The sequence below is a fragment of the Lacerta agilis genome, chromosome 11, assembly GCF_009819535.1.
Source record: "Lacerta agilis isolate rLacAgi1 chromosome 11, rLacAgi1.pri, whole genome shotgun sequence".
Taxonomy (NCBI): domain Eukaryota; kingdom Metazoa; phylum Chordata; class Lepidosauria; order Squamata; family Lacertidae; genus Lacerta; species Lacerta agilis.
The window spans coordinates 32,267,153-32,411,331 of record NC_046322.1 but is presented as its reverse complement, the minus strand read 5'-3'; the positions used below and the strand labels follow the sequence as shown (position 1 = coordinate 32,411,331).

The 144,179-nt window shown below is 40.5% G+C and overlaps 2 protein-coding genes across 5 annotated transcripts; one reads left to right on the top strand and one right to left on the bottom strand.

Annotated features, from left to right (window-relative positions):
- The first annotated feature begins 78,207 nt into the window (after positions 1-78,207).
- CCNH (cyclin H) lies at positions 78,208-89,182 on the top strand. Of its 3 annotated transcripts, none has more exons than XM_033164415.1 (9): positions 78,208-78,414; positions 79,194-79,316; positions 81,541-81,614; positions 82,934-83,144; positions 83,330-83,493; positions 84,496-84,566; positions 86,361-86,472; positions 87,324-87,384; positions 87,646-87,852. In XM_033164415.1, exons 1-9 carry the CDS (start codon positions 78,298-78,300, stop codon positions 87,790-87,792), a joined length of 1,080 nt encoding a protein of 359 aa, XP_033020306.1. In that variant the 5' UTR covers positions 78,208-78,297; the 3' UTR covers positions 87,793-87,852. The 3 variants fall into 3 exon arrangements, with proteins under 3 accessions (XP_033020306.1, XP_033020307.1, XP_033020308.1); XM_033164416.1 differs by lacking the exon at positions 87,646-87,852 and adding an exon at positions 88,292-89,182 and having other exon boundaries at positions 78,216-78,414; XM_033164417.1 differs by lacking the exon at positions 78,208-78,414 and having other exon boundaries at positions 79,209-79,316; positions 81,530-81,614; positions 87,646-87,850.
- On the bottom strand, positions 89,111-139,842 carry RASA1 (RAS p21 protein activator 1). 2 transcript variants are annotated; one of them, XM_033164413.1, is made up of 25 exons: positions 139,358-139,839; positions 124,005-124,157; positions 121,972-122,107; positions 120,414-120,484; positions 118,548-118,665; positions 117,355-117,386; positions 116,011-116,063; positions 114,568-114,718; positions 110,586-110,664; positions 109,581-109,701; positions 107,712-107,868; positions 106,334-106,421; positions 104,040-104,117; positions 102,339-102,496; positions 101,965-102,041; positions 100,946-101,118; positions 100,495-100,654; positions 100,187-100,329; positions 99,157-99,272; positions 96,209-96,295; positions 94,527-94,594; positions 93,302-93,390; positions 91,860-91,937; positions 90,622-90,756; positions 89,111-89,944 (listed from the first exon to the last, which is right to left on the bottom strand). In XM_033164413.1, exons 1-25 carry the CDS (start codon positions 139,801-139,803, stop codon positions 89,861-89,863), a joined length of 3,051 nt encoding a protein of 1,016 aa, XP_033020304.1. In that variant the 5' UTR covers positions 139,804-139,839; the 3' UTR covers positions 89,111-89,860. The 2 variants fall into 2 exon arrangements, with proteins under 2 accessions (XP_033020304.1, XP_033020305.1); XM_033164414.1 differs by lacking the exon at positions 91,860-91,937 and having other exon boundaries at positions 139,358-139,842.
- Between the last annotated feature and the right edge of the window lie 4,337 nt (positions 139,843-144,179).

Below are 144,179 nucleotides of genomic sequence, written 5' to 3'. Positions count from 1 at the left end.
AGTCTTCCTTATATTGCGAATCAACGGCTGCTGAAGCAAGCAAGGCCACTTTTATAGGAAGAGGTGTCTCTAGAAGAACAGAACTAACTTTCCAGACTGGACTGAAGTCTTGTTTAAGTCTCAGTCTGGGGTCCTTTGCGACTGAAGCTGCATTTGATCAAATGATTCTCTAGTCTAGCCTGAGTTTTAATAGGGAGCTATCCAGGGTGCTAATTGGAACTTGGAAAATGAACTTTTGTTTGTTTTGCATTCCTGAAAACTGCCTTACTTTGCTTGCCCTCCTGAAACCCAAACTCTCATCCAGAACTTTCTGCTTGAGCTGAAGCACATCTGACTGAGACCGTCACCTGGGACAGAATATTATTATTATTATTATTATTATTATTATTATTATTATTATTATATTATTATTATTATTACTACTACTACTACTACTACTGTGCATCAGAAGTTATTACCAGTGATGGAGAAACAGCAAAGAGAAACATTCAGCAGTGTAGAAATTCTGCACCATGGCTGCTGATCTCTACCAGGAATTTCTCTAGCCAGCAGGGACCAGAGCTATGCTTCATCATGGCTTTGAAACTAGTGACCCTGGATTCCTGGGGGGGGGGAGATCTTCTAAAGCAATTGCTTATTGAGCTAAAATCATGTATAGCATGCAACTGGAAATCTTCCAAACAATCTTCTAAAAAGCAGTAGATTGATAAAATTTGGGAGACCGTGATTATGTGTAAACTTTCTCCGTAAGCACAGCAAGCAATGAATTCCAATTTTTAAAAAAGTTGATGTTGAAAATGAGCTTTCTATTATGGTGCCTTGGTTTTCTTAATCTTTTGTTTGAAAGACCCTCATGCTTCTGTTTACATTCCAGTCAAATTTGGATGCTTATTATTCCTATGAATCACCTCCATAACTTAAACATCCAAACTCCCTCAATGGTTAGCAGGCCTTTCCTCAAGTTGCTTTACTATAAGTGCCCTATAAGCTCACCCGCCATATATTAAGACTGAAGTTAGGGGCTTTAATTTTCACTTATTTTCTCTTAATAAGTGGTTTTACTGTATTATTACATGGTGTTCTTCCTGTTCGTTGCCTGTCATTTTCAACTTTATTTCAAAGTAAAACTTTCATGTGGGGGAAAAGCAGGTACAACAAAAGGTTGCACACACATCATACATTACTTCCCACAAAGAATCCTGGGAACTGTAGATTACACCTCGCAGACCTACAGTTCCCAGCATCTTGACAAACTACAGTTCATAGGATTCGCAGGAGGAATGTAATGCGCTTTAAATGTCTGGGGTGTGTGTAATCAAATAATCTGCGATACTGTAAAGTAGGAATGGTCCTCTAGATGTTGTTGGACAACAGCCTACATCAACCCCAGTCAGCATGGCCAATGATCAGAAATGAGCGGAGTTGTAGTACAACAACAACTGAGGAGCTACAGGCAAACAGCACAAAGCAAATGCATTTACTCAGCAGTAAATCTCACTATATTCAAAGAGGCTTGTTTCCTAGAAAGAGTGTTTAGGACTATGGCATGAGCTTTCATAGCCTAAACCACAGTCTATTTTGTCAGATGCTTGTAGCAGTATGGAAAATTTGTAGGTATGTAAGTATGGATGCAGTCGATGAAAAACAGTTCTGTGTCATGAAACTTAAAGCAGAGGAAGCGCAAGAGATAAGAAGCATATGATACAATCAGAATTAGGTATCCCAGCATTATAGAAGTCTGAGAATATAGATGCTTTGTGATTCATTCAGACGTAGGTGGGCCCCACTCCCACTGTTGCCAGAGGGCATATGGGGCACCCAACTCATGTCAATTAGTGTTCAGTCTGTGTAGCTAGAAAGATAGCATTAACACCACATGGGGACAATTACTGTCCACAGTGAGAAAACCATTCATAATGCCTTTTCAACCCAAGTGGGGGGGGGAGTATCAAATTTGCTAATGAACTCTAACTCTACAGCTTCACGTTCCAGCTTCTTTCTGAATGATTTTTCTTTGAGTGTGTTGACTCCAGGGTCAGTTATAAACTGTCATGGCAAAATATAATGCTCTCCCTACTAGTCCTGAATGTTTTCAGTTCTAGTTTCTAATCCCCCCCCCATTTATTTACTTGACTGTTTTGTACATACATGCTTTGTATAAAATTTGACTGAAGGAAACTAATATAAGCAAGGCCTTTGAGAATTATTTAATCCTGCAGTTGTGGGGGAAAACTCAGGCAAAACATTGCTGGTTTTATTAGACATAAAATTCATCATCCTGAGAGTTTTAGCTTTTTGTTTTAAAAGGATTATGTTTCTAGTCCTTAACCTGGCAAGGTATGAATGCAAGTATGTGTGCAATATCTCCAGAAATCTCAGAAATCAGCCAGCTGTATGTGTTTGCACTTGGCAGGTTTGACAATGATAAAGGACTAGGTGTTCAACAAAACAATTTTTTTGCCTCAATCTATGATGAACAGATGCAACACAAACTATGTAAAATAAGCAATCATATTTGCAATTGCTTAATTATACAGATTTCAGAATTTTGTAGAATTTGGGTAACCATGATGCATAATTTCTGTTTATTAGTTTAGTGCAAAGTATAGTCAAAGTTGTTGCTGTTACCATTCACACCTTACATTTCACATAGAACCAATGCATACTTCTAGCAAGTTCATATGGGAGTAGGCATGGGAATGTCCTCATGTAGGTCTGAATAGTAAAACCTGGAATAATGAACGACTGATCCCCCCACCATCTTCATTAAAAGCCTATACCTTGTCTTTGCGGCATGGTGGGTTGTTCCCACAGATATTCTGTTCGTTGAAAATACGCTCCTATTCAGAGGATGAAAGAGGCAGCACCAGGTCAACTTTTCTTGAATATACCATGGCCTTTCTACTCACACTGGGAATTGTACCAGGCAGCTATGAACAAGATGTCACATTGGTCATTGTCCTCTTGTGCATCAACTGAGCACTGAAATATCTGCTGGGTCTTTCCGAGCTCTAACAAATGAGCTTTTTCACTAATAAGCTGCCTTGTGCATTAAGGATGCAAATTATCTGAAGTCTTGATTATATTTCATTGATCCTTAAACTGTCTGTCAGTACTTGAAAGTGGAAGGTCAATTGTTATTCTGAGCACTTGTTGGCAGAGTTAGGTTGGTGTCAGTCTCAGAGGATGCCATCCATCCATCTACTTCCTGACTGAGACTTATTAGTTTCCACAGCAAGTGTTAACCATTGGTGCCCTGATCCACAAAATGGCCTGCGTTCACATTCCCATTTACTGTGCACTCACTGCATTTCCAGTGCTGGGTTTTTAATCCATGCTCACATGACATCAGTTCAAATGCATCTGTACTCTTCACTTTGCTATAAGATACTACTGTTTGATGTGGTGTTTCTCAAGCCAGCTTCACACTGATTGGGGTCCTTAAACTGTTCCTAATTCATCTCTAGTCTTTGCATAAGGGTGAGGACATTCCCACCCTTTAGTGCCCTCTAGTGTTCACATAAACAAAAATAATAAATTGAAACCATGCTGATGTGAACATCTGGGTGGGGGAGTTAAAGTGAGTAATGCTAATTTAGTTGTACTCTGGCCACATCCACACCATACATTTAAAGTGTCATGATGTCACTTTAAATAGTCATGGTTCCCCCCCCCCCCAATAATTCTGTGGAATATTTTTGCCTTTTGAATGCTGTTTTATAAAAAAGGTTGGAATTTATTTGAGAATGGTAAAAGAGACACACAGAGAGAAAGAAAGAATTCTGGTATGCACAAAATTCAGATTTGCAGCATTAAATCAGAGCTAACTTTTTTTTAGTGTCTCCAGAGCACAGGTCTGCTACTGAAACCCTACCCCTGCCCTACAGAACGCCCTTGTGATTCCAGTATGGAGTAGATACAGGCAATCTGACTGAATTGAACCAGACAACTTTATAGCTCTGTGATGCGCTGAAAGAGTGGATGGGACCAAGAACTATTTTCATCGTTTTCTGAAGTCCCAAAATATTGCATCGGGAAACAATGGATCGTATCACAAAACAAAATGGGGAGATTACAAACCATGTGATCCTCCTGTCATGATTGCTGCCTGCTACACTTTCTGCTCCTTGGAGGAAAGGTGAGATATAAATGTAAAAATGGAAAACAAACAAATGTGGAGTAACATGTGGTTATGTGTACATCATGACATTGCTGGATACGATTTGCTGTGGATTATATCTATAATGTTTGAGTGCTTTTATTTTTTCTTCTCAAGTAGGTCACATCTGCTGAAAAAAACAATGGCATTTTTGTTGTTGTTTGCCCTCAAAATAACTCCCATAGCATGGACCATTGGTATTCCTATTTTACAGATTGGATAATGATGCTGGGATATAGTTGAATTGCCTTCAGGCTCCTTGCTGCTTGGGGATTTGAACACAGCTCTTCTGGCATCTTTTCATAACAGACAATCAATCTATCTGCATTTCCCCTCTGACTTCAACCCATGTTATGTATGTATGTTAAGATGTTAAGAGCATTTGGACTTTCAGAAATACAAGTCCCAGAGTTTTCCAGTGCACCTTTCTAGCGGCATCACCACTAGAAAAAGAGCCTTCCTTAAAAAGAGCTTTTTCTCCCTGCTGTCAAAAAAGGAAGAAATAAATCAGCAGCTGACACATCTTTAAAACTGTAGCTTCCTTAAAACAAGGAAACATGTGTTTACCAGATTAACAATCTTTTGAGGCCTCATTCTTACAAACAGTTGCTTTCCACATGAACAGTGCAATTCTGTCTATTCTCATGCTCCAGCACCAGGGGTGGGAAGCAGGCGGGGGCGGGCCTGGTTGTGTTCTGGGGGTGTGGCGTGCTGCCTGCAGGGGCATGGCACGCGTTCTGGGGGCATGGCACACCGCCCGCAGGGGCATGGTGCGCATTCTGGGGTGGGGTGCGCTGTCTGCAGGGGCAGGGCACGTGTTCTGGGGGCGGGGCACACAACGCGGGTGGGAGGCAGCCAAGATGGAACCCTACCAGGATTGCGCTGCCCGGGGTGCCCCACCCCTATGCCCCGCCCTTCCTATGCCAGTGTCTATTCTTACGCAGAAGTAAGTCACATTGAGTTCAATGGGGGTTTGCTCCCAGGTACATGGATGTATGATTGCAGTGTAACTCTTGTATCAATGAAACTGGCATGTTTGTTTTAATGTGCATAAGAGAGAAAAGGGAAAAGAGAGAAACCCAATAAGGCCCCTATATTCAGTAAGCCTGCTCCCTAGTACATGTGTTCAGAATTACAGTTTTAAAGTGTTCATGTATTCCAGTAATTCCCAGGAAGCCATCTCTGTGAAGTTCAATAGTCCTAACCCCAGTTAAGTGTGCATATGATTGCAGCCTACAAGCACAATCCTACAGTTGCTTACGCAGACATAAGTTTGCTTGCATTCAGGAGTGCCAATTTGGACCCGTGACTTTGGGTACCTTGGGCTGTAGGTGCCATGCAGTGTGCATGGCCCTGGCACTGAAATTGGTGGGTGCCCGGCCCCTTCATGGGGAATTTTGTGGGTGCTCGGGCACCCAGGGCCCCAGGGAGTTGGCACCTATGCTTGCATTCAGTGGGACTTATTCCCAGGTAAGAATACACAGGCTCGCAGTCTTTGCATCATCTGTGGAAGCCCCATGGATCCAGTCTACCCCCATTGGCTCACCAAGCACTCTTGTTTAACCAGGTTATGAGCAGAGTGATGAGGCTCGATTAACAGAATCACTAAGCACGTTTGTCAGCATTGTGTTCTCAATATTTCCTCTTGTGGTACGGTTTCACAGTCTGAACTGCCACAATCAAAATCCAGGATAGGTGACTGAAGAATTGTGGATTCTGAATCAACAGACAACAAGAGAACATGAAAAATGATGAAAACAAAACAAAATAGGTTCTGTCTGGAACAGTACAAACCCATTCAGTTTGGTAAGCGTCTTTCAATCATCACTGATATCTGTGCTTTTGTTGTTTGCTTAATTGAAGTTCGACTCTGTCATTAGCAGATCCATCTTGTGTCACTCACTGCCTTCAAATGAATTTGTCTTAAGTGTAAATGATATCCCTGCTCTTCTGGGGAAATTGCATAGCAACGGAAAAAACAGTTTCTCTGCTGTCACGATTCAATCCAATCACCCCAACTTTCTTATCTTCGCAGTTCCTCTATCTGAGCTAGGACACTATCAAAAGACCAAATCTTAAAGGCCCTGCTATGACAGCTGCTTGGAAAAAGCTTCTAATGAAATGTTGATGAAAGATGAGAAATATTTAATAGAAGCAGATGTCTCTTTTCAAATCAATTCTACTCAAATCGTAACGGCATCATTTTCATAATGGTGCCAAGAGTATCAGAATTTGGCACTACAGAAACACCAAACGTATTCTCAGAATGAATTATGCAAAGCACACAAATAAATTTAGAATATTTGGGTAGCAGAGGAAGGGAAATGGTAAGAGGGACGAGAAGGTGGCCTGAGTACCCTAAGCTGAACCATATTTAAGAGCTATTAAATTCAATTGGATTTACTCCCCCAGGTAAGTGGGATTAGGAGTGCAGCCTAAAGCAAGAATAGGGACAAATCACAGGTATGATTTGTATTTGTCTATGCCTTTAAGAGGCAGTTTTCATCAGGCTATTTTTTCTATTTCTGCCATTACTATTAAAGTAATGCTCCACAGACACACACCTCCTTTATTGGTGAATGAAGCAGAGATGTGAGTGAAAAATCAGAAGGTTGTATTTACATACTTTAGAAAGCTGGCCTTAATTAATCTGCAATAAATTAAATGTGCAATGATTAAGAATGAGTGGCTGATGTTGTCAGCCATTATCCACTGAAGTATAATGGACAGAATGTTTACTTACCAGAAGTCCTGCAATGTGATTTCTGAAATTTCGGGTGCATTTGCTAAGCAGCTGCCCACTTTATCATATTATCCCAAAACAAAGGCGTGTCATTTGGGGGCAAAGCCAGAGGAGGAAGCTACCTCTATGGCCTCATATACAACCTAAGCTGATCCTGCAGTGAAGACGAAGAACAGAGGAAGGACAAGCCAGGGCTGAAGTTGCCAGCATGTGTGGCCTTCAAGTGTCCAAGTACCACTTCGGTTGGATAGTGTCTCCAATTAACACCATAAAGTGTGATGTAGAGGTGTGCACTGGATTTGGCCAAGGCCCAAATCCTGAGCCAAACTGGGTCTATTCAGAGAGATTCTGGCCTTGTCTGAGATCTATCTCTTGCTGTGGGTAAGGTTGGATGACCAAGAGGGATCTGATGCTGTAAGAAGGGAAGGGCATGAGGCAGGAAGGAGAGGCAGGCATCACATATCCCGCAAAAAGCCCAAGACGTACCACTGGCTGTGTCTCCCTGGGAGAAGGGAAGAGCCCCCAACTGCCTGACTTCTTCCTGCCTAATGCCCTGTCTCACAGGATCAATGCCTCCGCTCAAGGAAAGCCACTTGCAAAGCACCACAACACAGGACTGATGCCTCTGCACAGCAGCTGTTCAACAGAGGCATCAATCCTGCAACATGCAGGGTATTTCTTTGCAGAGGAATTGACCCTTGCCAGAACACTATCCATCAGGGCTGTATGTTTAATTTGGATAGAAGAAGCAAAAGCAGAAGAAGCAGCAGCAGAAGAAGACCTAATTAACATCATCACCACCCCTAAACTAATTTAGACTATATCCAGGGGACTTCAATCTGAATGGGGGCTCCTGGATCAGAGCCCCAGGATGGATCAGGATATGTGAAAGAGAGAGCATGTGGCCCTCCTGGTGGTGTTGGACTCCAACTCCCAGCCAGCATGGCTAAACCAGAAATTATGAGAAATAAAATCCAACAACATATGGAGATCTGCATGTTTTCCCCACACCTCTGTATAAACATAGCATGGTCATTCTCAACCAGAACTTTGGGCTTCTGGTGAAGGTGCATGAGACTAATCTAAAGTAGCATTCCTCAGCCATAATCAAAGTCAAAAAATAAGATGCCACTATGAAACTAGTTCTCTCTGTCTTTAGCTTCCAGGAATCTTAGCAGGCAACCAGGATAATTTCTCCACAAGATGATCTTATGAGTTTGGAGGATCATTGTCTCCAGAGGCTTGCACTGCTTCTCATCACACAGGGAACAACAAACAACCCCTTATGACAGAAGGAGATCTTAGAGAAGGATGTGGAATTTGCTGGTGGTTTTTATATCAGAAGAGAGGCAGGTGGGAATAGTATACATCTCTTTTAGAAAAAGACTCTGGCTAGTGATCATTGATGACGTTCCACCTGACTAATGTATTGGATTTCAAGTTTTGTTTTGTTTTGTTTTTTTTTAAAAAAACATTTCCTGAACTAAGTAAATATTCACAGGAGTGGACCCAAATCCATACTACTTTTTTTTCTTCATTTTTAACTTTTCCATTATTTCCTTCATTTGTGAGAAACTTAAAATGATATGAGGAATTCTTGAAAGACTTTTTATGTTCAGTTGTCAGCTGGTCAATAAGATCATAAAAGATAGCAGTGGGGCTTCACTTGAACATGTTCATACATTGACAAAACATGGGGGGTACATGTCAAGTCTTCTAGCCTTTCTGTAAGCATTAGAACCCTAGAACCAGTATCATACCACTTTGGGGTGTGTGAGGTGTTAGGTGAGGGGTAGTACCTCTGGTGGGGGACACACTGTGCTCCTTCTGGGGTAGTCTGTCCACCTATGATCCCCACCCTGCACTCAGCTCTCACCTGTGGCTCCTAGAATCTATCAGCATGTGACAGTGGCCACACCTTGGGAAACTGCTTTGATGGGCCTGCTAACCCAGGTGAGGGTAGCTGATGGGTCTCAAATCCTTAGTGAGTAAGGGACTTGCCCTGCATGCAAAGACAGGCTCCAGCGGATTGACCAGGCAAGACCAATAGTGGGTCCAACAGTCAAGAAGGCTGCTTCTGCATGTGCTGTAGAGGGAAGTGAGGGTCAGATGGGGCTCATCAACCTAGGAACTCATCTAGGAGTAGGAAAACTCTTGTCCTAAACCTCCACTGCCTTGTGGGATATCTTCAGGAGAAGAAAAGGCTAAGGAATAAAACACACACAAATCTGAAGTGGAGTCCCTAAGATGGTTGGATAGTGTCTTGTACTCCTCCTTCTGGCAACTCCTGCAGCCATGCTGGTGCTGAGCATTTCCCTCTGCTTTCTTTGGACCATATCAGTGAGGTTTGAGAGGCAGGTCCTGTAATATGGGTAGCCCAGGACCTCCATACACAGTGCCTGAGCTTGTGAGCCAGGAAGGTAATTTCAGTGCTGCAAACGCAGTGGTTTGATTTCACCCCTGGAGGTGCACTCCATTGTCTCTTGAGACAGACAGCTGCTGGCATACCACTTTAAACAGTCCAAAGTTCCCCCCCCCAAAGAATTATGGGAGCTGTTTTTTGTTTTGAAGTTCTCAGTCATGCTGTGAGCTTCCACATGTAGAAGAGGTTCCCTGCTTCAGACTTCACCCTCCAATTCAATGGAGAATGAGCAGAGGGCAGAGTTTGGTGTTCTCATTGCCATTCACCCTGCTCATGTGTAGCCTCTACATGTGATCAGCACAGACTTCCACTTTCTGAGCACAATTCAAAGTGCTTTTAAAGTCATTACTTTTATAATCCTGACTGGGTTTGGTACCAAGATGCTTGAAGGGTCATCTGTTTAGGGAAGTTTTTTTAATGTTTGACCTTTTAATGTGTTTTTAATATCCCATTGGAAGACGCCCAGAGAAATATTATTATTATTATTATTATTATTATTATTATTATCTTCTCCCACATGTGTCCTCTAAATGACAGTCCTCTGTTGGGGGACAGTTCAGCATATGAAAGAGTTTTCCATTTGAACGGCTGTCCAATTATAGATAAAGAAGGGACAACAGGGACCTTGACAAAGCTCCTCAATAGCAATGGCCATGTATTTCAAAGCTTTGCTTGACTACAAACCAAGCAACTCATTGAAGAATACATTGAATACTATTTAACAGTGCAATCCTGTACACATGTACTCTGAAGTAAGCCACATTGCAATTACATATTAGGAGTAAGGACTTAGTCCTAGGCAAGTGCTGGCCTAACATAAATGAATGGATAGATAGATGATAGATTAATAGATGATAGATATTATTCACACTAATATCTCAGTGGCCCATACTGCAAATTAATAAATATTCTTAGTCATAACTATAATATAAAATGATGGTTAATTTGATATATATCATGGGTGTGGGAGAAAAAGAAAATGGAAGGAACTTTGAAATAATTTTCCTGCTCTCCAATCCAACACAAAATTCAGGGTGGTGATTTTTTTAAAATGCTAATATCCCTCTAATATCCCAGAAGTCCACTATTCACCCCATTCATTCTGAAACAAGCCTCAACTTGACTGGGATAAATGTGATGTGACACCCTGTATATTAAAGATAATCACATATTCCAGAGATTTCCTTTGATTCACGACCAACATAAGTCTCCTCCTTTCATAGGCTAATAATCCTCCAAAGTATATAGAAAGATTTTTTTGTCTTTGTCCCTGAACTGAAAGGGCTATGTTTTAGATTCCATTTCTGATCTCCTTCATTGTCATGACTGAGTATTTCTGAGTACAGTTACACATGATGTAAATATTTCTATTTCCATGAATTTAAGAAGTGGCAGTTCTCGACAATCAGAATTGGCCACTAAAGAAATTGCGAATTTATGGTTGAAATACTATCGCAGCCACAACAGTGTGCTTTTGTGTTGGACAACTAATGCTATGTACAAAACAAAACAAAACAAAAAACAGACAATGAAAATGACACGGAATTAGAGTTTGCTTCTCCGAATGTTGTGTTTTGTTGTTATTGTTATTCATAACAATGCATTTATACAATAAAGCATTTCTTTGCTTTATTAAAAATAAAGCTATTTCCATTTTTTTCAATTATTTTAGACTGGATTAGTGGATGCTATCATAGCCTGTAACAAGAGATAGAGCTGTGTCAACTTTTTTAACACTTCACAGGGTGGGTGGCAGTGAGATGAAACCTAATGCTTTAAGTAGAGGGAGGGGGTGAAGAAATTACCTTACTTAACTTTATCTGGTGTAGTGCAATTAGGGTTGCCATTTTTCAAAAAGTAAAAACCAGGACATCCCAAAAGTTTTTAGGAAGACCCCAGAATTGTTGAGCTTTTTCTTAGGAAACCACCAAAAATTGTTGAGCTTTACAAAAAACAAAACAAAACACAAACCCACATTTTTTCGATTGACTCGCCTAAGATCGGAAATCCCCCTCCCCCCCCCCCCGGACATAAATTCTGTCTTTGAAATCCCGGTAATGTCCAGGAAAATCCAGACGTATGGCAGCTCTAGGTGTAAGAGTGTTGGACCAGGAACTGGGGAGACTAGGGTTCAAATCCCCACGCAGCCAGGATGCTCAGTGAGTTATCTTGGGCCTGTCACAGCCTCTCAGCCTAAATTGCCTCATAGGGTTGTTGTGAAAATGAACGGGGAGGAAGAGAACTGTGTATGCCACCTTGAGCTCCTTGGAAGGGTTGTAAAGGTGATAAATAATAAGTAAATAAACCTTATGAGTGGTTAAGGACCTTGCTTGCTTTTTTAACTTAAAAAAAGCCCTGCACCACCCTAAGTTGTGCAAGCCTCTGTCTACACCTTCCTACCAGCCTTGGAAGGTTTATACTGCATCTTCCCCGAGGCATTTCAGGCAGTATGGCCAGTAGGAAGCAGGGCCAGTCTCTCTCCATGGCTTCCCACGAGTTGCACTTCCTGTGGGAGCAAGTAAGGTAAATTGCTATCTCTTCTGCTCCCTCCCATCTCCCCCCAGAAACTGGGGAAAGAACTGCAGGAGATTTGGGCCCATCCTTATTATTAATCTCTCCTCATTTCCTTTCAAAACTAATTCTCCACCACGCCCTTGGTCTTCTGTTCATCATTAACCACAGCATTTCCTCCATTCCAAATATTTCACTTTCCTCAGCTTCGTTCTGCCTATTGTACACCTTGGAAGTAAAATTCCATTAATTTCAATAGAGGTGCTACTGGAAAGAAATTTTTATTTTGTTTTGACTATGGCAGACCAACACAGCTACCCACCTGTAACATTTCAATAGAAAGTTTGCCTTTTTATATCTGTTTCAATATGCTCCGGAGCTCAGGCTTAACTAGCTAGTTCTTCAGAAAAGTTATTTCATTGGGAAGTCTTTCCTTCTTTCTATTTATTTATTTATTTATTTATTTCACACTGACTGTTGCAATCATTACACAGAGAGGTTGAAAAGAACTGGGTCCATTGTACAATAGGTGTTTGACAATTACCCATTTTGCATGAGGAATCATTTCAGGAGCTGACATCTTGCTGAATGGCTCGAGTGAACAGCCACAAGGCCATACTGCCTGGAAAAGGCAATAGTACTGGGAAGAGTTCAGTCAGGGATCCTGCCAGAGCTACATTTCTTCAACTCAATCCAGAACAGTAATACTGGCAAACTTGGTGTGACATTTGGGACTGAGCTCATGTTATTTCTCATGCCAATCCATGCAAATCTGTGCTAAAAGGAGGAGGCCCTCATGCACCACTAGATTTGCTGTAGATACAGTGGTACCTCGACTTACTAATTTAATCCGTTCTGAATGCACATTCGTAGGTCGAAAAATTCATAAGTCAAAAAAGCGATTTCCCCATAGGAATGCATTGGAAACGGAAAATTCGGAAAAATTCGTAAATTGAGTAAACCGCATCTAAAATTCGTAAGTCGAGTAAACCCCATCTAAAACCGCCAATGGATGTCCTTCGGATGTCAAAAAATTCGTAGGCGTGCGGGCACTTTTTTATTTGTAAGTTGAAAAATTCGTATGTCGAGTAATTTGTAAGTCAAGGTACCATTGTAGTTATATTTCTCATTGAATAATATTTTACGCTATTATTTATTTCCTTGAGCAGTTTAAGGAGGCTAACAAGAAAAAGAAGAGACTTTTACCAGTGCTTTTTTTTTTAAGAAAAAAGGTGCTGGCACTCACCACGAACTTGTTACACACTTTTAACATTTGTGGGGGAAGAAAAAACCCCAACTGCTTTTAACCACAAGGCAGCCAGATAAGAGTACAATCAATTGCAGCTCACAGTCCCATCGCAGATGCTCCATAGGTGTGCAACCATACCAAGTTCCTCTAGGTAAAGGATGAGGAACGCTTTGCCACCCAGATGTTCTTGGACTGCAACTCCCATCTTCCCTGACAATGCTGGCTGTGGCTGATGGAATTTGGAGTCCAATAACATCTGGAGGACCACAGGCTCCCCATCCCCACTCTACATGATCTGTTGGTTTATTCAGTTTATTTACAATGCTCAGTAGTTATAAATTGTTCTTTTCACCCTGGAGGATTTGTTTTCCAGTTCTGCATTAAACTGCAATGCTACTTAGCTAAAATTAGAATCAATGGGATATGAAAATGTTGGCATATTGTGTTTTCTACTCATTGCTGAGCTTCTTTGCAGTAACAAGAGATTAAAAGCACAAAAAAGTGTTAATGCAATACAGTTGAAGGTCCACAGACAAAACACTACGCTACACCATTGTAATAATAGCAAAGCATTACGGTTATCCAACTTCTGCTCTATTTGTATAACAGGAAGTATTGCTTATTGTGTGAAAGTTGAAAACAGGGTTTAAATAAACACCAACACATTATTTTAAATTATTTTAAAGAAATAAGTGAGGTCCTGATATCACACCAGAAAGTATTGCTATAGCAGGATTTTAAAACATCACACGAGTCACCTTTAAACAGAGTATGGTGAAGTCATGCCACATGGAATTATTTTCTAGATTATAATTTTCTTATGTTAAGAGATAAGATATGAATGAAAATGCTATATTATCATTAATGTCATTGGGGCTTCTATAATATTTTACCAAGACAGTGGAAACTCATGATTAGCAGAAAATCAAAATTTCAGCCCAGGAAGGTATCTATCCATTTTGAAAATTTCTGTTGATTTAGTCATAATCAAAATGAAACAAAAATGTAGCCTACACTCATAAATACTTTGACATTATTTAGAGGATGTTGTGCAAAACTGCATACAATACATGGTTAAAACATGAAATAAATAAATTGTTGTTAATATGTTTTTAAAAAATCTGTAGGAAAAGTATTGAAGTTTATTTATTTATTCAGTTTATGGATTGCTTCCTATGGGGCACCTCAAAGCTATTATATTTGCTCATTCATGTATATATTAAGAGGAATGCAAGTTGAGCCATTGTGCACATTCACTGGGCCTCAGGAAGTATGTGCATCTAATCTTTCCATGAAGAGGGACCCATGCATACTTCCCAATCAATATACATAATTTCCAAAGGGTCTTGGGGAATGTGCATATCTTTGCTGACAGTACTGCATTCTCTGGGAAATGTGCACATTCTCTGGTCCATAGCCACAACCTCCAAGAATCATGCCTTTTTTCCTATTTCTTGTTCAGAAGTGTGCAAGGTGTGCTCCCTGGTCTGCTTCTGTCCCACTGCTTCATGTTACATCACCCTCAGCATACTGGCCCCACTGAACAGCTGGGCAGTGGGTGGGTGGGAGCTCCAGACTTTTTCCTGGATGTCATGTTCTATCTATTTATAGATTGCCATGGCCCTTGTCAATGAGCAGTGAAGTCTAGATGTAAAAATATTTTGCTTTTATGAGTCACGGTCATCTTAGAAGAAGCACTCTCTCTTGTATGTGAAAGAGAGCGGAAAGACTGTACTACCGGTAATATGGTGCTGCCAGGCCAGGCAGGGCAGCAGCCAATGCCCGGCCAATCAGCAAGGAACTGCCCTCCAAGAGGGGCCTCAAATTGGCCCATTTGAAGCTGCCCTCTTTGACGGGAAGCCAGCCCCTCAATCCCCACCAACCTCCAGTGAGTGAATGTGTTCTGGCTGCCGGGGATGCAGGCAGAGTGTGAGCGGCCGCAACCATCGCCCTCTGTGAAAGTGGCAAGCAGCCTCTCTGCTAATCACTCTACTAATACAGTGCCTGCCTGAGGTTTTTGTATTAAAAATAATTTAATTACTTGCTTGCAAAATAAATAAAACAATTCACAGTTTTTTTTTAATCGACCACACTAACAACAATTAGCATCAGCAACAGTAGTAGCCTTGGATTGTATCCAATTGTGCACCTCTGCCAACCAAAATATTTTTTCAATCCAGAGGTATTCTGTGTGAGCAGAAAGGAGGGGAAGCCATTTTCACTGATCCTAGTGGAGCCCCTGATCTCCAAATATGCTCCCCAAGGCTGAAGAATCTTTGGAACACCATGCAAGTTGGTGTGGGGTGCTTTAAGACAAAGGTGGAATACTATAATGTGAAAATTATCTCCCTTCCTGCTGAATCAAAGGGCCTTTTTCCAGAGAAGAGACACAGTTGGATACGATGAATCAAAGTGTATATCCTGTCAACATGGCTTGAAAAATCCCTTAAACCATTTGGATTTTGTACTGTTTTTTGTTCTATGTTTATATTTTTGAAAATCAAATAAATATAAAAAGAAAGAGAAATCCCTTAAACCTTTGCAGCACATAAAATCTACATATAATAGTCTATCAATCAGATAATTACAACCTTAACTTTTACTTTCACTGCTGTGGTTTTGGGGCAAAATATATTAATTTAGATGTGAAAGTCTCTTCACCATGAAACAGATTTTCTGCTGTGTAATGTTGTAGGAACCTAAAATCCTAATGTCCCTTCAATGGTGTTTCTAATGTCACAATGTGTGATTTTACACAGGCATGGTCATAAGACATATTTTGGCTTAAATCTACATCCTTTAAGTAAGCCTCGTTGAATTGTATAGGCCAATATAGCACTATAAAGCATGTATTTGTCCAATACAGTTTTTTAGACTGAACTGTAAGATGTGAATTTCAAGTCACTCTGGGTATGATCTAGCTTCCTGGGGAAAGTGTGTGGAGGGCAGATTGCAAAATGACATGAATACTCTCACTGTAAATTCCAAGCTTTCCACAGTGAAGGTCTTCTGCTTGTTCAGAACTCTCTCAGTGTGTGCACTGGGATTTTCTTGTGCACACAGGAGATGAGGGTTTGGATTGAGGTGTCTAATATATCAAATGAAATCATGACACCTTGAGATATGTATAGATAGACAGATAGACATGTGATTGTGCCCGTCTCTCAGTATGTCTATATAAAAGTAATTATACTTTAATTGCCCTTTAACAGTTTATCATAAATGCAACACTGGTATTCTGGTCTGGTAAATTGCTGCTGCTGCTGTTATTTAGATTTATATCCCACCCTTCGAAAAGAGCCAAGCATGGTAAAGACATCTGCACTAAAATTATCCATTTAAAACTTCCAAAAACAGTGAAACCAACCTTCAAAAAATAAATAAATAAATTACAAATGCCTAAAAGAAATTACCTACTCTAAAAACTACCATTTTAGGATTGCCAGGGACAGATCTTCCAGCCACTAAATACCTGCGTGAGCAGGAATGTTTTTCCTAAAAGTTAATATTGTGGGAGACTTGACACACATCGCTATGGAGGACATGCCACAGACAGGGAGCCACCACCAATATGGCCTTGTCACATGTCATTGCCACCAGACCAAGGCAACCCCCAGTGGTGGCAGCTCCAATGGGGCCCTATTGAATGTAGGGCCCATAGACACCAACTTGAAAAAAATGGGGGGGGGCTGCTCCTGCTGCCCACCATTCTCCCCCCATCCCAGCAATCAGCAAAGTGGTCATGAGATCCCAACACTTGGCATTGTTCAATAGTTTTGTGGTAGCACCCAAATCTATGCATGTGATAGATAAACTAGGAGACAGCTCTTCATTCTGGCTTTTTTGCTTTCCATGTTCGGACAATGTGGCCTTCACAGTTGCTTAGACTACCTCAGCAGGCACAGCCCACAATACAAACCTTTCTCCAAAATGGTGTTAGTTCTGTTTTTAAAACACCAACAAGTGACTGAGTAAAACCTTAAACTATAGGGGGGGGGTTATTTTAAAAAATTAAGGATTCCTAGGCTTAAGGTTTTATTTGAGTTTAAGTTTTATTAGCTGTCAATGTAAGATAATTATGTCAATAAAGAAATGTCGCAGAAGAAGAAGAAATGAATGCCATGTATATCATGCACAGAATTGAGTCAAAATTACAGAGCTTTCTCTTTTGTAAAAGAGAAGAAATGAAAGGCAGAAAACCTTGGGTATATTAAAATTATCCATTGGCAAAGAGACTGCCTACAGCTCACTGTAGCTGAACTTATCCTGAGGTAAGTTTTTTAAAAAAAAAAAAAACAGATGTATTGCAAGCTTTGGTTTCAGGAACATCGACCCTGACCGCAGTAGCAAGGGCTCATGGGGAAAAGTAATAATAAGATTAATTATGAATTTTTTAAAAAAAAATTCCTTCCAGTAGCACCTTAGAGACCAACTAAGTTTGTTCTTGGTATGAGCTTTCGTGTGCATGCACACTTCTTCAGATATCTGAAGAAGTGGTATCTGAAGAATTGTGCATGCACACGAAAGCTCATACCAAGAACAAACTTAGTTGGTCTCTAAGATTAATTATGGTTCTGCTTGTAATGAAAGAAGACTTATTGACAAGGAAGACGGGATATACATGGGACAGGTAAAAAATGAAAAAAAGAGATAAAGACACTGGTGTCCAAACTCCCTTTTTATTTTCTTCTACTTTATTTAGAAAAAGAAAAAGGGGGAAATGAGTAAATTGGGGTGGAGGGGGAATCCATGCTGCCCAATATACTAAAGCCAAGCTGTGGAATTTGCAATTTGTCACAGTCAGGCTGCAAGAGGTCATTGAAAAAATAATTCAGCAGGACTTTCAAAGAACTGGATATAATTTTATAAGCTTTTAACATTTGCTCTTATGTGGGTGACTAGAATGATACAAGGGAGTTTAGACCAAATGCATTAGGCAAGAAGCTGATTACCTGCTGGGGTGAGCAGGGAACGGTATCCCATGTCATTACTCAATTGGCTAGATGGATTATGAAAGGTGTCATCGTGCATGCCTTCAGGCAACCAATGTTCCTCGGCCCTGCCAGAGGCGGATTCTACACTTAACAGACAGGAAGTAATTAGCATCCAAAGCTGAATATTACTTAAACTGATTTTTCCCTTCTGGTTTATACATTCTTTTTGAGGAGATAACTAGAACAGCTCAGAGCAAAGGGTTTAATATTTTTTTTAACGGGGGTGGGGAAAAAAAACCCCAGGGCATTAAGCATTTTACTTTGCTTCAAACTCCCTTTTCCAAAGATCATCCTGACCAAGGAAATAAGCTACCACTTCTAACAGCCACAGAAATGTATGGTCACCATTTAAAGGCTACGGCATGGCTTGCTGATGCCACTGCCAAATCAATTTCCTCTTATTCATTTAACACCCGACTCCATTGACTTCAGGAACCAAGGTAAGATAAGTCAAATCTGATGAGGCACTTACTAGAGATGAGCGTTTACCCTTCCAGCATGATAGCATCTGTATTTGAAATACTCTAGCTCTCTGTGCTAGCCTACTGTCAGACTCTATTGACAACACTCTTAATTGTTGGGTTCTCTGCATTACTGTGCTCCTCTCTCTCTTGCACACGTATATTTAATATATCCTGCTTCTGCTTTCAACTCATCCACAAACCTGTCAATTTCCAGATATGCTGCTCTCCCTCTGAATGTCTACATTTCTGATGATATTGAGATAACTCACACGGAAGTTATGGCATCCTATTTCAAATATGACACTGTTCAAGGCTGCCAGCCTATTTCAGGAGTTGTATGTGTATGGTTTCCCCCCCCCCCTTTTTTTTTTCTTTAAAGATGAGTTTATCCACATGGAATGATATTTCAACAAAAGCATGTGGAAACATTGAGGGATGGCCAGCTCAATGGTCCTGGATGGTTTCCACTTACATGAACATTATTCCCAGTAGTAAATAGTGATTACTTTTATTTTCACAGCTTTAGCCTCACCTCTCCTGCACATTATTATTTCACATGCAGCTTCTTATACAAATTGTGGGGGGAAATAATGAGTGATATTGTTTACAATATGATTATTTTCTGGTCACTCTCATGATACCATACTTTTTGATTTTTGATTTTTGATTTTACGTTTAATATAAGTGTATTGCAATCCCACACTGTTGTTCTATTTAGCCTGGATGTCTACAAAAAGCAGGTAGAGAACATGAGGTGCAATCCACATTCCTTTGAGTCCACCATAGATTCTAGTTTATACTTAATAAGCACAGGAAGGCACTCACAACCCTTTAAACATTAAAATAACAAGAATTTTATTTCATGGCTCTTTCCTTCTGCCTGCTTGTGTGGCACTTTCACCACTTAGACACTTTATATTATTAAAGTAAACCCACTAATGTCCCGCATCACATCAAAGCACTAAAGTGGCACAAATCACATTGTCCTGAATATGCCTTATGTCACATGAGAAGAACAAAACTGTTCTATATATTCCCTTATCTAAAGTCCCTCCCAGTTTCTTATGGTGAGTTCATGCACAGTGAGGCAACATGTATTAAGATGCCCAATGTTATGTGGTGCCATCACGCTGTGGGGATCGCTGCCTCCAGAAATGGCCATCATAGATGTGGTATGCGCAAGTGGGGGAGATTACAAAATCCACATCATAAGGAGTTTGGCCTTACCTTCAGTCTGTCAGAGACCAGCTCTCCATGCGTTGAGATATTTGAGGTGGTAGACAATTTTGTCTACCTGGGTTCCATCATAACCATCAGCTTCTCCATCAGTGCTGAGCTGGCCAGGTGTACTGGCAAGGCAGCTATGGCAATGGCTCACATTTCCCAAAGGGAATGGGAGAATGCTGACAACCAGTACCAAAATGAAGGTCACCAGGTAGTGAGATGTGGGCAACTTAGAAACGTCAGGAGCGACACCTCAGCGTCTTCCACATGTACTGCAGGAAGATCTTGGAGATCACATGGCAAGACAGAGTCTCAAAGAAAAACTGGTCACCAGTCATGAATATTTTGAATGAAAAAGCCCAAGTTTTCTCTTCAAAGTTGCCCTTCATACCTATTGCCATACAAATGAATGCATAGAGGAGGGATGGGAGCGGCTCAGGGTCTCAGTGTGCTCTCTGAACGGCTGTGGAACCAGATCAATTCACCAAGTATAGGTTGTGATGCCAAACAGCATAGCATGGAATTATCCCCCCCCCCCCGAGTGCCATTGTGCCACTTTCTGCTTACACTAAAACAATACAGAAAGGGGCAGGATAAGAATGCTGAACTGGACTATCCATAGTCCTCTAGCTCTTTTCTCCCCCATTGTCCTGCATGCTGAACAGGTTGACTGTCAATGACTTAAAACAACTAGAGAAAAATGAATATTTGTCTCTGCATCGCCCTCCATTTATTTTTGCATTGTCCCATCGGTCTTCTATTTTTTTTTTGCATGCCTGCCAATGACTTAAGCTACCCATAAACCTTCCAAAATAAATCAGAATCCACACAGACCCTTCTAAATGCACAGTAAAATGAAGCATCATATAGCTACATACCATTCTAGCCTCTTTGTTTCCCCCCGTTAGTTTTGTTTGGGTCTTGTTTAAGACATAGAAGAAGACTGCTTCTTTGCAGTTATTTAAAAAGCGACTAAAGTGCACACAATAAACACAGAAAGCACAAAGAGATCTTATTGGCATTTCCCTTAATTTGTGGAGGTGGAGGAACGGCCTGGAAATACTCGTGCCGACAAATTAGACAGATCTAAACAGCTGTAAAGAGAATAGCTAATTATGTGATTTAAATGACTCCATATTTATTCATTTCATGCCCCATCATGTCATATACATCTGTAATCATGTAAAGACACATCAGGGTACATTTGGAAAGCCCTGCAGGGTAATTTTATGCACAAATCCCAGAAATAATGACATTTATGAAAAGCTCCAACATAGCCTATTGTGCCATACACATCAAGGTGGTATTACTTTCTCCATTCTGAGGGATTTTTGCCTTCATCCCATTTGAAATCATGTTCCTCCAAAGGGTGTGTGTGTGTGTGTGAGAGAGAGAGAGAGAGAGAGAGAGAGAGAGAGAGAGAGAGAGAGAGAAGGAGAGAGAGAAGGAGAGAGAGAAGGAGAGAGAGGGGAAATGGAGGTTCCGGGTCTCTTCCTGCATTTTTTCTGTCTCTTAACACTTAAAAACATGGTTAATGTGGCATAAAATGTCAGAAACAGCCATTTTTAATTTTCTGGAAGTGTGGCTGCTTAATTTTAATGATCTGATGGGTGTGTGTTTTCCTGTTCCTGTGAACATTTGCAGTCTGTGCTTTGTCAGTTAACAATAACCATATTTTGCAACAGACATGCATAACATCTGTGTTTTCTTGATGGTAGTACAGGCACTTATACATTGCCAAAGAAAAGGAAATGGATTACCAAAAAAAGAGAGAGGAAAACAAGGTGCTATAATATAAAATTTCAATCAACATGCATACATACGTACAATCATTCACCCAATCTCACTCATTCCCATCTACACAACTGCTACAACCATTCATTACCTCAAATATTACCTCTGTCAACCACTCAAACAGAAACCACTCACACTCAACAATATTACAACCTACATAAAAAGGGTCACTGCCAAGCATACATGGGTAAGATACTTTCCAAATATCTGAAGCACTAATGAACTCATGGTCCACACCAGCTGAACTATGTAATACTCCTCTATAAATAAATATGATACAAACCTCTATAGTAGAGAAGCCTTTGAGTATGCCATATATGTGCCTGCCATATCCGCAGTCCTGGAGTTCACTGCTATTGGGAAACTTCAAGGTCCTTGCTGTCCTCTCTCATGATTCATTGTCTTTAAATCAGACCTGGACCAGATAGCCCTTCAAAAACAGGATGCTTCAAACAGAGGACTGTCCTCTGCAAAGTAGGACACAGGACTTCCCTTTCTGAATTGACTGCACTAGAAAATGCTATTTTGCACTGGGGGGAGGGGGAATGCTTATCCTAAGCTACTCTTTACTGTCTGAAATCACATTTAGCAAATTTTGGCTTTTTCTGCATTTGAAAACGAAAGGGAAGCTAACCTCAACTTTGATACAATTGTACATTGATTCTAGAAAAAAAAAATGCAAAACCGCAACTGTCCTAAGGTATGGTCCTTAGGTGCAGTGGCAGAACTTCATGTTCCGGCACCAAAGGGGTGGAGTGCAGGCGGGGGCGGGGCTGGCGTGTGTCCTGGGGCGGGGCGCGCTGCCTGCGGGGGCAGGGCGCCCAGCGCAGGTGGGGGCCAGCTGCGAGGGCACCCTGCCGGGATCGTGCTGCTGGGGGCAGTGCTTTCCCCCCGCACTCCTCTTCTTCCGCCAGTGCTTAGGTGCTAAACATTTCTTCTCTCTCTGAAAAGGTGTCTTGTCAACCTACCATTCAGTACCTGATCCAGCAAGCCCTCCCCTCCCTCACAAATGCAAACAAACCCCACTGCAGCCAACCACAGACAACCAACCACCCCCTAGGCCCCCAATCCCTCTCACGACCAAGGAAATGTAACAAGGGACTTGAAAGAGAACCTATCCAGTTGACGCCGACACAAAACCCCACAAGTATCATAGCAAATGTAACTGATCTGTAGGAAAGACTGTACAACCTGGAAGAAGAAACAAGGCATTTACTTTTGTAAACTAAGAAAACCTTTAATAAATAAAAAAAATCCCATGATTATCAAGCATCTTTATTAGTTTAGGAAAGGAAGTCTATTATGCAATTAAGGGCTCAATTTTACTGACTTCAACAAAAAACGTTATGCCTGTTATTCTCCCTAAATGCTTGAGCATTGTTGCATTGTGATCATCATTGAAGGCCCCTCTTTATGTGGCTCCATCACAAGAGGTCTGGAGGGTGGCAACACAAGAATGGGCCATTGCACAAGTGGCTCCCCGCTTGTGGAATGCTCTCTCCAAGGAGGCTCGCCTGGTGCCGTTGTTACATATCTTCACACATACGGCCTTGGTCCTGGATACCTGAAGGAGCGCCTCCATCCCCATCGTTCAGCCCGGACACTGAGGTCCAGCACAAAGGGCTTTCTGGCGGTTCCCTCACTGCGAGAAGGAAGGTTACAGAGAACCAGGCAGAGTGGCACCTGCCCTGTGGAACACCCTCCCATCAGATGTCAAGGAAATAAACAACTACACAGCTTTTAGAAGACACCTGAAGGCAGCCCTGTTTCAGGAAGTTTTTAATGTTTAATGCTGTATTGTGTTTTTAATATTTGATTGGGAGTCACCCAGAGTGGCTGGGGAAACCCAGCCAGATGGGTGGGGTATAAATAATTTATTATTATTATTATTATTATTATTATTATTATTATTATTATTATTATAAACATTACTCTTCTCCCAGGCATTTGGCCCATTAAACAATTTATGATCTTGTGTGGAGCAGGGTATTGCCTTTGTTTGTTATTATGGTATATATTTGTATATTGTAAACCACCCTGTGATTTTTGGATTAAGGGTGGTATCAAAATTTGATTAATAATAATAATGTTCTTTTTCTCTGCATTGTATGTATGTATGCATGTATGTATGTATTGGTGGTGTTGTGATAAAAGGTTAAGACTGAACTTTTTGGAAAATAATCTCCACACTAGTTTTTAACTTCTTAGTTACAGCATAAACAATTTTGTTTGTTTTATGCCTTTTGGTATCCTCTTGCTCACTGCATCATTAACATCTCCCCCCCCCCTTCTGAAACAAAAAAATATATGCCAGTCATTTCATGCTGGGTGTTCTTGCTAGATTTTCTGTTAATTTGTCCTTTACCAGTCTGCATGGAGGAATAGTAAGAAGGAAGGTCACTGCCTTTCCCTTCCCTCAGCCTGGCCCTCACATCTTCACACCAGTGAGTTGTGGGGGAAGTTGGCTGGCACTATGCCTCCCTGCCAAAATAAATAAATAAATGCCCCAGCTTAAAATGTGGCTGCCCTATCTAACCTGACTGCAGGGCTAAGGCCCACCCTCTCATAGGAATTTGGTTTCATTGCCCAAACTAGCACATTGAAGCCCACTTGTAAGGTGCCTACAGCCAACTGGTGAAGGTCTACCTCACTATTTGGAAATCACAGCACTAGCACTTTGGAAATTGCTAATTCAAGTGGCTTGCAGCTCACAAAATCATGTTGAGTTTAATGTTCTTTGCTGTCACCCATTGGTTCTAATGACCATCTCTGCTGAAACAACAACAACAAAATTGCAACAATGATATTGTACAGCTGAGATCCCGTCTGCCAACAGGAAACCAAGGAATGCTGTCAAAATCCCATTCAAAAAACACAATCGTAGGCCACTCTGAAATTCGCTTTGTTTCCACTGTATCTTACTCTCCCTGCAAGATGCAGCTGTTCCTAGGATTTCCCAAGTATGGGCAAAGTTGTAGTCATTCTCGGGCTGCATTACCTATTGTCACAGATCTCAAGAGGGATCATGTGGAAAGAACTTTGCCTAGTCGTCTCCCTATCTTTTGCTTTAGATATTTCAGAGAATGTAAAGGACTGCTTACAGTTCCTTCACGTCCTGTGCCACATGTAAGAGACCCCAAGATGTGTGTCTAACTGTGAGACATGATTGGTGCCAACGGTATTTTCATTTGCTTACGGAAACAGCAGAAGCAAGAACTAAAATGACATACCCAAAGCACCACAGCAAGGGAAAACTCATTTTGGGGATTTTAATAATAATAATAATAATAATAATTTTATTTATACCCCGCCCTTCCCAGCCAGAGAACCGGGCTCAGGGCGGCTAACATCAATTAAAATCACAACAAAAAACATAAAAACGATCAATTTAAAATAACAGATTAAAATACAAATTTAAAATTCAATTAAAACTGCAGGTCTCAATTTCAAAATAACCCACCAATAAAAGATGAAGCATAAATATTAAACAGAAACCAACCCAAAGGCCAGGTGGAACAGCTCCGTCTTGCAGGCCCTGCGGAAAGATGCCAAATCCCGCAGGGCCCTGGTCTCCCATGATAGGCTGTTCCACCAAGTCGGGGCCAATATTGAGAAGGCCCTGGCCCTAGTTGAGGCCAACCTAACGTCTTTGTTGCTCGGGACCTCCAAAAGATTATCACTTGAGGACCTTAAGGTCCTACATGGGACATACCAGGAGAGGCGGTCCCTTAAATACGAGGGTCCCAAACCGCATAGGGCTTTAAAGGTCAAAACCAGCACCTTAAACCTGATCCTGTACTCCACCGGGAGCCAGTGCAGCTGGTAAAGCACTGGATGAATGTGGTCCCGCGGCAAAGACCCGGTAAGGAGCCTCGCCGCGGCATTCTGCACCCGCTGGAGTTTCTGGGTCAGCTTTAGGGGCAGCCCCGCGTAGAGCGAGTTACATTAGTCAAGTCTGGAGGTACCCAGACTGGAAGTACCCTACCACCCAATCAATAATTATTGATTATAAAAAACACTATATACAGGTGTGTGGGTGTGTGTGTGTGTGTGTGTGTGTGTATATATATATATATATATATATATATATATATATATATATATTCATTTAGACTGTATAAGAATCAGAATATCAGAATTGTCCAGAGGCAGAGAGAAGGACTAGAAATGGTCAGGCTGGGGTTCAAGTGTGGCCCATTAACAAGTATCAGTCTTTAAAATGGGAACAGAGTTTCTTATGTGGATCATTAATACGGTAGAACAAAGGCTGGAAAGTGCAACACAAAACAGAATGTTGCTACATAAATTATCAATAAAAGTATGTATTTCAACATGATTTTTTTAAAAAAGAAAAAGAAAAAGAAAAAAGTTTTAAATGCCTCATGGAAAATCACAATTGTTGTTTTTTTAAAAAAATCAAATTCTACCAACGTATATCCTATTTTATAAAGCTTTTAAAATATACATAAATAGGCAATAATTGTAATGCTGTTTTAAAGTTTTTAAAGCATTTTATCTTTTCCCTTGGTAGAAAGCAAGCATACCACATATATATAACTATCTGTGAGATGGAACCATTCTGCATATCTTTTGTTCTTGCAGAATTGTGCCAATACTAAGTTGAAACATTTTTTTAATAAGACCTGCTCTGCTTGTGAGAAGAAAAGCTCTAATAATAATTTGAACTGTTGGTATTTAGAGAAACTGAAATTATATGAGTCTGATCAGCTATGAAAGTCTGGATATGCTAACAATTCATTCATTATGGTAAAATGCCCCCCACCCCATTACAGCTATTTTTCTATTGTTAATAATCTGTCAGCATTTTCATTTCCAATCCTGATTATCAGCAGTTTGCAGGAAAATGTCTCCAAAAGTACTCAGATTTTTGATGCTGTCAGAAGAAAATAGAGAATTTTTTTGCAGAAAATTAAATGACTACAAATGCATTATGGAAGAATAAAATGGTGTGTTAATGGTTTGAGAATACTTGCTACATGTCAGTAATCCCCCCCCCCTTTCATGGGAGGAAAAGAAGAATAAAATTCACCCAAATTTCACATATTCCACAGCATTGTTTTATTTCAAGCACCCTAGTGGCTTGCTTGTGTTAGTTAACTTACCTTGGGTCACTAGTATTACTCTGAAAGCACAAGGCCTTGTTCTCCTGGGGTATAGCGCCATAAACATCTTCAGGAAAACGCAAGCAGTAAGTAGTTCGGGCCTCAGTACTGACACATTCTCCACTCAAGTCCATGACAACTATTGAGGTTGTGCTTAAACCTATAGAAACCCTAAAATGTGCCATACTAAGCAGGATGCAAGAATTTTGGGCCAACATAGTATTTGTTCCTTTTCAATGGGTTTTGGGGTTGGTTGGTTTTTTGTTATGTGTATATTCAATCCACCCACATGAATGGATGAGGGAGAATTTTGATTCAGTTCAGATTTATAGGTGAACTCGTGTAATTCGCACTTTCCAAAACAATACACAACCTGAGACAGTCATCCTTCAAAATTCCCATTTCTCTTAATTTTTCAGGGCAGTTCTCCAGCAAAGTAATGGGTACCAAAATGCATACGGTGGGGTAAAAATTCACATTCATTCATTCATTCAACCTTTATTGGCATAATTTGGACAATAAAAATCATAAAAGAGAGAGGGGGGAGGGAAACCATGCATAAAACATTGGTAATCCAGACATATTAAACACATAAAATGTACACATAAAGACTCAGTAGCCACCATTAAGTAAAATATAAGTACCAGTAGTTCCAAATTTGACTTTAAAAATCTCTGCCAAATTCACATATTAGTCGAAATAATGCATTATATAGGGGGAAATCGTTTTGCAAATATGTGTACATTGGGATAAATTTCCACTAAAACGCTGGTGGATTTTAATGTGAACTTCTTTAAAAATAAATTGCAAACCGATGTGGAAATGTAGAGAACCGAATTTAAGAATGGTAAAATGAGAAACTGAGAGAAACAAAAATTGACAGATTTGCCCCTCCAGTTTTCTCTTGATCATCTGAATTTGTAAAACTCCTATTTTCCTTAATGGCCACCTACCTGTGAAATTAAAAGCTTTATCAGATATAGGATATCAATAAAACAATGTGCGGGACCACCCTAAACAAGTGACGTACAGTATTGTTTGCAACAGGAAGAACTCCAGGGGAACTATGGAATGATCTGTTTCTGTTTCTCATTCTCACCCAGGGCATATGGCCAAATCCCTTGATCAGCTTGATTAGCAGCCATTCACAGTCACACCATGCATAGAAATAGAGCTAGTTTAAAGATACTCAGAAGTGAAAATTTTCCAGGAACCATGAGATATATAAAGAAGATCTGAACAGCACAAAACATTTTCATGCTGAAAATTCAAGCCTTATTCTTTCTGTATTGGCCAGACATTGTAGTCTTGGCTGGAGAATCTATGCATGTACAAAATGGGCAGTTCTTGTTTATTGTAAAATTTATTGGAGCCAGCACCTCTATGTGGCAGAGTCTGGGATGAGAGACCTTTGTGCTCAAGGAACTTTCTTTTCCATAGCTGGCACTATGTAGGGGGGTGGGGAAGGTTTCATATAAGACTCAAAGACAAAGTGAAATAATCATCTCAGTCAATAGCTATTAAAAAACCTACAGTATCACAGAAGCACCATGCAAATAAACGAAGTGAGTATATAATTGCCTTTCTGAGATTTTATCATTGTTTTAATAACACTTCTTTTTAAGAAGGGCTATAAGATCAGGTGGAATAAAGTGTTCTCTTTCTTGAAGATCCATCATCATATTTGCAATTCCAGTTCAGTTATATAGTGAAAAACCTTGCAACATGCCTTGTGACAGAGAGTTCCAAGCCTAGCTTTAGAGTTGTCTGTCAAGGCCATGCTTTTCTCCCTAAGATATATAAAGCCTGGCATTCATTCTCCTATTATTTAACGCTGCGCTTAAAAGAAGCAGCAGGTCGGAAGAGCCTTATTAATGTCAAGACAGTAATGCTAATTGCACACTTCTTATTTCTTTGGTTTCCCCTCCCCTCTGTAATTATATTGTGAAACAAAAAAAAGAATATTCCCATTGATTATGAAATATGGTGCCTAAAAGCATTTAGTTCATCTCAAATGGAAAAGGCAGACTATTGGCAAAAGAGGGATATATTGTCTCCCATATGTTGCCAACCAACCTCCAAAATTTCTGCTTTCAACCTATACAACCTTAAATGACTCGAGCCCATTATATTTACAATCATGTATTCTCCCATAGGCCCTTCCGTGTTCAGTTAGCTCATTCATTCATTCATTCATTCGTTTGTTTGTGTAGTTGTTTTTTAAATCACTTTCTAAACCATTTAATATTTTAAAATCTCTAAGTGAATTTTAAAATACAACATAAAAATACTAAAATGATATCCTAAAATCAAAGCTACAAACATAAGTTCACTAAAATGGTGCCATAAAAACAGGCAAGGACAGATGTTCAGAGACTAGTCTTATGGCTTAGAGAAAGACTAGACAAAAATATGTCTTCAATGAATGGATGATGCTTCACATACAGGAATTCCCATCAACCCTGACCATTGGCCATGTTCACTGAGGCTGATGGGAGCTTCAGTCCAACATCTGGATGGGCTACCTTGGTCTTGGTTCTTAACATTCCCCTCTACGTGATGTTTCTGTGCTCCTAGGCTGACTAAACTTTCAGCTGTGGCATCTGCTATTCTGTATCCCAACCTCTCTTCCTTCTCCAAATGAAGACAGATCTCCACTACAGTGCATGTGTTTCTGTGTATATTTACTTTACATTATTGTTACCTACCCCGAACCTTAGTGATGAGGTGCAGGATGAAATTAAAAAGAACAAACTCTTAGTGAAAGCCTAATATTTAACATTGAAATACAGTTACAACTTCAGTTTTATCGAGGAACTATTACCACAAACATTATCTTGTGTATTCTGGAGGTGCTTTGGGCATACTGAGCTCACTAAATTCTCCTAAACTCACGACATCAAACCTCATCAACATAATGTGTGAATTCTAGACTGTTTTCCCTGTTGTGAATTAACAGGGAAATCATGTGCATGTTTCCTTAGATGCCATGGCTTTCCCGTAGCAGAAAAACTGGAACATGTATCGGTCTCTACAGCCACCGTGGGTGCTGTAGCTCTCTAATGGTTTGACTTTACTCTTGAAGGCACAATCTCCCACTGTTTCCAAAGACAGATGGATGCCAACAACAAAAATTCCTTAGTAACTACATTTCAGATTATAGTGTTAGAGCCAATGGTGTACTCCCACTCAAAAGTCATTGTCTTTGCTCAATGTCATGCAACGGAAAGGGCTTGTACATGGGGCACTTAAAAGAAAGTTCAGAATCTTTCTTCTGAGTAGGTATCACCTTCCCATATTGTGACTGAAACTCCAGAGTGAATTGCAGAAGCAATCCCATTGTACTTTGTCATTTCAGTTTGGAAAATGTTCTTGAATTAGGGTGATCACATTTTTATGGTAGGTTGCTGGAAACAAATTCCACAGGATCCAAGTGGAAGGTTTCGTTTCTGTTGCTGGCATCCATGTCCTAAAATATGCACCTGTCTCCCTACCTGCAAAACTACCTTGCAACATGAAGATGTATATTATCTTTCCCATTTACCTGCTGGTGCAGCAGGTCTTAGGACTGGGCCATTGGTCAGGCCAAGGTCCCACAGGGAGCTGGAACCATTTGGATTGATTCAGAGCCATAGGGAGCCTTAAAAAAACATAGAAAAATACTGTACAGGTACATGTAATTTGATTAGATTTGGATGTTTAATGGGACTTATTTAACTTGTAAACCCAAGCACTATGGTGCTGAAGTAGAAACTGAAGTGGAAACAAAGTGTTAATTTGCTTTGATTTTATTTTTAAAGGTCTGAATGCATGCATTATATAAAATCCTGCATACAACGTTTATAATTTTTGTAGTTTATTTTTATTGATATTGAAAGCAGCTATAGAGAGAGTACATATGTACATGTTGGTGTGTAATACACCTATATAAACTGCCATAGCCACACTCACTATTTAAAATGTCATGGTGTTTATTACAGCTGTAAACATCTAACGGTTGAGTATCGAATACACGGTTGTTTATTAAATCCGGCAAGATTTAATTAAACCATTCTTCTGCGTTAAATACAACATTTTCTCATTTTCTGTAATCTTAGAAGGGATTTTCATTGTTCTCTTTTAAACCTTTGAAATTTCCATCAGTTTCCCTTTCAAAATTCCATGTGCTGAGAAATTGTAGCCGGGGGGGGGGGGTGACACGACAAGCAGGTAATTAAATAAATGTTTTGAAATATCCTTGTTATGGAGGAACTCCATTCAGTTCATGTCTTGGAATATGTCTTTTGATTCCATTACAACGAAGAAAGAGTAATTAAGAAAGAAAGAGAGTTGCCCCAGAAAAGTAAATCAATAATAATATAAAATCACCACCAAATTGATTTCCTCTCTTGGGATTTGTTTTTTCTCTTAGATTCATGAGTATGGTTATTATCAGACCTGGAAAGCTCTTTCTCTATTCAAATTAAGCACCACATCATTAGAGATTCCCAGATAAAAGAACACACTACATCTGCACACATCTGCATTCTCAGCGTCACATTGCTGTGGTATACCAAACGATTGCAATGTGTGCTCCTCTTCCGCAAGGAGCAGTGTTAAATTATCACCTAAATACAAAACATATCTTTGGTTCAAACCCACTATCAATGCCATGCTTTTACCCACAAGATTTATGACATGTATCCAACCTACCAATTTTGCACTGTTTCGTAGCTAAATGAGTGGAGCACGTTTAATGCATTCAACGCAATATTCAAAACAGTGGCTGCTCTTTATTGTTTCTTGCTTTAGATCTGAATGATTATCACCGGCATCCTCATTTTTGTGATCCTTCTGGATCAGAACCTTTTCTATTAACCACCTGGTGCCGTGAGGCTCTGCTCTGAACTGATTAATTTTACACAAAGAGCATAACGGTGCAGACCCTTAACCTCAAGTGTCTATAAGGTAAAATGGAAAATGGTATTTAGTCCTAACAAATGCATCGTCCTCTAATTTCTCAGGGCCCTTAGGCTTTCATTAACCCATTCTTCAAAGCAATAAAAGGTCCATTTCTTTCTCTAAATGCCATTATAAAACAAACAAACAAAAACACCCTTCGTTCCGTGAATGAATACACTCCCCTGCCAAGCCCATATTGGCATACACCAAAAATTCAAATAATAAATTACAGTAATAATGTATATAGTGCAGGATGTAAGATCACAGTGTTTGGTAATCTGTGTTGTACGAGTTCAATGGCATCTCATTTACATGTTGCTCATGTTTATGCAAGTTACTGGCAAATGCAGCAGTAGTGGCCATTGCAATCAGCTATACAGGAAAAGGCTGCAAATGGCAGCTACTGTCTACAGAGTAATACATTTTTTTCCATTTAAAAACAAAAGCAGCAACCAAGATATACAAATATCTGGCAGGAAAACCCAGTGCAATTTGCTTTGGGACTGAAAACAAAAAAAGAGAGAAACACATATTTTAACACACACACACCCTCCTGATATTGTATGTTCAACCCAGCCTTCTTCTCCTTTTTTAAAAAAAAGAAAGAAAGAAAGAAAAGAAATGGCTTTTATGTTATAGGAATTCTGCTGGTGATGAAAACACCATACAGCCAATCAAACTGTGATGCTATAGAGCCATCCAAAGTAGAAGCCTAGCTAGTGTTTAAAATAACCCTGATGAATTATTCATTGAGAGTTGATGTTTATGCAAATTTCCGAAGCGTATGCCCACCTGACCGCCATGGGTTAATGATAGTAAGAAGGGGGGGCAGAAACCCAAAACCATGCATACGAAAACCAAAACCTAAAGCAAACCACCAATCTTTAAGCATTCTCCAGAACCTATATAATCAAATGATAATACTCTTTCATTAAATACATAAAAAGAATTACAACCCTTACCTGCTTAGCTTTGTAGGGCCCTCAGATTTTCTGGATGAAATAACTGTGGTGCAACCAATAAAACTGAACTGAAAAGCTGATTAAGGGCACTTACTTAATGCAAAGCCACTCACTGAATATTCATATGATGCCTGTGTTTATGCAAATTAAGGCAAAAGAAAGCCCAAGGGGATTGGTTGCCATAGACCACAAATACTGTGTACAGCAGGAAGGGGGGGGGACTGAGAGAGAGAGAATGGTAACAAATAAATCTTGAAATTCATAGCTCGGGAATAGCAATGTGGAGTAGAGTAAAATATTAGAAGTCTAACATGAATTACTGTTTTAAGGAGCTTTATCTAATCATATCATTTTAGGCCTATCAGATATTTGCCTGCCGTGCAGTAATCTATAATTATCATCATTCCAAGAGGTGCTGTCAGAAGTGTGTTCAACGTTATTTATTCTGTAACTATTTGTGTAAGCAAAGGTCCTTAAGCATATCAAGTAGGAGGGGGGGGGGAATCATAATTACAACAGAACTGATGGTGTAAGTACAGTGGGAACAAAACCCATAGGCAAATGCCACCCTTTATTAAGGGTGACTTTTCAAGCAAAATGATCCTAAAAACTGGTGTGTCAGCGGGAGACTGCTGAGGAGGGATTTAGGTCTTGACTTTCTTAATTTGGATGCAAAGAATGCCTTGTTTCCGACGTGCCTTTTTTCCCTTTGATGTTCCTAGCCTTCTGCACTGATACGTTGCTTCATTCCCCCCCCCCATCCCATTCAAAGGGCTTTTCTAGAGACCGGGAAAACTATTTATAGATTATGTTTGAAGGCTACACCAAAAATTCTGTCTTGTTCAGGGACAGACCGTATTTGCATATGTTCTTGTTAGTAGCCCCATGATGTTAATAACATTTGATACGTTTTCAAATTGGAATGCTGCAGTGTACCAGCTCGACTGCTTTTCTGATAGGCAAGAAATGTAAGATGACACAAAGTGTTCCTCCCCTTCAGATAATTGCTTATGACTTAGCCTTACCTTTTCCATTCCAGTCAATACAAAATTCAGATTTTGATTCGGTGATCCCCATTAAGGATAATCCATCATTAAACCTGATCACTGTTATCTAAAACTTTGGGAGATTTCAGAAACTGATATGTGCATGGTTTGCTCCTCCTTTCCTGTTTGTGGGTACACAAATAGCATTAATAGCCCCATTTCTGAATCATTAGCCAAATGCTGTGTCTTATGGTCGCTTAAAGATTATTGCACTAGCAAACAATTTCCTACTGAGAGCCAATAATGGTGGTATGATACCTGTGTTCTATTTTGCTACTTTTAAAACCTGCACATTTAGTTTCCAGTTATTTCTACTGCCATCTGTTGGCATCTGGAAACACTTCACAGAATTGTGTGTACCTGGATGACTTCTACACAAGGAAAAAGCAACTTTGGGAAGGGTGTTTGCATTGAAGAAGTGGTAGGAAGGAATGTTTGACCATTCCAACTGCTGCCACTTCTCTGTTACAAATCCCTTTCAGTCAAGCTGCTTTTCCCCACCTGGTAGAGAAAATACGCTTCACCTCTTCAAATGGTATTGGAACCTCATAAAGGAGGAGGAAGCAGCAATTCACAAGTACCCCAGAAGAGCCCTACTGAATCAGACTACAATCTTATCTAGTCCAGCACCCTGTTCCCCCAAAGTGGCCAAACAGATGCCTCCTTGAAGCCCATAAGCCAGAAATGAGTGCAACAGCTCTCTCCTACAGTTGTCCCCCAGAGACTGTCAGTTTGCATTTCTTGGTACAGAAAGTATTGATCTGATATGTCAAGATCTTTCCTGTTCTGCTTGGTTCAAGAGTGTTCTGGAAGGTTCTTGTTTAGGTTATTCCTTCTGAGAAGCTGAGTACAGCTGGTTTAAACTGGTTCTGTTATCTTTCTGTCAAGGTCATGCTGACTAGAATAGTAAGACCAGGAGGAGCCTGGGTTTCACTTACTTTCTCTTTCTATCTCTTTGTTTTGGTGTTCTGTTCTGTATGCTATAGTCTTATTATAAGTATTGTAAGTTTTATTGTAAGTGCTGCAACTGGATTTTTTATGCACTGTGCCAATCCTGATTGTACTGGATTTGTGACCGTTATGCTCATTTGCCTTCAGTAGCAGTAAAGCTCTGCTGGATGAAGTACAATTGCCTTTGGTCTATTTTTTGGGAACTCTGCATCGTGTTTAAGTTTTTCCCTCTCCAGAAGATCGCAACAGAGACTGGTATTGAGACATGGTGCCTCTGATCCTCCTCGCGGACATGGAGCGGACACGGAGCAATGGATTCAAACTACAAGAAAGAAGATTCCACCTAAACATTAGGAAGAACTTCCTGACAGTAAGAGCTGTTCGACAGTGGAATTTGCTGCCAAAGAGTGTGGTGGAGTCTCCTTCTTTGGAGGTCTTTAAGCGGAGGCTGACAGCCATCTGTCATGAATGCTTTGATGGTGTTTCCTGCTTGGCAGGGGGTTGGACTGGATGGCCCTTGTGGTCTCTTCCAACTCTAGGATTCTATGATCCTACAGATGACATATGGCCATTCTGATAGGTGTGAAGAACTTTTTCATTTGGCTGGTGGAAATTCGTTGTGATTTCTGCAGCTACCCTTAGGACATAGCTAGCACACTTCTTTATAGACTGCAGTGGCAGAAGAAGCAGCTTATATCTGCCAATAGTAGGGTTGCCATATGTCCTCTTTTTCCAGGACACACCCTCTTTTTCATGAGTAGAGTCATCATAGTGATTGATAGTTAAAAGTAGAACTCAGTAAATGTGTCCTCTTTTTTGCTCATCAAAATATGGCAACCCTACCATGTATGTGTGATGATGAAGAAGAAAAACATAAGTGGTAGAAATAAGTGGAAGGGAATCAAGGCGACCAAAGACAGGACAGAACTGTGGACCCAAGGGATGTGTGCATAGGCAAAGAATTAAAACACATTTAAACTGTGGAGGGGTTTTCCTCATCCCCATATTGTCTCTCATTCAAAGCTACGCCCAACTTTCTATGACCCTCTCGAATCACTGTAAACAAGAAACAGAACACTGGCTAGAGATTAAGAGGCAGAGCTTTGGATACAATAGCCTTCATGGTTATCAATGGCGGGGGCAGTCAAGGTCAAAGAAGGAGTGAGTCAGAAGTAAACCACTTCAGTTGGAGTTAGTTCTTTATTAGCAAAAAGAGGACCTTCACACGAGTGTCAGCCCTAAGGAGCAGAGCAACTCATCTCCAGAAAGTCTTGCCCTCATAAAGCAGTTGCTGAGGCAGAAGATCCCTGTCTCCCTGCAGCTGCCTAAGTCCCCTGTCTCCAGGGTCTTTCCCAAGCAATCTGAGACTGTGCTAACTTCTCCACACTCTTCATGCCTCTCCTGTGAACATTTTATATGTATGCACTTTTACATGAGATGTACACCTTTATGTAAAATGCATGTTTTTCAATGTGCGTAATTCAACTGGAAGTTGTGTTCCTATCTGCAAGCAAGTTGGGGACTGTCAAATCAGGCCACTCCAGTGCAAAAACTGCACCAGATGAATTCCTCCTCTGCAGGTAGCGGCCTCTACATATCCTAGAGAAGATCAAACACAGAGTTAAGTGTGATTATTAGGCCCATACAGTTGAAGCACACAATGCTGCTATGTTTGAATATGGCCCCCTTTTGAAGTTACTGTGCAGCTCTAAGCTCAGATGTTCAAATTCATTATTAACTGCAGAACTGAACCTTAAAACTACCTCTTCTTCAACTCAAAATTCTATTGTCATAAGACCATAAGAGCCCTGCTGGATCAGATCAAAGGCCCATCTAGTCTAGCATTCTGTATTCCACAGTGACCAAGCAGATGCTGGTGGGAATCCAAAAAGCAAGACATGAGGACAACAGCTCTTTCCCATTTGTGTTGCCCAACAACTAATATTCAAAGGGACACTGCCTCTGACCTTGGAAGTAGCATATATCTATTTCAATTATTCTATTGCCTCCACCACTCCAAAATATGGTGCAATTGCTATGTGTTTAATAAATTGTTGATTTATAATGCTCACATAAATACACTGAAATGGCACCTGTATTTCTTTCCCTGCCTCCAAAAAAGAAACAGTTTTAAAGTTAAATAACTAAGAGAGAGGCTGACAAAGTCTTACTACTTTAGTTCCAGTTTTAGCAAAGGTGTGTGTGTGTGTGTGTGTGTGTGTGTGTGTGACCTGAATGGGTGAAATATTTCTACAGTATAGTCCTGTCAATCCCTCACCTTTCAAGACTCACTAAACCAATAAAGTAAATAATTTCAAAGAACCTGGGTGGGGGAGAGAATAACCTGATACATAAATTGACTTCTTTGTTCCCTCAATTGACTAAGTGACACTTAAGTCATCTTTAAGTGCCTGGGAAAAAAATAATAAAAGGCATTTCTTTTGTGCAGCTTATGAACAATTAGGCAATTGTAACACAAGGAATGGCAAAGTGGAAAATGCATGGCAACATTGTTTTCTATATCCATCACCTTGCATCTGTTTTAATTTCTGCACTAACTGCTAGACATGGAATAGCACACACGATTTCTGCTTTGCCTCCTAATTTGGGAGTTAAAAGCAATTTGAATTTACACTGAGTAAATGTACAGCCTGAGGCAAAAGGAAGCCAATAGAAAGTAACATGTATGATTTGAAAGGATACTATTATTTTATCTTATGTTGGTCTATGACCATAATAATGATTTGGATTGGATTGGATTGGATAGGATTGGATAGGATATTGTTTAAAGGTTTCTTTCGCTCAGCCTGTCATCACCTTGATCATTCCTATAAGAAGCCATCCAAAATCAAAAGGTCTTTTGTTTATCTTAATCAACATTCTGTGAACAATGGGGAAAATGTATTTGTTGCACAACAGGCACATGCAAAATATGGTAATGTTGTGCTAGGGAATGTGTGATTGTCTGCTTAGTATGCGCATGTCAGATTCCCTTTATCTAGGGTGAACATGTATCCTCCTTTGCAGTGGACAGTTCTTTACTTGAGGAAGCAGTCCTGTCTTTGAGGAGTTGTCTGGTCAAAGCCATGCTTAAACATTGAGAAGGGAGAATAGAATGATTTTCTACATATAGGCAACAGATGAAGGATCAGTAGTTCTTTTCTCTTCTTCTTTTCTTTCATTCTTTTTCTTCATATTGTTTTTCTTTCTTTTTTTCTTTCTGATCTGTGTTTTTATTGAGATTAGTTTTTTAGTCTTGATATAAAGATACCTGATATTAATATTTGTACTTTCTTCCAAATTTCAATAAAATATATTCAAAGAGAAAGAGAGAGACTTGAAGTTGCCCACCATGAGTTAACACCTGGTCACAGTCTTCCTCACTATTGTCTTTCTATTTAAATGATAGCAATTGTCTCTAAATTTCCATAGAAATTAGCACATGCAAAGCTTATGCAAATTTATGTCTTTTGCCCTTCCAGGGGGGGATGATTGTTTCTACTTTTCTGGTGATAGTTAAGCCCCATCTCACACACTTGTTCTTCAGGAATACCTTTTTCAGGCTTCTACAAACTGTGAGCTAACATGTCCAGTGTAGCTCATCAGCTTGCGACCTGCCAAGTGTTTGACAATGCCCCTTGCTGATAATACTGCTATAGTCAATGTGAGATAATATATTAAGAAATTGCAATAAAAATGTGTAACGTAACCAGGAAGTGTATTCAGGTGTTGCATTCATTTTCCTGATTATAATGCTAGTTAGTGCTTCTGCTCCGTTTTCTAAAGTTCCTTTCACACTTCGGTACCTGTTGGAACTGTGGATTTTTTACTGATATACTGAGATGTCATGCTAAATTTCATTGGACAGTGTCACTAATCCCCACCCTTTCTGTACATGTGTGCTTCTGTTGCTCCATGATTTCTCATGAAAACAGTAGGAAAGCATTGTATGCCAGTATACAGCCTCAAATTTCATCACTTTGCTCCCACAATTTTCTGGGTTCAGGGGCCTACAAACCAATTTGTTTTGAAATGAAATAACATGGAAATGAGTGACAAAAATGTACTATATTCCATTAGTTTTCTGGAAGTTCAACTACAATGTGGAAATTAGCAGTTAGGAAAACATCGGGGAAATGGAATAAACTGCAGTGTGGATGCAGCTTGTGACAATTTTGCCATTTAACTTTTAATGACTCCAAAGACAGACCTTAATCTCACTCAGGTAAGGGGATGCAAGGGGGTGAGCTCCCGTTGCTCTGTCTCAACTCCTGCCAACCTAGCAGTTCAAAAGCATACCAGTGTGAGTAGATAACTAGGTACCACTGCAGCAGGAAGGTAAATGGTGTCTCTGTGCTCTCTGGCTTCCATCACGGTGCGCCGTGTGCCAGAAGTGGTTTAGTTATGAGGGTCACATGACCCAGAAAAGTTGTCTGCAGAAAACACCGCCTCCCTCAGTCTGAAAGCAGAGATGAGCGCTGCACCCTATAGTCGAATTTGACTGGACTTAACCATGCAGGGGTCCTGCACTTTTACATTACCTGCACATTCAGATTGTATGTATGTGTGAATAAACCATATATAATAAAGACACCACTGTCTCAGCTGTGCCTCATTTCCTAAAGGAAACATGAAACCTGGAACCCCTGGAATCTTGCACCACTCAGAAATTGATGTGGCATGCACCACTCTAAAAAATCTATGAAAATTGTGCAAATAATTACAATAAAAACACCACAGCACCAGCACTTTCATTAAAAACAGTCAGTTTCCCAAATGCCTGTTGGAATAAGGAAGTATTCACATTCCGGCAGAAGGACAAGGAGGGAACCAGTCTAGCTTCTCCAGGGAGGGAATTTCAAAGTCTGTGGGAAGCCACCAAGAAGGCTGTATCCCATGTCCCCCACCTGTGAGGGTGCCTGTGAGGGTGGTGGGACTAAAAGAAAGGCCTCCCCTCAAAACCCAGGAAGGTTTCTATAAAGGAATATTGTCCTTCAGATAGCTTGGACCTAAGCTGTGTAGGATTTTATAGGTTATAACCAGCACTTTGAATTGTGCCTGGAATTATGCCTGGAAACATACCAGTAGCCAGCGAAGCTGTTGTAGAAAGAATGTCGTATGCTCCCTATAACCATATACATTGATCACTCACACCTTAAGCAACACCAATCCACTGGTGGTGTCCTAAAATAGTTTTTGCACGGAGGATGTGAGGAGCATGCAACCTAGTGCGTGGGTTCAAAAATTATTTTCACCAGGGGGATGAAAGAGAATGAACTGAAAATGAAACTTTTAATCTATGCAAAGATTAATGGTTCTTTCAAGTTTTTCATCCAGGTATATTTGACACTGCCTTTCTTCTTCTGCAACTGCATTCTCTGCTGAACTCTTAAAGGTTTGTAAAATTCAGATTTTGATTGATTTGCTATTCCTTTTAAATGATTTTTGCCATCAGTGTTCACACACTGTCTGCACTTGGAATGGTCTGACTACTTTTGTGTGTGTTTGTGCTTGCTCTGGGTGTTCTTAATGCAATTTTCAGACAACATGCCCACATCCCTTCCTCCAGTTCTCAATTGTCTCATATAATTCCAATTCTGGGTCTGTTTTGAAAATATGTCTCAAATCATGCATTATATCTTGCTGCAAACTGACTCTCTTTTCATTTGTTGGCTCTTTTGCACTCTGCTGGCCAGTTTCCAGTTCTCGTTGTATCATTATTTTGATACATACAGTATTGTCCCTTTCTCTTGATTCCAAAACGTGTTTCTCAGAGGCCATGAGTGTAGTAACAGAAGTAGTGAAACAGTGTTTGGTCAGAAGACTTAATAACAGAGAAGCCACAAAACATCTGAACTCCCTTTCTATCCAAGTAGATATGGAGAGGGTAAAAACTGAGGAGGATAAAGAGAAGGAGCAAGGAAGAAAGAGCACGTGGTAGCCTTAGCAGAAGCCAAAACCAGAATTATTATTATTGAAGAAACAGGAGGCGATGGAGGAAAAGGAAGAGAACAGAGAGTCCTTAATGATTTATGATTTGTAGGCAGAGAAATAAAACCAAGGGAAAGAGTAACATACATTAGGAGGAGAATGACCAGAACATTGGGGGAAAGCAAGAGGGGAACTTGAGGAAGTGAGAGTGACATGGCAACCCATCTCCATTGGTTATCTTGTCCCTCCAACTTCCATTCAAAATATTTTTATTCAGTTATAGTTTTAAATGCATCAGCTTCTCCATACCTTCCTTCTTCCTTCTTCCCCTTGCTCTCTTCATTCTTTATGTACATTTAGCTTCCTAAACAAGACTGTCTCATTCGCATCATTTTTTTCTTAATTGCCCTACCTGGTAAATATTTAATTTTACTCTCAGGCTTTTCCCTTCTTTGTTTTTTTCCCATTGCTCTCTATTTTTTTTTTATTGCTCTCTATTTTTAATCTTAAATTATTTGTTAGAGGTTTTGGTCAGGGCCATATTGAAATAACTTTATACAATGCCTAGTTTTAAATGGTTTATAACAGAAACAGAACTCTAGGATGCACAGACACCAAGAGTTCAGGGACAAGAAGATAATATATTTTCTAGAGCATAGAGAGAAATGCTTTCTGAAGACCAGTGTGCTTCAGGTTCAAGTGCTAAGAGAAGAATATAGCAGTGTAAAAAGAAATCTCAAGAAAGAGAAGTGGCTGAATTGCAACTAATCACCAAACTTAGAACCATGGAGAAACCTGGCCTGAACAAAGATATTGGATTCTTATCTCATTATACATAACAAAGCTATCTTTAGCCATCTCACCCCTTGCCTTTCCCTGCAAGACTAATTGCAGCCATTAAGAGTCGTCAGCAGGTTTTCCACACCTATCAGCTGATTCCCATTCCCACCACCCTTCTGAGTAATACCCCTCCCCACTCCCTCACTATATTTAAGGATCTGGTGACTTCTGTTTCAGTGTATCTGAAGAAGTGTGCATGCACACGAAAGCTCATACCAAGAACAAACACAGTTGGTCTCTAAGGTGCTACTGAAAAGAATTTTCTATTTTGTTTCGACTATGGCAGACCAACACGGCTACCCACCTGCAATTGATGTTGGTACAACGAAACCCCAGGCACATGAGCGAATAGAAAAATCAAAAAAGGATTTTTTTCTGGGTATCAAATGGCTGAGAAAAAGGTAATCTCTCAAAGGAAGCCTAACTCATGCTTGGTAGGGAGAACTTTTCTTTGCAGGAGCACACGGTGTAACAAGCACAGTTCAGCACTTGGCTGTTTAAATGGACCATCCCTGACCAATGTTTCAAAAACCTTTCTGCTAGTAGAAACCATCGTGCTAATGCATGGTTATTATAAGAGATCTCTTTTTTTTAAAAAGTATTTTTATTAAAGATTTTCAACAAAAAGCACATGCATTGTCTCTTTCTTCAGGTTGTGTTTTATACAGATCGGTTACATATGTGGTGAGACATTGGTGTTATACGCAGTATAGGGTTGGAAAGAAAAGAGGGGGGCGGGAAACAAGGTGTGAGGTGGTAAAGCCTTTATTTAGTGTATGTGTGGGGGTTTGTGCCAGCATCACTTGGGTAGGTTCTCTTTCTATTCACACTGCTTACCTTCTCACTGCAGCGGTACCTTTTTATCTACTTGCACTGATATGTTTTTGAACTGCCAGGTTGGCAGGAGCCAGGACAAAGCAACGAGCTCACCCCATCGTGCAGATTTGAACCACCAACCTTACGATCAGCAAGCCCAAGAGGCTAGGTGGTTTAGACCACAGCACCACCCACATCCTACTCTGCTGCATTAATGCTCATCATAGCAATACATCAACATGGCAGGATTTCAGCTATGGTGTTCCAGTACATATGCAATCACTAATAATAATAATAATAATAATAATAATAATAATAATAATAATAATAATAATAATAATAATGCCCCACCCATCTGGGTATTTAGATTTGCATTTCTTTGCTTTCAAAAGGATTAATAGCAGCCACTCATATCCATTTTATTATGTGATGCTGGGCACCTTTAATTTCTGTATTTAAAATTGGTTGGAGGAAAAGGCTGGTTTAACTACTACTACTACAACTACTACTACTACTACTACTACTACTACTGCAAACTTGATTTCTGCCCCACCCTATTTTAATGAGAGAGTCTTAGTCACAGAATGATAGTAATCTCAACTTCTTTTCCACTTCAGATTTTGTTTTATTTCTTGCATTCGAGAAGTCCAGTAAATAAGAAGACTGTAGAAAGGAAATGGCAATACTGAGACATAGTACAAGTGTCAAAAGAGGGGCACATAAAATCGCAAGGATAATTACCTTGAATTGTTTTAGACTACTTTAAGAGTATAATAAATAGGGCTATTCACATCCATTCCCTGAAGATGATATTCTTTTTATAATGATGAAAGGTAGAGTATAAACCACCATTATTAATGTTATTATGACCATCTTTTGTTCTTGCAGCTTTGCTTGTACTTAAGCGTTTGTGGAATGTTTTGAAATATTTTCTGTAAGCAAACATATAATTGCCACTGATCTCTTGTTATTGTTCTCAGAGCAAGTCCTTTAGCTTCTCCAAGTACAGTAGAAGGAAAGATATTCCTATCGTCTCTATTGCATAGTGGTGAGTCTATTCCATTCATACCACATTTTGATTCAGTACTTTGCTTCTCTTGCTCGGATGTGTTGATGAACTCTTACAGGGACCTGCTTTCAACCTTTGTCCCAGTGCCCTTCTTCGCAATCCAGTTCTCTGAACATTACAAAGAGTTGGTAAGTGTCGTTTTAATTCAGTTTGTCCTTTATATATGCTTAACCCAGCCTATCTACCTACTTGTTTTCTCCCAGTACTTTTTCATTCTTCCCAAGACATTTTATTATATAAAAAGGTTGTTGTCACTTGTTTGCTCCTTAGTTACAATCACTTTTAGTCTTCAGTTAGAATAGTTACTTAGCCAGTGACACTTCACTTAACCCACACCCACACCTCACTTTGCCCATAGTGGCGGTTTTTGTGCATTTTGTTTAAAGCTGTATCCTCCCTCAATCAATATCAATTAGTTTAGTTACCTTAAAGAGATTAAGCAATTAAAGTGTTACATATGTTAACAGTAAACTCAATTCTGCTATTTCAAAAATGCAGGATGGCAACCAACTTCTATGGATTTTTAATTTGGGGCCAAGTTGTTTTCGGTTAGGTTTGTTTGCAATGCCATCTTACAAAAAAGTAGTAGCTGTTGTGAGGGAAAATGGGTGCTTTGAAAAACAGACAGACAGACAGACCCTTAGATCTACTTGTCTGAATTTTGGCAGGGTCAATTGGGGGCTAATATGTCAGCAGGTTTCATGCACCTATGTGGAGGAGAAACCCAAAGTTATGGCTGTTTTGCTTTCCCAGTACAAATCTGTGAGAGGACTGAAACTTCAGTTTTCAAATATTGGTTCAGTCTTGGAGTTTAAGATGAAGCCCCTCAATGCCATACCCTCCAACATTTCTCCAATGAAAATAGAGATGCCCCATTCCATAATGATAATTTTACTATTTAAACCCCACACATCTTATTGGGTTGTCCCAGCACTCTGGGCAGCTTCCAACATATATATAAACATAATAAAACATTAAACATTAAAAAAAATCCCTATACAGGATTGCCTTCAGACGGCTCAGGGGTTGGATAACTCCATACCCTCCAACATTTCTCCAATGAAAATAGGGACATCCTAAGGAAAAGCTGGACATTGGACATTCCGGATTCAGAAACTGAGAAGGCTCCTCTAAATCAGGGATGTCCCTGGAAAATAGGGACACTTGAAGGGTCTGCAATGCTCCCCATGCCCAGGAAGAATATGAACCAAATAGGAGCCCATTCTAAAGCACCAAACTGGGCTTTGAACTGGGGGGAGGGGATAGCAGCACAATTTACATCAGTTTTCAATAATATTTTTGTTTGAAATATATAAATTGTATACAGTAAGACTAAAGATGAGGTAAAACTATGAAATCAGAATACAATTTAAAAAAAAAAAATACACCTCCTGATATTTTTAGTCTTCAAGAATTCTTTTTAGTCTTCAAGAATTTTAATGGGGAAGAGGCTGTCTGACCTCAACTAGAATGGGGGGTGATCCACAAAATGGAGCCGTCTTTACCCGGGGGTGCAAGGGATGCAGGGCACCCAGCTGCAGAGTTCTGGGGGGGGCTCCAGGCACCCACTGCTGAAGCCGCCTAAGCTCTTAACTATCTACCTGTTATGAAATAATAAATAATTTTGATCAAGCTAGAAAAACAAAATACATACAGTATATACCTAGGTATTACCGAAATGTATACCTACTCTTTCACTACTGGACTTTCGACTTTGTGTGCTCATTTACATGCCGCACCAGCGGCAGCACTTGTGACGTCATTCACAACAGCGGCGCTTATCAGACTCAACGAGTATACAGTAAGTGTATTGTAAATAAATGAGCAAATAAAAAAGTTTGTTTCTTTTTCCTCCCTTCTTTCATAAACAAGAGATAAGGCGTAAGTGTGGTGTCTGACATAAGCATAATAAAATTTTGGGGGGCTAAACTAAATTTGGGGGCGCTGGGTGGATCTTTGCACCCCGGCGGCGCATATGCTAAAGACTCCCCTGAATGGAGCCCACCATTCTGAATCCTTGTGGACATGAGCTGTACACCAGGGCCACTGAGGACCACTAACTCTGACTCCCCCAAAGAACTCAGTGACCAAGCACAGGTATAAGGGATCAGGCTCACAGGTTTCCTTGACCCAAGTTGTTAATGACCTTGTGAATTAAATCAAGATCTTTGAACCAGGCCTGGTAGCATAGCAGCAGTTAGTGCAACCTCTCGAGCACCAGAATTATGTGCTGGCAATAGTCTGTCCCCACATAGATCACATTGCAATAATAGTGTTGATAAAAGGTGCTTGTAGCCGCAGAGGCTACCTGAGCCTCCAGTGACAAAGATGAATCCAAAAATCCTCCCCAACTCCAAACTTGCTCTTTCAAAGGGAGTGTAACCCTTTCCAGAACTGGCAAGACCCCCTACTGGAACCTCCCACCGCTCCCTCCAAAGAAACTACCATGAGGAATGAGGCTTGCTGGTATGCCAGAAATGTTTATGTACAGAAAGACAGCAATTTCTTTACTGATACAGCCATAGATGGTAGATAGGCAAGGGCTGAACTGGAAAGCATGTCCACAAACTCTCAGGAGAAGAAACAGAGGCTGCTATATAGTTCTTCTTGATGGCAGAAGCGAGACAGCAAGGAAAGAGGCGGTTCTGTACTTCAGTCAAAAGCAATAATGTGCTTTGAGCCTGGCCTGTGACAAATCAGCATTATTCACATTTCAGTCTCAGCCTTAATATTTTATTCTACACCAGACCAGGGTGGCCCTGAAGAAAATTAAATTAGTTGCAGAGATTGTGGCCCCAAACATGTAATTTCAAGTGTCTTGGTGTACAAATTACCTGAGGGCGGTGGTTTAAACTATCAGTGGGGACTCTTGGGGCATAGTAATGTTGCCACTGCTTAGGGAGTCTGCCATTAGATCCTTCCGATTTTTGGTTCACCTATTCTGTGACTGTGCTGACAGAATTTTATCATGCATAAGCACTGAAGCATGATACCATTAATCTCACAGATGTGCCAACATCACTCAGTCCAAGTGCTATTAGAAAAAAAAAATAATTCTTTTATACAAGTATTTTTAACCACTCATTACTGGTAACATTGCAGGTCAGTTAATAAAGTGGATCATATTCTGTGATATAAAAAAACCCCAAAATATGTGTTCTATGGTAGTTATTTGTCATCTCATGTGAAATCATATGGAGGGGCAGGACAGGACTAAGTTTTACAAAATAAAAATTGGGAGTTCATTTTAACTTGTTCCACTTTCCATTTTAGCTCCTCTTTCTGAATATACGTATTCCATTCCAAGGGCCATGAGGAGGAAAGGGCGGCCGGGGGGGGGGGGGGGCGACTTCATAGAAGTGAGTAGATACTTCTCATTCTCTCCCTTCTTTGGGAGCCCTGAATAAACTTTACAAGGAGGGTGGGGACAGGTTGTTACTACTAACCATTATATTTTTTCTGCTTTAAAAAGGCAGAGAGTTAATAGTGGGGACGCAGGCCCAGTTTCAATGATGAAGTACTTTGATGGGACAATTAGCACCATGGATGGGGAACCTGTGGCCTTCAAGATGTTGGGTTACTGGTCCCATCATCCCTGACCATTAGCCATGCTGACTGGGATTGATGGGAGCTGAAGTTGAGTAACACCTGGAGAGCCACAGGTTCCCACCCTACACATTTCATTTTTCAAATCACTTTAATATAGGTGTCATATATTCTAACTTAGGGGCTGTATGTGGTGATAGAAGACCTGTTTAAACACTGGTTCACCCTATGAAATGTTAGCTGAAGGGTCCAATTTTTTTAGAACAAAGGAGTCACATGCTGAATCCTCCCCACAACTTACTGTATTTATGAGAAGGCCAAATCTGTTGCTATTTTCCTGTGATTTAACTACAAGGGGATACACACAGCACAGGTTGTGATGAATGCCCCCATATCCTGAGTATGATGAGATGATACCATAGCAATTTCATCAGTTATTTCAATATAATCAAGTTCTGGGAGCTCTTTAAGGCTTCTGTGGCATCACAGCCATAGTATGGCAGATCTCAAAGGCACCTGCCTCAGTAACTGTCAAATTTGGAAAATTGGCAACATGCCACTATTACGTTATGATTTTATTTGATGTCTCATTTATATCTCTAGGACCACAGTGAGTATCCTCTTAGTAGCTCTTCTTCATGGTGTGCTGCTCTTTTCGGTTACTTTTTGTTATTCCAATATGTGGGTGGCGCTGTGGTCTAAAACCACTGAGCCTCTTGGGCTTGCTGATCAGAAGGTCGGCAGTTCAAACCTGCGCAATGGGGTAAGCTGCTGTTGCTTTGTCCCAGTTCCTGCCAACCCAGCAGTTCGAAAGTATGCCAGTGCAAGTAGATAAATAGGTACTGCTGTGGTGGAAAGTTAAACAGCATTTCCATGTGTTCTAGCTTCCGTCACAGTGTTCCATTGTGCCAGAGGAGGTTTAGTCATGCTGACCACATGACCAGGAAAGCTGTCTGTGGACAAACGACGGCTTCCGTGGCCTGAAAGCAAGATGAGTGCCACACCCCATAGTTGCCTTTGACTTGACTTAACTGCCCAGGGGTCCTTTACATTTACCATTATGTGCTTTTTTGTACTAATATTATGCTGGATGCCTTAGTGAGCACAAAAGTGTTGTATTTGTTCTTTTCAAAAAACAGAAATGTATATTTACCAGAATTAGTGCATATGTCCATGTAAGTGATTGTCTGTCAAAGTAATTTCCACTCACTTAGATTTCACACCCTAAGCTGTTTTGCACCTGACTAGTTGCATGGCTTTACCCCCATTAAAATAGGGCTGACACGTCAACACAAAACAAATTGTGCCTGAAATTGGGACTATTAAAATTCTATGGTGCCATCAGGAAACCAATAGTGGTGCTGCACAAGACCCGTAAAGAGCACAAAAATAAAAACACATGAAATGTGATGCTCCATTCATTGTGGCATAGCTAACATTTATTTTTCAGCTCCAAGAACCTGGTTTGTATTTGCTTTGTCAGGCTATAACTTAAAAGCCAAGGTTGGAACAAACTTGCTTTTAAAGGATTTATAAAGATTTCAGAGGCAAGCAGACCATTTCGGTGACATATATAGTCCAATACATTTCAGCTTTAAGGACATTTAGAAAACACAGTAGTCATAAGAACAAATTTACTGTGTCTGGACAATGGTTTGTAAAGGCTTTCTTCCCATGACGGACAGAGCCCTGTATCAGTTGTGGAAGAGGAAGCATATAAAAATGAAAGTCAATACCTTAATAATTTTGATTGATAATGTAGTCAAAACAGATTAGCAATGGAGACAAATGAGCTGTGTTGTTCTGGACAACAGGTGACAATATTTGGACCATTTGGCTGAGCTTGATTTCATAGTTGTTCTGTTGTGCTACTTCCGTTCACTCCATTAGTGCTTGCAGAGGAGGAATTTCCAGGGAATTGTGTCCATTTGTGTTCTGTGCTGGTCCAATATATTTTGCTGGCTGAGATTAAGTAGAAGATGGTACCCTACTCCCTGATCCACAAAGAAGAGCCAACTGAACTAGCAGTTGAATTGCACTTCAGCACTGGCAATGGGACAGCATCCTCCTCTGCACCTTAGAGCAGGAGGCTAGTTGGGAAGGATCAGAGCAAGCCACAAAAGAAACACACACAGCTCCATGCTCCCATCACCTCACCACTGTTCCCCATCCCCCAGCATCTACCACCTGAGGCAGCCATCTCACTCTGTGTGTGTTTGTGCCAAAATGTGCAAAACCTGGATGACATGAAGACATATTAGATTGAGAATATTATTGTGCATTTTTAAGATAACACCCTGTATCCTTTTCATTTCTTGAACAATTAATGTGTTCAATACTTACCAAACTCCACCAGTGTTCATTCTCAAATTCACTTTTGAATTTGGATTGGTGAGTGAGTTTTATTTTAGACATTGGCTTTGTGGACATAATAAGCTGGTCTGCATGGCAGAAGAAACCATCTTCCTAGGAAATGGAATCAGCACATTTTAGCAGTTATATCATGCTGAGTGAGGAATCCAAAATCCAACAAAATCTGAGTTAAGCTTCCATCACTCCTCCTTGTGATTTTCTATGGTATTTTTCTGTCATGGATCAAATTAAATAATCACAAGTCCTTGATGGTAGGAAGGTGGAACAGAAGCAGGACCAACATATTGGCTCTTTAGAACATTTCTACCTTCTCCATCTGAGCACAACTAGATGCCTATCGGGAACTCTGATCTAAAAGTGATGCGAGATAAATAAATGCCAATAAAACACATACAAGAGTAATTGCATCCTGATCATTCTGCAAATTTTACTAAGCACTGAGCATAGAGAAATATTGACTCTGCAGAGCAGACATGTTTGCCAATTTTATAACCTACGAATTATTCCCAAAGTATGTACCTATGGCCCTGCATGAAGTAGGTGGCATAGATTATCCTTGATAGCATATTTTTAAAGCAAGATTCCCAGCATCGCTGTTGGAATGACACGTTGCAAGAGTCAATTTACACTGCTTCTACAGTGCTACCTCAGCCACTCCTCAGGAGAGCAATAGTTTTAATAACTTCTGGGATAAGCCATTTCTTCCAAAACCAACAAGCCGAGCTTCAACAGAAAATAATATTTTATGCTTTTGTTTTTATAACTTCATTCCCTAAATCTTCCCTTCCCTCCATCCCTTTTCCTATTGTTGGGGCTTGATGAAAATGCATCTCACTCGGCACTATTATGATTTCAGGTCACCAATTTTAATAACTTGGGGAGAAAGAAGCAGGGTCATATCCAAGTGTGTGAAAAGGTCTAGACCAAGCATAATAAGTACTGCCTACATATCCTGTTGGAGCCCATGGGAATGGAACCATAGGGCTTAAACAGAAGGCTAGATTGCACCCAAGAGTGTTAGAACTGGTTTATAGCAAAGCTTGCAACCATCTGCATGGTTTTCAGTAGGGGAAGGGGGAAAAAAACACATTGCCCTGTAAATGACTCTCCAGTTTGACTGTTCTCCTCTCTTGTTGTCCTTGGAGCTTCGAATTGACATACCTCAGGCAATTTCTCTTTGTGTCACTAAGAAATAGGCTGCTGAACATTCTAAAAAGGCTTGCCATTTATTTTTATTTATTAAAAAAAAATTAGTTACCCTTTTTCATATGGAATAACAAGGCAGTGTTCTAATAATGAGACTTCCATCCCTTGGGGTTGGTACCAATTGATGGAATCTGGACCTGGATAGGGTGGACCCACTACGCTAGTTTCCCAGCAGGTGGGTCACTGTTGCTTGTCAGGAGGTGGAGAGGTAAGGCTGTGGGGAGGTCAGCAAGATGCAGATGCACCAGCAGAGCCAATCCGGTGCTTCTGCAGGTGTGTTTTGGCACTGTGCTGACACCTCCCTCCCACCTCTTCCCTCCTCTTCTCCCTCCTGGAGAGAAACAGAAACTCACATCAGGAAGCTAGCATAGCCCGTTTGCCCCACCCAATGAGCAGCTTCAGCTAAGCAGACCTGGGTCTGGTTTGTGCCTAAGTGGGAGGCTATGTGGGAATCCCATTCCTTGATGGAAGAAAGGCAGTGTATAAATGCACTAACTGAACGAATAACACTATATTTAAATTAAAAGGTAGTCTTGTGCATAGGAGCCAACTCCAAGGGGCCAAGGTTCCACCAGAAAAAAAGATTTGAGGGGACTGCCTCCTCCCAAAGTTGATGGGCATCTCCATTCAAATGATGTGCATGCACCACATCATGTGATTGATTGTGTGGTTTGGGGTCCCCCAATATTGTATTCAAGTTGGTACCCCTGATCTTGTGGCATTCTGTTCGTGGAGCATTTGACCATATTTAACCAGCAAGTGACCATCACACCAATCTTAAAAGGAAAAAGACACTGGTGCCACAAGAATGCTTAGGAGGCCCTGTAGTATGAAGAAGAAGAGTTTGGATTTGATACCCTGCTTTATCACTACCTGAAGGAGTCTCAAAGCGGCTAACATTCTCCTTTCCCTTCCTCCCCCATAACAAACACTCTGTGAGGTGAGTGGGGCTGAGAGACTTCAAAGAAGTGTAACTAGCCCAAGGTCACCCAGCAGCTGCATGTGGAGGAGTGGAGACGCGAACCCGGTTCCCCAGATTACGAGTCTACTGCTCTTAACCACTACACCACACTGGCTCTTAACCACTACACCACACTGGCACCACATAATTCACATATGAATTATGAAGCTCTGGTGGATAGGTTGATATGTTGGGTCCTGGGCATCATTTTGTTTTGGGACAGGGTGTGTGTGCACTAGATGGTCTCTGGTTTCTTCCACACCCCTTTCTTGAGAGGTTATCTGAAGACGTGAGCTGAAAGCCAAGATCAGAGGAGTGGGCCGGAAATAATCCCAGGAACTGGAGCAGTATATTTTTATATTTTGAGAGTGAATTACCTCCAGACAAGATAACTAGAACAGGATAGCTATATTTCCAGAGTGGAATACCCCCAAATAAACATCAGTCAAGCCTTCCAATGTGTAACTGAGGCTGGAACTGAATACATGCAGGAACATGAGGTGGAAATGAAGTAAGAGAATCCTGAGGTGATCAAATGGATAGCAGCAAGTCAGGGAAATGATATCATTTTTGAATATATATATATATATATATATATATATATATATATATATATATATAATATCTAAGTGAGATAAAATGCAGATCACACAGAAATCACTTTGTCACTTCACACAGCAGCAAGAATCTATAACTGCCAAACTGTGCTAATAGTCCCAAAATCCAAGGTACTTACATTTTCAGAGAAGGTCCACTGATCACAGTCCGAGGCAGGTTTTTGTTTTTTGTTTTTTGGTTAAGAGCGGCAACAAACCTGATCCAGTGTGGCAATTCTTGTATCAACATGTTATGTGAAATGTCTGGATGCAAAACCCCTCCATAATCAGCTCATCTGAAGAATTATTGTTAAAACAAGTTTGAATAGAGGTGTTGGGAAGAAGCCAGGAATTTGCAAGTGGGGTCCAGGCTATTGCTACTGAAGACGAGGACCTCAAAGAAGCAATCTTCTCTAGACCATAATCTGAAAAGGAATATCTACCATCTTCATAACTTTTATGATAATTGCATATGTTTCAAATACTGAAAATCTACCTGGCAAACATGCCTGACATTTTTTTAAAGGTCACCAGAGTCATTAGAGTCATGAGCCTGAGTAAGTCTGATTAAAGTTAATAATGAATTTTGAAGTGTAGATTTACACATCATGGTAATATCATTCCTCTGTTAACAGCCTGGTGGTGTTTTTCAGTAGGATCATTGGCTTTATTTCTAATTTTCTCAGGAAGGCTGAGTCAGGGGAGACCTGGCACAAGGGTGTGCGGAATAGGAGGGAAGGGAGCATAAGCAGAGCCCAGGCAACATTGCATCCTCCATTCACTTTCATGGGAGTCTGGATGGTGATTGGGCAGTGATGCCCATTAGCACCATGTATTACAACTGCCTAAGAGAAGAAACTCCAAACCATACAAAACACACACTCTCCCAGTGCATTTCTTCTTCTTCTGGCAAACAGCTTTTGAAAGTATTCAGTCATGAGGTTGGGGCCATACTTCTAGTATTTTTCAGGTGAAACTATATGTGAAATGTGTGTGTATACTTAAGTGACTGGTTTGTGTCTGTGTACTTAAATGATCTGACTGTGGTGGCATATAAAATTGTTGCTGCTGCTGCTGCTGCTGCTGCTGCTGCTGCTGCTGCTGTTGTTGTTAGGTGCAAGAATGCACCTAGGTGAGCTTCAGGCTTGCATGGCCTTAAGGAGTTTGGAAATTTTCACTTTTTTAATAGTGAACCTCCTGCCATCATTAAAGCAGTGTTTCTCAACCAGGGGAGTGTCCCCCACCATTAGAAGTCTGACTGCCTCCAAAACCAATATAAGTCAAAAATTAACAATATGAAAATACACAAGTGTGGTGTGTGACATCCAGAACGTGAGAAGATCATATGCAACTTAGAACATGATCTGCACACCATTGTGGGTACATGGTGGTTCAGCATTTTCTCTCTGAATGGTGTGGCATGCAATATACACAACATGGCAGTTCATCATTAATTAGTCACATGTTTATCTGTGCAGTTAATTTCCATCAATTTTAAGAACTTGAACCATACCATACATTTATTGCTAATGCATATCAAACTATCCTCAATTTAAAGCTGGGGTGTTTTTGTGTATGTGTGCAGAACTAGCATTCAATCCAGTATCTTCTTTTAGTCACTTTTTCTGCAGACACTATGCATTTCCCATGCATGCCTTTAGATTTCCGTGCTTGATTTCTTCCTTTAATCGGCTGGCGTGGTGAGGCAGGTGGCACTGCGGCCCTCCCCAAAGTGTTGTCCATGCCACTTACTGAGTGTGTAGCAGGGCTGCTGTGAGGTTGGAGATGCATGAGTTCCTCTGTGGAAGCACTGGGTTGCCTCCATTGGTGTGTCCACATAGCCTCAACTTCACTGCCACTTTGCTCTTCACCTTCCTAGTAAGTGGCAGCAATACCACTATTGGGAGGGCAATGCTGAGGCATCACCAACCGCCTGCTCCTGTGCATCACTAATATGTAAAGGGACTGAGTTTTCATCAGCTGCTTCAAGAACTGGATGACCAGATGCCCTGAAACCATTTTGCAAATTTGATATGGTACTTCCATACTTCACTGCTTGCAGAGTGTATACATGCATACTGATCCCCTCCCTCCTTCAGATCGTGGGATGTCTTTCCGTCATGGCATTTGGATGCTGCCTTCTGAACTTCGTCATAAGTGAGGTTTAATCTATCAAGATCATTCAACACATCATCAGACCACTTAATTATCTTCATAGAATAAGTTGCCGACAGGTTTTCCCCGGTGCTAATTGCATTTATTTTATTCTCAGCTGTAAACTCAGTTTTCAGTATTTTTAAAGTGTCTCTATCTATACAGGTGCCAATTAGAGGATTTGAAACTTGAGTGGGGTAATTGCCTGTTTTGGCTGATCTCTAGTTACTTGTGGGTGGTGTTACTATCAAAGGTAGGTGGGCAATATTAGTGTTTACTATGTCTACCTGTTGTGAACAATCCTACCTTTAATTATGTGAAGGCTTGCACATTTTTCAAGATGAACTATATCTTTGCTGAACATTTTTTGGGGTCATTTTTATACCTTAAGGATCAACACATTTATTATGACCTAAGTGTTCATGCTGTAAACAGCATCTCTCAAACTCCCTCCCCCCATGAGCCACTTGAAAATTGCAGAGGATCTTGGCAGAATACTTAGTAAGCTTTTTGTTATTGCAAAACACATGCATAACTCAAAACAAAGCCTAGTGCTTCTGCTACTAGCAACATATCCATCCTCCCCACATAGTACATACCTACCCACTTGACATTCCTGCAAGGCACAAGAGTCTCAGGAGACAGCTTGTCTCACTTTTCAAAGCTTGGTGGGTGGGCGTGTCAACTCATTGGGGACAACTCTGTTTCTTCCAAACTCTGAACTCCTTGCCCTGATCTTTGACTTCTATGAGATACCTATGAGATATCCTTAAATGTGGGCTTCTTCTTCTAGGCCAATTAGACCTGCTGCTCCCATCAGACAGTCTGAGCTTTGAGGCAGCTTTAATATGCCTCAATACATATATATTCCTTATTTTCAGCAAAGAGCCTCCATCACCATGGTCTGAGCAGGAAAAATTGTGGAAAATAAAAGAAGGAAAAAGAGGAATTTCATTCTATGGCTGAGAGCTTGCAACTCAACAAGTTTATTTTACTATACTATACATACTTTATTCGACCGACATTTCTCAGTACAAAGTTTATACAACTAAAACATCAAACAGGCTACACAAGTAAAATATGGACAAGTTTATTTTTAAGTATTTGTGATAAAACAGTTAACATTTAAACACAGAGAGAAATGCACCATGATGGCAGTGATATCTTTTTACTCTGCCACAAATTTGTAAATTAGATTTAATTGACTAAATGTAGCAGCACTTCTTTTTAAGGGACTGAAAGGCAATTGGATCAGAACAGAAAAAATAATCTGTTCCCCTAAAAATTCTCTTTGCCGCTTTCTCCTTTCTTGCCCCTTGTGCATGCTATTGTGATGAATAGCTGTATTTTTTTCTGGTGGGTTTTCGTATCATATTTCAGCCACAGCCTACAAGCCACTTCCTCTGGATTGGCCTTGGAGTAGGCCCATAAACAACTGCAATAAGATTTCGGGGAGATGTACTAAGTTTGCTGTTTGTTGGCTGCCTTGGAAGGATGCCTGCTATATATAAATTCTTGCCAGGTTTCACCATGGGACTCACAAATTCACACAAGCCCAGTCCTAAAGAACACAAAGCCACCTACTCCTGAGCCAAGTCACCTAGCCCATCTCTGGCTGGCAGTGCCTGTCCTCCAGAACAGGTTTATTCCTGTTCCACCCCTACATCAGGAACAAGGGAAGACTAAAGATCTGCACTACTAAATAAATCATGCAACTTCAACAGCAAATTGGATATGATTCTTATTAGCTGTAGTATACTGGAGACATTCAGTCTACATTTGTATGAACCCCCAGTTTCAGCAGAACTGGTAACAAGTTTACAAAGAAGTTCTGTCCCTTGAAGACCCACTAAGTTTCCTACTGGAAAAGAAGGCTTGGGATGCTGGAAGCCTTGGGTTCAAATGCAGGATACAGTCCCTCAGTAACAAAGTTTGGGAGGAGACTGTTCACTCACCCTCAATGCATGTTCATGCAAAAAGGGACGTGAGTGGCACTGTGGTCTAAACAACTGAGCCTCTTGGGCTTGCCGATAGAAGGTTGGCAGTTACTGCAATGGGGTCAGCTCCCGTTGCTCTGTCCCAGCTCCTGCCAACCCAGCAGTTTGAAAGCATGCCAAAAAAAGTGCAAGTAGATAAATAGGTACCACTGTGGTGGGATTTGACTGGACTTAACTGTCCAGGGATCCTTTACCTTTTATTGCATGTTCATGCCTGCCCATGAGTAGGGATGGAAGGATCTGTCAATTTCAGTTCTCTCTGTTTCTTGTTTTTTCCCCCAATCATATATTCAGTTTCCCACATTTCTATATCAGTTTTTAGTTTAAAAATTATATGTTTTAGTTTAAAAACCAAATAGCATATATGTATGCTATTTCCACCAATATATGCATTTCTGTGCACACTTTTACCTGTTATATGCATTTCCATAAACACCATTTAGTTGGAGAACTGCATCAAGAAGTGTGAATTTCAAAGGATGACTGTGTTTTTGGTTCTTCTATTGTTTTGAAAAGTGAGAATTTCATAGTTTTTCCTGTAAAGGCTAACTGAATCTAATTTCTCCCCCATCTGAACCCATAAGTGCAGCGCCATAGCTAATCAGAGGAAGCAGTGCATGGATTTATTGTCCCAGCCCTTTCATTTCACCCAGGCAAACCTCACCATTTGCCTGTGGTTATTACCCACTTCTACCCCATGGAATCCAACTGCATGGTTTAGCACATTAGCAGTGTGGAAGTAGCAGTGCAGATGTAGATAAGATGCAAACTCTGGTGGGTTGCGATGCTGAAGAACTGCCTGCAGGATGCAGATTGGATTTGCAGAGCCTAAAGAAGGACAGGTGCAGATTCTGTGTGTTCTATGTGCATATAAACTGATGACGGCTGAAGTTCCGATGAGCATGCAAAGGACACGTGCAAAGCCAGCAGCTCCATTCATTCTTTGTGCCCTCCAAACCATCTGAATAGAGCTTGAGTTGGAACTGATTCAGCAAGCAACTAACTTGTCCTGATTTACCGGTGAGGTGTGAAATGGCAGGAGGGGACACAGAATGTTTCAAAAGTCGGCCACTTCCAATATTGTAAAAAGATAAGTAGTTCCTCAGAAGGAAGCTCCTGAACTGTAAGGCAAGGTAATAGCTTTGAATAATAATAAAAATATTTTTTTAAAAAAACTTTAAACTCTTTGGTGGCCCCTATGACAGCAGGATGAGATCTTGTGACCTGGTCTTGAACAGGGAAGGAGTAGCTTGGCTTGTGTGTGTTCCAGACACCTGCAACAAAATGATAAAATGAAAAGAAAATATATTCCCCTTCCAATTCCTGTACAAAGGATGGAGAAATAAGATATACATATTGGAAAGGCACAGTACTGGCCAATAAATGCTCGTGATTTAACATATAATCTTTAAGCTTTCTGCTTGGGTGATGCTATTAAGGTCTTCGTAATCAACACATTCCACTTTTGCTGAGGAGGAGAGAGAACCTGAAAACATCAGCAGTTTTTTTTTTTTTAAGAAGAAGGTGAAAATGGCAAATAAATTAGTGATTCATTAACTAGATGATACTGACATTTTCCAGGGCCTTGTTCAAGTTCGTGTTGCTCTCCTGCTAAAGAAATCTAGGGCATGGGGGCACTCATATGGAGAACTTCAGATTTGCATGCATTTCTTTCTTCTCTGCCTCTCTCTCTCTCTCTCTCTCCCCACCCCCACCCCCCTCCTTAACAGGATCAGGAGTAGTTTGTTTCCTTGTTTAAATTCTGGCATTAGATTGGCCACAACCTGCAGCATCACAGCAGGTGACAAGCTCGCCCCATCTTAATCCCACTTCATGCTCCTTGTTAATCTATGTCTGGAGACTCTGCCGGTGTCAGATTTATCTGCTGAGATTTTCAGTGTGGCCCAGAGCTACTGTAAAACTCCCTTAAAGAAAAGAGAGCGAGAGCGGGGCTCACTCCTTGATTCCCCCCCCCCCACTTTTGTCACAGATCACTTGCTGGTTTTAAAATATGTAAAATCTCCACTCGCTTCTTGGTAATAAGCCCCCTTTTTTCTTACAGCGGTGGCTAGCACTGTGGATGCTTTCTGCAAATGAGCAGGCTCTGTAATAACATGGGGGGAGCTGCGGATCTCTGGTTTTTATCATATGATTAGAAACTGCCCTGGTCACAGTAGGCGGGGCCTTCGAAGGAAGACAATAAGTCCATAAATTCAGAGATGAGCATTGCTGTAGCGTGTGAAGCTGTGCAGGCACAGAATGTGAATAAATTATCTCCAGCTTGGTCAAAACAAGTGCCAGCAGAGTGAGGAGGAGATTAAGGAAGGGTTCCCAGGCAACAGTCATAAGCAAATACAGAATATGGTACATCAAATATTCGTGTTTGGGTGGAAATCCTCTTTCCAGGGCTGGTCTCCTGATGAGCTTTTGAACTCAAATGTAACAGCTAGGTAAGAATGCACAGCACTGTTCTAAGCTTTACCATTCCCCTGTGCAGAAAGTTATTCTTACCCTCCCACCTGAATGATGCCTCATTTTTGTGAAGTGCTTTCAACTTCATGGGATTCTAGGGCATTATTTACTAAACATGAGATTACAGCCTGCCTTCTCAATTCCCATACAAAGAATGAAAGAACCAGTGGGGAGAAGGTCCCTTCCCCATCTCCATGCATCTTGTAAGGCAATGGACATGCATAGACAGAGAAGCTTAACTCTGCCCTCCTATTCTGTCACCCGGTTGGACAGCATAGTTAGGCAGTGAAAACAGAACACACAAACAAATGGTGTACACCACACTCAAAATGTGTATGTCATCATGACCCACAGCCAGTTTTGATAAAGGCAAATTGCTTTGGTGTGCCTGTATGTGGAATCTAGAGCAGAGAAGTTACCATTTGCCTGCCTTTTTCACTCTGCCGCCGCTCGTCTCCCCAGCTGATTTTCCAAATGAGACTTTGACAGCTACAAATCCCCACTTCCTTGAAGTACCCCCTTCCCCTCAATTGAAGCTGGCACTGGGGTTCTGATACACAGGTTTGGGGAACACGTAGAGAATCCCCAAGCAGGTGGAAACTAAGAGGGATATTATAAAATGTCACTTGCAGCAAGCCAACCATTTGACTGTCTCATGTTTAAAATACTGAAAGCAAGGGTGTGTAGCTTGGCTCTTTTTAATATTCTGTTGGATGTAGCAAACAAAACAAGGAACAAAACCTATTTGTTTGGGGCACCATAGGCAAGTATGCATAAATTTTTTGGGGAAAGAAGAAGATATAATATGGTTGACACCAGCCAGAGATTCATGCTCTCCAAATTTCTACTGCGGCTGTTGGCAAATGTTCTTGTAATTATTAATTATTGGTCTAATAAACAAAGCTCCTGGTGAATAGGTAGTCAGAATCTTTTCACCTTATGGCACTGCTACCAAAGATGAGGATACATGCCTTTTACTTTACAACCTCACAAACAATTTGAACCAACTGTTGAAACATATGAGAGAGCTATTCAGGGCCCTTGTATAGTATGCAGGTGGTGTTTTTTAAATGTGGTTTCCTTCAAATTTGCTGAGACTGACCTGACTGGTTTTTTTTGTCCACATGTTGTTGTTTTTCCCCACAAATACTTGTCAATATCAACTCCCAGATCCTGTTCTGAAACTTGTTTTAACCACAGAAGTGGTTCGGAGTGTATCTCCAATAATTGCTATAATAAGTTAAAATACTATTCCTTTACCATGTAGTCCCAAGTTCAGTAGGGTTTGCTACCATCAACGATTGCGTTGCATGCAGTTCTACATTTGAGTCAGCAAAGAACTGGTATTCCTGTAACCACCCCATATGTAAGTCCCCCATATTGGTGCAAAGCTGATCCAGGGTAATTAGAGAATCATGAACAAATAGATCTCTCAATCAAAAGTATCCCTTTTGGTCCCATGTAGAGATGGGTCATTTCAATTACTCTTGCAGCATGCCAGGGTGGTACTGTGTTGGGATCAAAGAGATTACTGGTGAAAGTCATGCTTGCCAATACTTCCATATAATTAATGTTGCCTCTGTAAAGGGGTTAGCAATTTGTTTAAGGAATGTGTGTGTCCATATTTTAAAAGGAAGAACCCAAAAGGGCCATTGACCCGTCATGTGTTATTCTAGCACTAGCCGGTTTTTCTCTGCTTTCAGAATCATAAAGCTCAATGGTCTGCCCTGAAATGCATCATAACATAATGATATATTCAGGAACCCCTATCTGGTGTACTTTACTACATTTTCATTGCCAATATCATGGTTTTCTCTTGAAAAACAAAAATATATATTCTACATTGCCATCTTTTCAAAAAATCTGCATGGATTAAGATGGGGAGGACCTAAAACAGCAATAGAAACCTTCCTTTGCATGGCTGCCATTCTAGCAATTGTTGAAAGATTCAGTTTCGGGTCATGTTACATCTTTCTTCATGCTTTTTAATCAAAGGACAGAAATTCAATTTAAATAAATGAGGTGGCTTTCTAGGAAATCGGGCCCCGTGATATCTAATGCCTTCCTATCATGGTGAAATCCAAGCTTTTTACAGCTCTTCAGTTGGAGTCTGGGACTAGGGTTGTAGTACATTATGCTAGACTTATCAAAGTTAGTTTTCAGACCCGCTCCTTGAACAAAGTGTTCTAGCTCTAGTTTAAGACACTGTGTGGCTAACTCTGCCTCCTCCAGGATTGTGAACAAAGTCATCTGCAGACATATTCAACTGATGTTCTTCACCCTCTCTCCAGTAGCCCATTATATTGAAAACCTTTCACAATATTTCAGCAAAAGGATCCCAAGAGTGGGTGAAGAGCAAAGCAGAAAGGGACATCCCTGCTCAATTTGGATTGGTAGTGCCTCCACGGCATTGGTGCACGATAGAGCCAAATTTTTATTAGATAGTTGTGGGGCAGCTATTTGTAAATGTCAGCCTAATTGATAGTAGCATAATACTTTTAAGTACTCCCTTTTAGCATAGGCTTAATTTGCATGGTCTTTCTCCCTCCCTTTAATAAGGCTGAATACATACTATGCCTTTAGAGCAGTTTCAAAGCATATTTCCTCCCTTGTAGAATTCTGGGCACTGTAATAGGTTAAGGGCCGCTGGGAATTATAACTGTGTGAGGGGTAAACTGCAGTGCCCAGAATTCTTTGAGGGAAAGCATGTGCTCTGAATGTGCTTTAAGGGTATAGTGTGTAACACAGCCTGAGCTAGAATGACAGGCACATTGCAGAGTGGGACCAGTGGGCTATTTAGCTCAATGTCGCCTACGCTGACTGGCAGAGTTTTGGACTGGGCCTCTCTCCCAGCCCTACTTGGGGATTTTAGGGATTGAACCTGGGTCCTTCTGTATGAAGAGCAAATGCTCTAACACAGAGTTATAGCCCTTAACCACATAATGCAGACCTCCATGCATGCAGGTCTATGCATGTAGCACCTGGTCAACATTATTATGATATGCTACAATAACATTATTACGATATGCTACAATTATTATGATATGCTACAATTATTATGATATGCTACAATCATCCTGTGGCTTCTAGCTGCATGCCAAATTTCTTGTTTTTGTAAATAATAAAAAAAGTTGAGCCACTGGTGAACTGGAATTCAGTTTGATGGGTGACAAGTTTTTATTGCAAGAGATGTACACACAATTCCGACCTTACAATTGTGTCCCCTATTAACTACCAACATGCAATAATAATAATAATAACTGGGTTGGCACTTGGAGGGCAAACAAACCAAAAACCCTTTAGGAAGAAATATTTTAAAACTTGTCCCCGCAACTTTCTTTCGATATTCTGAAAGTTGAAATATCGCATCATTTCTCCCAGTTCTTCCCAGTATTGCCCTGCTGCTTTCAGTTTAATTGAGAAGCCTTAAGAAATCTGATGGTTCTTTATTTATTTATAGCTTGTGCTCACGTTTATGCAAATAGGGAACAAATCCAGTAGCAAGCTTTAAAAAAAAAACCCCACACACCACACCACACACCAGAGATCTGACTGACTAGAATGTACAAAAGAGCAATTGCAGGCCTTTTAATGCGTTCTTTCAAGGAGGGAAAGAGAGAGGGGGGGAGGGAGAGAGAGAGAGAGAACAACAGTCACAAGACAAAAACTTTGCAACACAATTGCCTTGAAAAGGCAACAGATATTTCTCACGAAATAAATACTGTCCGTTCATGTCAGCTTCTCCCCCCCCCCCCCACCTCCTTTGTGTTCCTAGAAATTGCCGGTAATGAAAACAGAGCAGAGCCAATCAAATTGTTGTGTATACTCCTGCACTGTGGAAGCTGGAAACCCTGCATTTCAAGTAAGTCTGATGCATTATTCATTGCCTATGCATGTTTATGTAAATTAACAAAGGCGGAAGTGTATGGTAAGGCAGTATTAGTAGGTGAAATAATGATGGGGGGAAATACCCTGCTTAAACTGTATGTTAACAGAGATGCCATCCTTAACCTACTTCTTATTTATTTTTTAAAGAAAGAGAGAGAGAGAGAGACAGAGAGGCAATGCCCCATGAAGAAATTTTAATATATGGTCCTATATTTAAGAAAGACATGTAGGCACCCAGTGATAAAATAAGGTTTTACATATTGTAAAGTGTGTGTGTGTGAGAGAGAGGGAGAGAGAGAGAGAGAGAGAGAGAGAGAGAGAGAGAGAGAGAGAGAGAGATGGATGCAGATGCAACAGTGTTATTATTGCTAAACACATGCCAATCTAGGAGATTAGACTGTCTGAATTGAGAGCCTAAGAACCTGATAAATAAACAACAACAACAACAATGGCTTTGATGCCATTTGATGCCAGGGGTTGGGGGTGTTAAAGAAGAGGTAAAATTCTTTTTTGGCAGAAACACTGCACAAGGTGTCATTCAATACAGACACAACCCTCTTTTAGCTGGAGTGATTTGGGTAAAGGTAAACCCTACTGCCCAGACACAAAGAAGAGCTGTGTTTTTTTTTCTTTTCTCTCTCTCTGCTCCCCCCTTCTCTTTTCAGAGAGTGATAGGAGGAGGAGAAAGGGGAGGAAAAGAAAGACTTGAGAGTGCAACATTCATTTGCATGAGCTCTGTACCTTGGAGTCGACTGGGCGGCCCTGTGAAGCTCACAGACACACACAGCATTATTATTTTGCAAAAGGCTTCCATGTATGCTGCATTGTGATTAGACACAAGGAAACAAGAAGTGTCCTTTAGCTATATCCTTCCCACCCACCCACCCACCCCAGCAATTTCTTGTTAAGTCGAGCACTAGAAATCTTGCAATTTCTGGATTCTGCACAGACCCTTCGTTAAATACTTCAGTATATTTCTGAGTGCAACTATTTGCAGCTATTTATTTATTTACATGTTTGTATTTTCAAAACATTTAAATCTGAATAGCATTTAATATATAGCACGAAAGCTAACACATTGCAGTACTGAATGAAGCCAGTCAAAGTTAAACAAACCAGGATGACCATGCTTCTGAAGATGATCAGGGCTGGATTGGCTGTTCAATGGCATGTCGCAGATTTCCCTGTCCTCCACAGAAACCAAAGTAGTTTATCTGTGTTGATGGGATAGTAGTTGACAACAGGGTTGTAGTCAGAGGTGCCAAGTTGCCCCCAAATTTGAGGTGGCCTGGCACACAATATTGCAACGTTTGAAGGAGGTCAAGCTTTCTTGATCCTGTCAGCATCGAAGGGTCCTGGCCTCCTTCCAACAAATATTGAGGGGGCCAAAGACACCTCAGCCCCCTAGAATTGGCACACCTGGTTGTAGTCAACGAATGAAACCAGTCACCATGCTTAACTTATGTTCATTAATGTCAATGGCTTTACTCTGAGCAAAGGATAGTTGACTACAACCCAGTGTTCTCAAATCTACTAAAGAATTTGCGTAATTTATAAATATTCCAAAACTGTACAAACAAAAGCTTTACTTTTTTAAAAAAATGTAAAAATTAGCACACTGACTTAACATATAACATAGTTTATAATATGACAAGTTCACAACACACCTTTGAAACATATAAGAGAAAGCGCCGGACTGTATAAATGTGACTGTGCGGGGAAAAAGTTAACAATTTCAGAGGGATTAGACAACATGACAAAATTCGCAACATATAAACAGATTGCTTATAGACACAGAATTTGATTGAATATATTGACATTTGGAATGAGTTTATACAGAATATAGAAGGTTATTAATAATCCTATGTGTATTAGGACAACAATATTACTTATATAATAATGTATAGAAGTATAACGGACTACAATGTATTAAATTATAAATCTTTTTTCTCTTAATGTAATTTTTATTGTACTTTTTAGTTTCTCCCTCTTTCTTTCTTTTCTCTTTCTTCACTTTATTTCTTATAACTGAAATTGTATTAATAAAATATAACAACAACAACAACAACAACAACAACAACAACAACAACAAATCTGCCATGGGTGTTTATTTTATATCATTTTTCAATGCACCTTCTATTATTTTTGTAACTCTTTTTAAATCTGTTTTCATAATATCTTGCATATAACCTTGGGACATATGTGGAAGGTAAACAGTAGTACTGATGGCAGTGGAAAAAATAGTAATAAAAGTAAGGAAAGCATTTCCAGACCAAACCTAAAGTATTTCACATTGCAAAATAAAGACTGATGCTATCTTTTTTTGCATTGTATTCATTATGAGTTAATGAAAGCTATTATCCAATTCAACAGTCATTCCCTATTTACTGCTCCAAAAAGTGGTAAATAAATGCCCTTTTTCTTGAAAATAATTTATTTTCCATCTTCTTCATTTAGTCAAACATAGCTTATTAGTTTTGCCATTCTGGTTGTATTTCACATAACGGTGGTGGTGGGAAGGTGAAGAGAGACAAGTAACACGCAGTCCTCACTTCCTGTTCCCATTTGAAACCTGCCATTTTGGTTTGCAGAACCATGACGATTCTCTCTGTTTTTTTTAATCTCTCTAGGACAATGCCCCATTTGACTGGCACTAGTATCACAGTCAAATTGAGAAACACTGAGGAACCTCTTGGTATCCCATAACTTATATACACATTGGAGAGTGATAGGAATCTTTACTGCCTTGTGCCTAATATATTATTAAAAAATATTGTTAATAAATAGGAAGGATGAATAGCCAGACCTTTCCCATTTTTATATCTGTCTATCTATCTAGCAATCAATCATATGAATCTCAGGCTTAGTCACACGTGCATCAAAGGGCGTAGATTAGGGGTCACCAACCTAAGGCCCGGGGGCCGGATGCAGCCCAATCGCCTTCTCAATCTGGCCCACAGACAGTCCAGGAATCAGTGTGTTTTTACATGAGTAGAATGTGTCCTTTTATTTAAAATGCATTTCTGGGTTATTTGTGGAGCATAGGAAGTCATTCATTCCCCCCCCCCCCCGCAAAAAAAAAATAGTCCGGCCCATCACTTGGTCTGAGGGACGGTGGACCGGCCCACGGCTGAAAAAGGTTGCTGACCCCTGGCGTAGATATTTGCTTGATGGTTCTGCTGACTAGGTCTGTCAACTCTGTTGATGCTGATTGGCTGTTTGGGGGAAATGACAGACTGGATCCCACCCCCCACCCCAATATAAAAATGATTATATCTGTCTGGTGAAGAAAGATCGCTTCATGGAGCAGTAGATGCATAGCCATATGTTGCACAAGATATTCTCTGGCTGGGATTGGTTCATATCCGGAAAGGACCAATAGAGTAAATATATATTGTTGATTGCATTGCAACATAACATACGTTGCTCAGGGGAAGAGCCACAGCTCAGTGGTAGAGCACACACTTATTGGATACAGTTTCTAGATCCAGTCCACACCCTCACTAGTTAAAATATCTCACACAGCAGGACTCAGAGGACCTTTGTCTGAGACCCAGAAAAGCCGCTGCCAGTCAGAGAAGATGAGATCCACCCAGATGGACCAAATGTCCTATTATTCCATAAGACAGCTGCAGTTCATGTGTTCAAAGCCACCACTGCTTGATAAAAGAAGTCAGGTTGCAAATTTTTATCTAGCCATCTTAAATGTCTTGAAGGAGCACACTGCATGAAACAACACTTTTTCCATTTTAATTTGTTGCTAACATATCTCCACACAAGAACCAGGGGGTGGGGGTGGGGGGAGTGCCACTGTAGAATGTCTCTCTTGCAATTGCAAGGATTTATTTATAGATGTAATTTCTCAAAAGGCTGTTCCATGTGTAAGGATGGAATTGCTGGAAAATGCTGGCAATTATTTTGTAAGCCGTGGTTCTCCCTTGCATGGTACTACGGCATATTTGCATACAGCATGATTGAAAACGAAGCTCTGACACGCAGGATTTCAGAAATATCAAGCAAAGGAGGGGAAACGCCAACAGATACAACAAATAAATACTGCCACATATAGATCAAAGACAGAGTTGCAACTGCTAACTATTTACTGTAGTGCTCTAGAGCTGTATTTTGATTTTTAAAAATGCATTGGGGTTGTGTGTGTGTGTGTTTGTGTGTAGTTTTGTGTATCCATAGCAGAGAAATTATAATTTTGTAAAACTGCACAGTGAGTTAACCCCAAAGATGTCCTTCCACATGTGGAATTCATCTTTCAATCACAGAAGGAGTGTTTTACACAGGTTGAACCCAATGGTAGTTTAGCACTACCAGAAACACTTCTGCTGGTACAAATGGTGAGACACCCCATTTCCACCCCTTCCCCTTTCCAACTGCAGCTCTTTATGCCGTATCTCCTACTGTTCCAGACAGATCCCCCAACCAGTCCCTCAGTTCTGGCAATATTGATCGGCTATTCTAGCAAAATGGGCTGACTGGACTGGGGGAACCTGGATTGGAGGAGGAAGGAGCTCCCCTTTCTACCATGAATTCAGACACTTTGGAAGGGGGAACAGAGATGCTAGCTTCCCCCTCTGACCTTCCTGTGGAGGAGGAAGCTTCAATGGGTGCTGGGGATGGCTTTGCTCAGCCAAGTGGGGAGGCCAAACTGGGGGCAGAGGCAACTGAATCAATGCTGGGACAAGAGGATGCAGCATTGTCACCTAGCACACCAGAGCCAGCCCATCCATAAAGCAAGGTGAGGCAACTGCCTCGGGCATCAGGATCTACAGGAGCAGCAGATCAAGGAATGTTTTGCCCACTGCTGCTGCTGCCACAGTGCCAGCGACAGCAACGGTGCGCTGCTTGAAAGTCGAATCTGCTGCCTTCTCAGCATCCCCCCAATGCTGCCTCTACAGTGGCCTCTTGGCAAATGTACTTACCCCATCTTCCCTGGTGGCGGTGGTGGGGCGTCATTGTGCAGTTCGCCTCAGGTGCCAAAATGTATTGGGCCCAACCTGGCCAGATCACAGCACTGATGGAGCATGTGCTTACAATCCTGATATCCTCATAAGAGAATAGAGTCTTGTGAGTGAGCACACCACACCTCATCTTTAAAAGCTCGGTGAGAGGGGAGGGAAAACTTGTTTGGACACTTTCCTTGCTTTCCTCTGGCTTATTATTATTATTACTATTATTACTATTAAAATGTGTATACAGCCCTTCATCTGAAGATCACAGGGTGGTTCACAACATGAAATGAAAATGCAAAATACATAGTAAAACAAAAGCAAAACAAACCAATAACCCAAACTTCTCGTTATGATCCTGAAGTCCTGACTCCTGACTGCAGCCAGTTCTTCTTATGTTCTTAATACAGCAATAATTCTTGGAGTGAAAAGAATATGTATATCACACTTTGAGATCCTGCACGATATGATATCATGGTTCAGCAATCTGGATTAAATTAACTCCGACCATTTCAGTGTGAGAACTGAAATATCTTAGGTAAGCAACAAAATTTAGGAAGTACAAAGTTAGTCGTCCTGCATACGTTTTTCAAAATTTATTGATATTAATTATAGTGTATTGTTTAAGCTGCCTCCATGAGATGCAAAGCCTCATTTAATTCTTGCCCAGAAAGGAAATACCATTGAAAGTAATTCATGCAAAAACTAAAGACAAACATATTAGTCAGCAAAATATTCAGAAACTCATCAGAACCAATTACAGAAATTGTAATGCTTTCTGTCTTGCTAACTAAACAAACTGCATAGGTCAGTGGTTTTTCGATGGCATGCATTTCCCCCCCCCCCACAATGATAATTGGTGATATACTTGGCAGCCCCAGATCCCACAGCAGTTGGAAGAAGAACATTAGTACATATAATTTACTGTTTCCAAAATGTAGATCTTTTCATCAATTTCACCAATCTTTCCAGTCCAGTCTTTCACAAAGGGTGCTCCCAGACAACCTGTTTATTGAGAATGTATCCTGATTTGTTTTCAGGGAGATAAGACAACAATGGTTACTTAATGGACACTCACTATGATCGCTTGTGGAGAGCCTAGATGACACTGCATCCAAGCAAATGCTTCCCCACTTTCCTTATTGCAAAAAGACTCATCTTTGGGGGAAACACATTTGTTGCATAAGAATTCCAAATGAGCTTTAAAAGTGCTACCTGAATTTGCCGGTGTATGACTGAATCCCACCTGAAAATAGATTGTCTGGAAACATCCCAAGACACCAAATATTTCTCCTTCCTCCCATATATTTAATTGCACAAAGAATGTTTTCTTGTAGTCCTGAGATTCAAATTAATTTAGAAGACAACACACAGAGATGCTTAAAATACCAACAGTTTCTTGCAAATGTTCTCCCACAAGCCCGAGGAAAAGCTTTGGTATCATTTCACATCTTTCAGTGCTTGCCTGCCAATGCACTTTTTCTTTTGCATGAATAGACTCGCAGCTGCCTCTATCAAGGGCACTACAAATGGTTTGGTTATAATGTATTTTTTATGGGAAATATGGATGGTCCCTTGAAAGAGGCAGCTGTGAGTCTATTCCTGCAAAAGAAAAAATGCATTGGTCCAAACGTTTTTGCCAGTTCTCAACGGGTTGCAGATCTCTTCTTCTGGAAAAAGGTAAAATTTCTTTGTATGCTGCTTTTCATTGTTTCACTTGATAAATCATTAGATCTAAGAAAACTGGTGGTTAAAGTGCTGGGCTTGGATTTAGAAGATCAAAATGCTTCCTTCCCTAACTATATACTGGTAGGTTGGAATCCTAACCCCTCTTACCTGGGAGTGAGCCCCACTGAATTCATTGGGACTTGAGTAGACGTATCCAACCTAAGCTATCTCTTACAGGTGAGGAAAAACAGATACAGTATTCTGATCTATTACACCCTTTCCTCTGTCTTTGAAATAAGTTGGGAGAGAACCTTTATGAATAGCAACTTGATCAGAACGTTGTGGGCTACCTTCCCAATCATCAGTCAATCTGGGGGCCTAACTAGATGAGATAGTAGAAATGACCGGGTCTTTGGTCTCTTTGCATTTCTTCAAAAACCACCAACAGCAAGACCAAAGTGCACCAGGATTGTAGTGCTGTAGAGTAAGGATTAACCTTTCACATCACACCATTCTGATGATCCAATTGTTCCTTCTCCCAATCTTCTATTTGTCCTTGTATGGAAAACATATGACTGCACCTATAACTGCTCCAAAGGCACAAATAGCAGCTTGAATGGGTTGAATTTACATCAAATATTGGGGGGGGGGAAGATAACTCTCTCCCCTCATTTAATGATCCCATACAATTTTGCTTCCCACGTGTGTCTGGTTTTTAAAGAAATGTAAAGGGAAGAGGGATCTGATCATGGATCTCTATCTCTTTCTAGTTTGGTTCAGTTACAGGTAGGTAGCCGTGTTGGTCTGCCATAGTCAAAACAAAATAAAAAATAAAAAAATTCCTTCCAGTAGCGCCTTAGAGACCAACTAAGTTTGTTCTTGGTATGAGCTTTCATGTATCTGAAGAAGTGTGCATGCACACGAAAGCTCATACCAAGAACAAACTTAGTTGGTCTCTAAGGTGCTACTGGAAGGATTTTTTTTTATTTTGTTTTAGTTTGGTTCAGACTTTGACAAATTTTGTATTTTGAAATCCATGTGTAGTTATCAGATAAACCCTCATATTGTCAACAGATGTGAATCATGAACCAAACAAGTTCAATTTAACAAGTCAGTTACACACATCTGAGTCTCAATGAGATGAGACTCTGAAGTTTTATAAAACTGTGCTTTCCAAAGTTTGCCTATAAATCCTCAAACTGTTGAACCCATTTTTAAATTTCTTGGGTAGAATCTCAACAGTTCACTTCAGTTTTAAATATTCAAGGTTATAGTCAATACAGCCTAATGCAATTCACAGACAATGAATATGAAGAGAGAGGAAAAAGCAAAGTTCAGGTAACAGATGCATAACAGAAACCTGAAATCATGAGTCTGCTAAATCTAGAACAAATGTTGCAATATAATTTTAGGAAATTACGTAAACCAAATAATCATGCGTTAGAGTCAGGCTTTGATCCTGTCTGTGGGAGAATCCCCTGGTCAGAGTTCAACACCAGCTAAGGGATGGAAGACTGCTTTTGTCAATTCCCCTTCCCACTGCAGCCCCCAATGTTGGTCCTCCAGAGCAGTGTGGGAGGGGCAGGCAGAATTGGCAAAAATGGTCTCCCCACCTCCGTCAGTGGGACTCCTCAAATGGATCAAAAGCCTTCTGCTGGTGGAAAGAATCTGGATCCAGCTGCATGCCTCCAGTCTTACAGTAAAATTTGGTGGTAATTTAAGTGATAGAAATCAATATGTAAACTGACAAAGCTGCCAACTAAACGACTTTTCAATCCTTTCATTCCACATACACTCTGTGGATATGTGGCTGAAGCTACATAATGTGAATTGGGTTGTCTTGATTAGCATGAATGGACATTTCTGATGGTTTTGACTGAGAAATCTGATGAGCGATGAAAGACATAGCAAAACCACTTCAGTGAACCCGAGTGCTCACAAATCTCACTCCATCCTGTGGAATGTGACACCCATCAGAACTGAGAGAAGGTCAGAGATAAAGCTAGAAGTAGTGGCAGCTTAAATTTGGCTACAGACTGAGGCAGGAAGAGCTGAGAGGTTTCAGTTGAGGTTATCTGGATGGGAAGCAACCTTTCTATAGTCTGGGGTCCTGGTGGGGGATCAGTGGTTTTGCTGCCTGTTTTTAGGCATCTCCTTGATTCCAATAGATTAGCTGAAATATTTGCAGATAGATCACAAAACATCACCTTAAGTCTCCAGTTTTCTGTGTCTTATCCTATGGAATCTGAATACACAGCCCTGCACATGGATCTCTTACCACTCAAGGAAGTGGGGAACACTTAAGTTCAGCTTCCTTGGTGCATTTCCTCTTCTTCTTCTAAAGTCTCTTGAACACAACCCCCCTCCCATCTTATATGTGTTTAATACATTACGCAGGCGAGCGGGCAAGGGGAGATCCCTGTTGAGAAAGCAAGTTGAGGACATAACCATGGCAACAACTACAGCACCAGCGAGGACGCAGGTACACGTGAATCCCATTGTAATGAAGGCTACAGGGAAAATAAACAAGAACCGCTTTCCGGAGAGCATGGCTCTTCAGAGGCAAGAGAGGGGAAGCCATTCCGGATAAGACAGCCTAGTTCTTCTGCATTGCTTACATGTCAATTTGTTCACTCCTAATACATACCAGGGGAATACTTACAAGCTAGCCACAGAATGTTAAAGTAAGAACTTCCATTTGGAAGGGGAAAAGATGTGCTGCTGTTTGTTGCAACACCAACACCTTATTTTATTTACTGGTAGTACTATTTATACACCAGATATCATTTCCAAGTGATCTCAAAGTGATTCTTCTGTCTAGAGCTAAGAGACAAAAAGGAGGGAGGAGGGAACAAGCACAAATGTACAGAGAGGCAACAGGTAGCCTGGAAGTGCCAAGGGGGCTTTCTTCCTGACCCTCAGCATAGACTCCAGTTGCACCCCCTACCTTTTATTTTTATTTTTTTATTTTTTTAAATAAGAATTTATTGGGTTTTAACAATAAAAATACACAAATTACAAACACTACAAAACTACAAAACAAAAACTTACACACACTTACACACACTTATTTATCTATCCTTATCCTCTTCAAAATCATTGTTTTGGGACTTCCTCACGTCCTCTCTTCTGCGTTCATTTCTAGTCTTCTTTAGTAACTTTGTAATATTGTGAAATCTTCTTTCTCACAACTAATCTTACTCTTACAATTCAAATCCTCATATACCTAAAATCTTAATCCTAATAAAATAAACATTACATAACTCCAACTTCTTATGACCTCTCTTTACTTAACTTCTGATTACTGTGGCCTAAATCTCTTCTGATTCCAATTTCAAATTTTTATTAATCACATTCATTCAAATAACTGTATATTTCTTCCAATTCTCTTGCACCAATTTTCCCCTCTGGTTTCGGAATTTCGTGGTCAGCTATTTAAATTTCCCCTTTAAAAATCTACCTTCACCCCATACCTTTCCTAGCCATTCTAACCCTTCCCAGTTTCCTTCCCATCCCCCACAGATCCCCCCCCCCAAAGTCCTTTCTTTCCAGCTTCTTCATCTTCTTTTATAATTTCCATCATGCCCAGTTCTGAACTTAACCTTCTTAATTGTTTCTTCTTGTTTTCCAGGTTATATCTACTGTATCTTCATTGTAGGCATCTACTCTGAAATAGCCACAAAGTGTCTCTTCTTCATTCTCTGTAACATATTGTATCTTCCTTTGTAACTGTCCTTGTACTCTTGGTCTCTCACACCAAGAGCTCTCCAATCTCACCCCCTACCTTTTAATTAGCAGAGACGGCCCAAGGTATTTTGCTGCCTGAGGCAAAAGACAATATGGCACCTCCTTTCCATTGTTCAGAAAGTGACTAGCCTCAGAGATTATTGAAACGTCAATGCTAGCAACAGGATACCACCACCACCACCCAGCACCCATGAGGGCTGCTGGCTAGTTTACGGGGTGTAAGGCAGGCCAACCGACACACCTACTTCTGCCCTCCAACAGAGGGGAACAGCCAAGGAAGGAGTGCTGTTGTCACCCCTCAGCAAATGCCGCCTGAGGTGGTTGTCCCCCTCTGCCCCCTTGTTGTGCTGGCCCTAGTAATTCAAGGTAAGTACACTGTGTTTTGATTATGGATTATTTTAACTCAACTACATTTGCTCACATGGGCAAAGTGTGCAGGATTGTTTATGGCCATGTTTCTATAGAACTCGCATTTTAAAAGATGCGGGCGGTTGAATTTGCTCCTTCAGTGTTTCCAAGTACTGCTGAGCCTGCTCTCATAATGCTACATGATACCCTTTTCTTTCTAGATGTGTTGGGGGCGGCCGGGCATTAAACTAGAAGTATAGAAGTTTCTGTACACTTTTTAAGAAATAGCTAAGCAAAACCCTCATTGGCTGTCAGTTATTGAAATAACTCAGGTAGCACATTTTTAAAGGCATAAGTAATTGGATCATTTTCATTATCTCCCAAGTTTGCTTTGCAGTTCCAGTATTCTATAATTCCAGCCAAATATTCCAGCACATGTAATGCTTAATGGCAAAATAAAACATCTTCATAGACTACGAACTTTTACACATGATTGGTCAGAGCAATTGATTAATAACTTTTACAGCTAGTTATGAAAATGAGATTACAATACTTGTAAAATTAACACTGCATTTCTAATTCTCCTGCCTGTGGACAATTTGCACAACAAGCAATTCAGCCGTTCATAATTAACTAGCACATTTCAGTTTCCAGTTTAATTTTCAGTGGTGCATCTTTCTGATTCATACATTAAAACTGTGCTATTATACCAAGCACTGAAGTTTTATTTATTTGTATTATCCCCCCTCCCCCCCTTTTAATGGACTGGCACACTTTTTAAAAACAATTTTTGCTTCTGCTACTTCTAAAACTAAGAACAGGATCGCCATTGCTTTTTACAGCACTTTTATCCTAATGTGTTGAAATTGTACTTTTAGAGGCACAGATCATATGAAATTTTATGATTCAATGTTATGAATCTACAACTTCAGATTCTCTTATTAGGCTGGTTCAGATATTTGGTATATGTAACCTGCAGTCATTAGACCAGTTGCTTTTGGCTCTCCCCAGCTTTCATCAACCATTCCATCAGGTTTCAGAGCAGGGCTGTTCCATTTCCTCTGGCTGCCTTTGGCACTCTCAATATTAGCAGCAGCGATTCCATCCAGCTACCTGCACTGTTTTTTCCCCAGCTGACCGTTATAACTACTTTTAACTTTAAGAAGTGGTTTCTGATCTTGCTTCCCTCCCTCCTCTCTCATCGTCTTTCCCCCCCCCCCTTATGTGTTGTGTCTCTTAAGTTGCAAGGCTGACTTATTACTGATTTTGTTAATTCATTGGTACCAGTTGAGGAGGCATTGGTGGTTGCCTATAGCTGAAACTATTCTGTAGTCCGTAAACATAATCAGTGTTTTTTTCTGGGGGGACGCATACCCCTAAACATTTTGTGATTCTTTGTACTTCTGTCTATTTACTCTATTTATTTTCCCCAATTTGAACTATAAAATGGTGATTTTCTTGAGTCAAAATAAGAGTACCCCTAAACATTCTTTTAAGAAAAAAAGCACTAAATATAATAGTTTCTGCATGTGTGCTGAGGGATATTTCAGCATTAACTACGGATTGTAACAGATGAAACCTATATACTCAGTTTGGTCACATCTAAAAGCTGCATCATGTTATTTTTTTGTGTTTTCTGTCACATATATATTAGTTTCAGTATTCGATGGAGAGGACCTTTCAAAATCTTTTCTTCATCATTTAATTAACACCAAATGGCTTATAATCTGAGAGATGCAAAGCATATTTTTGCATGGGTGTTTTTATTATCTCTAACCACAGAGCAAGGAAGTGACTTGGGTTGGTGGACACACAAAGGCAATTGTGCCACAGGGATCCTGATTTTTTTGTCCAAAAATTATCCATACCCAATATGGTCATTTTTACATAAAACTGGCCTCCAGAAAGACAATGTCAATCTAATCCCAGAGCTAAAACAGGTACAGTACTCCAAAAGCTGGCAGTGGCACTACAACCTCAGAAAGTATTAGTTCTCAAGTAATAAAACTACATTATAACACCTTGCCTACCGAAGGCAAGAAGGAGAAGAGGAGCAAAAGTAGTGGCAGTCTTTCATGCGACCTACTCAAAATCCTTGCCTAATTTCAAGCAACACTTTTCTTTCTTTTACTGCTTCTGTCGTAGGATGAAAAATTTGTGTTTTTTTTAAAAACAGAGAGCGAGAGAGCTGTGTGTACACTGGTAAAGATCCCAACAACAGATCTCAGGTTTTTGGAACTTATAGTGGGCAGGAAGGTTCTAACTGAGAAGAGGAGACAACAGCACAGCACAAATGCATCCCAAGAAGCGCAGTCCATTGAGATAGATTTCAGAGGCATGAAACTGAAAGTGCTCATGTGTGGACAAAGGCACACAAATCTGCCCACTGGGCAACAACTATAATCTGGATGAATGCCCTACTGTGAAGACAGCCTAAGTTCTTTTTATAAGTTCTTATAAATGAACTCTGATGGGATGGTAAAATGGTGCAGCTTCAAGAGATGATGGGGGCTGCATAAAAGTAGGTCAGGGACTGCCCATCTGTAATAAAAATGACAATACATTTAGAGTTTTGACACTAGGCCTCTTGCCCCAAGAAAACTAATGTGCGTTCAACAGCTGCACAAAGAGAAAACCACAAAGTGAAGCTTGTCCCATTACTAAAGCCATATGCATTCCCTAGCTTGTCACTTTGACAGACAAGAGCTCTATCAGAAAAGAAATTTGCAAGATGGAAATTCACAGGCTGTTAACCCCTATTATTTAAACTTCCTATTTCTATAGAATTAGCACATTTACAGATACAATCTCATACAAGTCCCATTGTATTGTGTTATTTTATGCACTGTGACTTGCTGTTATTTTTATTGATTACAGTTTAGCAATTATTTGTTGTAATTGTTAATAGTAAATTTCTGTTTAATTATTGCTTGCTGATATTTAATTTTATTGTGTACTATTATATTCTAATGGAATACAGAATATTACTTGATTTGATATAAGTTGTTTATTTTAAAGTTATGTTTCTATTATGACATTTCTGCATTGGATCAGATTGTTACAAGGTGTGTGGTCTTTGTTGTGCAAAGTAATATGGAAAGGCGGTATACAATTTAAAAGTGAAATGAACTTCCGAGCAGACGCGCATAGGATCGTGCTATGTGTACATATTTGTCCCTGCTGAACTGTCGCTGTTCTGTGCAGCTCTTCTACTGCACTTTGAGATGTAACAACAACAATAATTATTTTTTAAATGCATGGATTCTAGCGTGTTTGCGCACCGCAACATCTGTTTGAAGGAAGGGAAGGTTAACAGCAGCTGCAAACATATACTTAATTGTTGTTGTTCAGTCGTGTCCGACTCTTCGTGACCCCATGGACCAGAGCACGCCAGGCACGCCTATCCTTCATTGCCTCTCGCAGTTTGGCCAAACTCATGCCAGTCGCTTCGAGAACACTGTCCAACCATCTCATCCTCTGTCGTTCCCTTCTCCTTGTGCCCTCCATCTTTCCCAACATCAGGGTCTTTTCTAGGGAGTCTTCTCTTCTCATGGCCAAAGTACTGGAGCCTCAACTTCAGGATCTGTCCTTCTAGTGAGCACTCAGGGCTGATTTCTTTAAGAATGGATAGGTTTGATCTTCTTGCAGTCCATGGGACTCTCAAGAGTCTCCTCCAGCACCATAATTCAAAAGCATCAATTCTTCGGCGATCAGCCTTCTTTATGGTCCAGCTCTCACTTCCGTAGATTACTACTGTGAGTAAACCTTCCGTAATTACCTGTGAGTAAACCTCCTTGAACCTAATGGAGCTTACTTCGGAGTAAACACATAGAGATGAGCTGTGCAGCGCCACGAAGTTAAAATGCTTAAATAATATAAAGGGTGTATATGTGTGTGTGTGAGAGAGAGAAATCAGCGTTAGCATTTATTCGCTTTAGAAAGGAGAGTGGGCAGGACTGGCAACTCTTTCTCTGCCTTACTTTGCTGTGCGAATTGCTAAGAGAAAAGAGGAGGAGGAAGGTTCTTTTCCTCGCCTCCTAGAGAGAGAGATTACAGCCCAATCCTCTGCAGGTTTACACAAGAGTAACCCCTACAGAGATCTACGTGGGGCTTACTCTCCCCACTAAGCATCCCCACAGTCACGCCTCTTTCATGCTGTCTAAATTCCCTCCGGCTCCCACTACTAACATTCCAATAAGGCACTCTTACTTTCCCCCCACTATCGAAAGGCGGGATGCAACGCCGCTTTGCGGGTAATCATGGCCAAATGAAAAGCGGCTCTCGAGTGTAACCGGAAGTTCTCTGCACGCGTTACTCTACATTTCTATCTCTGCGGTATTGTTTGTCGTTGACGCAGCAGCAAATGCGTACTAGCCATTCTTATTAACTACAATTCCCAGAATGCCCCCCTTTCTTTGGTAATGCGCACGTCGTCGTCGTCCCCCCTCCCCACACCGGGAGAGTGCGAGGCTCAAGAGACTCGGTGCAATTATCAAAATACTCAGGTTGCGAACTGAACGTGCTCTGCCCACGAGAATTAAGAAAAACTAGCCGCTCAGTAATGGGACTCAGTTGAATGTAGCCATCAGGGCTGGCCCGCCCTTGGAGACAAGGTGAGGCAACCAACTCCTACAGCAGATTTGCCTTCCAAGGAATGCACTGCCTGTTGCAGCTACCGTATTTATTTCAATGGGAGAAACAGTAGGAGCCTGTTCACTCAACGTGCAGAAATCGATCGGACTTAAAAGTTCGAATCCACTTGTTTCAAACCTTCGGGACACGGCCCGAGTTACCCGGCCACCCAGTTTTAAATCAAGTTGGGTTTCTTTTGTGCGCTCCTGACCCGCATATGGCGGTTCCGGAAGTGAGGAGCCAAGAATTTCTCGTACCCCTTTGGGCGAAAAGCGCTTTCCGACGCTTCTGAGAGAGAGAGAGAGAGAGACGCATGCCGGGAAAAAGCCGCTGCGCAGCCGCAGTAGCCTTGGCGCGAGGCACGCCAGGAGTACCACGGAAGGGAGCTTCGCGGCGGTGGCGGCGCCGACGGAGGAAGCGGCCGCCTGTCGCTACCTCAGCGGCGCTTAGTCGGCCGCCGGCCGCCTGGGCTCACTCGGGGGGCAGTGTCCTTGCCGCAGCCGCCGGCCATGTACCACAGCAGCACGCAGCGGCGGCGCTGGACCTTCCGCGGCGAAGAGGAGCTGGTCCGGCGCCGGGCCGACGCCAACCGCAAGTTCCGGTGCAAAGCGGTGGCCAATAGGAAGGTAGGGCGCGGGCAGCCCAAACGCCAAGTCGTCCTGCGTGTGATTTGTATTTGTTATTTGTTGTTGTTCAGTCGTTCAGTCGTGTCCGACTCTTCGTGACCCCATGGACCAGAGCACGCCAGGCACGCCTATCCTTCACTGCCTCTCGCAGTTTGGCCAAACTCATGTTAGTAGCTTCGAGAACACTGTCCAACCATCTCATCCTCTGTCCTCCTCTGTTCCTTGTGCCCTCCATCTTTCCCAACATCAGGGTCTTTTCTAGGGAGTTTTCTCTTCTCATGAGGTGGCCAAAGTACTGGAGCCTCAACTTCAGGATCTGCCCTTCTAGTGAGCACTCAGGGCTGATTTCTTTGAGAATGGATAGGTTTGATCTTCTTGCAGTCCATGGGACTCTCAAGAGTCTCCTCCAGCACCATAATTCAAAAGCATCAATTCTACGGCGATCAGCCTTCTTTGTTATTTGTTATTTAATTGACCACAACTCGTAACCTTTGTATGTTGGTGGTGGCGGCGGCTCTGATTAGCACACGACTCACACGGGGGGGGGGGCTATTTGATTTTTATGGGGGGCAATTCGAGGATGAGTTATCAACAGTTAATGACCTTTTAGGCTTCTTCCACTGAATAGTTCACTTTTTGAATAATAAGAATTACCGGTATATGGCACGCGAGGGGGGGGGCAATCAGGATTTGAGAGATGCTTAGGTGGGGCATGGCCCCCCCAAAAAAGGTTGTGAACCACTGGTTTAGAGTTAAGATATTTTTTGTTCTCCCACAAGGTTCAACAGACCGACCCGTTTCTTCTTGAGCCGCATGAAGAGTTGATCATTTGTAAATACTACGAAAAAAGGTTATTGGATTTCTGCTCTGTTTTCAAGCCAGCGATGCCTAGATCTGTGGTGGTGAGTTTCTAACATTCTCTTGGAGAAACAAGTATTTGTTTTTTGGTTTTTAAGCTCTCTTTCTCTATTTTTGTAAAAATATTTATGCTTAACGACACTTTTTAACCAGGCCTTTGGTTGATTTGGTTGACAACCTACCGTATGCCCTTTTAAAATGTGGTTCTTTTTTGAGGGGGGGAGGGGGTGTTATTGGGTTGTTGTTGTTGTTTTATATATATAGTGGTTTTATATTTTGATTTTGTTCTGTGAACCACTTTGAGATCTCCGGGTATAGGGCGGTATATAAAACACACACACACACACACACACACTTCATTCTTCTTCACCCACTCCCCATTTTTTACCTAAACTTTCCCCACCTACTGTGGGGCCATTCCTCCTGCATCTAAAGTCCCTGAACTGTTGTTTGTCACCAAGTAATGTTTAACAGTGTTTATTTACACTAGACAAAGGGAAACACTCCCTCCAGATATTGTTTTATTGTAGTTCCCATCAGCACCAGTCAGCATTGTTGCTGGTCAGGTATGATTGGAGTTGTAGTCCAGTAACATCTGGTGGTGGTGGTTGTTGTTGTTCAGTCATGGTTTTTTTAAATTGTTGTTGTTTAGTCGTTTAGTTGTGTCTGACTCTTTGTGACCCCATGGACCAGAGCACGCCAGGCACGCCTGTCTTCCACTGCCTCCCGCAGTGTGGTCAGACTCACGTTGTTAGCTCCGAGAACACTGTCCAACCATCTCGTCCTCTTTCGTCCCCTTCTCCTTGTGCCCTCCATCTTTCCCAACATCAGGGTCTTTTCCAGGGAGTCTTTTCTTCTCATGAGGTGGCCAAAGTACTGGAGCACTCGGAGCACTCAGGGCTGATTTCCTTAAGAATGGATAGGTTTGATCTTCTTGCAGTCCATGGGACTCTCGAGTCTCCTCCAGCACCATAGTTCAAAAGCATCAATTCTTCGGTGATCAGCCTTCTTTATGGTCCAGCTCTCACTTCCATACATCACTACTGAGAAAACCATAGCTTTAACTATACAGACCTTTGTCAGCAAGGTGATGTCATCTGGAGGACTGCATATTTCTCACCCTTCGTTTATAATGCCCACGATGCCCATGCCTTCATAACTGAGCAATGTCTGTCTGCCTCTAAACACACATATTAAGGGGCAAATATAAGCATTGTAAGGAATTTTCTCACCTGGATCGCCACTGAGATGGTGCGAACGGGGGAAAACTTCCCTCGAGATTTCAATCATGTTTCTGGGGTTGCCTTATATACTTGCTATCCCTGGCCAGACTTGTGTGTTAGATGGAATGCCTGCAAGGGAGGCCCTTAAAAGAAACATGAGGTAGTGGGACCCAGCCTGCATGGGGGCAATGACACCTCCCTTGGAGTCTTGTTCTTGGATTCCTAAGAGTAGGAGAAGCAAGTGCCAGAGCTGATAAGGGGAGCCGGTTGGATTAGCCCTTCCACTGCTGATAGCTGCTCAACCACCCAACGTTTCTGTAATAATATTCAGAGTATTATTGCAAATAGCTGGGAGAAGAATGTAGCAACTGTGCTTGCAAAAGCAACAATTCCACTTTTCATTCCAACTTTGTTCCCATTGCAACAAAGGGAAATGCTGCTATGCTTCTTGCAGCAAAAGCCCAGGAAGGCGGCATTGGAGAGAGGGATAGGGAACAGAAAAGCTGTCTTGTCATCCACTCAATCTCCATCAAAGGAGGCCATGTTTCATTGCTGCCAGGATCCAGTGATGTGCACAAGCAAACCAAGTACCAACCCTGAATATTTGAAGAATGTAGCACATCTGAGGGCACTATGAAAGATGTGGGCGTTATGACACTTGTGGAGACCTTCTCAGGAGTACTCTTCTTTTGAGTTAGAGGGGCTGGAACACTAATGCAAACAAGCTTTTTAGAAGGGAAATTCTAATGACTCTGTTCAAACTTCTCCTAATAGCATCTTGAGTTTTTATAGACATCAGGTAGATTAGCCAGCACACCAATTGGAACTTGCAGTGGCCTTTGTGTCTTCTGCTGCTTATCCCCTGCTTCTGAAGTTGAACTTTCTGCTGCATAAATACACATTAGGTAAACCTATGCATTACTTTGTTTTTCAGTTTACTTGCCCAGCATATCTTGTATTTATTTGATCATGATGTGTTCAATGTGGCAGCACAGAGCAACAGCCATGCTATTGCATGAACTTTCTGATTATAGTTTCCTTTTAGGGATCAGCTTGCATGTACTTCAAGCGTTTTTACCTCAATAACTCAGTGATGGAGTATCATCCTCGGGTTATTATGTAAGTAATGGATACCCTTGTGGTTTAGTTTAATTATTTTCCACAAACAAGAATTCTGTTATGTTGTCTAAGGATAGTGTTGCCTGCACCGTTGTAAACTATGTCTCAGTATTGCAACCACTTAACATTTACAGTTGTCATGTACAGAAAATGTCATGGACAGAAAAAATCCCACGAAAACAAGCTGAATCCTACAAATGGAGTATTTGTTAATCCCAAAAATTTAGTTACTGCATCATATGAAAAAGCAGGGCTGAAATCCACTCTGGGGTGCACTTGCAGAATTTACACAGAAGTAGAGCAGGGGGTGGCACTGTGGTCTAAACCACTGAGCCTCTTGCTGGCCACATGGCCTGGAAAAAAACTATGGACAAATGGCTCCCTTGACCAGTAAAGTAAGATGAACACCGCAACCCCAGAGTCATACGCGACTGGACTTAACTGTCAGGGGACCTTTACCGTTACCTTTTTTTTAAGCAGCAATGTTGTTCTCCTAGTTTATTATCATCTAAATGGTAGTAAACAGTTTCCCCAAATTGAATTTATCAAATGGGGTGGGTTTTTATTTTTTATAGTTTAGGTAAACGAATCAGGGCAAAAACAGTCTCACTTTTTTCATGCTAAAACTTGCACTGAGAAGCGGTTAAGTGCCTTTCTTCTGACATCACACATAGCTTTATTTTGGGACATTTGACCACATTTTCCCCAAAGCTTTCTATGCCATTCTTTTTAAAAAAAGAATTAATGTATTGGGTTGGGATAAAAACCATGGGCTTTTCCAGCAATAAGTAATATGGGGAAGCAAACTAAAGTTCTCTTCTGATAGAACCCACATGGTTTTGTTTGAGACATTCTATTACCCCAGTATACAATGCAGGTCAGCTTGAGGTAAAATAACTGCCCCATAAAACTGTCTCTGTCCACTTTTTTTTCTTTTGATATTTGCTGATAGTTCTAAAAGTTTTCTAAGGATTTGCGGCTGGATTTTATATTAGAGGGAGCTTTCTCTTGTGTCCTAGTATTTAGGCTAGGCTGTTCAAAATACAGTACCTGTAGTACCTCAGGTTACATACTCCGCTAACCCAGAAATAATGCTTCAAGTTAAGAACTTTGCTTCAGGGTAAGAACAGAAATCATGCTCTGGCGGCGCAGCGACAGGTCCCATTAGCTAAAGTGGTGCTTCAGGTTAAGAACAGTTTCAGGTTAAGAATGGACCTCCGGAACGAATTAAGTACGTAACCAGAGGTACCACTGTACTTCCTATCTTCATATATAATGGTGTTCCTTAGAACCAAATATGTTTGCTGTTTGTTTTTAAGGTTAACATGTGCGTTTTTGGCGTGTAAAGTCGACGAATTTAACGTGTCCAGTACACAGTTTGTGGGCAACCTTCGTGAAAGTGCAGTAGGACAGGAAAAGGCCCTGGAACAGATCTTGGAATATGAGCTGCTACTTATACAGCAACTGAACTTCCACCTCATAGTGCATAACCCTTACAGACCATTTGAAGGCTTCTTGATTGATCTAAAGGTAATCATTTTTGTTGCTTAACAAATGTACCTTAGATGGCAGTAACTATTGTAAAATGTTGAAGTGTTAATAGTACTGAGCACCATGCCAGAGCTGATTAGTTCTTAAATATCACAGCATGCCTGTTTGATCCTAAAATACTTTAGCTCATAAGAATGAACTCAGCAATTCTGCATATTTTCTAGACTCGTTACCCGTTGCTTGAGAATCCTGAGACACTGAGGAAGACTGCTGATGACTTTCTCAATCGGGTTGCTTTAACAGATGCCTGCCTTCTTTATACACCGTCTCAGATTGCTCTCACTGCCATCTTGTCCAGCGCATCGAGGGCAGGAATTAATATGGAAAGGTAGATAATATTCCAAACATTGGACATAGAAATTAAGTTAGTAGGTTTTTGTGCTAACACTGTACATCCTTCCAAAGCTGTATCTGTGGTGTTGTTAAGACTTTGCGTCAACATGGATTAAGAGTTTATTATTCAAGAATTGTTCACACAGATTCAAACACCGGTGGCCAACCTGATCAGCTGCTTAACCTGTAAATGTGTGGCGGAGCGAAGAAAAATTGCATATTGAATCCTACCATTTCACTATTTAAATTACTATGTTGGGTTCCCCCCCCCCCCAAGCAATAAAGGTTGTATCAACTAAATCACTGTGTGGAATGATGCATTGCGGGGGGTTGGACTAGATGGTCCTTGGGGTCCCTTCCAACTCTATGATTCTATGTATGTGAGTATAGTGAAACTTCTCTTGTCTCTCCCCGCCCCCTGGTGCACCCACAAACCTGCTCTGGGGGTTCCCCCAACTCTCTCGCACAGAGAGGGTAGTGCAGGGTGGGGGGTGAGGGAACCTTCCCTGTCAATTGTGGAAGTCATTATCTATGCACAATGATTTAGTTACATACAACCCTAAATCTTTTGTTCCTTCAACTTGTCATATGTCAGCTGCCTATAAAATGATTACTTTTACAGCTTTTAAAAACATCTGTCTTACACTATCAAAAGCAGCTCATGTTTCCAGACTACTACTTCATGTTAGAATACCATTGTTTTGCTTTTGGAAGGTTATCTTTGATTCCTGGAGGGGTGTGGGTTTTTTTGAGAATGAAATTGCTGTAGAGAATTCTAATCATCTTTAATTTAACTTTAGAATTTTTGACATGGGCTTTGTATTGTTACTCTTTATAATGTGTGCTAAGTTTTTTTTTAAATATATTTTTGAAAAATTCAGCTAAATGTTATTCTCTTTATGGGGTGTATGTTAATGTGAGTGTTCTTCATAGCCGTTCACTTTTCTCTGCATCCAAACAGTGGTACTGAGATCTAATTTTCACAATCTTTTGACAGTTACTTGTCAGAATGCTTAATGCTGAAAGAGAACAAAGCTTCCCTCTCCCAGTTACTGGATGGGATGAAATGTAAGTAAAGATGCTGAGAATGAAGTAGTATACACATATTTATTTTAAAGTATGCTTTAAAAGAAGGGAAGAGGCTTGCAAAAGCCTTTATCCTTTTTTTAACTTTTCTGAATGATAATTAGGACACATATTTAAACTTGTATCCAACTGTTAATAAAAAGGAACTTAAGTGGGCATTCTTGTCCCTTCTACTCCCCCAGAAATGGTATAAAGTGACAGGAGAAAAGAAATATGGCTTAGTTCAGGGATGTGAACTAGTGACTCTATGTTGCTGGAATATGAGACTCATTATCCCTGAACAGTGACCATGCTGATTGGGGCTAAATGTGAATTGGAGTCCAAAAAAACACGGAGAGCCATTGTCCATTCTTTTCTTAGCACAATTGTATCCCCACTGCTTGTAAAACACTCTTTAACTTCAAAGGAGGTTGCTGTAACCACCAATCAGCTGACTGTTGTGTTACAGCAACATCCTTTGAAGACTCATTCCCATTGCCAGTCAGCAATCTTCACTGTTTCATCCCTCTCCCTTGAGCTTCTAAAATTTGCTCTAGGTGGTTTGGGGATTCTCTGGAACAACTTGAGTGCTGGCGCAGGAATGGGAGAATGTGCAAAAAATTGTCTCCATCCACATTCCATTTATGGAAGCCCCTCTGGATTAAAGAGCCTGTCGTGAATGGAGATAGTGATGGATGCAACTCAATGTCTTCTAGGTCAAGTGAGACCAGAATTTTCAGCAAAGCAAGGGGAATGTTTCAAATGAAGAACAAAACTTGATAGCTGTCTTTAGCATAAGCAAGTAAAAGTGGTTATTTGATAACTTCTTCTGCCTTTAACGGTGTTCATAGCCTCCAACCTGTAGGCCAGGGCACATAAAAATGTGTATTCAGTCTTTCAGTAGACTGGTGCTTGCAAGACTGTCCTTGATACGCTTTTATGCTTGCATCAAAGACAACACAGCCTTCAGTTGATCTGTATTTTGAAGGCTTGATATGCAAAATGTGCCTGCGTCTGAAGGTTTCCCTGGGACAGTAGTGCTAACTCTGCATTATCCATTAGCCTCCAGGAAATAATAATAAAAAAACATAATGTGAACAACTAGTTTAGTAGAGTTCTTTACTTCACACTTTTGCTGTGTCTCGACATTCCTTAGCATAAATCCTCTAATATAAGATGACAGCTAAGAGTCTTACAAATGTAATCTTAGCTTCTGTAAAGGGGGAAAGAGTGTTATGTGGCAAATTTAAGCTAAAACTTTGCCTGTGGAACTTTTCAAAGAAATCTGGAGCACATCTCAATTGCTTATAACAGTTGTTCTACAAGAGGACTTGCTTTTCATAGAAAATCTGCAAAGTATTATGCGCTATAGTCTGGCTTCTTGAGAGCTGGGTGTACTTTTTGTTAGAATGCCCCCTCCCCAGACACACCTTTGCATAATTAATCCTGTGTGTTGATGGCTACAACTGGTCAAAATATAGTATAGCTTGGCTAAAGTGTTCCTCAGCTTCATGTACAACTTGAGACAGGCACACAACATTCCCTGTTGTGCTGTAACCTTACATACACACACAAAGCTTTATAGACAGGTCTGTAGAATCAAAACTGGTTGGAATGTGCCATATCTAATCAATTGGTTTTGAGTGTGAAGATGAGAGTGTGATTAGGCTACCTATATCACTAGAATTCTTTTTGATCTACTTTTGATAATGTACATATCTTATTGGGGTTGAGATGAATTGGTATATAGCACACTTAATTAAAGCATTTTGAAAGTGTTTTATTGCTCCTTTGTAGGCATGAAAAATCTGGTAAAGAAATATGAGCTACCGCATCCAGAAGGAGTTGCTCTTCTAAAGCAGAAGTTAGAGAAATGTCACAGCCCAGAACTTGCTCTTAATACGAATGTGTAAGTAACAATTTAAAGCTACATTGTACCTCACTGTTAGCTTTCCTAAAAATGATTATGACAACATATATTGTATGAGGACCAATAAGTTAATTTTGAAAAGTTTGATTACCAGGAAATGCTGTGCAAATGTTACGATATAATCTTACTTTATCAGAGATTTGAAGCCAGGGTCTGTTCCAGTTATTGGTCAGTAATTTCTTCTCAGACAAGTATTGACTTGGATTCAAAGAAATGTGGGTGGAAGGGGGGGGGGGGAGTAGCAATTATAAAAAATATAATGCTGTTCCACAAGCTCTTTGGGAAGATAGTAGACGACTTCTTGCAATGTATTGGGGGCTGGATTGCAGTATAGTAGACTGCAAATAGCATATAAATTCCAGTTGAACAAAGCATTGGAAGTGCTTGTGCAAAGTCTTACATAAATAGAACTTCACTGGATTTGGAGTTATTCATGCAGCACTCTTGCACTGGATCTAAAGTTCAGTTGTATTCACTGTGTTTATTTTCCATAACGTAAGCTTTAACATAACTGTCACGAATGTGGCACACTGAACATTTTTCATCTGACCTCACCATTTAGAACTTATTCTACAGCATATGGATATATATGAAACAACTGAAGATAATCCATTTAAGAAGCTGTAAGACTTGGTTCTGTAAAATCAATAGCTCCAAGGAGCCTCAAGTGCTGAATAGTCAGTTCACTTCAAATACCAATAAAAGGTTTCAATCATTTATTAGATGTCATACCAATTTCTCCAATATAAAGTATGAAGTTGAAAAAAAAGGATCTCCTTATTGGAACTGGAACATACTATCTAATATTAGTATTATGGGGTTGGTTTTAGAAAGAAGAGAAAAGGTTATGAAGATGAAGACTACGTAACAAAGAAACCCAAAATGGAGGAGGTTAGTAGATTTGTGTACTTTTGAGTAACTAGCTAAATCTGCATGTTTGAGAACATAAAAGTGTTTTCTGCTCAGACTGTTCTATATGCAAATTTATGAACAATTTTCACAACATGCATCTTCTTGGAAATCTGCCGCCTTAGAAATAGATAATGCCAATTAACAGGGAGCACACGTTACTCTATTTTAAAATTATTATGATAATCTAACCAATTAATTGGCAGAATCTTCTAGACCTACTTTTATTCCCCTTATCCACAGTTGGCCAAATCCAGTTACCTGCTTTGCTGGTTGCAGAAGTTCATAGGAACCGGAGTAAAGATTGTATCACTGGCAGAGTTGATAAGTAGCCTTGGTGGTTTGTCGGTACTACTGTACTTCCTTGACTGCAACACAGCACTGTACTGATAGTGCTGTTTAAGACTTAGGATCTTGTAAGACTTATTTGGTTCATGGGCACAATAAAGGGTGATGCAGAAATGTTTCACTAACCTTCTCTGTCAAATGCACTGATCAAGGTTTAGCTTAATTTGTGGAAGTCACTGCTTGCACTATAGCAGACAGTACGTTTACATAGGATTGGGCTGGTTTTTTTTTTAAAAAAGTACCTAATTTATTATCTGCTGTTCATACAACAGACAGCTGAATGTTTCAGGAGTCACCAGATAACACTAAACTGGGTTGATACTTTCTTCTAAACATTGTTTATATTTGTTTTCTGCCTTACATCAAACATGACCTTAATCCTCAATAAGGGCAAGCATAGAAGCTGAGATTGTATACTTGTAATTTTGCAGTTGTAAATTTCCCTGTCAGCCATACTTGATTCATAGAAGATGTGCAAAAAAACAAAAACAAAACCCACCCTAACAAGTTGAAGGATTGGATTTCCTTTTCTTTCGTTTAGGATGAATGGACAGATGATGATTTCATAGACTGACTGGATGTCTCCACAGATGAAATCCTGAATACTTAAATGGAACTTTAATGCCTAAGAACATGTTGCACATTCCACTACTGCAGTGAAAAAGATATATTACTAATGTAAATAAACCAGTTATTTTACAGTGTGGGTGGAATATTTGAAATTACTTAAATGGTATTGCTACAAACTGTCACTGTTCTTTTGGATTTTAATTGGCTGTAACCTGTTTTCTGGTAGCATGTTTTGTATACCAACTAAAAGCTTAAAAGCAATGTCAAAATATCTAAAATTTAAGCACCACATATCCATAGGTATTACTTGAGATACATTGGAATTTTTTGAAATGCACTAGTTTCTGATATTTGTGGTGATGAGGAAGACAGACTTTCAGGTGGCAATAGTTCATCCATGTCCCTGTTGAAGGTACTACTGGCTTAATCCTTTGGGCTCAGCCTTTGGCAGAAAAGAACATCTGGGGAGAGTAGAGTACTTGCTTCATGGGTTCCTCCTGCTAGTGCTGTTTTCGCATTGTATGCAACAGGCTTAACCCCTGAAGGGGTTTGGTTTGCTGGCAGGGTGTGTCAGGTTGGGGGATTTTATTCTAGCCTCTTCCTTTTGACACAAAAAAAGAACTTTATTGTTCATACTTACGAGCACTGAGACTTGATCAGAACTGATTAAACAAAAAAATAGGAAAATGCAGGCAAGACAAATAATTTTTTTATCACCTAGAGGCACTGTATTTTTCTTCTTAGGAAATATCCAAATATTGAATCACTAGGCAGAAAAAGCAGCCAGATGTATGCTATAAAACTGTTTAATAATGCATGCATGCCTAATACAATGATCAATAAATTTATTGAGTTCAAATTATTTACTGTTGTAAACATTTTTTTAAAAGCATCATGATTTATCTGGATATACAGTCCTTGATGGAAAATTATTCAAAACAATGTGGCACATTAAAAAAAAAGCTGACAAAATCCAGTCTGCATATTCTTTCAGCACAACTCTAAACAAGAGAAATAGAATGGTATAAAAAGTGTACAGCAAAGATTTCCTATCAAACTCTGGAAGCTGTAAATACAAATTAAAGTGGTTGAACAGTCCTAATATAGTTGTAACCAATCAAATTACAGTAAGACGTGTGTTTTATCCAGTTATACTTTGCTGTCAAAACATTTCCTTGGCAGTTGACTCTAATTTAATCCAAAACACAGCAAGACTTTGGCAATTGGAGGTGTTGAAATAACTTTAAAGTTCAAAGAGACAGTCACAGTATTTTCTTTGTGGAAGGTGATCTGTACACCAAGGCTCAGAGGTTGTGAAAATTGGTTCCAAGTGGAAGAAAGTGCAAGTGTCCTGCACACATAGCTTAAAGCTGCTGTTATGGTCAGTCACCAACAGGTTCTTTGTTTTGTTTTGTTTTTTGCATAGTTCACACATCACTGGAAATGTGAAATGTGTGTGCTATTTTTGGCAAGAGCAAAAAAAGGAAGTGATATTGGTGAAAGTTGTCATGTTGGACATGCTGGAACATGCAGAAAGCTGCTACCTGATGCTGTTAGACACTGAATACTGATTTTGCTTTTGTTGAAGAAGTTCTGTAATTGCCAGCAGCTTCTTTAGCACATGCTGTTTTAAAAAGGGAGATAATTAGCTGAGCAACAAAGTTTTTCTGTATGATTTAAAATAACTACTTGTTTCTGATTGGTTCATAGCTTTTCTTGAAATGTAAACTTAGTTTATTCCCGCCCCCCCTCCTTAGGATTTCCTTTCCATAGACACAATTTATAAGTCCTGTAGCCCAGCTGAATAGCTAAATATGTTAATAGTTCTAGTTACTGAATAGTAAAAAGTTAATTTTACCATGCTGGAATTGGATCTGGAATTTAAGCTTTTAATGAATCCAAGGAAAACAAGTTACTGTTTGCTATTATGTAAACATTTAAATAAGTAGGTCAGGCAACATAACCTATGCAGAAATCATAATTGGAATAACTGCACTCAAAATGACCACCACCGCAAATACTTTTCTACTAGACTGTTTCAAAGTAGCTCCTTCATGTCTATCACTTTGATTGCATCCTTAACATACATTCACACTTTGTGCATTCAACTGCAGCCCTATATTTTAGTGTTTATAGGTCCTCAGGGCCCTCTAGATCATGTTGGAATCCGTGAGCCCCAGTCTGCATGGCCAATAGTCAGAAAGGATAGGAGCTATAATCCAACAGCACAGGTAGAGCTGCAGGTTAAGCCAACACTGCTGTAACTATAGGGAAACACCCTCTTTCTATAACAGCTCTTACCTGCATTGCCCCTCGCTCATTACTGAGTGTTCGAAGCTCATCTGAATGTGCCACACAAATTTCATGGAGGGCTGCTAGATCACGTGACAAGTCAGTTCTAGAGGGCTCTGTAGTGTCTGGAAGTTCAGGTACATTCTAGAACAATGATAACAATGTTTAGAACCACCTTTCATAAAACAGTACCATGGTAGCTGAAGAAAACTTACACTGTTTACCACTCAGAGAAGGAGTGCAGCCACTACTACTCTGTCTGCTTGCAGGGAATATAACACCTAAAGAGCAATGGGAATGCTTGTTTTGAATACACAAGTAGTCCATAGGTGAAAATTAAACTGAACTTCGTAAGCCCTGCATGATGCGCTGATGATTATGACCTGACATCTTTGTGGCCCCACCCACCTGTCAGCTTTGGCTTGCAAGGGTTAGAGGAGTATGTATGCAATTTCTAGTAAAGCAGAGGTATGGCTTCTTAAGCATAGAGAGAAGTGAGGCCCAGCTATGCTTACCTAAATAAATGAACTAGTTTTTGGTTAGTTGTTATAGCTCAGTGGCAAGGATGAGCAACATCCAGGCTTGGTTGGACTACAGTTTCTATCAACCCCAGTCAGCATGGCTAATGAGCACGGTTGAAGGGAGCTGCAGCCAAGTAACATTTTGGTGGGTTACAGGTACTCCAGACGTTTCTCCTTGACAAACACTGGAGAAAGGAGTGGGGCCATACCTCTTTTCTCTGCTCTGAGATCTTTGGGCAGGCCATTCTCTCAGCCCTGCCACCATCATAGGCATGCTTGGTGAGGACATGGGAAGCCCTTCTCAGTTGCTGCTCCTAGACTTTGGAACTCCCTTCCTAGACAGATACATACTGGCTCCTTCCACCAGCAGGAGCAGGTGAAGACTGTTTTATCTCGACAGGCCTTTCTTTGGGAATTGTCTGTTTCTTAAGGAAAGAGCTTTTAAATAGTGTTGGGCTAATTATCTGTATTTTAATAGATTTGTTTTTTATATTGTTTCAATTTTATTAGAGTTTAATTATTTTTTACATTGATTTTTTTTTATATGTTTTTAGGATTTTGCATTTGATCTGTCTTATTTGTGGAAGCCACCTTGAATCCCGGTCCAGAAATGGTTGAGATATGGTTCCCAAAGCCCTCTTTTTAACAGGGCCCTCCCCCTGTATTTTCGGAAACAGATACTTGGCAGTCTCTATATTTACAAAATTAAGAAAGAAGTGTTCTTACCCCAAGTTCATCTAAAAACATGATCATCTGGTGTTTGTTACTCTTGATAAAAGGATTTACACCTTCCATATATGGCTCCTAAAATAAAACCACAAAATTTGTATCACTTTAATCCTCCATGTGATGGCTTCTGAATTATTCTTAATGTATTTTACACCACTTTCCACAATGCTCAAGTGCTAAAACACAAATATAATTTAAACACCATTGAAAACCACAATAAAAAGCATCACATAAGATAAAGCTGCTACAGAAAATTTAAATCCTTTTAAAGATCTGACAGCAGGATGTTTTACAGCTTTTATAAACTAATGACAATGTTGATATTTTCCTAACCCTGGGATAGCCAGCATGGAGTGCCCTGCAGATCACTGACCATGTTGGCTGAGGGTGGTGGAAGTTACAGTCCAATAGTATATGGAGAAAACCACACTGGCTATCCCAGTCCTAACCTTTTTTAGGAGAAGGTTCCAAAGTTTTGAGATGATAGCAGAAAGGAACCTAACCCTGGCATCACCTTAAAAATCTGTCCTGGAGGAAAGGCAGACAGAAAAGCCAGTCTGCCCCTACTGGTGAGTCGTTTCAATTGAGAAATGGCCCTTAAGGTAGAAAGACTTGAGGCTGTGCAAGGCCTTCAAGGTTAAAAATCAGGATTTTAAATTGGGCATGGAAGCAAACTGGCAATTAGTTTATTTCTATTTGTAACTGTATTTGCACCAGCTGCACTATGTGACTGCTGACCAAGGCAAGGTTTGACATTTTGCACCTATTTCCATGTCATCTTCAAGTAAAGTCCATTGAAGAGCATATTCCAACAGTAAAGCCTGGATGTTACTACTGAACTATTGTACAATTGTCACCATAACATATTATTTCCATAATCTCCTCGATGGCTGTGGCTTTTCTCTGACCAGTCAGGATGAAGAAGAGCAACCACATACAGAAAGAACAAAAACTGATATTTAAACGAACTGTGGTAGCCTCTCTCAAACACCTTGCTAGGACTGGAGATAACTTGAGTTTTAAATGCTCTTTCCAAATGCTGCTGTGTGTGCCAACAATATTATGTACTATATACAATGCTGACTCTACTGTCCTATTGTATTGAAAGGGAACCTATTCTATGTGAACAAATGAAGCTCTCCCATACAAAGTTAGTCAATGGTTTACTTAGTCCAGTCCTGTTAACTCCAACTAACAGTGACTCTATAGGGTCTCAAGCAGTCTCTTTCCTGCCTAGCTACCAAAGATCCTTTTCAGTGGTAATGCCAAGGAGTGAATTTAGGATCTCTTGTGTGCATTCTGTTATAGAGCTATGGCCCCTCCTGTCATTCCAGACTCATACTGACTTGTACAGGCAGAGGGGGTTATGATTACACACGTTCTTTCACTGAGAGAAAAGAACATGTGGGGGGGGATTAACTTCTAAGATTTATATTTACCTTAGCTCCAAACTCAACTAAATTTGCCAAATTCTGCACAGACTTGGCGACCAGCGTCAGTGTTCTTGCAGCAGTGGGAGAAGGAGAATCTGAGATAAACAATTTGAAAATTACAATTGATGCCAACTGAGATTATAGTCTAGTACAGCAGTTGATAACAAGACTCACTGGCAGGACAATGAAGTGCAAAATACACTGGTGAGCAGCTAAAGCACTTCCTCTCTCCCTCCTAAGGCCAATTCACGCTCCTCACCACAACCTCAAGTGATGCACTCACAGCTGATTAAGCACAGTCCCCAAATCAGAGCAGTTCCTCTTTTAAGAAAGACAAAGAAAGATAATAGGGAGCATTATTCCCCAAGCTTGAGGGGGTTTAGATGAAGAGGGAGGGGTACCATTCTGCCCAACCCTGCCCAGATCTGTTAGTCTCCACCAGTGGGGGAGCAGCAGGAAATTAGAAGTTCAAGTTGCTGTAAACAAGGGACTCAGGAAGGTTCAAAGTAGTGGTTTAAAGCTGATAGCTGATGGTTCATATCCAACCCACCACAAAATATTTAATACAAGCCCATTATCTTTTCCCAGGCTTCCAATGGTTAGAGTCATGCCACATTAGCAGTGCTTCTTTCTATACCAGAAGTGGGCAACCTGTGGCTTGGATGCAATTCTCTGTCAGTACAGCCCTCTTTATCTTCTTGCTGCTATTGGGGGAAAGAATGGTTGTCAGGCACAGGGTGGACCGCTGGAACTCCTCAGTAGGTCTGTACCTTCTGGTTTGGTCTCACATGTGGCCTGTCTGCCATTTTTTCCTTCAGTGGCAGCAGGAAGGAATATGTTCAACGAAGAGAGGAAGGCAGCAGTGGAGCAGGCAAGCAAGGGAAGTGTGTGTGTGTGTGTGTGTGTGTGTGTGTGCAGGAAAGGTAATGAATGGATGATGGTTGAATGAAGGGAGTTAGTAGGGGTATCAAAGGAAATCTAGGAGGCAAGCTGGCTGGGGGAAGCCGTTTCTGCCTGTGTGAATGTGCATCTTTGTCCACTTTGGGCTTTGATGGCCCACCACCATTATGTAGCCCTAAACCCTTTTCCTCTGCAGCCCTCAACCTCAAAAAGGCTACCCATCCCAGTTCTGTACTAAGCAGTGTACTCTCTGCAGTGTATAAAGAACTAAATACAGACAACTTGCTATCTTAACATTACAGATGGTTTTATCAGTATCTAAAGCACTTACCTGAGATGATATTAAACATCCTTGGATTCAGAATGGCAGGGCAGATCAGCCGAAGGAAAACAAAACCACTGAAAGAGGGAAGCAAGACTTGATACTTGATCACAAATATCACTAAAATGTTTTTGAAAATACTGCTAAGGATACCATTGATTAATAAGAACTCTATTTGAAACTCTTGGTTGTCTTTTCTCATATGATGACTCATGGCAATTCCAATACAAAATATTAGAGAAATGGAGGACTTTTTCACCATAGCCCTGTACCTGGTATGCAGTAAATTTCTCTACTACTTGACAGGATAATACAAAAGTCCAAAAAAAGTTCAATGGGGGAGATCTTTCACACTAGAGTAATCTGATAATCTATCACCTTGCCAAGGTAACAATTTATCAAGCGTGAATGGATAGTAGAATTGTAATTTGTATCCACGCTGTAAGGGTTCTGCTGTGGCTTCTCACGAGTAAAGAGGCCTCGACTCAAGTCCAGTATATTTACAGGTTTTATTGTGTAGATATGTACAGTGCAGAGCTCAAAGTTCATGACCAGCTTAGTCACTCTCAGATCCCGGAAGTGGCACTTTTCGGGAGCGCCCCCAACATAAGAACTTGGGCACCCCTACTCTCCGCCTTCCCTCCTTACGTCTCACACCCCTACGTAATTGGGGTGACGGAACTCTCATTGCTCCCTCCTCGCTTGGTCCTCTGAGTGGGTGTTGGGTCTCTGAAGCATCCCCCAGCCCTCTCCCCGCTGGGCTGTTTTCCTGCCTGTTGCTCCCGCTGGATGCTCCCCTGCTATCGCTGGGGCTCTCCATCCTCTGACAGCCCCTGCACTGCCCGGCTGGGCGCTGACTGTTCCCTGACACACGCGCAACCCCAGAGTTGTCAGCGACTGGACCTAACGGTCAGGGGTCCCTTTACCCTTTTAGACAACCAGTTTACTAAGTAGCTACAAGCACTCATGTTAATTTACCACTTTGCAAATGTATCCTTCCAGAGTCTTGTGGAGTAAGTAGATAGAACCTGCCCAATTTAATAACCTCCAATATGAATCTTCATGGTCTTAAGGACTTTGGATTCCAACAGGGTAGAGTTGTTGTTGTTGCTGCTGCTGCTGTTGTTGTTACTGCTGCTGCTCCCTGATGCAATGTAACTCCTTTACAAGGGAAGCTTGTATCACTTTCTCCTTGTTGGTATTTTGAAGACAAGGGCATTACAATTTTTTTTTTTAATGATCTCTAAAACCAACTGCTGAATTCCTTTCTTTATATTGGTTTGCAGCCCTGCTTGTCTTATTGGATTGTAGTATTACATACTGTTTTTGCTGCCATGTTTCTTTTTAAGTTTGGTGTGATACAGTGGTACCTCTAGTTGCAGACTTAATCCATTTCGGGGTGCTGTTTGCACCCTGAATAGTCCGCAGCGAACCCAGAAGTAAACACTTCCAGTTTTGCCGCATTCGTAAGCTGAAAGTCCGTAACAAGAGCGGAACGTAACACGAGGTATGACTGTATTTATGAACAATAGTATGTCTCTAGCAGTAACTACAAAACAACAATGTTCTAAACATAGTTGCGAGATGTTGAAATCAGCTTTGAAAATATGTCACCACTCTGCAGTGGTGCACCTTATGTTCTGAGCTGCACCATCTAAAGAAAAACAACAGTAAAGAAGAGAACACCTTACCTAACCACTCGTGTTCTCATGGTTGTATTGGCTGGCCACTTGTTTTGAACAGACTTCTGTAAACAGCCATAAATATACCTCAATGTCCTGTCAAAAAATACAATTAAGAACCTTAGCATATCAAATTACTTTAGATTACTATACTACACTGTGCATTTACTGTTATGGTTCCCCATTTGTGGAATGCCTCCCCTGGTGAGGTGCATCTGTCTCTGTTGTTACTGACTTCAGATAAATTTGAAATATTCCTGTTTACCCAGGCATTTGGTGGCAGTATTTTAACAAGTTAAAATACTAAAACAAATAAAAATTACCTCTGCTTTCTAAGCATCTTAGTAAGTGTGTGTGAATAGAAATGATTTTAGCAGGCACTGAAGAGAGTACAGTGAAGGCACCTGCTTGATTTCAATAGGCAGGGAGTTCCAAAGTGTAGGTTCTGCCACACTAAATTAGCTCTTACAAATACGGAACGGATGTTATGTGGAGCCTGTAGTAGTGCCAATTTCATTGCTAATGGGAATAAGGGGAAACTTTTGTTGCAATTTAAGGAAGAAGTTAGGACAAAGTGCAGCGGTACCTCCGGTTGCGAACGGGATCCATTCCAGAGTCCCATTTGCAATGTGAAAAGCCCGCAACCTGAAGCGCCTTATCTGCACATGTGCGAAGCGCAATTTAGCACTACTGCGCATGCGCGAGCGGCAAAACCCGGAAGTAACCTTTTCTGGTACTTCTGGGTCGCCGCAGAACGCAACCTGAAAAAACGTAACGTGAAGCAGACGTAACATGAGGTATGACTATACAGTGGTGCCCCGCTAGACGAATGCCTCGCTAGACGAAGGCATTCGTCTAGCGGAAGGCTGCCCCGCTAGACGAAAAAGTCTATGGGGCTGTCTCGCAAGACGTCTTTTTTTTCCGTTTTGCGGAGCGCGGCTGTCATTGCTGCTCCGCAAGACGAAAAACCCGCTAGACGAAAATTTTCGCAGAACGAATTATTTTCGTCTAGTGGGGCACCACTGTACAAGCTAAACCTATCACTTCAAGATTCATGCATGCTCTGGTTATCTCTCGCTTGGATTACTGCAATGTGCTCTATGTGGGGCTACCTTTGAAAGTGACCCAGAAACTACAACTAATCCAGAATGCAGCAGCTAGACTGGTGACTGGGAGCGGCCGCCGAGACCATATAACACCGGTCTTGAAAGACCAACATTGGCTCCCAGTATGTTTCCGAGCACAATTCAAAGTGTTGGTGCTGACATTTATAGCCCTAAACAGCCTCGGTCCAGTAAACCTGAAGGAGCGTCACCACCCCCATTGTTCTACCCAGACACTGAGGTCCAGCACCAAGGGCCTTCTGGTGGTTCCCCCACTGCGAGAAGCCAAGTTACAGGGAACCAGGCAGAGGGCCTTCTCGGTAGTGGCACCCACCCCGTGGAACGCCCTCCCACCAGATGTCAAAGAGAACAACAACTACCAGACTTTTAGAAGACATATGAAGGCAGCCCTGTTTAGGGAAGCTTTTAATGTTTGATGGATTACCATATTTTCCGGCGTATAAGATGACTGGGCGTATAAGACGACCCCCAACTTTTCCACTTAAAATATAGAGTTTGAGATATACTCGACCGCAGATTCTCCACCCGGCGTATAAGACGACCCCCGACTTTTGAGAAGATTTTCCTGGATTAAAAAGTAGTCTTATACGCCAGAATATACAGTACTGTATTTTAATATTTTGTTGGAAACCACCCAGAGTGGCTGGGGAAGCCCAGCCAGATGGGTGGGGTATAAACAATAAATTATTATTTTGTTATTATTATTACCATCTTAAAAAAATTATAAATAACAGGTATGTTGCAGTGGTCAGAAGACTACACCTAGTTGGCCTTTTGCAGTCCTGACAACAAAAATTGCCTTTTCTCAGGCTATGCAAGAACAAGAAACAGTTGAAACGTCAATATAACTAACAACTTCTAAGTCAACTTGGATTTGTTCGTTCTTCCCGTCATACAGATGCTATTGCTTATGCAACTATACATCTAGTGACAGGCTTAGAGCAAGAATTTATTCTACTTTTAGTTGATGGAATTTATGGTGAAGCGGAGCTGTTTATGAATGTTCCATATATATGTGCTATAAGCACTGCGTTATATTACAATGTCACCTGTACAGGAATTGTTAGAAAATAGTTAATAAGCTCTGGGGGTGGGGGCATTTAATAAACATTTATTTTTAATTGAAAACAATGACAATGCTGGGATAATGAAAAATCTTGTAGTTTCATCCTCTCCAAGTGCTTGGGCTGACAATTTTATTTTATTTTTTACTAGGCCAGGTTCTGAAAATCAATTTATTGAAATATACTTTGGACTGTAAGTGTTCACAATACCATATTGGCCCGAATATAAGTCGCACCTGCAAATAAGCTGCGCCTTGAAAATTGAGGGGGGGGGGGTAGAAAGACAATACCCGAATATAAACTGCTCCCTTAAAATTGAGTTACAGACTGAAAATTGCTGCGGTTGGTAGAATTGTAACTCTCAGCCAATTTAAGCCTTTGATCTTGCAAGCCTGCAAAAGTTACCATACAATCGCTAAAATAGCAAATCGCTATTCTACTGCTACAATTCTGTAAATGGCAAATGAACAGTCTCAAGCTAGCAAATCGGCTATAAAACATTTTTTTGTTCCATTTTTCCATAGGTCTGTTTCAGCAGCAATATTTTAAAAGCCAATTTTTCTAAGGTCATGAATTTAAGCTGCACTTTAACTTTTCACAGTCGGAATTTGGAAAAAAAGGGAGGCTTATATTCAGGCCAATACGGTACTATGAAGATTTTGGCCAAACAATAAAACTTTTTAAAAGCAATTTTATCACAACAAAGGATGATATAGGACTGAAATGGGAAGTTCTAAAGGGGCTTTAAAAAAAAAGTTGGTGAACTTACGGAGGCAATATTTCTGCAGCCATGAATATTTTCTCCACCAGCTCCGAAAGGATACTCAGCAGATGTGCTAAATTAGTATTTACATCTTCATTTTTTTCTAACTTTGAAGGATTTAACTGAAATGTAGAGCCATAAGACATAAATGAAATGTATCTTCAAAACATAACCAGCAAAGTTTACTCAACGTAAAAACAAATAAACTTCTTTAAAGTGTTAGACTGATTGGTGGCATCTAGGACTCCCAGCTTCAGCAGCCAACACAGGTTGTAGATCGCAAGGAATCTCTGATATCACCTCAAAGCCTCAAGTAGCATGCCTAGTATTTGCAAGATACTTGAAATGCTGACAAAAGATAAAACCATCACTGACTACACAGTTCAATGGCAAAATATAGCAATTGCTAGATGTGCAATGGGAAGTCAGGTTTAAAACCACTCTCAGCCACAAAGCTTACTGCACAGCCTTGGGTGATTCAGCAGTCCACTCTACACACGAAGCTAAACCATATTTTAGTCTCATATGCAAGAGCAGGAACAAGTTGCAGTGAATGCAGGGCTCTCACACTCCTTTCCTCCTTTCCATGGCAGGGCAGAGGAGTGCAGAAGCTTCTGCTTCCATTTTTAGTTAACCATAGTGTGCCATGTTCTCAGGACCTAGAAATGCAGCTGATACTAGATACAGCCAGTTTAAATACGCCAGCTTCAAAGCATAGTTTCTGAAGATGATCTGTTTTAAAACTGCCATCATTAGGTCAGGATGACGTGACAAACTGCAGTTAGCAAAACCTCATTCCAGCTGTGTGGGAAGAAAAAGGGTAGTATGCAACCTGAGACTTGTTGCAACTCATCCTTCACCGTGTTTATCATATGAAACAGTGGTTTAGTGTGACCTGCAAATGCCTGACCTACATCACAAGGTTTCTCTGTGGCTAAAATGTTGCTCTAATCATCCTGGAGGGACCCAAGTTATACCTATTTTTCAAACATTTCAAAACTGTTTGTGGTGTAGTGCATTAGCCATAACTTCCTACCTCACAAGACTGTTTGCTCTCCATTATCTTTAAAATAGAGTCCTTTAGTGCATGGTGAACAAAACGCGTGGCTGTAGCTTTCATATACTGCTCCATAAGTGTACTTGCCAGCGTGGTGGCACGGAATAAGGTAGTGGCTTCATCTGAACAAACAAACAAAAAACCCACCAGATAAAAATATTAAATTTCCAGCTCTGTTGAATTTAAATGAGGAAATAGATTATTGAGAAGCAAATGCTTGTGGATAGTGGAAATCGAGGAGGGGAATGACCAGAAAAATTATTTTCAGTAACATACTTATACTGTACCTTCCACACATATTTCCCTGTCATTTAGTGTTCGCAACAATAATGCCTCCAGTTTTTCATGAAGAAAAATCTTCAGTAAAATGCTAGCAAGCAGTGTTCGATCCTGTCCACATACAATAGATAAAGCATAGACCACATGCAGCTCTTTTTGCAGGACCAACTGAAAAAAAGAAATGGCAAAGTACTAAGTAAACAGTAACTATGAACTTACTCCAAGTGTACCACAAAATAAGAAGTGTAATTATTTCGTGAAATAAATAAGTTCTCCTTTCAAAGGCTATGTAATTTATATGGGGCACAAATCTACCTCGAACACCTTCTGGGCAAGCTATAAAAGAGCATATATTCTTTGGAAGACCCACCCTTGCCTTCAAGCAATGACAGGCAGCTTTTAAAGTGTTTTAGTATTTATTTCAAACCACTTTCAAATTAAAATGCAGGTACTCAATACCTCCTTAAATTCACTGTACTCTTCTTCTGGCATTATTTTCTCCATAGAATATCGTGCACGGACACGCAGAGAGCCTGGTTCAATGCCTTTCAGAGGTATGTGTGAACTGAGCTGAAACCATTCATCTGTTGCCTGCCCTTTCTGTAGTCGGCTCAGTTGGCATCGCATAAACACTTGAAAAGAAATATTCAGGGAGAAGTTAGTCTTTGTGGAGAATGACATAGATGAGAGTATAAGCCAAAATGAGTTTATAAAATCCACTAGCCCTGAAGATTTATTTTTTTTAAACTCTCATGTTGTAAGTTCTCTCAGAATGTGAACAAGAAATGGGTTGCAATGAGAATTTTAATATATAAAAAGGAGCAGCAAGAAGATACCATTCACTTTCTCCAGTTTCTTAGAACATAGTAGTCTCCAACAAGAGCCATTAGAATTTAAAAAACAGTTTCTAAACTACATTACATTAATTAAAGTGAGAAGAAAAAGATAACAAATGATAGTACATCGGGGAAATCAATGATACAGTGGCTGGGGAAACCCAGCCAGATGGGCAGGGTACAAATATTATTATTATTATTATTATTATTATTATTATTATTATTATTATTATTATTATTATTATTATTACTACTACTACTACTACTACTACTACTACTACAGAAAATACAGAAATAGCTAAATGGGTAATTCTGTCAGTTATTTATACTAATGAGAAACCTTAAGGGTTCTTGATCACCCCATCAAATATTTTATTGCATACTTGGGCCTGGATAAAAGGGCAGTGCAAGTAAACTCCAGGTAGTGAACCACCCTCAAATGAAGGAATTCAGTACATGCTTAGAAGGTTAATGGAAGTGCCCTTAAAAACACATACGTTTACAGCAGTGAAAAGCTGTCATGTTCCAACAAGGCAAGAGATACAAACAATGACTGTTTCAACAAGTGGGATAAATATGTAAAAGAGAAATACACTTCCACTACAATTGTAAAACCTTTTTTTCAAAAATAACAGAACTTACATATATCTGGATCTTTGCTCTTCTTTGTTTTATTACTAAGAGTTATTTCAAATCTATTGATGTCAGATGAAAGATCGCTAGGAAAAAATACAGAAAAATCCAATTCACATTTGTACTCCTGCTTTGACATTCTAAATTGAAATACTGTAATGATATTTTATTTAGATTTAATTTCATCATATAAAGCTACAGCCAAAAGTCAGTCACTGGCTATTCTACTGTATGATCACACATTTGCGACAAAATAAGTCATTAAAAAATCTTCAGTTACTATTGCCAAAAGCAAAGAAAATAAAACTATATAACACCGTCACCGAGAAGGACTTTAATTTTTTTGTTTTAAATGCAACAAATTTAAGTAGCATAAGACTTACTCAAACACAAATTCCTCTGACCACACAGGGTTCTGTCCTTCTCGTACATGCGTTTTTGCTACCTGTACACTATTCAGGTAGATATTACAGTAAGGATTAGTAAAATGTTTTGCTGGAAGTGTATGAGCTTCTTCAACATGTAGTATAAGACTGCTGACCTAGAGAAAGCATACAAAATACAATTCAAAACTTTGTTTTATGTAGTGAGACCATGCCCAGAAGTAAATAGATGTGGGTACTATTTACCCAGTACTTTGGCCACCTCATGAGAAGAGAAGACTCCCTAGAAAAGACCCTGATGTTGGGAAAGCTTGAGGGCACAAGGAGAAGGGGACGGCAGAGGATGAGATGGTTGGATAGTGTTCTCGAAGCGACTAGCATGAGTTTGGCCAAACTGTGGGAGGCAGTAAAAGACAGGCATGCCTGGTGTGCTCTGGTCCATGGGGTCACGAAGAGGTGGACACGACTGAACAACAACATTTAAGTGAGAAACGCAAACCACAACTCACTGGTGAAGTTAAATAAAAAGTGATTAAATAACAAATTAGTATAGGAGGGCTTTGAATTTAGAATCTCTTTACTGTCAAATTCATTGCTTCTATATAATGAAGGCAGAATAGCATCCACTATTTTAATACCACCAATACAAAAACAGACCGTGAACCTGTGACCAAAGTCACCTGTGCAGTTACACATATGGTTTTGCACCTACATACAGTTTTCTGGATAATTTATTGAATGTACATGGTACATGGCAGGCTTGGCCCACCCATAAAGCAGGGTGAAGCAGCCACCTCAGATGGCAGAAGCCCCCAAGAAAGTACCTCTACAGGTGCTATCCCACTCTCGTGCTGATTTCTGGTGAGATCTCATGAGGCATGAGAGATCTCATGAGATTTTGATGAAATCTTGCCAGCAATCAGCACTGATACTGGCTCCACTTCTCTGCCAGCACTGCAGTGAGCAGCGCCAGCAGGCAGCAGTGCCGGCAGAAGTGGGTGGTGTGATAGCGGCGAACCATTTCCTGTTTCACCTCCTGCAGCAAAATGGAAAGCACCATCCCTGCAAAATGCCAAACTATGCTGAACCAAAAGGAGGGGGCCCTATATGGGAAAAGGAAAGTAACTATAGTGGTACCTCGACTTACAAGCGACTCGACTTGCGTTTTTTTGACTTCCGAATTAGTTCCAGAGGCAAAAAAATGGCTGCCGCTTCCGAATTTTTTGACTTGCGAAGGGAAAGCGGCGGCACAATACCTCGACTTACAAAGTTTTGAATGCAGTTTTTTCGACATACGATTTTTTTTGCTGTTTGGAGATGGCGCCTTCGACTTACGAAGATTTCTACGAGGGCGCCTTCGGAACGCATTAACTTTGTAAGTCGAGGTACCACTGTACTAAGCTGGCTGTGAAGGGACAAACTTTCACAGTGTTTTCTGAGTGGCTGGTATTAGATTCAGTGAATAGCTCTATTGCTTTGGGCCCTACAGAACTACTAACTGAAGCTGTATGGTACATTTAATGTTAAAAGTGGTAAAATCTATAGGCTCATTTTGGGCAAAAAATAAAAATAAAGTAACATTATTTTATAGCATGTTTAACAAAGTAATATTTTTATCAAAAAAATGTTTGATTACTAGTACATATCATCTCAACCAACATAGAAATCAAATCCCACAATAGCAAAACTGCATTACTCTACCTGACGTAGACGTTTATTCGATGTTCCCGGACTAGTTTTTCGTAAATTGCAAAATGTTTGCAAAGCTTTCATCCAGTCCTAAAAAATAATAAATTAACTTATCAATACTGTTTCGACTAATGAAATAGCAATTATTAAACAATTATTAAACAAATTTGACCCATTTTACTTAAAAAAACACCACCCACATTCATTTTCATTCTTCTCTATGTATCTCCTCTCCCCCCCCCCCCCCCGGTCATCAGTCATTAGAAACATGATCTACCAAAAAACACAATCTGAGTTAAAAGCTATTTCATTGAATATCCTGACTAAAAGCACAAAGAGTAATTTGGGCTTATTAACAGATGAATCATAGAATGACTCCGTGCCCGAGTCTGTGATTCGAGCACAGTTCAAGCAGCCTTTGTTCGTTCTCATTTATGCTGCCAATATCAAAGTGGCCTATGCAAGTTGACCCATGTGTGATGATTGCCCCAAACTCTTGGCATTGAAATCTCCCAGCAGGAATAGGTGTTTGCAGGCTGCGACCCTCCTGACAACCTGGTCTAGTTCCTCACAGAACTGATCCTTGGTCTGTATGTCAGAGTGCATAGTGGATGCTCAAGATGTTAACCGGACCAGAGATGGTTGAGAGGAGGAGGGAAAGCAAGCATTCTGAGCCTTTGATCCATGAACACATTGTTCTTCTGGATGCCATCTTTGCCAGAAAACAGTGTAACTCTTCTCTTGGATCTTGCCACTCAAAACAAGTCTGGTATCCTGTACAGCAGCAGCTCTGTTGAGCATTTTCAGTTCACAGTCAATGATGGCTGTCTTCTGTGAGTTGTTGACCTGCAGCAGGTCAGCGGACATGCCAGGACAAACGATCCTGATGTTCTAGGTTTCTAGGCACTAGAGGGTTTGTTTCTTTTCTTTTTTGCTTGGTCCGGTAGCTTGGTCCGAGTGATACTCTTAAGTTCCAAGCACCCATGGAAGCAGATAGACTGTGGTGGATCAGCACTTTATTGACCAGGGGCTGTCCAGCTTAAGGTGGGCGGTAGCTGACCAGTAAGTATGGAGATAGGAAACTATCATGGTGCAGCTTTCAGTTGCATTTCACAGCTTTCCATTGAATTTTTGGAATTGTACTTTTCGGTGAGAGCACCCTAGCCCTGTCATACACTACAAAGGTTAGGATTCCCATGGGGAAAGTAGTAACAGATCGATTTAATTGATTATATACAATGGGACCACAACTTGCAAGAATTTTACTTATGCAATTGCAGCTTTATGCAGATTGTCAATAAATAAATACTATAATTGGAAAGGGGGCAGGAAAGCCTTGTTCTAGAGGCTCTTGTGAGATCTTGTGGGAACCTCTCAGAGCCCAGTAAGCAAGGCAGAGGGCTTAAAAGCTCTTTCCACTTTAATTTTCCTGGTGTGGGAAGTTTTTAATCCCTCTGCCTTGCTTACCGGGCTCTGTGATGGCCATACATGGTGTCTGGAGGCCTTCACAATATCTTGAGGGAGACTCCTGGAGACTGGTAAGCAAGGTGAAGGGCATAAAAGCTCTTTCCACAAGGAAAGAGCTTCTAAGTCCTCCACCTTGCTTATTTATGGGGCTTTGGAAGGCTCCCATAAGATTTTGCAAGATTTCATACAGTCCCAATCTTACAAGATATTGGAAGGCGGGGGTGGTTCTGGGGGTTGCTCTGACTCTGCATGTGCAACCCGCACAAAGCTAGCTACTGTATAAGCTGTAGTCCTAACACAGTGAACACAGTGATTCCAACATGCTGCAGTAGTGTCATTTGCTGAGAAACCAACTGTCTTTGGCTAGAAAATACGTAGCAGTCATCATTCCATCTGGCTAGGGCAGAGGGACAGAAGTTCATTCCAGCTGGTAAATATAAACCTGAGTTTAATTTCTTTTGTAATGCCCTGATCACGCATAGAGAATCCATATGGCACACCCAGCCAAGTAGAAAGCACAGTGACTCACACAACGGAGGACCCCCAATTTTTACTACTGACACCTTTCTGCTGCTGCCACCTTTGCCATATCCTACATCATTCCAAGAATCTCCCAACCTAGAACAGCTTGTAGCGGGTATAGGGTACTACAGTGGCACAGCTGAAATGAGAAACCTGTTCAATGAGCTCACACAAGTTTGGATCCAAATAATTTATAGTGCATGTCCAACATAAGAACGTAAGAGTGGACAATTTACAACAGCACTTTTTTTAAATAAAAAGAAACATCCATCATAGCACTCTTTAGGACAATGTTAATTCAAGGAAAAATTGCTTACCTGTGCTTGTTCTGGAGTTTCTCCTGCAAAGTAAAAGATGTAATGCTCTTCACTAAAGTGCTGAACTACTATCTGAAAACAGTTTGGCCTATTTAAAGAGAAGAAAAACAAAATAGAACAGAATACTATTAACAGAATGGCAACATTGCTACTCATCCTTATCACACACAAGTCTTCTTCCAAATTCACAAAGGCTTGGTGTTAATTTAATAGTCTCTGATCACAAACCTAATCACAGTTACTTGGGAGTAAATACAATACGATCACATCCTGCACACAATTAGCTTGCATGATTTCAACCTTACGCAGTTGAAAGCCAGCCAGTTGAAATGCAGCAAATGAACTGCACTCAAAGTGAGGAGTTTTAAAGCTCATTTTGTTCTAGGTTTTCCCGGTGCACAAATTGCTTACTGGGCTCTGGGATGCTTTTGTGGGAACTCAGGATGGTCCTGCAAAATCTCACATAGGTTTCCTACTCGTAGGTTAATGAGTACAGTATTCATAAGCAATATTATTATATCATTGCACAACACAGTGAATGATGTATATTCTTCTATATTTAGGAGAATATAAAACATGGACAGTGTTCAATGTGCACAATTACTAATGAGCATACAATGCCAATGTGACTTTCAACTAATGAAGCACAGAATTGGGCTGTTTTGAATAAAGCATTTTCACAGCACATTTGGTAAATTTATTGCTACTAGTTCATTTGTTTCTTGAACAAGATGTGGAGGCGGGGACAAAGTGCTTTAAGAAAATGTGACTGAGATGTTGACACAGCAACACCTAGTACCAGGCCTAAACTTGGCATATTTATAGTTTATGTACAGGCAGTACACTTTTTTAATAAAAAAAATTAAGGCAATCTCCCTCCACACATACACTCTTTGGAAAAGCTAAACTTTTCAATAGGTTTTCATACACAAAAAAAGCTTTCAAGTTTCAGTGAATGAAAGAGATTTATGATAATGGATAAAGTACTTTGACTGTTAACTTAACAATCCAAAAACCTAAATATAACAAATAGCAACCATACAAATTAGTGGTGTGTTCAGGACATCAAATTGAAGGCAGAGGGTGGTATACAATATTAGGCATAGTAGGGCCAATGAAATTAGTTGATTTAAGTAATTTCATTTTAATGGGTCTACTCAGACTAATATTACACATCACCAAATACATTTTATGCATAATCATTTGTAACAAGCTCACTGAGAACAAAGGAAGGAATGTTGCTAAAATTAGCCCTTTTAAATGATAAGCAAAAAATTCTTACATGCATTTGTGTTAAAAGGGTTATTCATTAACTACACTAATAAAAAGTACCTGACTTTTACAGCTTCATGATTAAAACTAGTAGCTTCTGTCTTACCTGCCAAACAGACTATCATGAACACCATAGACAGAACACACACTAAGATCGATTAATCCTTTGGGTTTAGTGGCTCGCTTTTCACTTTCAAAATAAATAAGTTGAGCATCATTCCCCTCTAAAATAAAATACAAGTTCTTCCACCGCTTTCCTTTACCTGTAAAACAACCAGAGTAATTTAGAGATGGATGGAGAAAACACATGTCAAATCCCTGACCGTCAATTAACTTTCCAGGAGTCAGGCAACTAAGTAGCAAGATTCCCTACCCCACACTTTTAGTGTTAAGCTTTATGAACCCAAATAGAAATGAATACAAGTAAAGTCACTTTTTATCATATTACACGATAATGTGTGTTCATATTTCCAGTTAGAAGTATGCATCAAATTAGGATGAGTTCATAAACATTTGGGACTTTTCTGAACAAATGCAGGATCTCTTCTAAGCTCTCCAAAACAGAGACTTTCAAAGTGAATTGGACTGAAAAGTCTGCAGGTGGTATATGTGTCAATCCTGAAATATTTCTCACCAAGTGTGCCATGTAAGTTAAACATTAGGTTGAAAAGAAGAAGAGGGGAGAGCTCTTCTGTGACTAATAGGTCTGCATTCTAAACTGAGGGAATGATTTCACCACAGTTCTGTAATTACAGTGCTTTAGGACTGTAATGTTAATGTAATGCAGCACCTTGTCTTTATTATTTGTGTGCTTTTTACTAGTTCTGTTGGTAGGATTTACTTGGAAAATACTGGACATGCAAGTCCTTCTGTCTCTGTCTCATATGCCGTTACAATCACACCTGTCACATAAGCATCAGTTCTGAACTTTCTTTCTCTGACTTTTGATGTCAACCAAACAAAAAACAAGCTTGATGCTGTTTTTCATTCACCATGACTCCTTATGTTGGGCACCTATCCTTATGAAATTTTGTAGGTTACTTTCCTAGGTCCACCTCTACAATGTAGGCCATATTCATTTTTTAAAAAACCAAAAAAACACCACTGCCCACAAAACCATATGGATGAAAGCACATTCTATTTAGTTCTGTCCCCAATTGGAAAAAGCAACTTTAAAGCCATGCAACTATATTTCTGATATTTGGCAGTTTTCATACCTAGGGGCACCTTTATGATATATGCTACCAGAAAACAATAGAGGAGAGTGAATATTTGTATAAAAAGCACAAAACTGTCAAGTCTGTCCTGCAGCTATCCTTCTGAAATTTGGAGATATTCTTCCCTTCAGAAGGGGATACTATTGCTGTAAAGGCTCATTTAAAAAAAAATAAAAAATCTAACGTACAATCCACCCCCACACCAGAGATATTTGTCATAAATTTGGCAGGCTGCACCCACTCAGAAGGGGCAATAGCTCGAAGGAAAGAAGGAAGGAAGGAAAGAAGGAAAGAAAGAAAGACCAATAATACTGAGTGGAGTCTGGACATGAGTCAAACTGAGATGTCTACAAATCAGTTTGAAACGAATCAGGCTGGTTTTCAAACCGTCAAATCAGGGCCTGATTCAAACATTGTGGTCTGTACACCCCTATTTCCAAAAAAATTATGTGCCCACTTCTATAACTGCAACACAAAAAGAAAAAATTCACAATGGATTCAAACTATTTAGAAATGTTGAAAAAATAAATGACACTTTAAACAATTTCAGTAAGCACAAAAACACAGATGGCCTGTATAAGACTGCTGGAATGTGGGGACTACAAAGGAGTCATTATGAGACTTGTAAGCATGAGAGAGAGATTACTAGACTTAATACTGCCAGTGGAGCACCTTGCCATGTAAGACCTTAAGGACAGGAGATTCAGGTGGTATGGATCCACAGCTATTCCGAGAACACAGTGGCTTACCACACTTACTTTTTTTCAGAAGGTATCCTTTTTTAACAATATTTTTATAGAAAGCATCTTTTGTTTTACGACGGATTGTATTATAAATTTCTTTCCCATCCACTGTGTCATTAAGCACTTGTCCTTGATGCTGCAGAGGAAACAAATAGGCATACATTTTCCAATATGAAACAAAAATAACTCTACAATTTAACAACACTACAAGCTATTGTAGCATGCCATATGTGAGGCTTCCTTAAGACTGGTTCAGAAGCTGCATCTGGTGCAGAACACACTGGCTAGGCATCTATGTGGAGCATCTTACTGCATACATAATTACTGTGTTAAAAGAACTTGGGACCAATTGTGTGGGGGGAGGGGACACCTCCCAAACAGATCTACCTAAGCACTAAGATCTTCAGAGAAGGTCATGCTAGCCATGCTGTTACCTTCAGAATTTCATCTTGGGGTGATATGGAAGCGATCCTGTGGTGGAATGATCTCCCCTCTGCAATGTGGCAGGCACCAATGTTTGGCAGGCACCAATGTTTCCATTATTTTCTAAAAAGCTATTTTTTTGCACAAGCATTTCCCAATGGATGGTGCCAATTTTTAACAACTCTGGTACTATAATTGTGATGTTTTGTTTTGTTATTTACAGTTTTATTGTTATTGTTACTATTTTATTGCTGTAAACCAACTGCCTTGGGGTTTATTTTTATGTGAAAAGCAATATAGGCATTTTGCTCAGCCTAAAGCACAACTCTTTTCGTTGCCCTGTTCATCCCCACCCCCACAGAACCACCAGAATAAAAGCAGAATGAAAACAAGTAAAATAACAGAATAGGGTTGAACCAAGGGCTGCTTGGTTCCACATGACCCTTTCTGAGATGTTGTTGTCTTCCTCGGAGGTCTGCCTATAGATCCCTCTGCCATCTGAGGTGCGTAGGGCAGTGCTGTGATACAGTCTTTTCACTGGTAGTGCTCTGCATTTGAAATGCTGAAGTTAATATTAGATAGAATGCAATGTCTCACCTGCATTGGAACAGGATCTTTAAGATAGTAGCCTTCAACAATTTGCTCTTTTCTATAATGCTCAATGATGTCAGCAATACTGTTAAAAACAAAAAACAAACAGGTAGCTCTGAATAAAGTAAAAGCTAGTTTATAAAACTGGATATGAAATGACAGTTGAATCCCTAAACTTATTTACTTAAAAATATATTTAATAAAATATGCAATCATTGCAACTTGCTTCTAAGACTGTGCTCAGAACTGATGTAAAAATATTTTTGCCCCAAATGCAAAAATCAAACTTTAAAACACCTATTTTCGCATCCAAAAAATCAGTACCACATCAGAAGACATGAGTATTCAGTAAATTATTAGTAGTTTACTCAACAATTTTAAAATAATCAGAATTTATAACTAATTTTCCAAAGCATCAGAGATCAACAAACTTTCTCCATATGCAAGAAAGGGCAAAAGAGTTCCCACCAGGCTGAAAGTTCTAAGTTTCTTAGCAGTAACTCCCTATATTTCTTCATATTTCTATGAAGATGAATGGGAATCGCTTTAGCATTCAAAGCAATTTATTTCTAACAGACTAGGAATGTGAAATAGAGAAAGACCTTAACAGGTATCATGAAGGCTGCATTTTGAAATTATAAGTAATCATGTTATATTAAGTAGTCTTCTATAAGTGGTGATATTTTAAAGAAAATTCTGTATTCCAGAGTCAGGTTAAAATTACATTTCGAAAGACACAGATTGAAAGGTCTGAAGGAAGCCTGGCAATCCACATATTTTTCTCTTTTATACATCATTCTTATTGAATGAATGAACATATTGAGTAAGTGAGCATAGTCTATTTAGACATTCTGTTCATTGCATTCTCAAAGTAAACCTCCACATATAACAAAATCATGGTGAAAGAACACATTTTCAATATGAAATATATATAATGAATAGAAATGTGAAGTTCAGTCAACATAGCATTTCTGACCAGACATAGCTCGAATTACTCTTCCACAAATTTGTTACCCATGTACTTAAATATAATAATGGACACATTATTTTAGCAAATCAGAGATAAAATGAAAAACATGCTTCCAATACTTCTACAGATTTGGTCCAATAAATTCCTTACCTCACTTGGTTTTCAAGGTTGGTATCTACCATACTTATGCAATGCTTATTTTACAATAAGAATTTTACATACTGTAAGCTTGCTTAATATTGCAATAGTTATAACATTTTTACTCGAATCTAATGCACATCTTTTTGGCCAAATTACATTGCGAAAATTAAGGTGCGCATTAGAGTCGATGGCACATTAGACTCGAGTAAATATGGTACAATAAAGTATCTGAAGACTTATCTAAGAAGAGCTTTCTTGTTCACCATAACATTTCCCAGTTGCCTTTTCCAATAATCAATAATTTACAAGAATGAAAAAATATTACTTGATACTGTCCCCTTTCAAATTTGAACTTAGTAATTAACAGGATTGTTTCTTTTAAAAAGTCTAAGAGTTCTCAAATTTACTAGGATTAAAAAAAATCACGGATTCCATGACATACTAAATGTTTGTATAATAGTTTTAAAAGTTTCCTTTTATCCACACTTCTGGTTACTTTTCTTTTCTTGCTAAAGCAACTGTAACCTCGAGGATTTATCAATCATAAATGTGATAAAGATACAATGAAACATCTCAAGAGACATTTGTACAACAGGAATTTTGAGGCACATAGAAAAATAAAAAAGCAATATTACTTCTCAACAATCCATAAGACACTAGCCAAAATAGAAATGCATGTTCCACCCTTATTTGACAGTTATATCCAATATAGATTACACACTATATAACCTCTGCTTTAGCACACTCTTATGTATCATATGATAATATACTTTGTAACAAAACTTTTATAGATCTGAATAGCCTTCCAGGTACTAGAATATATTTTCTCTCTGCTTTCTAAATTCTAAATTATATAATATATGCAAGTTCTAAATTATACAATAGCACATGCAAAAGGGGGGAGGAATACAGCTTTTAACTAACAAAGTAAGTGATTCCAAGAGCTACTTGGCCAGCAGTAATTCTTTAAAAATGTAGATCAGAAAGGTATTTCTATACTTTCACAGCAACTGGTGATCATAAACGCTTCCCCTTGGCAAACAAGGGAAACACCTCAATGATAAAGAGACAGACTAATAAGGAAGAAATGATGCCACCAGAAAATCATTAACTCAAACCATTAACAAAATTATGATGCACTTGTGTGGATCAACTGTGTATTAAATCAGTAAGAAAGGGCTAGGAAGTTAAACTAAATGAAGTGGAAGTTGATTCAAGGAGTAAATAGGAATTCATCTACGTTCATACAGAGCAACCAATCTATAGAAATAAGTACTTTAAAATATATATTTTGGTGGGGATCCAAAGAGCTACTAAGATGGACCCGAGCTTGCTGGTGCACCGTGGTGGTGTTGTTGTTGCTTTAAGTAGATTCTCATACTGTATCACTAACTCCTTTGGAAACTGGTCAGTTTGAAGTGCATATAGATAATCAGTTTCATCCAGAAATACCTGCAGTTGCTCTCCCATCACCCTCACCACCTTTTGCCAAGAAAGGGGTGTTGGTAACTGGACTATAGTTGTTACATGCCATTGGGTCCAGAATGGGCTTTTTAAGAAGTGGGCATATTACTGCCTCTTTAAGGGCTGCGGGCAACATTATATCGTGTAAATATGTGTTTACTATATCCGTGACCCATTCAGTCACCCCACTCTAGTTTTATGCTTTTTATCTTATGGGAAAGATGGAGAGGGGGAAATAATGGGTTGGATCCAAAGAATGGAAGTTCTCTCACACAATGAGACTCTCCTCCTCCCACCTTCTATGCCTCCGACAACAGCTCCTGAAGATCAGGGAAGGATGAGACATAGGGGACTGCAGCAGGAGGGGAGAATCGGCGTAATTCAGGGGGCTCTCTTGCAAAGCAGACTAATGAATATTACACAATTCCAATCCTAAGAAAATAGGATTTATTTTACTGAATAATGTAGGAGAACTTTGGAATCCTGTTCTATACATGTCACAGTCTTCTAATGGAAGGCTTATACTGCCATAACCCTAACAAACTAGATAACGGGCAAAAGATAGTTTACCTTTAACAAAGGCTGCTAGCTTGATTTTCAATGAGGATGTCTGGAGGCCAGACAGATTTAATGAAGAAGGTACTCAAGTAGCTTGTATGTGGGCTATGCAAAAGGATCCAATTTTTAGCCTCACAGCATCTTCCACTTGAAGTCCTATGACAGTCCAATGAACTTCTCAGCTAGGAGAACTTGATACTTTCTCAGTCACACCAGCTGCAGGATCTCTAACCATTTCAGAAGCCAAGCTGGAAGCGAGAGAAATTCTCGGTTGGGATGGATATAAATTCCCTGGTTCAGGTTTGGCAATTTCCATCATCTGTGGGTTAGGCAACAGCAGTCTCCTTTGGAAGAGGGAGCTAAACTCAACACTACTTAAGAACAGCTCTTCAGCACATTAAGCTATAGGTTGTCATGTCTTTTAGAACTTAAATTATTAATAAAAAGGCAGGCATATATTGGCGCAAAATACTGTCGATCCTAAATTTATGTTCGCATTAAAAGATAGGTTCTATGTTATCCAACAAGAAAATTCAATGGATATTTTTTCCAGAAACATGAGATGGTTTCCCCCACTAGAATCTCTGCTATTGTATCAACAGACCAAGCTTTCTTTATAACTTATCATGAACATATATTCTTGTTCATTTTATAAATTTGCACACAGTTTCTATTTCACTTGTTCCATGTGCTGAACTTTGAATCTCCTAAATTCATAATGAAAACTATACACAATCCAGTGTTGATTATACTACAAAAAAGACAGAGTTAAACATAGATATACCAAGCAAAAAAAGTAGCAGCACACATGACAGCACCCAACTTGCAGACTATCAAGGCCTGTTCACAACTTACCTGTTATAGTACCTGCCCCCCATCATAAACTGGTTGTTTGGTGTTGGGCATATTTTAAAACGCTGTATGTTTTCACTGGTTCGAAAGTAGAGAGAGTAATCCCCAGGCGTGTTATCAGAAGGTCTCACAAGAAAACTTGACACCTGGCCAACTAATTACAGAAAGGAAAGGAAAGAATACTTAGATCCTTACCAATATTTTACTTTCTCAGTGTTAATATAGCAGCTTTATTCAAGTTATCTGGAATCTGGTATGCAAACTAATAATTTGGCCAGTTGCAGAAAGCCAGCTTTAACAGTTCACACAGTGTATGGTCTGTTAATCAATGCCAAGTTACAAGAATCCTTCCTGAAAGATAAGCCAAGCCTTACTGCAAATGATCCCTTCCATATCCTGAAGTGTACTGGCACTCAGAAACGAAACAAAACCTTTACTAATATAAGTAAAGTGAATGTCCTTTGTGTGTGTGTGGAGGTGGTTAGAGGATGGATGGTGGCTAATGGATTTAGGTTGACTCCTGACAAGACAGAAGTACTGTTTTGTGGGGGCAGGGGTTGGGGGGACTCCCTGGTCCTGAATGGTGTAACTGTGCCCCTGAAGGACCAGGTGTGAAGCATGGGAGTCATTTTGGACTCACACCTGTCCATGGAGGAGCAGGTGAATTCTGTGTCCAGGGCAGCTGTCTACCAGCTCCATCTGGTACACCAGCTTAGACTCTACTTGCCCACAGACTGTCTCACGAAGGTGGTGCATGCTCTGGTTATCTGCTGCTTGGACTATTGCAAGGTGTTCTATGTGGGACTACATTTGAAGGTGACTCGGAAACTATAACTAATCCAGCTAGACTGGTAGTGGTCACCGGGACCATATAACACCAGTTCTAAAGGATCTTCACTGACTCCCAGTATGTTTCCAAGCACAATTCAAAGTGTTGGTGCTGACCTTTAAAGCCCTAAACAGCCTTGGCCCAGTATACCTGAAGGAGTGTCTCCACTCCCATCGTTCAACCCAGACACTGAGGTCCTCCTCTGAGGAACTTCTGCTGGTTCCCTCACTGTGAGAAGTGAAATTGCAGGGAACCAGGCAGAGGGCCTTCTTGGTAGTTGTACCCTCCCTGTGGAATGCTCTCCCTTCAAATGTCAAGGAGATAAAAGAACTACATAACTCTTAGAAGACATCTTAAGACAGCCTGCTCGGGAAGTTTTTAATGTTTGAGATTTTACTATGTTTTATATATGCTGTAAGCCACCCAGAGTGGCTGGGGAAACCCAGCCAGACGGGTGGGGCATAAATAATAAAATTATTATTATTATTATTATTATTATTATTATTATTATTATTATTATTAACTTTTATAGTTAAAATATTATGCAGTTAAGTAGTGAAGTTAATGCAGAAGTGGTGTAATACATATTCTATTAAGTACATTTACACATGACATACCTGTCATCAGCAAGCCGTAAGCCTCTTGTTTAGAGATCTTCCCATGGAACCATCTTAGAGAATAGGATAAATGAGAAAATATTAAAAACACCATGCTTAGATTAGTGATCTCATCTACTTAGATTAGTGAAGAGGAACCTTTTTCAGCTCAAAAGTTTCATTACTTCATGGGTAACCTTCTGGGGATACAATGGCAATGGTGGGCAGGGTCAAAGCACAACAATAGATGCAACTCTTACCTTTGTAGAGTAGGCTGCATTCCAGCCATGCAAAAGCCACAGTTTTTTACACACACACACACACACTTATCCATCCAGGCAAGCAATAGGCACCATCACAGTTCAAGGGTACACTACAGTCATCACTCTAGCACATGGAACAAAGCTGATGAAGGGTACAGCTGAGAGATAGGGGGCATGGTGTGGTAAGAGTCCTGAGAGCTGTACAAAGAGGCTTGTGGACTGGAGGTTCGCCAATCCTGGCTTACATGATAGTACACAAGTGCACTTAGGAATGACCTATATAGAATCATAGAACTGTATCATTGGAAGGGACCACAAGTGTCATCTAGCCCAACACCCTGCAATGCAGGAACCTTTTGTCCAATGTGGGGCTTGAACCCATGACCCTATGGATTTCTATTTTTGCTAATATGTAACAATGTTTAAATTCAGATACAGGTGGTATGTGTGTGTGTGCATTTATGTGTGTGTGTGTACACACACACACACACACACACACTACACACAATGATTATTCATACCATTAATAAACATTTTCTGTAAAACCAAGTGTTGTAAATGTCAGCAAGATCTGGTAAGCAACAACTCAAATGCGCCAATTCTTTGCACTCAGTCAAATAAAATTGAAATTGCTTTCAATAACTCACTATATCACCAAACTGTTAAGGAAATATTTCAAAAACTATGGGAAAATCTCCCATGCTCTTCTTTTATCTACATTAACATATTCATATTCCTAGACATTTTAACATGCTTGTAGTTGTTATAAATCCTTTCAAAATTGTGCATATCCATTTTCATCTATTGTGTTCAGAACTGAACAGAGAAATCCAAGAAATACTTTCAAGTCTAGATTAAAGTAGTACATTTTGTCAAGGGTCTTGAAAACAATGCTACTCTACTCACTTTAATATAGTACTGGACTTTTGGGACACAGCATCAAAGAGTCTTACTTATTATGTGCATCACATAACTCCTGAATATTAGGGTCAACTGGAATAATGCATTTTGCATATTAAGAAATCAAGGAGTTGAATTCTAGAATAACACAGTATTCAGACCCTTGTGATAAGTTATAATTTATTCCAGAAGACACACTTACATTTTTCCTTCATGCGGATCTTCTTCTCGACCCTAATGAAAACATACAACCGTTACCAACACAACAGAGTGATACAGATAATGCATTTCCTAAAGTTTACAGAATGTTGTAAGCAATATAAATGTAATTTTGAAATCTGAACCATTTAGGATTTCTGAAATTAACATGCAACCTATTAAATTTCATCATGCTTAGTGGGATTTGCTCACAAGAAACTGTGCATAGAATTGCAACCTATAACACTAAACTTTTTTCTGTCTGCCTCAGAAAACAAATCATGCAACTGAAAAAAGCTTGCTCTCAACTTCCAGAAACTATAGGTAGAAAGATAAGACAGCTAAGTGCTATGCACCCAATAAGAACATGCCACGTCTTATAGAGTGTAGCATATTGTGTCAAATATCAACAACACCTTTTTCTGTAGAAAAGTTAAAACACACTTGCAACCCTCACCACCACCCTACACACACACACACAGAGAGAGAGAGAGAGAGGGAGAGAAACTACTTCCTTTTGGAAGTTTTGACACACAGAGAGACTCTCTCTCTCTCTCTACCCATGCCACTGATGATTACCCTTACTGAATGGTTTCTAAGCTCACTCACCTATAGCATACATAACACTATCAAATTTTCAGGATTCTTCTCCCTCAAAAATTACATTAAAAATGATCCAGGCTGTAGTCATGAATCTGGCCGCACATATTAAATCCACTGGGACAGTTCACACACAATGCCAAATCATGGTCTGGTAATATGAACATGAATGCTGAGCTTACATACACAATCCCATAATGCACTCGGCTTAGTTCATTACTTTTTGATTTGTAGCAAACCACAATTTACTATTGCATCTGAACCAGCAAACTACGGTTTTAACTCACCCTGAAAACCAGGATCAAACCCTAGGTTGCAGAGCAAACACAAACTATAGTTTGCCAGTCCAGCTGTATACTAGTAATACCCAATTAAGGAGCATGTGCCAAAGAAGATGGAAGCATACCCAAGTCTTGATTATAAACTGACCCATAGTTGGAAATAAGAAAATATATATGATCTCTTTTCAAGACACAGAAATAACAAACTAGAGAATCAGTTGCATTTGTTCAGTGCTTTGCTGAGTGAGCTACCTATTACTTTTATTACTGTGCTTTTATCTTAATGCTCAGATACTTCTTGTATAAAGTGACTTACCACTTCCTCCACTAGGTCTTCTACTATAAGTCCTTGCTCATCCGTACGTAGGTTTGTAACCCACATCCATCCATCATCTAATTCATTGTGGACAATAAACATGTCTCCTTTAAGGAAGCTATATGTAGTTAAGATAAAATTATGAAACAGACTCCTGTTATACCAAGTCTGGCACGCTAAGTTATACACATACAATTATTCCCTAATTTTCTTCTACGTCTCTGGAAATTAAATGCGCCCTTCAAAATAAATTTTAGAATTATACCAAAACATCACCAGATTTTTAGGCAGATAATCAAACTCAATGTGAAACCAAACACCGAAACCAGTTCAGGGAAGTTTTCTTCATTGAGCCAGAACTTTGAGTCATGACTTAACTTGAACCTTCAAATCACTTAATTGCCTTGGACACAAAATGGAAGTGAATACCTAAATATAACTGCTTCAACAACTCAGGAGAATTTTGAGTGCTCTCTGTTTCTACTGAGGCAAGAAAACTGCTAAATTTTCTGGAAACTATTGGAGAAAATGAGTGAGTGGGGAAGGAAGAGGTTTTCTATTATTGACATTTCTTCTGTCTCCATTTATCTTCAAAGAACTGCTTGTTTCAGATGAAGGGAGAAATCCCAACTAACTAAACGAGGCTGGAAACTTTTATTTCAAATGGTCAATTGATTATGACTGCTTTTTTATAACAAAACACACACACAAAGCAAGAGCCACAAATGTATTGGTCCCTACATTGGCTGTTTTATCTGTGAACCTGATATCAGTAAAAATGAAAGGAACATATTTGTTGGATAATATAGTTCAACATTTTCTCCCAGCAGTAGTCATCTACAGACTTTAAAAAGTACTATGGAATCTTAAACACAAGCAAATTAGTTGCCGCTTCAGCTTTTGTCAACTACAGCCATTTTGCCAAATGCATGAAATGTTACTCTTAATTGGCAGGTTTATCAATGCACATGTAGAGAGGCAAAAACAAAACAAGTAACCAGGAAATATTAAGAGGCAGCAGCAGGTGTGGCACATTTGTATGTAAAGCCAAATTTATCTTCTATATATCTGTAGCTATACAAAGTGTGGCACATCTATTCCTACCCATTTAATTTAACAGCCTTTTGAGCCCATTATTTATTAGTACCTTTATTCTGAAATTATGTGTGCATCTATATAGATAAGATATATGTATACATACACCCACTCACCAAGCAAGGAAAGCATTTCATGCATTTTACAAACCCTACAAAAGCTTCTGTCACAGTAGGTTTTTCTAGTCTCTACAGTACCACAGGTTCTGTGTTTTTAACCACAGGATGTATGTTTTACTACTACAGACTACTGCTCTAAACTATAAAAGTCTAGACACTAACATGCAAGGCATGGTAGCAATCAACAGGGCATGCTTCAGATTCAAGACCCCATTTAATTATCCTGACTGGTAAGACTTTTGTAGACCTATCCTCCATGCATTTGTCCAATCCTTCTAAAAAGCCATAAAAAGTGGCAAGTATCACCATATTGTGTGGTATGTACTATTGAAGTATTTGTTTTTAATCCGTCTTCCTGACCCTACTGAATCATCTATATCAGCAGTCATTCTTTCCACTACAGGTGGGGGGAGGGGGGAGAGAGAACTGCAGTATCTCTCCACTGGCTCTACTGAAGGCAACTTTTGCCTTCTCTCCATATTTTTCTATTCCAGCTGCTCATTACAAGAATGATGTAACTAAGAGCTAGTGCCTGATTTTGCTTTTTCCTTCACCCGTCTCACTCCTTTTCCTTTCTATAGTGGTATATCAATATTTTGTACAAATAAATAATTTCACCCCATGTAGGATTTGTAATTCTTATGAAATATACCTTATTTCATCTGTTTCTGGCACTTTAGTGTATGGCAGAATGGCTCGGACTCTCCTGCGGTCCTCCACTGGCTATAAAAAACAAAGATGTTCTGCTGTGATCCAGGACTTAAAATCTGGACTGCAATGTGAGCAATATGATTTCAAGACAAAATATCCACTATTCTAACTAGATCATATTTTGCAGCAAAATAGGATCTCCCTGGACTGCTGATACCTTTAATAACACAATTAGATCCAGTTGGCCAATGCCTGGATGCTTTTTAAAGTCACAATATTTAGTCAAATATTTAGACTCGCTGCTTATTGAGCAATAAGAAGTACAAAATATGGATCAGAGCGGAACAGAAGTCTCTTTATTTCAAGTTAATTAAAAATGGATTTGGTTTGAAGTTTGAGTACACTAAGTAGCTTTCTAGATTATGCCGTAACTTGAACAGACGAAATATTGTCACTATTTGTGTTAAGATACTAACATGAATTAGCTTTGTGTGAGCGTGGCATAAGCACTAGCTTTATGGCAAAACTGTTCTGCTTTTAGAAAGTAAGCAGAACGTGCTATATTGCTACTACCATATTTTTTTATCATTACTTATTTTTATTTAAACTTGAGCTCCTGTATCAGTGGTATGGGTTGGATTCGGGCTCATTTCCACAAATTGAAAGGCTCCTTCAGTTTAGGAGATGATATTATTTTTACTAATTCCCCCTGGTGCTACCTCCCACACTGTTCTGAAGCATCCCTGACCCTCCACAGAGGTTGTTCAGGGGGACACAAGGGATGGATAGAGAAATTGGCAGAAATGTTGTTGTTCCCCCCTCCTCCAGCAGAGCATCCCAAGGGTAGAATTTCACCTTTGGAAAATCTAGATTCAACCCATTAAATGAGATCTACCATCGCTTCCATTTCCAATTTTCCACTTGTGGTCAATGTGCCCAAAGCACTCATAAGCAAACAGTAAGATCAGAGAGGTCTTTTATCAACACAAGGCTTTCTCTTCTATTCTTTTAAGATCAGGCAGGGTGGGCTTTTCCACCCTTTTGTCTCATCATTTCCCACCAGGGTGGGAAGAAAAGATGAAGGCCCTGAGCTTCAATCATGCTGAGAACTTAGATAAATGTTGTTCTTTGCTCAATAGTGCTTACCTTCTCTCCCAGAGAGAGAGAGGAAGGGATGGGAGCTGATCCCCCCATGCTATTTGGAACCCAGCAGGATGAAAACTCTCCTCCTCTGCTTCCTGCTTTCATGCACGGAGGAAGAGAGGCAAGTGGATTCGTTTCAGAGGTTTCTGAACCAAGTATCCAATCATATTTTTCAACCATACAGTGTATATCACAGCACCAAATTATTTCTCTAATACAGCAAACTCTAAATTTCTAAATAAATAATCTCTTCTATGATTGAATACTAATATATAGATTTGGGTGGATCTCTATAGTATCCAGTTATCCACCCACAAATATGTAACTCATTGCACATTTCCAAATTAAAATAGGTATTTCCGTAAAATGATTTTAATAGGAGCACAGAAACATTTGCTTTTAAAAAAAGTACATACCTCTGGAGGTGCTACAGGAAACAACAATTTTTCCCCCTTAAGCAAACAAGATACATGGCTGTAATAACCTATTAGGTCAGAAAGTGAAGAAAAACGTCTCCCGCCAATATAATAGTCACCACACATTGCAATAATCCTGTTAAGAAAGATTATGACCTACATTAGTAGAAAATATTAAGAATTATAGCATGAATAAATTCAAAAATACATACTTTGGTATTTCAGTCTTTCTGGAATGTTAGTTTTTTAAAACTTGAAACAATAAATATAAAACTGACTGTTTTTAGGAAGTTAAGGGATGTATACATATTCACACTGACAGCAATTCGGTGTGCTATCTCTACTTAATAGAACAAAAGAGAAACCCCCCTTCCTAACATTCCCAAGCCTTATTTGAACAAACATCCATCGTATAAAGTAGGGATTGGAATCTGTGGCTCTCCAAATGTTGTTCTCCAGCTCCCATCAGCCCCTGCTAGCATGGTCAATGGTTAGAGACAATGGTAGTTATAGTACAGCAACATCTAGCGGGCCAAAGATTCACTTTTCATGTAATAAAGAATACAGTGGTACCTCTGGTTACGTACTTAATTTGTTCCAGAGGTCCGTTCTTAACCTGAAACTGTTCTTAACCTGAAGCACCACTTTAGCTAATGGGACCTCCCACTGCCGCTGCGCCGCCAGAGCACGATTCCTGTTCTTATCCTGAAGCAAAGTTCTTAACCTGAAGTGTTATTTCTTTGTTAGCGGAGTATGTAACCTGAAGCGTATGTAACCCAAGGTACCACTGTATGTTTCATTCAAGCCACAAATATGCTTGAAATAAATGCTGGGGGGGGGGGGCTTCAGATAAATTTTGACTACTATTTTAGAGAGCTCCATGCACAATTTGATAAAATAAGGCCTAAAAACCTAATTTAAACACCTTTATCTAGAGCAGTTTCCAATTTGCCTGTTTGTGGTGTGAAGCAACTCATCAAGCAGCCAAGCGATTGTAGTTTTTGAAACTACAAAAACTACAATGTTATTTAGAATCCATGCCAATCCCTATTGATCTGCAGATGCAGGGGGGTGGCAGGTATATAATACTGAACAAATCAGTCAATGCTGGCTACCTAGAGTGGTAAGAACAGCTGCAAGCAGCCAGATGAGTCCTTATCCTCTTTTCCAGCCTTTCAGAGCTGTAAGAAAGCTATCAAGCTGGAGATCAACTTGGCCCTCTGCTTCTCTGGAAGGTGGGGAATGAAAAGCTGTGAGCACTATCTCCAAAACTCAGGCTTTTGTTAAACAAAGCTACATTCAAGGCAGAGAGAGAAATGACAGCTGTGGAGCACATGGTCAATGCCTTGGCAGCTGCCAGTTTCCAAGCAGCAACAGCAACCCTGCCTGGCTCTCTCCATGCTTTCAAGTTAAGACTATACAGTTTAGAAAGCCACCATTGCTTAGAAGCTACCAGCCACTTAAAGTATCTACCTTGCATACTCCAGACATACATTCCCCCTCTGCAGAGGAAAAGGCAACTGCACGCCACCAGCCAAATGGAAATAAATCAGGCTACTACAGTATTTCACCAAGGAAGCAGCTTTAAAACAACTCTACCTTTTAGTCCTGTTCTCTTAAGTATTGTGAAAGGTGAATGGCAAGGGAGCAGAGTAATAGGAAATATAACAAAGGATGAATTACAAGCTAATGCAACCTTATCTCAATTGCAGGGGAATGTTCTGGGACAAATCTTCAGTTTTTGCAGCAGGAACACAACTGGGCCCAATGGACCTGGCCCGTACCCTGCATGAATAGAACATGTGCCCAGAATTCTGTCACATATAGGGCTTCCTGGATAATCAATGCGTAAAATGTCTTCTGAAAGAAGAAAATGCCAATTCAGTCGACGATGATGCCACTTTGAATTTTTTGGGGGAGGAAAAAGAGTCTCTCACTCCAACTCATTCACAGACACCTGCTAAGCTTCAAAACCCACACTTTAGGCATACATTTTTAAACAGCTTTTTCAACAATATTAAATCAACACTCACCTAAAGTGATTAACAACATTGGTTTTACTAAGGAATGAAAGCACAAATGATCCAGGCCTTCGGTCACTCTCTCGGATAAGATAACTTCCAGGTTTCCCTGCTTGCCGAAGGCGTTCTTCTGCAATTGTTCTGTCAAGCTTCCCATGATACCATCTGGAACACAAAGCATAAAAATGCTGCATGTCAGCTTCAACCAACTGAATAAAGTGTAAAGCATGTGGATATAGACATCTGGGTTTAAAAAAACAAAACCACAACTATCAACCATGAACCATCACAACATAGTCTGGAGCAAAGATAAAGATAAAAGATAAAGATAAAGATAAAAATGAAGGGGCTCAGTTACAAGCTCTACAGAAAGCCTGTGGTGGCTGCTCCCACAGTAAGTCAATCTTCCAATGAATTTCTATGCTCCCATGGTCAGTTGCAAAACAGTTACTGTACAAAAAAAGACACAATTCTACAAAAGTTAACAAAACTTCCATGTATGACTTTTACTGAAGTCCTCTGCATTCATTAAAGACTTGTTCTAGGCAAAGTTTCCATTACTTGGCTTCTGCATGTGGATAGTATGCCCAAGGCAGTGGAAGTCTGGGGGGAAAGCCTCTAAAGGAAGCACTACAAGCATAAGCAGAGCAGAATCTACAGAGGGGGCATTAAGTTTGGAGACAATCCAGAGAATACCTGAATGTGTGCTGTGGAAGTTGACTTTACTTAAGCTGGCTAGGGCAGGAGCAAGCAGCAAAGCCCCATGACCCTTTCATAGCGTGGCGCCTCTTCACATGGAATAATAAATGAAGGGAGCTAGAATCTTAAACAGATTGATACCAAGTAAGTTAATATGATTTAACACAGGCATTGACTGTGTGTCTGTCACACGCACAGCTCCATTCAATGTTTTTGTGCTTTGTTAATCAAATGTGCTCCATGCCTCATTTCTCCACAGGATGTAAGGAGTACACAAAACCTACTAAAAGATTGTCCAAAATGGAGTTCAGCTTAAAGAACAGAGCGTTAAATGAAGAAATGACCCAGAGGGTATGGAACAGACTTCCTCTATTGGGTGGAATCCAATTGGTGTTCTTGTGCTCACCAAAGGATTTTTGATCAAGCAGACACCTCTGCTAATGGAAAAGGAAGAGGGGAGGGGGTTGTCACTTTTCCCTTTTCCCTACAAACCCCACCAAGATCGCCAAGACCTTGTTCTGGAAAGTCCCCCAACCCTCTTGAGTGATTTTCAGGAGGTGCTGCGGATATGGAGGCCTGAGATTGTCTCCCGCCTTCTTCTGTTGAAACGAAACACCTTCTTTAAATGCAAGTCCACCAACTAGATTCCATCCATCATCTCCCATGATGAGAGGTCACTAGCATAAGGTGAATCTTCTCAAGAAACCTAAGATAAAGTTTGAAAATGTCCTCAAACATCAAAAGGCAACCTCCCATGCTCGAGACCATGTTGCACAGGAGGATGACCTTCTAATTCTAGAGGTTACTCAAGGTAATCTACCAAGGGTGTAACAGATTTCCCTAGGAAAGGCCACACAATATTTTTCCCCTCCAAAGACATCAGTACAGAGTAATGCAAATGTAAGATGGTGTCAATTAAGGCAACAAACATGAAGCCATCCTCAATAAAAAAGGGAGGGGGAGAAATGACAGGTCATCAAATGTGGTATGGTGCTGCCACAGGAAGAATGAAGGTTGACCTGCTGCACACATCTAGCCACCCCACTTTCTGGAACATAGAAATGTGGCACTAAATAGTAAAATATTGTCACTTGTTGCATTGCCTAGCATTATCTCTTGCCTGTACCTCCTCCAATCACAGTTGCCCCAAGGCAGCCAGGTAGAGGCAACAGAAAGATAGAAATAATAAATTGTTTATTTATCAATAAATTAAAGTTTAGTCAAATATAAATAAATAATAAATAAATTCATAACATTTGATGAGGAAGGAATCACCCAATGAGCTACTATGCTGGAAAGTCGTTTCTATTTAATGGATAAAGTTAAACCTGTACAGTGGTACCTCTAGATACACACACCTCCAGTTACGTATCCTTCAGGATGTGAACACGGCCAACCCTGAATATTTTTCCGGGTTTTGCTGCGTGCGCATGCGCAGAAGTGGTCCCTCCGGTTGCAGAAACCTTGGGATCCGACTGGAGCTCTGGAACGCATCCCATCTGCAACCGGAGGTACCACTGTATTGGGTCTTATGGTTGAACCTAGGGACAGAATGATTCCAATCGTAAATCTGCTCTGTCCAATTTTGTTTTGAAAAAAGAATGGGGGAAAAAACTTTTAAATTGTATGCATTTTGCAGGCACTTTGTACAGATTTTTAGAAATGCATTTTCCACATAAAATAGGGCAACATAATACCAAGGGAAGACTTGTGCTTTCATCCAGTTTCCAGCATTAATCACCTGTAGGAGAGTGGTATGATACTATCTACAAATGTTGGGAATTACACTCACATTACTGAACTGGCAAACTGATATAGCCACATGCTATAAATGATGTGGCAAGAAATGTTACACACTAGTTTTTAATTTATTTATTAATGATTGGGTTGTTAAGAAAACTAACCAATGTGTTTGCAAAAATAACACCAGGTGGTATATTTCTCTAAACTTGTTATTTTATTTTATTTTACAGTGGTGCCCCGCTAGACGAATGCCTCGCAAGACAAAAAACTCGCTAGACGAAGGCATTCGTCTAGCGGAAGGCTGCCCCGCAAGACGAAAAAGTCTATGAGGCTGCCTCGCAAGACGAAAATTTTTCATATTTTTTTTTTCCATCTAGCGAAAGCGCGGCTGTCATTGCCACTTCGCTAGACGAAAAACCCGCTAGATGAAAATTTTCACAGAACGAATTATTTTCGTCTAGCGGGGCACCACTGTATTTGTTTATTTCCTATACTGCCTTTCATCCAAGGATCACAGGGTGGTTTACAAGATAAAAACACAAAAGTACATACCATAGTAACAAACAAAAATAACCCCCACCAACACAGTTTAAAAAGCCATAGATTTTTTAATTAGCAAAAGGTCTGGAAGGAGGAGAATGTTTTTGCCTGGTGCCTAAAGATATGTAATGATGGTGCCAGATGATCATCCCTGGGGAGAGCATTCCACAAGCAAGGAGCCACTGCAGAAAAGGCCCATTTTGCCACCTTCCAGACTTCTCATGGAGGAAGGGCCTCAGATGAGGATTGCAAGGTCGAGCTCAGTATACATGGGGAGAGGCAGTCCTTGAGATATTGTGGTCCTGAGACATTCTCTATATAATAAAATAGAATCCTGTTGTGTTTTTATTTTCTTACATTACTCATGAAAGCATGCCTTCGGATAATTTTGGCTAAAAATTGATTGGAAAAGTAGAACAGACCATGGAAGTAGGTTATACTTTGCAAACATGGCAGCACACTGTTCTAGCAAATATCCTGAGGAAACTCCTGCAGATAACACACTTCTCTAGAAAACAGGATATACACTGAAATGCCAGCCTTTGAAACTTTCTGTGGTAAGCAAGTTCTTTTTTTGGGGGGGGGTGAGGGAAGTGAGGGGCAGCTTCATTTCTGAGACATCAAAATAATACAACAGTGCTGGAAAGCTACAAAATAAGATTGGTCTTGTGACAGCATTTCTAAAAAACTTTTTTTTTAAATCCTAAACATTATTTTATTCAGAAAAAGTCCCCCTGCCTTCAATGGCACTTCCTTCCAAGCAAATATACACTGGATCACAAGCTAACAGCCCAATCCTAGCCAGATATGAATCCAATGAAAGTATTCAGATCTGATAGAAAGATATATCTCATTAATATACACACATATATTAAAGAATATATCTGATTAATATACACACAGAGAGAGCATTACATGGCATAGAAAATTTTCACTGCTGTATCCCCCACCCCAATTTTCCAGGAAGCACTGGTACCACTAGTAAATACATAACTACCATTTGAGTTTAGGGAATATACACAAAAGCTCACATATCTTTGTGCCCATAATTCATAGTAGGTAATAAAAAAATTAACTTATATGCAGAATTCATCATGCAAAAGGCTGGACTGGATGAATCTCAAGCCAAAATTACGATTGCCGGAAGAAATATCAACAACCTCAGATATGCTGATGAAACAACCTTGATGGCAGAAAGTGAGGAGGAATTAAAGAACCTTTTAATGAGGATGAAAGAGAAGAGCGCAAGATATGGTCTGAAGCTCAACATCAAAAAAAATAAGATCATTGCCACTGGTCCCATCACCTCCTGGCAAATAGAAGTGGAAGAAATGGAGGCAATGAGAGATTTTACTTTCTTGGGTTCCATGATCACTGCAGCATGGTGACAGAAGTCACAAAATTAAAAGACACCTGCTTCTTGGGAGAAAAGCAATGACAAACCTAGACAGCATCTTAAAAAACAGAGACATCAGCTTGCCGACAAAGGTCTGTAAAGTTAAAGCTATGGTTTTCCCAGTAGTGATGTATGGAAGTGAGAGCTGGACCATAAAGAAGGCTGATCGCCAAAGAATAGATGCTTTTGAATTATTGTCTGGAGGAGACTCTTGAGAGTCCCATGGACTGCAAGAAGATCAAACCTATCCATTCTGAAGGAAATCAGCCCTGAGTGTTCACTGGAAGGACAGATCCTGAAGCTGAGGCTCCAATACTTTGGCCACCTCATGAGAAGAGAAGACTCCCTGGAAAAGACCCTGATGTTGGGAAAGATGGAGGGCACAGGAGAAGGGGACGAAAGAGGACGAGATGGTTGGACAGTGTTCTCGAAGCTACCAACATGAGTCTGACCAATCTGCGGGAAGCAGTGGAAGACAAGAGTGCCTGGCGTGCTCTGGTCCATGGGGTCACGAAGAGTCAGACACAACTAAACGACTAAACAACAACAATAAAAAAAATCCCACTAGCACTACTATACCTTTCCCTTTTTATTTTAAGAAATACTTTTCCTCTTAGGAAATCCAGTTTTTGCTGTGGGGCATCATGATGCTTGATTATGGATCCGAATATGTGTCATTTGGATATAAATATTTTGTTATAACTAGTCCATTAAAAGTAATTTGTAAATAAAACTTTGAAATCATTAAAAACCACACTACTTCAATTTCAGTTATTTTCAGCTTTAAAATAATTATTTAATAATATACGGCACATAAAATATAGCATAAAAGTTAAAGGTAAAGGTACCCCTGACCGTTAGGTCCAGTCATAGACGACTCTGGGGTTGCGGCGCTCATCTCGCTCTATAGGCTGAGGGAGCCGGTGTTTGTCCACAGACAGCTTCTGGGTCATGTGGCCAGCATGACTAAGCCGCTTCTGGCAAACCAGAGCAGCGCACGGAAATGCCATTTACCTTTCCGCCGGAGCAGTACCTATTTATCTACTTGCACTTTGATGTGCTTTCGAACTGCTAGGTGGGCAGGAGCTGGGACTGAACAATGGGAGCTCACCCCATAGCGGGGATTTGAACCGCCAATCTTCTGTTCGGCAAGCCCTAGGTTCTGTGGTTTAGACCACAGCGCCACCCGCGTTCCCAAAATATAGCATACTTTTTATTATTAAATATGTCAAATAAACATGCTACAACAGATCTTAATTTAAGGGCAGAGAACAACTTTGTACGAAAATTTTCTGGGAAATCCACATACATTAGATGTTTGAAATGGAAACCTAGCACAGAAAAACCCAACTCTGGACCGACCCTATTAGGTTTCTGGAAAGTCTCTTACTATGTCATGTAGCTAAGAATTATTCTCCTTCCCACAGCCTCAGCTCCATGTAAATAACTTGAGGGATGGAAGCTACAACCTCATATTTTATGCTGAGCTTTGAAGAAGCAGAAGAGACTTGCACCCCTTTTTTCTTTCACAGAAAATCTGGTAGAAAGTGAGGTGAAAAGATGCTCCCTTTGAGCATATAAGGCCAATACTGGCCTGGCTGCCAATTAGTTTCGGGGCCCAATTCAAAGTGCTGGTTTTGACCTATAAAGTCTTAAAAACAGTGTTAGAAAGTCAAATATATAAGCTAGGGGCCAAATGGCTTCTTAAACCAAGGTTACAGTCATCAAAACAGAACGTCTAGTTGCCATTTTGGGGCAAGACGGCTCTAAAGTCTTATTTTTCAAATAACAGACTGACTGTGATTGATTATCAGTTAAACACCTCCACATATATATTGGCCTATTCCTACCTCTTTTTCTTAATGGTGACACAGACCATTCATAATGTAAGAAAATTCTTCACAACTGTGAGCAGGGTAGTGGGGGTAGGGTAAGTGAAGACAAGCTACAACAATTAACTGTAACGTTGTTCACTGCTCCTACTCAGGCTGCACAGAAAAAGCATTTTGGTTCCTAAAATTCATTCTGATTGTGAATATAAAATATAACTGACAGAATTCTATAGGATGTGGTATTAGCGTATGAAAACAGTCAAGATCCAATGATCCCCAGGCATGCACCTCCAGAGAGCGGGGATGTCATGCGCATCGTGGCACCCAGGCATCTGCACTTGGTCACAAGTGGCCAATAGTCAGGTGCAAAATGTTCCTGGCTGATTTTGAACTCTGCTTTAAAAGGCTGAGGACCACAACTCCCAAGCAATCTGGACCCTGCAATCATCATCTGAGGCCCTTCTTTGTGTGCCTCCTCCACAAGAGGTCTGGAGGATGGCAACACAAGAATGGGCTGTTTCTGTGGTGGCTCCCTGTTTATGCAATGCTCTCCCCAGGGAGGCTTGCCTGGAGCCTTCATTATATATCTTTAGGTGCCTGGGAAAAACATTTCTCTTCAACCATTCTATTGCTTTTTTAATGTGCTTGCGGTAGCGGGGTTATTGCTTTCTTTTTCTTTTATTATGTATTTTGTGTTTTCGTTTAGTATTTTTATGTTGTTAACTGCCCCTGTGCTCTTCAGATGAAGGGTGGTATACAAATTTAGTAAATAACAACAACAACATGGCAGTATTAAGAGTAAAAATATCAATAATGTATCAATAAAACTAGTTGTTTTTCTTTAAAAAAAAGTTTCAATGTTTATTTAAATATTTAGAAATAACACCTTACTGTTTTATTCTATATGTAGCATATTTCTTCAACCTTCTCAGCACATTTTCACTCTAACATTTATGTACCTTTAAATAGCACATTAAAATCATCTTAATATGCTTTGATCAAGTTAATAGTTAGTTAAGATAAATTTTACTGACTCTGGCATTACACAATAAACCCAGACTTGCACTAGCATGTTAGCTTGCTTTAAGTAGTTATACACTTGCTGGTTTCTGGATAACCCTTTACCTTCTCCTTCCGGAGGAGAAAAAATAAAATCTCTCTCTCTCTCTCTCTCTCTCTCACACACACACACAGTATGTGTGCCCTAAGCATCACTCTGGTGATGTGATCAACAAGCCCTGAAAGATTTATCTGAGATGCTTAGCTTTGGCTCCCAAGATAAACTTTTACATCATGTTCCAAGTGTAAAACACTTTTCATTTATTCATATTCTAATGAATGCTTTGGGTTTTATATTGAAACAGTATTTCAACCTCATATTCTAAAAAGTAAACTTTTGTTTTGCATATTGCCTGTACCCACGTATGCACATGCATCACCAGAATACTCACTTCTATATTGTAACTTTTTTAATTTATAAAAATATTTATATATCACTAATTCATAAAGAAAATATCATGGTTCACAACTGTACATAAAACCATACAATGAAAATGTTAAAATTAGAAATCAGATAACTGTTCTGGAAAGATGTACTGTTCATTGCCTGCATAAGCCTGATGGAATAGGTAAGTATTCAGCAGGTGTTTAAAAAAATTGAAACAGGAGGCACCTGCTGAATCTCTGTCGGCAGAGTGTTTCACATTAATGGGTTGATGAAACTAAAGGCTAGGTTCCTTATTGTTGTCAAATGAGCCTCGCCAACTCAGGGGATGACAAGCAACACCCTGGGAGACTATCTCAGTGACTGAGCTGGAACATAAGGGTTCAGGTGGTCCCTCAGGTACCCAGGACATTTGCTGTTCCAGGCTTTGTAAATCAATACAAGAACCTTGATCCTGGGCTCAGTAGAAGATGGGAAGCCAGTACAGTGTCTCCTGTTGTCGGCCAGATGCCCCCAGCAGCAAGGCATTTTGCCTAAAATCAAGAAATCTCTGCCCCACAGCACCATTAGTTTAGATGACATGAAAACCATTGGGAAAATGTCAATTATCCCTTTCTGTATATTGTTTTAAAAAAGCCTATAATTAGTGTCTTGATTATATCATATTCCAACTACCTTTAAATATTTACAACATAGTAGGTATTCTAACACACCCACTATCTGAATTAGCTAGACCTGTTATGCAACAAGTCTAGTACACACCAGACAGACACAGGAGTTATTAGCAGTTCCACTGTTTGCAAAAATAGATGTGGTGGGGACCCACATGAGGAATGTGCAAGTTCAATAACTGAATAGATGTTAAAACAAAATAAATAATAAATAAATTCCTTCCAGTAGCACCTTAGAGACCAACTAAGTTTGTTCTTGGTATGAGCTTTTGTGTGCATGCACAAACTTAGTCTCTAAGGTGCTACTGGAAGGAATTTTTTTATTTTTTATTTTGTTTTGACTATGGCAGACCAACACGGCTACCTACCTGTAACTGAATAGATGTTGGTTTGTAGTAATGATCAATCAAATCCTCTGCACAAGAAGAATCCAACAACTAAAGGGGGGGGGAGACAGAATCTTAACCAGCTTTCACAAACCCGGTGCCTTCCAGCTGTTCTGAACTATAATTCCAATAAGCCCCAGCCATCATAGCCAATGGTTAGGAATTATGGAAACTGTTTACACAAAGAGGCTCTGAGTTATATGCAATTAAGTCAAACTCTGAGTAGACTCACTGAAATCAATAGATTTGAGTTAGTCATGACTAACTAGTTGATTGATTTCAAGCTCTATTCTGAGTACTAGTTATACACAAACTCCTACTTTTTAGGGTTTCCTACAGTATTTCCAATATCCAGAAAGTGGTTTTCTGTTACGAAAAAGTAAAGCAGATTTCCTGTTTCATTAGCATACATGTGCTTGCCTACTGTTCTTTTCTCACGTTGCTCTGGGAAGCAGGACTGGGAAAGAACTACAGAGTCAGTAGTAACGATTCCCAATTCATAATATAGTAATATAACCAACGATCATCAAGAACAGGATATACAAGAGAAAGAGAAATATGCAGGAAGGGCCAGAAAGAGTTCTGCAGGCTTGATATAGTAACCTACTGCTGCCTTCTCCTGGTACTGCAATAAAACATTCTACATTTAACACCATAATTTTAAACACAGCAACTACTGAGGAAGGGCATAGTCAATTTACAACAAAAGTTTATTTTTAAACGTTTTTATACCACTTTTCACTTAAAAACTGTGAAGTGCTGTACACCAAAATTACAGTAAAATAGACACCTATGTAATAATAAAAAGTAAAATCCAAAGCAAACAAATTAAGTAAAGACTGGTATTAATTGACAGCAAAGGCTTGGGAGAATAAGTAAGTTGTCAGCAGATAATATCTCAAAAAAGAAAAGAAAAAGATTAATAGCCATCAAGTTAAAATGTATTCACGAAAGTAAATAGTGCATACGGTATTTGAAAATCTTCAGTTCTTGCTGAGCAGCCTTCATTTCTTCCTCACTAAATTACTTCTGAAGGATGTTAGCAAGCAGTGGCATGCCCTAGGCAGGTGAGGAAGGGCATTTAACAAAGAAGTTGAAACACCACTTTAAATATTATTTTCCAATACACTGGTTGCAAATGGGATCCATTCCGGAGGCCCGTTCGCAACATGAAAAGACCACAACCTGAAGCGCCGTATCTGCGCATGTGCGTGGTGCGATTCGGTGCTTCTGTGCATGCGCCAAAACCCAGAAGTAACCCGTTCTGGTACTTCCAAGTTCGGAGTGTTCATAACCTGCAGCAAACGCAACCCGCAGCGAATGCAATCAGAGGTACAGTATGACTGTATTTGTTTGTCCAATTACTTCCCATTTGTTTTGCAAACAGATATATTCTTGTCCTTGTGCTCAGTGTACTGGAAAGGGAACTAAAGTGTGCAAGGGGGGCAGATTCCCTTCCCAACTTTCTGATCTGTGGCAGCCAGTTTATTACCACATCCAAAGTGGGCAAGTTGAAGTTTGCGAAGGAAAGAATCAGCATGCTAATCCAAGAATCAGATTTGATGGTCAAACTATGGTTTGGATGTAGTATCTCTATGGCTCGGTTCAAATATTTACATACATGACCAAGGATATGGTATAATATTAATTTCCCAAGCAATGACTACTCAGAAGCAGTACAACACCATGCATGTTTTGTATAAAGTTTTATTTCATGCATGATCCCCAAAGGCAACAGAACTATTGCTAATCTGCCTCCCAGGATTTTTTATTTTTTTTAAATCTAGGGCTGTTCTGACTGAATATCTCATTCCACTCAAGGGTACAAACTACAATATCTTACTGGTAACTGACACTGTAAAGAAGCAACAAAAGCAGCTGTATAGTTCAGAGCACTCAAAGAATAGAGTTTACCTATGTAAAACCATGTTGGGTTTTACTTTGTTAGGGACAAAGTAGAAAATATGTTACAAACACCCACTGTCCTAAAATTCTAGGGCAGAGAAAACTTTAAAACATAACCCTAACAGATCTCAAATACCTGCTTCATATGTTTTATTAGATTCCAGTAAATATCTGGTTGAAGGACCAACTCTAAATCAAAACCACACAGTTCCATAAATATTTATGCTAGTTTGTATGGATTACTTTAAAAGCAGTACAAAAATGTGGAAAAGAAAAGAAAAAACATATGAAGCATCTTTTTAAAACATCTTGGTACCAAGTACCTAAAGGATCACCTCCCTCCACATAAACATGCCCAGACATTAAAGTCAGCATCTAAGGTCCTTCTGCAAGACCCTCGTAAACCGCTTTGAGAGTTTTGCCTAAAAAGGTCAGAAATTTATTAAATAAAATTTATATACCAGCACTTTCAATCCATTGATCTAGCATGCACCATGGTGCAAATAACATATATAGATTGTAGCAAAATGCTACCAGAAGTGACGGCAGGAAAAGAACACAGAAAACTGAACAATATTGGAGTTAGCAGACTTCCTTTATGCAGTAAACGACGGTACAGTATGTAGAACTGCACTCCTGTCTCTTTGCGGAAAAATGCAGATTGTTTTTCCTCCACCCCACAAAGGGCAATCTACCACTACCACTAACCACCCCATGAGATAGAAAACGGAGCAAAAAGGACAGGCAAAAATGTCACCAGCGCCTACTACAGCCAGACTGCCCTCCTGATTGCCCCAGGGTCACCTACAACCATAGGCACGGGGGGGGGGGGCTGGGTGCTCCAACCCCCACATTCCCTATGAAGGGGTCGGGCAGCCACATTTTTTTGTGCCACGGCAGCATCCTCGTACAGCCAAGGAAAGGGGCTGCAACGCTGCCGCGACTCTCCTCCTTCTCTCAGGTCAGACCTGACCCAGGAGCGGAGCTGGGGCTGGACACGCACAGCCCTGTACAGGAGAGAGGCAACACCTCTCTCCTGTACAGGGCTGTGCGTGTCCAGCCCCAGCTCCGCTCCTGGGTCAGGTCTGACCTGAGAGCAGACTGGCCTGAGAGCAGAGCTGTGGCTGGGCATGAGCCAGGCTCCAATGAGGTAGACTGTGGGGGGGGGCTGCCTAGTCACACACCCTCTCAAAAATGCGTTCAGTGCCATGGCAGGTGTGCTGACATCAGACACATGGAAAGTGAAACAGAAGGTTCTTCAGTTACTGCTTGTGAGCACTCTAAATGCAGCAGCATACCACTGGCTAAAGCATAAATTCTTCAGCTGAAAGAAAGGTAGTGGGGCATCTTCAGTCACTGCTCCATGGTGGAGCCTTTAGGCACTTCGGCAAGCAGTTACTGAAACCAGAATGCTCACTGCTTCTCTTCCCCACCCTCTACAATAGCAAGGCAGAGGTTCCACAGTTGCAGTTGAGCAATCTCCATCATCCCAGAAGGGAAAGAAGACAGGGATGAATTGGCAGCCACAATTTTTGGCAAGGGAGTAGATAAGGTTCCTACTTGCTCCAAACTATATTTTCCCCTTTAAAAAAGTCAGATTTTGCATACCAGCACTAACCTTTTCTATAGCTTCAACTCTATGAAGAAAAACATATCAAGATCAATTTACCCTGTAAATCTTGGAAAGAGCAAGAAGACTTATAAAAATCAAATGCTTGTGTGATGGCATTAAAATAATTCATGTACAGACTGATCTTATGCATCTTTCCTCAGAAACATATCCCAACAAATTTAATGAGACGTCCTTCCACATAAGTAGGACTGCAGCCTAAAACATACTGAAATCTCAATTCTACTGTAAGTCTGTATTACTGACTGTTACATATTTTAAACATCCTTCCAAGTAATGTAGGGCAGTGGTCTCCAACCAGTCCAGGCATGAGACCTACCGGTACCTCCAATTCCCAACCAGGAGCATGGGACCCACTTTTGATTTAAATTTAACAGTGTTAATGCCTCACCACATATTACATACAACAAAAAAACATCCTTAGAATGCTATTTTTTCAATACAAACGAACCAATATTTCATGTATTATTAGTAAAACTTTTGAACTCTTTTAGTAGTTGTATCCTCTTTGATTTCCGGTGGTTTTCTCTTCAGTGAAGCTTGTGGTTGAAATTGAGCAAGAGGGCAGGTCCTCATCACCATCTATGCCCTTCTATCACTTCCTATAACTTTCACCACCTCCTTTCCTTCTCTGTGACTCGCTGCTGCCCTTTTCTCTCCCTTCCTTCTTTCATTTCTACCTATTCTTTTTCTCACCTTATTCTACTTTAACTTGATAATACTGACTTCAGCTCACATTCCTTTTCACTCTGCTCCCTTTCTTCCAGCTTGTGTCACCTTCTCTACACTTTAATTCACCCCTCTGTGCTCTTGCCCCCTTCTAATGGCAACCTGCTGAAATAAAAATGAACAAAAATTCTTGGAAAGATTCATCATCCCCAGAGCCCAATATAGGCAGCAGCTGTTTTTTGTTGCCCCTTTGTAGGACGATGAAGTTTGAAGAAACTACTCCTCAGATTCTACCACACTAAAGTGACATATAGTTGTACTTCCAAAAAAAGAAAGTTTATTACTTTTAGTTTGCAAAATATTGGCATTTTACAATTCCTTTAAAAAAGCAATTAATAAAACCAAATTGCATTCCAAATCAGCACTGAATATTAAACTGCAGTCTTGTGCACACTTATTTGAGAGTAAAGCTCCGTCCGTGGCTGAACCCAGGGAAAGTTACTCCCAAAGAAGAGCACAAGAAGAACTGGGCTGCAAGTGGCAGCAGTACAATCCCTATTCATGCACTTTAGCATGGGAGTAAAAAGAAAAGAAAAGCCCTGCCATGGTTGAACCCAAGAAGCCTTACTACCAGAATAAATTCCTCAAGAAATCCAGCAATAAAACTGTAGAAACAGGAATTCCTTTCCAGACTGGCGTGTTTGTGTGTTGGAGCGTGTGTTTGTGTGTGAGAGTGGTGCCAAATTTTGACATCACACGGGGCACTGCTGAAATTTTAAAGCTTAAAGTCTGCCATTGCTCTCACAACTCTCTGTGATTCAGTGAAGTTACAGAAATAAGATGAATAGCCCCCTTCCAAGCTAAACAGCATGTTCCCACCAGGGAGTGGGAAGGTGAGAGCAAGGCTGGAGCAGACCAGGCCAATGTGAGGAGGCTTGGCTGAGGGTTAAATGGCAGTAACAGCTTTGCTGCAACCCACCTGTGGATTCTGAAGCACTGGTCGAAGACCTATTGTAAGGTGTTAAAACTAACCCATACAAAATTTATCTTGAGTGTGCATATTTAGAATTTCTTGAAGTATGTTGATATTTCCCTTTCATTTATTTTTAAACAGCCCCCCCCCATTGTGGAGTTCAGCTTTGATCCGAGTAAAAAGTGTCTAAAAAGAAAGGCTGTGTCGTGATAGTCTGTGCCAATGGCATCAGCACTATTTTTATTGCCTTTTAAAAGGATGACATTCAGAGAAAGCAAAAAGGGTGACCAGAGATACAAAATATGACAGCATTCCTTTACTTCTGAGAGTTATGTCAAATTAGGAATTTTGATAGCTACAACTTCTTCTAACATATATAAGCACCTGCACCTGCAAAGAGTCTCTCTCTGCCATAACTAGGAAGCTCAATGACAATGCTTTGCGTCTAGGAGGTCCTGGATTCAATTGCTAGCATCTCCAGATAGGGCTTAGAAAGTCAGGAAGCCATGGTAACTTGCTCCTAAGCAGAAACACCTTCCTATGTACTAAAAGATAGCACGGTATGAATTTCTATAGCTGCAGATGAAGGAGTACAGTGGTACCTTGGTTTGACTCCCGAAACCATTCGAAAACCAAGGTGTGGCTTCCAATTGGCTGTAGGTTCCGCTACCGAAAAACATTCACAAACCGGAACACTTACTTCCGGGTTTGCGGCGTTCAGGAGCTGATTTGTTCGACAACTAAGCCATTTGGGAACCAAGGTACCACTGTACTTGGCAAGGTAAAAAGAAACGGAAGAGGGTCAAGATTAAAGATGTGTCCTGCATGGGGAGCGGAGATGAAGATAATCGAACTAGATAAAATGATCCTATGGGTTGTGAAAAATATGGCCACGCTTTTGGGAAATGTGCACTTAGGGGCACTTTTGAGCAGTGCCTTTTTTCTAAGGGTACTCATGGGTACACAGTACAGTCACCTTTTTTTCCTAGGGGAAAAATAAGCACTGGTTAAAAGTCTGACACTTACTGTTAACAACTTCATGGCGAGTACTGGCACTTTCTCATTGTTTCTGGAAGAAAAGCACTGTTTTCGAGGGCTCTGAAGGACAGCCTCCATATTTGGTGGCGAGTCGATTATTAGTATTTATTTTAGGGAGAAGGGAAAGGGTTTTTTTAGTCCCAAGTTCTCAGTTTTTCCAAGCAGAAAGCAGGCAGCTGACTAAGCCAACCGAGAAGGCTGCTTCCAAGGGGATGCGGGAAGAGAAAAAGAGGCGGGCGCAAGAGGGAAACTTTCAGGAGTTGCCCGGAGTTTTGACACACACGCACCAACGCCGACTTCACAACTGGGTGCGGTGCCGGGGCTGAATCAGCCGGATCCCCATTCCTGGGATTTGGGGGGGGGGGTGAGGAAAGAGGGGATCGGGTTGGGAAAAAGAGAGAGACGCGGAGAAGGAGGAGGAGGAGAAGGCGCTACTCACTGGTTCGTGGGGGGCGCGTTCAGCGGGATGGCCACCTCCTCCTCCTCGTACTCGGGCCCGTCCAGCGAGTCGCCTTCGTCCACCGTGCTCAGCCCTCCGGCCGGAAGCGGCGGCTGCGGGGGCGGCGGCAGCGGAGGGAAACCGCCGGCAGCGGTACCCCCTCCTCCTCCGCCGCCGCCGCCCTCCAAGAGCGGGAGAGCCGCCGGCGGAGACAGGCCCTTGGACATCTCCGCAGGAGGGGCAGGCCTGGAGCCCACCGAGGGGAGCGGCGCCGCGGGGCAGGCGCCGCTTGGGCCCGAGCTGCCCAGGAAAGCGGCGGCGGCGGCGGCGCTCTTGTTGCTCCGAGAGGCGGAGGCGGCGGCGGCGGCGGGAGGGCAATGCCCGCTGGGCTCTCCGGCCGCTCCCGAGCCGCCCTCTTCGCCACCCGCTTCGGCCGCCGCCATCATGCTGCTCCGGCTCGCCCCACCCCTTCCCCGCCCCTGCTGCTGAGGCAGCGCGCGGCCGGGAGGAGGCGACAAAGGGACGGAGGGGGAGACAGAATGAGAGAGGCGGGGGTGGGGTGGGGGGCGGACGACGGACCAACGGCCTCTTCTACCTCCGCGGGGAGGAGCTTCAGGCAGAGCCGCCGCCGCCGCCGCCTCTTGAGGCGCTGAATGGGAACAATGGGAGCGCACGCCCAAAGACCCCGCCGCCCGATCAGTCTCAGTCTCCGTGCGCTGAGGTAAAAACACCCGGCGCGGTGTTTTTAGTCTCCTCCTCAACGGCTTCGCACGCGCTCGCCCGGTCGAGGGGGGGGGCAGCGCCTCCCTTGTTCCTCGGCTGCCACTGTCGTCGCCGTCGCGTTTTACCCCCCACCCGCTAACTCCCCCCTCCTCACGGCCGCCGCCGCCGCCTCTTCAGAAAGCGCATGCGCGCCTATCCCTCCAGTGGAGGTGCTGGCCGCTTTCCGCAAGCGAAGGGTCTTTGGAAGGAGGCGGCTCGGCAAGGTAGCGCTCTCTTCTTTCCTTCGCGCCCTGCCTTGTGTGCTAGGAGGGCGACCGAGGGTGGTGCCCTTTCCTTATGACACACACACACACACACACACATTGCAGTGCTGCCAGGGCTCCTTGACGGCCCCGGTACTCAGCACACGTTTGCGAAAGAGGCGGCGGGACCGGCGTGTTGCAGCAGCAAAACAGCGGAGGGGCTCGGCTGCGCGATCCTGTGCGCGCGTCTATTCCGAAGTTAACTCCTGTTGCGCTCAGAGGGGTTTGCTCCCATTTAAACTTGCTGGCTGTAGTAGATGCAGCCTGAAAAAGACTTTGTAGGCATAAGCTTTCATGGAGTCCAGCCCGGCAGTACATGGGTGCATGAAGCAGACTAGAGTACACAAAACTGCGTCCCACAGTTGTTGTTTTTCTAACTTTTTTTTTTAAATATACCACAAGATATTTTTTTTACTGCGTTTTGTTTTCTGTTTTTTTGCTGCTAGGAAAGCCAACAGCATCTCCAAGTACAGTATTCGAACCGATATCGTCTGAAGTGCCTCCCGAGTCTATCGTTATATAGAGCAACATCCACGAATAAAAAACTATTGGAGTTTAGATGGCCATTGTGCTGTTATCTAGGGTTATTGTTTACTAGATTTAATTAGCGCTCTCAAATAGTATTCTTGAGCTTGATTTGCTCTGGGAGCTGTTCTATGATGCTTATTTCATTCATGTATCTTCAGATTGAAAGTATTTAAAGGCCTTCTTTTATCTCTACTCTTGCCTGAATAGCCTGACCCAGAAATTACAACAAATGCCACAGCTTGGATTTTTAATGCATATTTATGATCAGCAAATTGGGGTGGAAAGTGGTATTTCATTCCAGATGCACCCTGTCATTGCTAAGCAATGGCATTTCCTCAATATATTTTGCGTACAGATAAATATAGAAAGAGGAATCTGATTCCAAAACTGCAAACAGAACTGCCAAACATGCAACTCTTCAAAATAGGGCAGGGTTGGGAGATTAGATTTTTCGTCTCTTGGAATAATTGCACAAGAAAAGAATATTTTATAGGAAACGTTAAAGCTTAACAAGAATAACAAAACCTGCATTTTACTCAGGATTAAATTATGACTTCGTATAACAATAAAAAAATTAATTGGGCATGAACAAATAAAATTGAGAAATGGTGGCGGGAGATGGAAATCTGAAGCACTCCAGAACCTGTTCTTGTACCTAGAAGATGAATTATTTTCTTCACTTGGGTTAATTTGATGCTTATTTGTAATTTTACATGAATGGAGGAAAAGTACTGAGTTGAAAACGCCTGGCATATTACTGTTTTGGTACAAGTATGGGGATGAAATTTGTACTCTGAAAATTCTATCTGTATGTGTTTGCAGATGGATACATATGCAGTTTATTCTGCACCAGTAGCACAATAGACTCATAATCTGAGTACTTTAGCTTTGTTGATATACAGCACCTTGAAACATTACATGTAATATTCAACATTGCAGGGGGAATATTGTGACTTCAAACACATTTATTTTTTTCTACTCCGCCTCCTAAGTACATAACTAGTACAGTTGTATAAAGAAAAGCATGGGCCAATGTTCACACATGCAGTGCTAAAAGAAAGGGCAACTGAAGAAGCTGGACACACACCAACGTGCTTCTTTCTTTCCTGTCTCCTTTTGAAGTGATAGATGCTGTGTGACCTAGATAGTGTTCGATTTTATGACAGATGTCGCAGTAGATTAGCTGTTGCCCTGCTTAGTAAACAAAATAACTCAATTTATAAGAGCAGTAGCGGATTTTGCATGAAGGAGGATCAGCCAAATAAAATTTTTGGGTTGGCAAACTTCAAATTCATCTAGTATTCTGGTTACACTGCCAAAAAATATGCAACACAAGTTGGCATTTACTATGTTTCTTCAGTGTCAACAGAGTTCACACATTAAAAAGAAGAAGGTATCGTTACATATACAGCATTTGAATGAATACTGTGTTCTTTTCTGAGTACAGTGGTGATGGTATTGTGTCTGTCTTCATTTTCAGTTATTTCCCCTAAGGCAATTTAAAGGAATCAAAAAATAATGTATTTTAGAAACTGTAAACTGCAAAGGTCTTGTATCGGCAGGCAGGCAACAGTGTGGATACATTCATTTACTGATTCAGCAGCCCCCTTGGTTCTGCCACAGTCTACTAAAGGGTAAATCTTCTGGCACCAAGTATCATAATTAATTTTTTTCCGCTCTTGCACCTCATTTATGGAATCATCTCCGAAATGACAAGATTGGTGCCACAGTGATGTCATTTCGGCACATGCCTAAAGTACACCATTTTCCCCCAGGTCTTCCCTGGTCCTTAACATTTCACTGTTGTTAAAACTGTTTTGGTTATTATCTGCTTTGGCTTAGTAGAGTTGTTCAGAAGTGGCTCGCCCAGTGGGGTGGAGCTGCAACTTTCTGGCAGTGATGTTGCTGCCACTTACTGCAAAGGAGAGGAGCAGGTAATATGGCTTGTAAGTATAAAACCAATTTTACTAGAATAATAGCTAGAATGGAGATAGGCTTGTAACCATTCAAACAACAAACTTACAAGCCAGTTTGTGGTGGTGTTGTTTTGTGGTACTATTATTACTGTCACCACATTTGATACTTTGTGTATATACTTTGCAGTATGGTGCAGGACCACCGAAGTGTCCAAACTATGACCTGCCAGTGCCACCTACTCCTCTCCAATCAGCCAATTTGCACCAACCCAACTCATTTATCTCTGTCTTTCTTCCCAACTTTAGCCTGGTTGCAGGATATGATTTATTGATTCACACAGCAGAACCTGTTATGATGAAAGACAGTTTTAACAAATATTTTAAATAAGTAAAATATTAACTAGCTGGCCGCACTTTTCTTTCCAACAAACCCAGCACCACCTAATTTTATAACAAAAATGTTCACTCTATAACATATATGGTAGCCCAATAATATACACAAAAAAATACATAGTAACAGGAGTCTCCAAGCTTTTCTAGGCCCAGGGGAACGTTTGGGAACCATTGTGGGTACCACAAAATGTGCGTTTTACAGAAGAAAACTGGTGATGCTCACCCCCCAAAAAAAGCGTGCAACACAAAACACACACACAGCCAAGCAAAACACATTCGTAACAGCCCCAAAACAAACAAAAGAAGGTAAACTACCCTCAACCCCAACAAAGTCAAAAAAGCAGGTAATACACATCCTAAAAAGAAACATCCAGGAAATTAATTCCTCCACCCAATAGTCAAAAGTACCCCCTCTTCCTCTCCTCCAAACTTGCCATTCAGCAACAGGAACCATTTTCCTTTGTGAAGGGTTTCAGCAGGGAACTGAATGTCAAGGACCATGCACCAGTTTTTCCGCCTTCTTTGTTTCCAATGAAGAATACTGAGCCTACATGAAGCCCTGGGGCATTCTGGGAGAAGTGTGTGTGGGGGGGGGAACGGGGTTGATTGATGCCTTCAGTCCACATTCCAATCAACCCAAAGCTACTCAAGCTTCAAACAAACAAACACTAAAGGGTATCTGAAGGTACCATGGGTGTCACGTAGAGTACCCCAAAAGTACAAATTTAAAATGTAATGCAAAACAAAGTGGCATTTGACGTTTACATAAGACTGAGAGGCCCAGATGAAAAGTAGAAGTTTAAAAACATGTCTTCTTCACCGGGCACCAAAAGGACCATGAGAATGGCACCTGACATTGTCACCCATCAATACATTTTCCTGTAACAGCTCTTCTCCACTCCTTTGAAATTCAGTGGAGTGTAAAAGATAACTTGGGGATACGGTAGATGGGTGTGTAGG

Bases quoted from the DNA above. Each gene is read 5' to 3' on its own strand.
- RASA1 (XM_033164413.1), bottom strand. From the start codon at position 139,803: ATGATGGCGGCGGCCGAAGCGGGTGGCGAAGAGGGCGGCTCGGGAGCG. The intron at 122,108-124,004 runs GTGAGTGTTGAT...CTTTCTTAACAG, and splicing joins AATGTTGTTAATCACTTTAG to GATTATTGCAATGTGTGGTG. The intron at 94,595-96,208 runs GTAAGGTGTTCT...TCCCTCTTTCAG, and splicing joins ATGAGAACACGAGTGGTTAG to TGGTTTTGTTTTCCTTCGGC.
- CCNH (XM_033164415.1), top strand. From the start codon at position 78,298: ATGTACCACAGCAGCACGCAGCGGCGGCGCTGGACCTTCCGCGGCGAA. The intron at 79,317-81,540 runs GTGAGTTTCTAA...GTTTCCTTTTAG, and splicing joins CGATGCCTAGATCTGTGGTG to GGATCAGCTTGCATGTACTT. The intron at 87,385-87,645 runs GTTAGTAGATTT...CCTTATCCACAG, and splicing joins AGAAACCCAAAATGGAGGAG to TTGGCCAAATCCAGTTACCT.